This window comes from Salvelinus namaycush, chromosome 36 (assembly GCF_016432855.1).
Source record: "Salvelinus namaycush isolate Seneca chromosome 36, SaNama_1.0, whole genome shotgun sequence".
In the NCBI taxonomy this organism is placed as follows: domain Eukaryota; kingdom Metazoa; phylum Chordata; class Actinopteri; order Salmoniformes; family Salmonidae; genus Salvelinus; species Salvelinus namaycush.
In genome coordinates this window covers 20,274,636-20,418,814 of record NC_052342.1, presented here as the reverse complement: position 1 = coordinate 20,418,814, position 144,179 = coordinate 20,274,636, and the positions used below count along the sequence as shown (strand labels likewise).

The window sequence follows — 144,179 nt, the reverse complement described above, 5'->3', positions numbered from 1 at the left end:
TTCAGCGTGTCCAATAGTGCATCGTCCTTGGCAATGAATTGTCATGCACCTGTATGTATTGACAAGTGCCCTAATTTACTTAATTGCCTTATCAATTCCCCTACCACATCCCTCTCGGATCAATAAATAAATATTATTTTATTGATTCATATGGGTAGACATGAATAGAATTTGATTGATTAGCTAAGCTGATGAGGGGCAATGAGGTCCTCCTGAGCCAGCGTCTTACTCTGTACTGTTTACACTGGCGTACTACACACCCCCTGCAAGGACCTGGTGGTCGCCCCCATAGAATTAGGAATTATAATACTAGAATGGACATGATCCTTCTTATGATGGTCCAAAGGTCAGCCATTTTTTGTCAGAGAGTTGGTCAACCATGGTTTGCAAGTGCCGTGATAAGATATTGTGTAAAATAATGAATTTGAAGAATTTATCTGTACTCAGTGTTTGTTAGCTAGCTAGCCAGCCAGTTTCAGAGGAATGATTCCATAATTTTTTCAACTTAACTGTCAATATGCCAACATTCCATTCAAACAACAAAGTCAATCCACACACTGGCTGAAATCAGTAGCTGACAGGACTTAGACAAGTTGTGAGAGGGCATTTTCTGTTAAACCTTACTAATGCTTGTGTGCTCAAATATCCTTCTTTAAACCTTGGCATTGGGCTAGAGAAATCATATAAGATAGAAACGTGTGTGTGTATTAGCATAGGCCTGTTCTAACTGTTCTGTGTGTAGAATGACCCCATGATGTCTGGGCGCTCAGCCAAGACCTGACAGAAAGTGGTTCCTCAGAGCAAAGTGTTATATCCTGAACACCAGGGATAAGGCTGTGGTTCTGTTTGGAGCCTGTTTCTGGGTGAAAGGCTCATGCTTGTGTGCAGGGGTAGGACCATACATCATCTGGGCCGACAGTCACAGGCGCTTGCTCGCCCAACTTGGGGGAACCGTTGAGCTACTGTTAGCGGAAGTACGTCTGGAGTGACTTCCCGTCACTTTGGCACCTATTGTCCTCACTCAGTTGCGACAGAATGAGACAACCTTTTCATTTTAGCCTGTACCCCGTAACCCAGTTTCGTCTCGCCACACACACATACACATACATAAGATCACGTGTTTTGCAGATGCTTGCATAAGATAGCGTGACTATATAAGGCTTCCGTACTCTTTGTGCGGGGGGCTCTCACTTCATTCACTGTGTGTGTGGTGTGACCAGCTCCCATACTGCAATACGTGTGTTAATAAAAGTAGTACCTTGATTGATTATTGACCTTGCCTCTCCTCATGATTAGTTAAAAGGTAGAATTTCCACCACACTAGTAAATGCGACAAGTACTGATGTTGTATCATATAATAGCCCTCTCAGCTTTCCACGAACACAACAATTAAGACATTTATGGTCTGGTCACATATTTTGGAGGCTGTTTATACAGAAATATTGTTTTAAAAAAACATATAAGTTGTATTTATGATTATATTACAATACTTTAGGTTGACAATAATTCTATTACACAATTTCTGATACATCACATGCCTTAGTTTTATTTTTGCTGCATAAGTAAAATCGGTATTATGCCTCTACTGCCATTCATTCCAATTAGACTGGTTTGGATTTCTTCCTGACCAATATGTAACCATTCTGGAACCCCCTCTTGGAATTTAATAGGATCTCTATGGTCGCCCCCTCCTCCGTTCCCCAGATAGGATATGAACATGTCATGAAATTTGAATTACAGGAAATGAGCTGTAAAACTGCAACATTTTCTCTCTGACCCATGGCAATGTGTAGAATTGCAGGAAATGTGCTTTAAAAAGGCTAAATGCTAAATGTGTAGAATTGTATGAAGTTAGTTGCTTCCCTCCCTACACTTTCAGCTTTTACATGATCTCGGTCTCGGTCTCGGTCTCTCTCTCGCACTCTCTCGCACTCTCTCTCTCTGTCTTTGTCTCTGTCTCTGTCTCTCTCTCTCAGACATCTGTGAGACTATGTAACGCTCCAGACGACTGGCCAGACACTGTATGTCTAGGAGTTACTGAGAACAATGCACAGCGAAATACATTCACACACACAGAAACAGAGAGAGAAAAAACACACACACCCCCACACACACACACACACACACACACACACACACAGAGAAACAGAGAGAGAAAAACACACACACACACACTCAGACCCCTGCTATCTGCAACCTTGGTGAAAGGCATTAACAAAGACCAAGACAACAAATTAAATTGTAGGTTGTAGTCGGTGCAAGACCCCACAGCAAAGCAATTACTGAGTGACAACAGATAAGTAGATGGGAGATTCTCAGGTGTTAAATCACCTGGGAGGAACACAAGAGAACAGCATCCAAACACATTCAGATACAGTATGAGGAAAACATAGTATTAATTATGGCAGGCTTAGCAACCGTCTACACCAGCAATCTGTTAGGAAACCAGCTGGGAAGTTGTACAATAGCACCTCTGACTGAAGTTTCTTGCGGGGAAACACAAAGCTATTTTATTTATATTCTATTCTAGTGCTGTTCTGAACAGCGTGGTTTTTCCTGGTCCGGTCATTAAATGTGGCCAGGAAAAACTCCTGGCCCCTACATACAAATTCCGTGGAGCACTACGACCGTTAATGTCAGTCTAGAGAGAGGAGGTCCACAGAAGGAGAGGGACGGAGGGATGTCACACACACACACAGAGGGATACAGGGATGTCACACACACAGAGGGATAGAGGGATGTCACACACACACACATAGAGGGATAGAGGGATGTCACACACACACAGACGGACAGAGGGATGTCACACACACACAGAGGGATAGAGGGATGTCACACACACACACACACACAGAGGGATAGAGGGATGTCACACACACACAGGGATAGAGGGATGTCACACACACACAGGGATAGAGGGATGTCACACACACACACAGAGGGATAGAGGGATGTCACACACACACACACAGAGGGATAGAGGGATGTCACACACACACACAGAGGGATAGAGGGATGTCACACACACACAGAGGGATAGAGGGATGTCACACACACACACAGAGGGATAGAGGGATGTCACACACACACACAGACGGATAGAGGGATGTCATATACATAGAGAGAGACAGAGGGATGTCACACACACAGAGGGATAAAGGGATGTCACACACAGAGGGATAGAGGGATGTCACACACACACACACAGAGGGATGTCACACACACACAGAGGGATAGAGGGATGTCACACACACACAGAGGGATAGAGGGATGTCACACACACACAGAGGGATAGAGGGATGTCACACACACACAGAGGGATAGAGGGATGTCACACACACACAGAGGGATAAAGGGATGTCACACACACACAGAGGGATAGAGGGATGTCACACACACACAAATGGATAGAGGGATGTCACACACACACACAGAGGGATAGAGGGATGTCACACACACACAGGGATGGATAGAGGGATGTCACACACACACAGGGATGGATAGAGGGATGTCATACAGTGGGGCAAAAAAGTATTTAGTCAGCCACCAATTGTGCAAGTTCTCCCACTTAAAAAGATGGGAGAGGCCTGTAATTTTCATCATAGGTACACTTCAACTATGACAGACAAAATGAGAAAAAAAAATCCAGAAAATCACATTGTAGGATTTTTAATGAATTTATTTGCAAAATATGGTGGAAAATAAGTATTTGGTCACCTACAAACAAGCAAGATTTCTGGCTCTCACAGACCTGTAACTTCTTCTTTAAGAGGCTCCTCTGTCCTCCACTCGTTACCTGTATTAATGGCACCTGTTTGAACTTGTTATCAGTATAAAAGACACCTGTCCACAACCTCAAACAGTCACACTCCAAACTCCACTATGGCCAAGACCAAAGAGCTGTCAAAGGACACCAGAAACAAAATTGTAGACCTGCACCAGGCTGGGAAGACTGAATCTGCAATAGGTAAGCAGCTTGGTTTGAAGAAATCAACTGTGGGAGCAATTATTAGGAAATGGAAGACATACAAGACCACTGATAATCTCCCTCGATCTGGGGCTCCACGCAAGATCTCACCCCGTGGGGTCAAAATGATCACAAGAACGGTGAGCAAAAATCCCAGAACCACACGGGGGGACCTAGTGAATGACCTGCAGAGAGCTGGGACCAAAGTAACAAAGCCTACGATCAGTAACACACTACGCCGCCAGGGACTCAAATCCTGCAGTGCCAGACGTGTCCCCCTGCTTAAGCCAGTACATGTCCAGGCCCGTCTGAAGTTTGCTAGAGAGCATTTGGATGATCCAGAAGAAGATTGGGAGAATGTCATATGGTCAGATGAAACCAAAATATAACTTTTTGGTAAAAACTCAACTCGTCGTGTTTGGAGGACAAAGAATGCTGAGTTGCATCCAAAGAACACCATACCTACTGTGAAGCATGGGGGTGGAAACATCATGCTTTGGGGCTGTTTTTCTGCAAAGGGACCAGGACGACTGATCCGTGTAAAGGAAAGAATGAATGGGCCATGTATCGTGAGATTTTGAGTGAAAACCTCCTTCCATCAGCAAGGGCATTCAAGATGAAACGTGGCTGGGTCTTTCAGCATGACAATGATCCCAAACACACCGCCCGGGCAACGAAGGAGTGGCTTCGTAAGAAGCATTTCAAGGTCCTGGAGTGGCCTAGCCAGTCTCCAGATCTCAACCCCATAGAAAATCTTTGGAGGGAGTTGAAAGTCCGTGTTGCCCAGCAACAGCCCCAAAACATCACTGCTCTAGAGGAGATCTGCATGGAGGAATGGGCCAAAATACCAGCAACAGTGTGTGAAAACCTTGTGAAGACTTACAGAAAACGTTTGACCTCTGTCATTGCCAACAAAGGGTATATAACAAAGTATTGAGATAAACTTTTGTTATTCACCAAATACTTATTTTCCACCATAATTTGCAAATAAATTCATTAAAATTCCTACAATGTGATTTTCTGGATTTTTTTTCTCATTTTGTCTGTCATAGTTGAAGTGTACCTATGATGAAAATTACAGGCCTCTCTCATCTTTTTAAGTGGGAGAACTTGCACAATTGGTGGCTGACTAAATACTTTTTTGCCCCACTGTATACATAGAGAGGGATAGAGGGATGTCACACACACACACACACAGGGATAGAGGGATGTCACACACACAGAGAGGGATAGAGGGATGTCACACACACACACACACACACACAGAGGGATAGAGGGATGTCACATACACAGAGAGGGATGTCACATACACAGAGAGGGATGTCACACACACACAGAGGGATAGAGGGATGTCACACACAGAGAGGGATGTCACACACACAGAGAGGGATAGAGGGATGTCACACACACACAAACACAGAGGGATAGAGGGATGTCACACACACACACACACACACACAGAGGGATAGAGGGATGTCACACACACACACACAGAGAGGGATAGAGGGATGTCAGACACACACACACACAGAGGGATAAAGGGATGTCACACACAGAAGGTATTAGTAGAGCTGTGTGTGTAAAGGATTCTGACAAGTTGATGTTTGAAAACAGAGGAGTTAAGTATCTCTTTAATACGTCCTCAGTGCTCCTCCCTCCTCCCAGGGTATTACTAAGATAAGGATCAGATCCGCTCTCTAAGTCTCTGCTCTCTCATCTGTCTGTCTGCCGGTCGATCTGTCACTTTCTCTCTCTCTATCATGTCTGTCTGTCTGCCGGTCGGTCTGTCACTTTCTCTCTCTCTATCATGTCTGTCTGTCTGCCGGTCTGTCTCTTTCTCTCTCTCTATCATCTGTCTGTCTGCCGGTCGGTCTGTCTTTCTATCGGTCTGTCTGTCTCTTTCTCTCTCGTGCAAATCCATGGTCAGTACAGCACAGATTAGAATAGATTACCTCTTGTTTCTGTTAGTATTTAACCTGGTATTTATCTTGCATTAAGTTCTGCAAAAAGACTGTGTTGGAAGGTTATACACAGGCATGGCAGACCTGCATGTCACTACAGCCATTATCAACACAACACACATGCACACATTTACTGTCCTTCACTTATTGTATTTTACTTACTGTTCTTCACTTAGTGTCCTTCACTTATTATATTTAACTTACTGTTCTTCACTTACTGTTCTTCACTTATTATATTTAACTTACTGTAGTTCACTTACTGTACTTAACACACAAGTCTCTAAAACAAACATGGTTGTGGATGTTTTCCAGCAGCTCATCAGCCTATCTAACTGTGCATGTTTAGCAAGCTTTGCTGCCTTGAAAGATCAAAATATATCTAAATATTTGGTCACTCACAGCTGCTAGCTCTGACCAGCTTGTGTCCAAAGCTCCACATGAACTAGTGGGATTCCATTCATTCTGTAACTTAGCCCTCTACCATTTGTCCCAGGGCAGGATTAAACCAGTTTTAAACAGCCCCTTCCACCATAAATCATGTCTTTCCCTGGATGGGCATTAGAGAACAATAGAGTGACACAATGCAATATGTCAATAAAATAAGGCCTGGTCATGGTGGAGCCATGGTTGGTACCAGGTGGGATGGGAACAGTGTTGTGAAGCTATAGAGAGGTATGGGATTCTATATGCAAACGTGTATCATTGGCCAGAATTCAACCCGTTTTCATCGTTGCTATAACGTAATAATACCAACATTGCAATAACATGGAAACTACGTTGACTCAACATCTTTATGCCAAGGTCTCAGAGTCAGGTGACAGATTAAGATACCTTGTCATTATTTACATAAGTGAAAAGATAAACCCTTACTAACTTAAGTATTTGGGGGAAAATATTTGTATTTTTGGTCTAAATTATAATTTCAGTCGGAGTCAAAGGTAATTTCAGTCAACCATTTCAGTAAAAGGAATTTCTGGACAAGTAATTTCCGTAAAAGTCCATTCCGTAAAAGCAATTTCGGTAAAAGTATTTTCACTAAACGTGGTTTCAGTAAAGGTCAGTTCTGGTGATTTAAGCATTGTACTCCAGGGCAGCCCTCACCTAGAAGACATTCCTTTCTCACATTGTGGAATGTAGCTTATCTAATGAAAAGGTAACAGCATGAAAGGTGCTAACATTTCTCCATGTGAAAGACAGTCATTAGACCCCGTTTGAGGTGCATCTGAAATGGCACCCTATTCCCAATATAGTGCACTATTTTAAACCAGAGCCCTGTGCATGAGTAGGGTCCTACCATAGGGAGTATACACAGAGTGTGCAAAACATTAGGAACACCTGCTCTTTCCATGACATAGACTGACCAGTTGAATCCAGGTGAAAGCTATGATTCCTTATTGATGTGACCTGTTAAATCCACTCCAATCAGTGTAGATGAGGGGGAGGAGACAAGTTAAAGAAGGATTTTTAGGCCTTGAGACAATTGAGACATGGATTGTGTATGTGTGCCATTCAGAGGGTGAATGAGCAAGAGTGCCTTTGAACCGGGTATGGTAGTAGGTGCCAGGCACACCGGTTTGAGTGTGTCAAGAACTGCAAAGCTGCTGGGTTTTTCTAGCTCAACAGTTTCCTTTGTGTATCAACAATGACCCACCACCCAAAGGACATCCAGCCAACTTGACAAAACTGTGGGAAGCATTGGAGTCAACATGGGCCAGTATCCCTGTGGAACGCTTTTTGACACCTTGTAGAGTCCATGCCGCAACGAAATGAGGCTGTTCTGAGGGCAAACGGATGTGCAACTCAATATTAGGAAGGTGTTCCTAATGTTTTGTACAGTCAGCGTAGGGTGCCATTTCTGCTCATTCCCAGACTAAGGCGTTTCTCAAGCAAGCTGAAAATGTAGCCTACTCTGTGGACTGATAGACAGAATAACGGAATTGAAAATGTATTAATATTGTAAGAGATTACAAGTGCATGGGATGAAAGTGCTCCAAATTGTATGGAGGTATTAACCGAGGGTCAATCCAAAATGTACTTTTAAGCTTTTATGTAAAACAAGGAGTCCGAGAAAACAATTGGAGAAAACACAAGCAAGAACAATTGGGGTGCACAGTCACAGAACCATCCCGAAATGTAATTTGAGTGTTTCCTCTATAGCTGAGTAAATCATTTTAGCAGTGAACAGAAAGAGAAGTTAGTGACAGAGACAATAGTAACACAATTACGCTGCCTTTAGGAATGTATTTCCTGATATAATATGAACATGATCCCTCCTTGAAGCAGTTAAGCCTGCTGGAACAGACATCCCCAAGAAAACTCCATAGCGTGCCAAGGGTGCGAGGCTCCCCGCCGCGTTACATGGGAAGGGGGAGCCACCTGCTGGGCTCTGGGGAGAGGCGAGGCGAGATGTTGCCTGAATGAGGGAGGGGTTTGACTTTACAGGTTATTCACCCGACTCAAATAGTTTGTAGGTTCGGGTTTTTCGTCATGAATCGTGTTCTGGAGGCAGCTCTGCAGTGGTCACTAGCTGGCACAGCCACAAAGTAATAACATCTGATTTTAAACCTAACCCTAACCACACTGATAAGCCTAATGCCTAACCCTAACCTTAAATTAAAACAAAAAAAAACATTTTTGTTTTTAAGAATTTTTACAATATAGACAATTTTGACTTTGCAGCTGGTCCATCTAGCAAAAATCGCTCACTTCTGCCTAAAGGACAAGACTTCTCCCAATAAACGTCAACCTGCAAATAGTTTGCTTTCATGTAGCTCTTGGTGAACTCAAGGCTTTTACGCACAACTGACCTGGAAACTTTGTTTTAACTGGGAAACGGTTTAGGTAGCCCGAAGCATATTGACACCTCATTGAATAATTTGTCTTAGTACAAGTTGAACAGCAAAACACGCACACTATTTTATATATTTGTCTTTTTTTATTAAATTAAACTGTTAAAAGGTATTTCCCGTATGTATTTTGTTGAGCAAATGTAGCCTATGCCTCATTGCCTGGGCAATTTTGATACGTGACCAAACTAATTCGAGTTACACCTGGGTCAACGACCATATCCCCAAACACATGGCGCTTAGGAATCCGCGCAAATGTCTTAACGAATTTCGGAACAATAAACTATTTACGTGACTGACGTCATATTATATGAGCGCAATATCACAAGTTAGGCTATATCTGTTTTTGTGCATACGCTGCCCCCCCACCCCTTTAATTAACTTACTAAACTTATTGTAAAATATATATATTTTTAGGCCCAATATTGTCGCGACTTTGATATTTCGTGTTAGCCAACTATAATAGGCTAGTGAATATAAATGGGCTTACAATGTCAAAATTGAGCTATATGTTACAGCATGGAAGCATTTTGGGCTAAATTACGCGTTATTATGTGTTATTATGAAGTTATTGGATGCGCTAAGGTTTAAGCTACGAGCATATTCCATGTATTGGATTTAATTCGTATTAGGCTTGATCTCTTTTAATGATCAAATTAAGTATAGCATTTGATGAATTCAATCACTTATTTTTGAATCGAAAGAAATCGACAAGAGATGTCATAGCATGGAATGGGCATTTAGAAATATCAGTAAGGGATGAACATGTTGATGTAAACATTGTTCACAGTGGCCAAACCATCCATGACATAGTCCCGCCTCTTCTTTTGTTTTGGCCCAACTGCAAAAATATTATTTGTGTTGCTCTTGGTTTGAAGTTTACTGGTATATTGTGATAAAATTAGATATAAGATTGCAATAGTTGTCTTTTTAATGAACTTGATGTGTCTTTTCGTCGCATGATTGTTTGTGTGGCTATAGCAAATTGGACATGGTCGACAATGGTGGTAGGTGAACCTTCTTCCCTTCAATATGAGGCTGCATGGAGATAGACTATAAATCAAAATGCTGTAGATAGAATGTAGACCTCTAGATATTTCATATTGTGAAATAAACTTGACTTTGAATGGAAATATTTGAACGAGGGCATCACTGGATGAATACGAATGAGGTTGGCTTAAACGCACTCAGAAATCAGAGTACATTTTTTTCCCAAACGTGCATTTCGGTTATCACCGCCTCCTTGAAATTGAAAATGCTAATTAAATCGTGTTTCTGACCATCAAAGTAACATTTTGCCTTGAGTTAAGATGAGTTCGTATTGTATTCATAAAAGCTATTATTTCCACGCTAAATCCTGCATTTCACGAACGCTCTCTCACAACGGAGAAGCAACGTGAATGCTTTCAAACCACACATATAGGCCACTGTACGTTGCGTAAGTGGACCTGGAAATCAAATAACCATATGGCTCCTTTGAAAGCCTTGATGGCAAAAACTCAGAAAGATCCTAATAATAATGTGTTAAACTTCTATAGCGCTGTTCATAGAATCTCAAAAGCACTTCAAGAGCAGAGGTCAACCAATAGAGGCCACGTCTTTGAATGATACAGCTAATAGCTTTGGCTGCATCTCAAAAGTAGTAGCTTGCTTTCCTCGTCTCGTGTCCTCTCCCTCATTGTCATTGATCTCTCTGTATAAGGGCAGTACAAATGCGCTGGAGAATTGTCCATTTATCAGATATGTGTAATAGTACACCTAAGTGTAGGCTAATTGTTCTGTTGTTGCTGTATCTATATAGTGTAGGCCTCCATACCGTATGTGGATCATGTATACATTCTTTGTTTATATATTCTGTCTGTATGTTCTGCTTATTGTGGTCAGCACTATTTCACCAGGTCAAGTTCCTGGTAGCATACATATAAATGTACATGGTGAATAAAGTTGATTCTGATTCTCATTGGTCCTAAATCGAGGGAGATGCCGTTGAACTAGAAACGACTTGGTCTTGAACTGCCCTTTCGACAAATAGGCTGGGGCCTATAGCGTCTCTAACAAGTGTTTTCATTCACACCAACCATTTGACGATAATCAACCCTGTCACTCTCTCATTTTCAGGAATTAACGTACAGGCTACACATAGGTCTAGCCTACTAAATGTGTTGCGGAAATTATAACTAGACATGTAACTCGTTTAGTTCTATAGGCATAACTCGTATAATTACACCAGAGGCATATTAATGCATTAGTTGACAGAAAACAAAAGGTTCTGGATCCTCCATGTTATCTATCATATTTTAGTTGCCAATCGTTGTTTTCGCTCACACCATGTTGTGGTTCCTAAATGGAGGGAGACGCAGTCTTGGACAGCCCTTTGACAAGTGGGGCCTATAGCATCTCTAGCAAGTGTTTTCATTCACACCAACCATTTGACGATAATGAACCCTGTCACTCTCTCATTATCAGGGATGACCGTATAGGCTACACATTACGTTAGGTCTACTAAATATATTGCGGAAATGATAACTTAACGTGTAAATAGTTCAGTTCCTATTGGCACAACTCGCTTCAGAGACATAGTAAGGCATCAGTTGACAATTGAGGCCATGGATCCTCCATGTTTTCTATCATATTTTAGTTGCCATTTTTTTCTATTCTTTCACGCCATGTTTTCTGTCATTCGCTATCATTGCTCTATCCTTCATGTGGAGGACACAAGCTATAGTATAGCCTACATCCATCCATTTTTCACTTGTTACTGTTGTCTAGAGAAGTTTGTTTTATACAACACACTGTATCGTTGCAAAAAAGTTTAAATAATATAAATATATTAACATTATCGTTATTATTATTATTATAGAATACTTTCTGTAAAGCGCCGAGGGCGTTATGGTGTTTGGTTTACTTACAAGATATGCCTGGCTGATGGGGCTACTGTGAATTCCCGCAAAGAAACGTCAGCACTGATAATAGGTTATGAACTCGTAGATAGGCCCCAAGAATGGAGCCATTACGCAAATGCTAGACTATATGATGATGATGATTGCATGGAGTTTCCGAATAAGACATTGGTTGAGTCTTAGATATAATATGTCTACATCTCGTGCTTCTCCTCAGTGGACACATCTAGTCTACATGACAAAAGTTAGGTATAAATTAATTCAGAGACATTATACAATAGAATCCCACTGAGCACACCACGTCATTCCAACTTGGATAATAGCGCAATATTTGTTTGAGAAGTTGATCAATGAGATTACCACCTATATTCACCCACTCAAAGTAACAGCCAAACGTTAGTAGAATGTCCTATGTGCTATCACTAAAAGCCAATTCTACCATCTAAATTCTAAAAGCACAACCAAATTCCAGTGGAAAAAACTATGTCTGAATTTTTGGTTTAGTTGTCACCCAAATGTCTATCAATGCGCTTTCAACCATTTAAAGGCACAGCAAAGTTCAAATGGGAATACCAAGTCAGATATTTTATTTATACAACAGATGCATGTGTTATCACTCTGCTTCATCTAATAACAGCGCCAAATTACCTGGATTGCAGTTGAGATTACGTTAAAAAGTACATGCCTCAGATTATTACAGCAATTTTGAAGATCTCTCCACAGACCTGCGATGACCTATGCATGCTATCCTGAACATGCACGCTTTATATGATTACATAATAAGACATGTGTAGTTACAGTAACCTCAAAATGTGGACATGGATGTGTTACTCATTTTAAGGTTGAATGTTACATTAGTTTATTAAATAACCTTAATTTTGGGCTATTTACTCTATTGCAAAAGTAATATTGAATAGTTTTTGGTTGACAACGCAACCAAATATCAACATTTGCCACTGATTTTTAATTCGAGCTTAATTCCAGTCTACAAATTAATAATTGATATGTTGGAAACACATCGCTACCAAAAAACAAAGTAGAACTAAATCAAATCAAACTTTAAATATCTCCTTCAAACTTTAAATATCTCGTTCAAATGTTGATATTTTGTTGCGCTGAAAACCGAAAAATTCTATATTATATAACTAGGCAAGTAGGTTAAGAACAAATTCTTATTTATAATGTCGGCCTAGGAACAGTGAGTTAACTGCCTTGTTCAGAGGCAGAACGACATATTTTTACCTTACCTGCCGCACCAATATCACTAAATATCATTACATTTTAAATCAACCAGAGCTTGAAACCCAAGGCCTATTGTATTGTCTATTCTTAGTTGAATTATGGGTTGATTTAAAGTATGGTCAAATTTCATTTGCTCTGTTAAACCTACCCTTTGGAATAACTTCGATAGCAACCGTGACTCCATTTCGTTTTTAAGTGGAGATCTTTTAACAATCATTCTCATGACAGCACATTGGTAATAGTCAGTGACAAATATCATAGTGGGGCTTGGTTAAAAACCCTGGATGAGACACCAAAGGGTAGCTGTAGATAGATCAATTCTCCAGTAGGAGGTGCTGCCCAGTCTATTGTTTTTCTTCCTTCGAATACGCCAAGATATGATATTGGTTTAAAAGTACAAATTCAAACATATGTTTTACAACGTTGTATGTTACAACTTGGTTACCATGATGACAAAATCCTGTGGTTGAAATTTTACCCTAAAAAACTGTTCGTTGATTACTTTTTTCAACTCCAATGCATTTTCCACGAAGATTCCACTTCACAATATGTTAACACATTACATTAAAACAACGTTGATTCAACATGTTTGTGTCCAGTTGGATGTGACTGCACTGCACAGCGATTAGTTATAATGTATGATATAACCTCAGCCTAATAAGTTACCTTTATCAAACCAATAAGCACACCACCACAGGGATAACAAAAAACATGTTCTTTAAACTGGTAAAGAAACTATTTAAACATGAAACTCAAACTGGGTAAAATAAATCTAATCTATTATTTGAATATTTAGGCCTATACAAATTGGGACTCCTGGAGGTACTTACTATTTGTCTTCATTGGTACAACAGGATATCAATCTATTATCCATAACTCACCACAACTGAGGAAATACTCTGTCAAATGATGTCTGTTTCTTACCTGTGTCTCAGACAGGTTCAGCTGCCTCGCCAGCTCAGTGCGCTCTCGGCCGACTACATACTGGCAGCGCTGGAACTCGAGCTCGAGACGGTAGAGCTGCTCTGCGGTGAAGGAGGTCCGCGTGCGTTTTGGCCTGTCGAGGTCGAGACCCTTTGGCAACACGATCTCCCGGATGGTACCCTTAGCATCTGTGGATATTGCAGCCGGACAGTGTGAAATGTCACAATTACAAATGTCACAATGCTTAACATTACAATTGCATATACTGTAGTACCAATGTCATCATTTTTTGGACAGACCAGGAAAATATAGTTAAACATCGTGCTCCTTTATGGCACAAATGTGCGCTTTCATATAGGTAGGGCCCACGCTATTTTAGAATAACCTTGAAGTGACCATTATTTTCAGTATGAGGAAATTGACGTGTAGTTTGCATGCTTGGGAATTATACTGTAAGCTAGTCAAGTTACTAGGGAAAGAAATACAGAAAGGGCGTAAAATAGTATATATTGTAAGAATGGCAATATCCGTAAATACAACTCAATGCACCAGATAATAGGTCTAGCCGTTATGTTAAGGTTCTGATGCCTTAGAATAGTTTCCCATACTTCCAACTGAGCGTAGGCTACATTAGGCTCTCTCATGGAACTGGAAGTAGGGTCAAATAATACAAATGTAAAAAATCTGAATACCTTTGTTGCACTGCAATATGTTTGGGGAATATTCCCAAAAAGTAATAGCCAGAAGGCCGGAAAATGAGAGCTGAAAGAAACATCCCTATCACATTACTAAATTATACCTAATTTAACTAAATATTACGTGCACTGTCTGCCTCAGCGAGAGCGAATGTTTGGAGACCATGTTTTCAGAGTTCTATTTCAATTGTACTTTTGCATTTGCCATGCGTCCTAGAACCCTGGAGAATGTAGCCTAGCGTAACATAGGCTAGTTGATGCATCAATATACGTTTAATATAGCAATTTATGGGACAATATTAAATTGTTTGGTTCAATACATACAACATCAGGACATGCGTGTTTTTATATCAAATTAGGTAATATGCCAAGTCTTGCTATGGGGAATATGCTATTAATCCAATACCAAATAACTGTTGAGTGCAAAACTAATTGTGCAACATTATCTTGACAAGTTTAAAGTTGCTATAAGTCCAAACTGACTGTTAATGTAGAAGGAATAGAAAAAAAAATATTTTTAAACAAAAATTTTAACACGTCTTACGTAGTCACAGTGGTCCCATGCATAGCCTACAACCCGCCCTAAACAAGAGATGTCTTTAATACTAATCAGTCAGCCAATACTAGACATGGTTAAAACAACGAAACGCTCCTCAAGTAGGCTAGAAAGAGGGACGTGTTTTGACTGAAAACAATGAAATAATGTAGGTCCACTGTCCAAAAAAATTGACTAATCAAACTAAATATGAGAATAAAATATATCAACCAAATGTTTTCTAAATCCCTCACCGAAATCGGAAGTTAAACAATTTCCAGTATTTCGAAATAATATAGTCTTTACAATAGATAGGCCCGCCTAAGTGATATATACATCTGAAACATAACCCAGCTGGTTCCCTCAATAAAATACAACTGTCAAATGAGGTATAACCCTATAGCATTTCTGTCGTATAATGTTGCGCCTAAATCCATATCAATTCCCCAGCAAAACGTCCATCAAATTCTAGAAGCTTCAGAATTCAGAATTCCTTGACAGAATGGAACATAGGCCTATAATCTAAATACATGGCGCTGGGCCTACTGCCTCGTGACCACCATTAGGTCTACTATCTGTTTCCTTTGTCATTGCAGTCACGTGAGTGGTATATATATTTTGAGGCTACTTATATGGTTGCACCATTGACTACTGCCTATAGATTGCACATTTTATAGATATTTATTTTTATGTATGACGTAGACTACCATCAGTGACTCCATATGTGTTGCCTACACTGGAAATAGCATCTATGCAGCATAGTCTCCGGCACCATAGCCCATCTGCCATGGCATGCAAGCATGGTGTTAGCCAGAGCGACATGCAGAGATTCATTCTAAAATTTCTGATTTCCAACTAATACATCATCCATTAATTCCTAACACGCTAGATTAAAATCATCTCAATGTTAAACGTTACAGCAGGGCCTCGAAAACAGTTTGCACGCGCATCCGGACGTCGCAGGTCAGACATGCTGACCTTTCGCTGACCCCGGGTTCTCACGAGGTATCCAGCGCATTCAATCGTCAGCTTTAAAAACATATAGTGACACCGGGGACTGCGGATTTAGCTTGGATTCAGCGCTCAGCTCGCCCTCACCACATCTAATCAAGCTCGGTCTACCGCGGAGGTCGTTGCCTGCTACAGTTACCGGCTTTCTATTCAGATTCAGTACCCACCAAGACACCGTTTCAAGGCCTGGGCATGAGCATTTAACTAAATTATGTAGAACTTTCCAGTGGGCAATGTGTATGATCATCATTGTTCAAATGAATGGGCCAGTTGCACATTTGGTGAAAATCAAATTGTGCGCACAAAGGGGGGAAAGTTTAACTTTATTTTGTGATGTTGTGATATTGATATTGTCAGTGCCGACATGTCATGTTAGCCTGATATGCATCCCACATTGGTGTGAAAACTATCCCGGTAAGGGATATGGATATTATATTTTTGAAATTAAGGGTCAACTTGAAAATGATGAATAGCATAAGCTTAAATAAAATGTATTTGCTGTTCACTATGACTATTATTAAAAATAAAAAATAAAAACATTTTAAAACTGTTGATAAGAATAGTCTTCCCAAACATGTTTTTTTGCTACCTGTATTATTTGGGGTTTGTTGACATCAAAATACATTTTACAGCCCTGCAAAGCAGTGCAAAGACATATAAGCACTAAACAAAACTATAGAGATGCATATTCAATTCATTTAATTCTAAGTTAGTCAGTCACATAGCCTAATTACTATCGACTATAAGACAAGTAAGTATAGCATTTTATATAATTTTGGTCACACTTTTAACAATGTGCCATGTTTTAACAATGCACACTCCTGAAACTATTCTAACGTTTTAAACATAAACATTTGGAAGGTAACTGGTATACACAAAATATGAAAAACCAATACTTTCCTTATAGATTTGCAGTTAATATATATTTTTAAATTCTGAAAGATGCATGGCTGTGTGTTTGTTGTGCTTTGAGACGGGAATTTTGCTGAGGAGGATGTTTATTGTCATAATTTACTACAAACTATTGAAACACTATTGCCATCATGGCTGCATACAATCATAAGATCTGTCGATGTGCCATTGAGCAAGGCACTTAACCCTAATTGCTCCAGTAAGTTGCTTTGGATAAAAGAGTCTATTTAATGACTAAAATGTTAAATATTTTGTTTCCCTGTCAACACGTTTTAAAATAGGTTGTAGGCCTTAAGATCCACAGAAATACATTTGATTCATTCTTAAAAATAACTATTTAGTTTTTAGTATTTTATTAGAATCCCCATCAGCTATTGCTGAAGCAGCAGAAACTCTTCCTGGGGTCTATTTAGTGAGTCTACATATTTTGGAGAATTCCATGCAGAGGTGACGTAGACCTAGAAAGGTGGTCCCCTTTCTTTTAAACAAAGAGGGCGTGGACAATTTAGATGATTTCTTATCCCGTTTTTGATAACAATACCTTAACTCAAACAAAGGCAACAACATGACCACGAGTAAACACACACTAAGACATACACATGGTGGTTTGTGTTTTAAAAGTATTTTGTTTGCCAATGATTACTGAATCATTTGTTGGCTCATATAGTACAAAGCAAGTACTGCTATTATTATGTGATCATATAATGTATATTATGATACTGATTATTATTATATAAATTGGGATTGATAATAGTATTGATGTAAATACATGTGATGAAGTTTGAATAGTTGAACAGTTAAAAAAAAAATCTAACCTGTTGTCAGAATATATGGCTATATTTTAATGTTGAATTATATTGGACATATATAGTATTAAATCTTCATCTGAATATGAGAATACCTTCAGATTTTATTTACAATAAATCACTTCAACTATTGGTTTATTTGTAAGTGTAAAAGTAGTATAGTAGTAGCAGTGTAGTAGTAGTTGGTATCGAAGTAGGGTAATATTAGATAATTGCAATAGTGGTATAGATGTAAATGTATCCTTTAAAAAAATAATAGCCTAGTAATAAGTTAATTTAATGAACATTCTCAAATCTTAATAATTGTGAACCTCTGGTTTTGTGCAGTAACTTTTGCAGACAATCTGTGCTCTCTTTCTGCAATTCATCATTCTAGATGTACATTTTCTCAACAACAACAAAAAAGAGAATATGTTACTAACCTCGAACTAAAATCCTCTGGCAGTAGTCTGGGTCCACTGGGTCCAGTTTATCATGTCCGTCTTCACTGGAGGAGGTGGGGGTAGACGCCGATGTACCCGCGGTATCGGTTGTACTCTGCACCGGCGACCTGCTCCCAAGTTCGGTATGGCATTTGTCCATCCGGTTACCGTACAGAGAGTTGGATCCACGGTGGTGGTGGTGGTTGTGGTTGCGATCCTCAGCGATCCCATCGCCCATAGTCGTAGCTTGATCGAACATCGATTCCAATATTGGTGTATAGATCTCCTGTATTCTTCACCTCGTTATTGGGCAGTTATTGCTATTCTTTAACTTGTTTTCCTCCTTTGCAATAGTTGTATTCAGATATGGTGGGGGAGACCACACCACAAAGTAGATCCAGCTAGGCTACAAACCAGAACCAGCCTCGTGGACCTGCGACAGACACGAGCTGCCCTGCAAGTGTCTCGGCATGTTTCAGCACTATCCTGCGGCCCGAAGTAGAGAAGAGAGATGGTGGATGTGGTGAGAAGGAGGGGGCCCTGTGGACAAGCCAGATAAGGAGCCTCCTCAGCTATAGGACCGCGCTAAACCCAAAATGCATGTTGTACGTATACAATGAGTGTAGCCTACAAGAGGAGACCAGATCTATGACCAAAGAAACTGGGAGGTGCTATACTTGTTCACCCACGTAAAAATTAACTGAAAGACAATCGTGTAACCACCAGCATGGTCTATCTTAGTCTCTGCAAAGCCAGTCAGTTCACTCTGCATCCAAGAAAGGAAACTTTTTCTCCAACCATGCACCCCAGAGCATGGGCTTGAAATCAGTTACTTTACCCCCGTTTTACTTGCTGGTTTCGGCGGCGCCGTGGTGGCATGGTCACGGCTGTTGGATTGTTGGTGGTCTGCTCGGGGTCTTCTGCATTTGGAGATCGCAATAATGTCTGTGTAGAAAACGTTGAGGAGGGGGTGTTCAAATGGGGGAAATGTTCACATAAGGTAAAACGAACCATATAATGGCCATGCCATTCTTGTGTATAACTATTGTATGATTTTTTAGATAATATTGGTGGCTGTAGTTTTTTTGTCTTGCCGGTTTTACAGTCGTATATGGACAATATTGTAATGACAGGGTGCACTAAAGTGGCTGTCACTAGTAACGTAATATCCGGTTTGCTCAGGCTAGTCTTTGATTGGTGAACAGACTCAGATCGGTATATGTAGTATATGGTCCAAGGAACCCTTGTTTTTTATTCTAATTTCTAAGTTTAAGACACTATAGATTTTCCCCCCCCAACTAGTTTAAACTGAATAATAGACGTGTGCATATACTATGCATACCTATAGGATATTATAAATTATTTCAACGCTATCGAAAATAAACTGGCTACTCGAAGCCTGGAATAAGCAATGGATGCAATAAGCTCAGTAACCACAGTAGGCTATTTTGCCATGATCTTTTTTAGAGGTAAATCATGAAATTCCCTTGTACAAAGCCGTAATAGCATCTCACGAAAACATTAAAGAAAAGAGAGGATGTTTAGAGTTGAGAGAAGTTTAGAGAACGTTTAAAGACCACATTTGCGTTAAATGCACATAGTCTAAATCAAATCAAATTGTATTTGTCACATGCGCCGAATACAACAGGTGTAGACCTTACAGTGAAACACTTATTTACAAGCCCTTAACCAACAATGCAGTTCAAGAAATAGAGTTAAGAAAATATTTGCTAAATAAACTAAAGTAAAAAATGTAATAAAAGGTAACAATATAAGATTACATAACAATAACGAGGCTATATACAGGGGTCTGTACCGAGTCAATGTGCGGGGGTACAGTTTAGTCGAGGTAATTTGTATATGTAGGTAAGGGTAAAGTGACTATGCATACATAATAAACAGCGAGTAGCAGATGTGTAAAAAAAAAAAATTGCCCCCCAAAAATTGCCTATAGCTAAAACTTCAATGATAAACCCGAAGTGCACTGCAACCACTCATTAGCCTAGGTTACATTTTGGAGTTCACTATAGATCTTGGCCTATTGCAACAACAAAAAATACGCTTATTATAGTTGATAGTACAATGCATTTTGCACAACTCATGCAGAAGACCTTTGATGGTAAATAGGCTTTTTTCAACTAGAGATGCAAAAGTTTGTCCTCGAGCGTTCCTAGTTTGATATATTTGCAACATAGTCTTACTTGGAAAAGTTGAAATTCAGTCAAAGTTGAAATGCCTAGTTTTTTCTCAAATGTATATATTCACAGTTCTTCAGAAACGCATGAACTGTGCTAAATGATTTAGCCTTGTTCCATCGGTCCATTAGGCCTAATATTGACGAAGATATGAACAACACTTGGGCTGCTTTGCGCAAATTCACATTTAATAGCAATGGGTTCTATTGTTGTATGTTCTCAACTAAAGCTTTCACTTATTTTGAGTTCATTACATGCCTACCGTTGTTGTGACTGCGCAGTATAGCCCAATTGTGGCTGTTGCGAATTGTAACTGGGAACAACCGCAGGTGGTTGTCTGTTGTAGGCCTATACCCATTTACAAGGCACAAAACATCCACATTTGGAATGAATGGGATTACATAATTACAGTTTCGCAATGTAGGAAGGTAATAATTATTAAATAGCTGATTATTCGTTTCAGATGTTGTAATCTGTGAATGCGTTGAATGTACCTGTCAATCAAATCCCACACTCAGCAGTAAGATAAGAGAGGACTGATTGCCACAACAGCTCTGTGTGTGTGAGGATGACCACACCCACCCTCCAACCCACACACACACACACACCCACCCACCAACCCACACACACACTTAAAATGTTTTGCCGTTTTAATAGGCCTATACTTTCCCACACCCCATATAGGCCTAACGTCATTCATGGCATCATCACACTGGTTGAACTGTTCAACTATTCAAACTTCATCACGTGTTTACATCAATAATATTATCGATCAAAATTGAAATAGTAATCAGTATCATAATATACACTATGCCAATCCAGCCCAGCCTCACATTCAATTCGCGCATATATGTACAAAATGTATTTCATCAGATTTCGTGCGTTTTTGTGCATTTTTGGGGTGGTTCAATTCGTTTGAAAATACACGAATTTCTGTGCTACTTAATTCGTGCGAAAATACACGAATTTCTGTGCTACTTAATTCGTGCGAAAAGACACGAATTTAACCAGTAGGCGACACACAAGCCGTTGCAACAACCATAGACGCGATCGCCTGTATTTATTTATTTTACGTTATGAATATATAGATATTTTGTCTTTTTTTAACCATTTAACCATAAGAGGTTATATATATATTGTCTTTATTTAATCCCTATTAAAACATTGTGGTTTTATGCCTATATGTACTGTTTTCGATTTTTCTGAACAGACTTTTCAGGATAGAATGAATGTAAGCAATGCATGATGGTTAATGGTGTTTTATTCGGTTGTAGTTCCATGTATTTCTTAAAAAATAAACGTGTAAACCATTTTTATTGAACAGAATGTAACTGAAAATACAATGGCAGCCTTGCCATTGTCCATCAATAACAAAACATTTTTTTTTCATATAACATTTGGGGAAACGTATGCAGTCATTGTAGTCTTACATTTTGTTGGCCAACCAAAATTACCAAAACGTTAACCCGTAATAAGGCTAGGGTGGCTGAGTGTAAATACATGGCTCTGAGTGTAAGCACCTTTTCACTAGAAACGTTCTTGTGTTCAAATTACCGTCAGTGCGAAATAGCTAGAAAGCTTTCGTATTTCCACTTGGCTGCACCTACGATTACGATAACGATAAATCAAGTGCAATACCTGCGTCGACCTGTGTCGAGCAGCTAAACACCGGAAAGCTTCTAGCCTACCGGAAAGTTACAAGAAGAACAAGAATAGTTACCTCATCCGGTCATGTGACACTCTGGATGCCCCCTAAAAGCAATTTCAACCGTTTTGAAAAATGACGCCTGGTAACCCCAAAAAAATACCAGGTGCATGAAAAGTTTGGACTTAGAATATTTTTTGAAAACCTCCATAAATCACTCAGGCCATTGACTCGAGAAGAAAAAACATAAAATATTTTCCAGAAGAAAAAACAGAATATTTTTTGAAAACCTCCATAAATCACTCAGGCCAGCACCCATTGATTTGGGGCGGTAGTATAGCGCTCCCAGAGCGGGTATGGAAGTCTGGATCCCCCCTAAAAGCATTTAAGGCTCTGTGTGTCTTTAAGCACCATACTTTTTCACTCCATCCTTGCTGTGTGTGTGTGTGTGTGTGTGTGTGTGTGTGTGTGTGTGTGTGTGTGTGTGTGTGTGTGTGTGAGAGAGCTTTTCTTTGACATCTGTTTAGCGAAATTACTGATTTACAGTTCATGAGGGTTGACCGATTCACACATTTAAAGTTTTGGAAAGATCTGACTTTTTTAAACCTTCGAAACAGCACCTATGACCCCATTTTAAGGCACTTCCGGTTGGCACAGGAAGCTATAAGTAAATACATATCCTGATCGGGGTATGCTTTTACAGAATCCTGAGTTTTAAGTCTATACGTTAAGAACTGACTGATTTACACAGGGTTGAATGCACTATATATCACAAACTGCTGGTTGGGTATGGCAAAACACTTTTAGGGTGATTTTATCACTTCCGGTTGCTCCAGGAAGCTTAGAATCAACACAGGTAGACCTCATAGTGGCTTGATGGATTGTCATTGAAGACAGGTTCATAAGACATTCATAACCCACATAGGCTTCAGGTTGAATTTAGGGGTGCAGGCAATGTGTTCCTATGGGGTGAGATGTCATTGTAAACTGTTTGATGTAAACACCTTCTTTTAACTGTTAAGGGTTAATGCCACACGGTCAATGTTAGGCTTGCACAGAGACCTTAGGAACGTTCCTGAGGTCAAATTGTGCTTCTAAACCTTAACAGTTCTCTCTCTGTCTCCCAAAAGCAAAAGACTTGAAATGTAGGTCAAGGGTCATCTTCTTGTCACTGTCGCTGCGCTCAGACCGAGCAAGCTACGGTCAAGCGGGGCATCTCGTTGAACTCGGCACGGCTATGGTGATGTCATTTTTAGTGGTGATTTCAGAATGCTATTTTGGTGGTTTTTCACTGTTGAAACATATTGCAAATGCACAAAAGTCAACTAGCAAGTCAGTGTCCATCAGCCAATTAGATATTTTCAGACACCAAACTGATACCATCTGACTCCAAACTCACTTTTTCCAACTCGTTTAGAAGCCAACTATCACATATTTCAGAGCAGGCCCAAAATTCACAGCGCCTTCCATTTAAACCATAATAAAACAAATAATACGTAGTTATGTTCTAGCTGCGGGTCCAGTTTTCACATTATGTTTAGCCCTATGTGAGGCGACCTCGAATCCCAAGTTTCGGCTCGATAGGTCATTCGGTGCCCGAGCAAAACCTTAATTGGTGCTGAAATTCCACTTTTTTCCATGCCTTGCTACGGGGTCCTTGAATGAGCTATCGGACAGAAATGTCGGGGTCCGTCTCTATGGGCCGAGCCGGTTTCAATGCACCTAGTCTTGCAACTCTGGGACTTTTCTAAATGTCACAATTTTGTAATGCTCAAAATGAATTGAAGTCAATGCAAATGCACCGAGGCTTTTTATCGGTCCGAGAACCTTCTAGAGCCACATAACTCACCGTGCTTAATCGACCTGAGCTCTAGAACAGGTTTGTAAAGTTTCAGAACTCTAGGTCTGACGGTTCTTTAAAAGTTCAAACAAAAGTAACTATTGCAGGCACTGTCTGCCTCTAAGCCCCTCAGTGTGTCACTCCATCCTTTCTGTGTGGGTGTGTAAATTTTTCCTTGAAATCTGATGGGATGAATGACTGATTTACAGTTCATGAGGGTTGCCTATTCACATATATTAAGTTTTGGAAAGATTTGACTTTTTTAACCCTTCGAAACAGCCCTTTTGACACCAATTATGGCACTTCCGGTTGGCACAGGAAGCTGAAAGTAAACACATATCCTCATTGGAGTGGGCTTTTACAGAATCCTGAGTTTTAAGTCTATACGTTAAGAACTCACCGATTTACATAGGGTTGAATGCACTATTTCTCTCAAACTGCAGGTTGGGTATGGCAAACACTTTTAGGGTGATTTAACCACTTCCGGTTGCTCCAGGAAGCTTAGAATCGACACAGGTAGACCTCATAGTGGCCTGATGGATTGTCATCGAAGACAGGTTCATAAGGCATTATTAACCCACATAGGCTTCAGGTTGAATTTAGGGGAGCAGGCAATGTATTCCTATGGGGAGACATGTCATTGTAAACTGTTTGATGTAAACACCTTCTTTTAACTATTAAGGGTTAATGCCACACGGTCAATGTTAGGCTTGCACAGATCGGGAGGACCTTAGGAACGTTCCTGAGGTCAAATTGTGCTTCTAACCTTAACGGTTCTCTCTCTGTCTCCCAAAAGCAACAAAAAATATGAAATTGAGGTCAAAGGGTCATTTGGGTCCTTCTTCTTGTCCCTGTCGCTGCACTCAGACCGAGCTAGCTACGGTCAAGCGGGGCATCTCGTTGAACTCGGCACGGCCTGGAGATAATGGCAATGCCATTGCAGGCTTTGTGTGTCTTTAAGCACCGTACTTTTTCACTCCATCCTTTTATCCCCTTTTCTTCGTGGTATCCAATCGCTAGTAATTACTATCTTGTCTCATCGCTACAACTCCCGTATGGGCTCAGGAGAGACGAAGGTCGAAAGCCACGCGTCCTCCGAAGCACAACCCAACCAAGCCGCACTGCTTCTTAACACAGCGCGCCTCCAACCCGGAAGCCAGCCGCACCAATGTGTCGGAGGAAACACCGTGCACATGGCCCCCTTGGCTAGCGCGCACTGCCCCCGGCCCGCCACAGGAGTCGCTGGAGCGCGATGAGACAAGGATATCCCTACCGGCCAAACCCTCCCTAACCCGGACGACGCTAGGCCAACGGACCTCCCGGTCGCGGCCGGCTGCGGCAGAGCCTGGGCGCGAACCCAGAGACTCTGGTGGCGCAGCTAGCACTGCGATGCAGTGGCAGAGCTTCGAGACCCACTTAAAAAATGTTCGTCTGAACACACTGCAACTGGATCTGTAACTTTTTTTTTTTTAACTCCTTTTTGTGAACATGACCAATTTGTCAATGTACGATTTCTCTTAAATTACGATAGATAAATGGCTGGTTCTTTTTTCCTGACACCGTATGCTTATGTACTTTGACGTGAAGCGGTCAAATTAGCACCCTACTTTACGTTTTTGACCTTTAATCCCAGAAAAATGGCCATAACTCAAAAAGCGTTGAGGCCTCGACGCCATCTTGTTCGGGGCCAACTGTCCATTACGTCTTCGAAATATTTTCCGTTTAGGAGAAAAGGCCACATGCATTTGCAATGTGCTTGTGCATTTGCAATATTATTTATTTTCCCTCTGGTGGGAATTTCCTAGACTGCGGAAAAATGACCAAAATGTGTTATTTTTATAAAACGGAAACCGAACGTCCGAGAGATTTAGTTTGATGACTTCCTGAAAGATCTCTCCCCCGCTCACAGCCCGACGCCGTCCGCGAATTTTAGAAACGTTGCAGGACGTCTAGTAAGGAACCTTACATTTGCAATGTGGCGTTTCTCACTAACCATATGGCGAGTGCTAAAATGTTCCCTTAAGGTATGGAAAGGCCTTGGAAAGTCCATAAGTGTAAGCCAACATAATTCATTATTTTACATTAACATGTAATACATGCATTATGAAGAAAATGGTGTAATTTAGGCTCCACGAAATATGAAATGGGTTATGAAGAAAATCGTGTATGGTTGCCTACATGACAAAAAGGCGTTCTGATTACAAGTGCACCAGTATCCAAAGTATTAAGCGAAATCAAGCACAGAAAACAGCATTGGCATTAATAAAACAATATTTCCCACGAATTAAGTCGCAGGTAAATGTGCGTCTTTTCTCAAAAATTCTGTTCAGCAAGTCTAAAACAGTACATATAGGCATACAACGACACATTTTAAAACATGGTTAAACAAAGACAACATTTCTGTATATTCATGACGTTGAATTAGCCATTAAGAAGAACAAAAATGAAATATAAATTATCGCGTCTATATGGTTGTTGCAAAGGCTTGTGTGTCGCCTACTGGTTAAATTCGTGTCTTTTCGCACGAATTAAGTAGCACAGAAATTCGTGTATTTTCGCACGAATTAAGTAGCACAGAAATTCGTGTATTTTCGCACGAATTGAACCACCCCAAAAATGCACAAAAACGCACGAAATCTGCTGAAATACATTTTGTACATATATGCGCGAATTGAATGTGAGACTGTGTTGGCCAATCATATGGTTTTTCTCACTTCAATACAAATATCTTTTGACAACTAAACCTCCAATATACAGTACATCACACTGACAGACACCAACGACTACTCATGGGGCCATAATTGTTTCAGTCATATAATGATTGATGTCCGTTGTATACTGTATTTTTATGTGGAATATGGTGTGGACTTGATACTGTAAACTGACTCTCCTTTCTTAGTTGCCCCTGAGGTGATAAATACATTTGTATTGAATTCAAATAGAATTGAACTGAACGCTTCAGTCTCTTGCCAGTCATCTAAACAGCCATATGTCAATACGTCGTTTCCTCCGTATGGTTACACATTTCACACATCTGTTGACGTTTCTACTTATAGCTCAGAGAAAATCCCTCTTCGCATACCATCGGTATAACTATAGAAAGAAAAGTTGTAGGCCTAAAGCAATACATTTTCCTTACCATGTTTTTCTGCCACATGGCATTTAAGGTCCCAATCTTATTTGTCAGACAACACCATACAATTTTCTTTTTCTTTCACCAATGACACATATTTGGATAAATATTGAATTCATATTGTATGACTACAGAATAGGCTACTGTTTTAAAGTTTAGGCCTACAATGGATAGGCGTTTACCCCCCAAAAGTCAGACGGCATACCAAAACGTTACAGGTAATGATACACAAGCGTCCACTTGAAATCTATATTTAACCGTTACATAAATGTAATCTTACAGCTAAATGTGTATCCGAATTGCCACGTAGTCTGTTTGTGTGTCTGATTCAACTCCTAGTGGATATGGATTTTATAGATCACTCCAGATTACTGTAATCCAACGGGTCAATGTTGGGGTACCAGGCCATGCAGAAATCACAGTCAACAGGTTTTTTACGCAACCAAATCTACTAAAGAAGTTGTGTGGTTGCGTTGAGTTATAGGCTACCTGGGGCCTCCGCCTGGAGGCCTACGTCCTGTATGTAACAGGGGTTAGCCTGGAGCAGTTTAAATCAGAGGTAGACGCACATTAAATATAGCAGCTTCTGTTGCATTCTCAGATACTGGTCCCCTGCCCTGCCTTGGGTTAAGTGTTTTTGAAACTAAAACATAGTTAAATATTACTTGTTATCTTGGTATTTAAAGTAGTTTCATGATCATCATTATTGTTATCAGTATATCTGTCAATATATTTGTAAATTACTATCGGAATGAGTTCCTCCAGCATGCATTGTAGGTCATGACATTTGTTTTAGGCTACATTTGTTGGTTAAATGATGGCAGTTTTCATACATCTTAATTGTCTTTAGTAAAAGAAAAATGTTCTTAGGAAAAAATAAAGTTAGTAATTATCATGTACAGTGCCTTCAGAAAGTATTCATACCCCCTGACTTATTCCACATTTTGTTATGTTACAGCCTGAATTCAAAATGGATTAAATATATTTTCTCACCCATCTACACACAATACCCTATAATGACAAAGTGAAAACATGTTTAGACATTTTTTGAAAATGTATTGAAAATGAAATAGAGAAATATCTCAGTTACATAAGTATTCAAAACCCTAAGTCAATACATGTTAGTCTTGGGTAAGTCCAAAAGCTTTGCACACCTGGATTGTACAATATATGTTTTAAATTCTTCAAGCTGTCAAGTTGGTTGTTGATCATTGCTAGACAGTCATTTTCAGGTCTTGCCATAGTTTTTCAAAACGATTTAAGTTAAAACTGTAACTAGGCCACTCAGGAACATTCAATGTTGTCTTGGTAAGCACCTCCAGTGTATATTTGGCCTTGTGTTTTAGGTTATTTTCCTGCTGAAAGGTGAATTTGTCTCCCAGTGTCTGTTGGAAAGCAGACTGAAACAGGTTTTCCTCTAGGATTTTGCCTGTGCTTAGCTCTATTCTGTTTCTTTTTATCAAAAAAAACCTCCCTAGTCCTTGTCGATGACAAGCATACCCATAACATCATGCAGCCAACACCATGCTTGAAAATATGAAGACATTGAATATCCCTTTGAGCATGGTGAAGTTATTAATGACACTTAGGATGGTTTCAATACACCCAGTCACTTCAAGGATACAGGCGTCCTTCCTGTATCCTTGAAGTGTTGTGTTGGATTTGCCCCAAACATAACTCTTTGTATTCAGGACATAAAGTTAATTTCTTTGCCAAATGTTTTTGCAGTTTTACTTTAGTGCCTTATTGCAAACAGGGTGCATGTTTTGGAATATTTGTATTTTCTACAGGCGTCCTTATTTTCACTCTGTCAATAAGGTTAGTATTCTGGAGTAACTACAATGTTGTGGATCCATCCTCAGTTTTCTCCTATCACAGCCATCAAACTCTGTAACTGTTTTAATGTCACTATATGCCTCATGGTGAAATAGTTGAGCGGTTTCCTTCCTCTCCAGCAACTGAGTTAGGAAGGAAGCCTGTATCCTTGAAGTGACTGGGTGTATTGAAACCATCCAGTGTTATTAATAACTTCACCATGCTCAAAGGGATATTCAATGTCTGTTTTTTCTCAACCAGCTACCAATAGGTTCCATTCTTTGCGAGGCATTGGAAAACCTCCCTGGTCTTTGTGGTTGAATCTCTGTTTGAAATTCAATGCTCACCTGTGGAACTTTACAGATATTTGTATGTGTGGGGTACAGAGATGAGTTAGTGTTTAACATTATTTTTGAATGACTCATTGCACACAGACGGAGTCCATGCAACTTATAGGACTTGTTAAGCACATTTTCACTCCTGAATGTTTTTAGGCTTGAAATAACAAAGGAGTTGAATACATATTGACTGAAGATATGACATTTTTTTATTATTTATTCATTTGTAAAAAATTCTAAAACAAAATTCCATTTTGACATTATGGGGTATTGTGTGTATGCCACACAATCTCAACGTAATCAATGTTAAATTCAGACTAACACAATAAAAACGTGAAAAAAGTAACGGGGTGTAAATACTTCAGAAGGCACTGTATGTGCATGCCTATTCTTCAACAAATCTTTGATGATTCGTGATTGGCTAAAAAGGGGTATTTGAACAGAGGCGTCCTTAGGGGGGGGGGGGGGGGGGGGGGGATGCACGGCAATTAGTACCAACAGGTGTTTATCGTCGGTATAGGCAGAGCCATATATACAGTACATGGCGCTGGGTATTGGCCTAGGCACCAAGACCCGCAACCAGCAACAATCCAAGCGCATACAAGTTAATTCACATATACAAGCAAATATATTATTTGCTATTGATTGATTTGTTATATTCTTGAGAATAACTGTTATACTGCACATGGCAGATAAAAACTTTTTTTTGTAACCAACCTCAGTTTGACCGTTTCACCAATTTTTTAAAACAGATTCAACGCACCAGATTAGAGACGAAGAATTCCGAGAGAGTGTATAACACCCTAGATACAACCATACCGAAATACTGGGCCTTGCACTCCCGGTGCAGTGAGACAATGCTCACGGGGCATACTTCTATTCATTTCAGCAATATTAAAATTAATGAGAGAGCGAGAGAGAGAGACACAAAGGGTGACAGATGAACATAAAACATATCACCCCATGCTGTCAGGTGTCAAACTATTGTTTTGGGTGATTAGGCTTTAATACCCGCTGCAGTAGTCCTGTTTCTTGGGGCAGTCTAGTCTGGTGTTCCAACTGCATGAGTACCAACAGCGTCTGAATAGTGAAAATAATTCACCCCAGCTATACCTTATTTAACCAACTGTTGAATTGTATACGCTATGAAAGTTTGCAGTTTGCCCCATGGAACAGTAAGAACAATAATTTTGAAATTGTAATGAGAAGTGAACTGAATATAGACCTTTTTGTATTAGATAACGGAATGAATTTTGTATTTCCTAAATTATGCTTGTAAAATGTCTGTGATGGCATATGTAGAAAATGAGCCTATTTGTTTTTACCTAGGCAACTTTAATTTTCAAATCAATAAGGCCTATAGGCCTACACCTGCATGCCAAAACTTTAATAAAGTAGAATTTTAAGTTTGGTCTCGATTAAAAAACGGTGAGATGTTGGAGCGGTTTCGTAATGAAAGGGGAAATGTTTGGAAAATGTTGAATACATTTTGTAGCCTATTTGATTTCGGAAGATGTATAGGCTAGGCCTACATAAGACTTATGTAAGGTAAGCCTATATTTATGTATTTTATATCTGGTTCTGGTCACACATCTCTTAATGTTATATTCTATATAACTTTTAATTTGTAGCACAAGTCGCAATTTATAAGTGAAGTAGGCCTACGAATAAATTATTTAATATGCGTAAAATAGCCACTATAGGCGTACCCAACTGTTGAAGTCTTGAAACATTTGCTAATTTGAGGCCGGATTTTGTGTCTAAATAATTTCACTAACAACTGTCCGCAAAACTAATGCGATATTTTTTGTTGTTGAGAGATCATCACCCGTTAGCTTCTGCGGGTGAACGCGGTGGTTTCAAGGCTCAGAATTTCGTTTAGGGCTATCATGTATCGAAATGGCGGTAGTCTTGTCTTGTGCATTAAAGGCGTATCCCAATAAAGACTACGGACAGAGTAACGCCAGCCAAAAACAATGCACAAGAAAATGTAGTTAGAAATTAGGCTGCATAGGCGCACATAGTAATGCTACCCAAAAAACTGAAATTATATTTAGATTCCAAAATGTAGATGGATTCTTAGTTCTCTCTCAAATAGGCCTTTCTTTAAATGACTTTGATTTAGAAACATGTTTTAATACATAAATGATTCACGTAGGTTCCACTCATCCAACGTAGTAGCCTAATCATCTGGTGAATAGGGGTTTATTTTTGCCAAGGGGGATTGGTACTCACGAGTTATTTAGGCTGTTTATGGCACCTCTCCTGAAAAATATTTTAACATAGCTTCCAATGTTAAAATGTCAAAGATGAATGAAAACATTGTATGTACTCAATATTTAATCAAAGCAATTGGCTACATATGTGAGTTTGCAGTCTTGAATGGCAATGGTTGCACGTATAGGTTAGAGCAGTGGATGCATTAAAGAGAGATGTAGGCTACGATCACTAAATCAAAAATCGAATCAAATCGTATTTGTCACGAGCCAAATACAACAGGTGTAGACTACTGTGAAATGCTTAGTTACTTGGAGCTCTTTCCCAACAATGCAGAGTTAAAAAGAAAATGAGCTTATAAAAATAGAAAGACACTAATAACAAGGCTATACAGGCCTATGGAATAGTAATGATAGCCTAATCAGATGTGAAGAATGCTAACGATGATTGGTTTACTGTTGAACAATCATAAGTATAATAAAAATGTAATATGCTTGTGATAATCCCGATAACATTTCTACATGGCAACCTTAATACTTGAATTTATTTTAATGACAAATGCTTTGTTTCTAGGTCCTTCATTTGATTTTGAGAGTCCAGAGGTGGGTCATTTTTTATTACATTTTTTTAATTTAACCAGGTAGGCCAGTTAAAAACAAGTTCTCATTTACAACTGCGACCTGGCCAAGATAAAGCAAAGCAGTGAGACAAAAACAACAGTTACACATAAACAAACGTAGTCAATAATTCACTATGCAGCATATTGAGGGGTGGGGAAAAGATACCGACCGGAGGCCGATACCTTAGTTCAGCGATGCACTGCTGTTGAAGCATACTGTCTTTTATAGTAACAATGTGATATATCCCTAGAGAGAAGGGGGAATGGTTTATAACCTACTATTTCTAATGCTATCATGTCTGTTGAGTGGCTCATTAGTACATTGTCAATAATTTTGTCCAATTTATCATTTTTCTAAAAGCACCATTTAATGTTGAGAACTAATGAACTGCTCAGTGCCCACTGACAACTAGTGCACACAACAGTGCGAGGGAGAGAAAGGCTACATCCCAATTCTCCACCCTCCTCCCAAAGTGTACCCTTGCACACTAACCCTTGTGGATTTAAACCCTTTTAATTGGTGTAAGAATTGTTGAGGTAGTTTACACCATTGTTAACTTACATCCATGATGGGAGTATGCAAGTGCGCACTTTGGGAGAAGGGTGGAAAATCAGGACAAAGCCTCTAGAGATCATTTGGTTTCCCCCCCCCACAATGCACAGCGAGGTCCGTCCAGGTTTCCTATCACACTGGCCTCGTCTGTTCCACAGCGGCTGGGTGGGGAGACAGAACCGGAACAAGGAACTAGAACCGGAATAAAACAAACAGAGCACAGCCATGGGGACACAATGGGCTCTCTGTGGCCATGTCAACTAAGGGGACTGACTGAACTGTGTGTGTGTGTGTGTGTGTGTGTGTGTGTGTGTGTGTGCGCGCTAAGGGAACAGTAGTCCCATGTCACCTGAAGGTACATAGATCATGTTTACAATCCCTTGTCCCATATGCTGGATTGAGAAGTAATGCATTTAAAACATGTTTACCTCTGACATTGGAAGTCAAATTGGTCATTCAACCATAACATAAAGGAGACTGTGTCATCTCCAGGGGATGGAATCAGTCGTGTCTCGGGTCCAGCTGCTAGTTATGGTCGAGTCGGAACCAGAACACAAGCAGCCATGAAGCACTGGCCAGGCTTTTATAGTAGAGGAACAAAGAGTGCTCGCTCTCTCACACACTCGTTTGCAGGCTTTTCATCTGTGGTCTACAGCAGCAGTGCAGGTTGTGATTAGGACTTAGCCAGGGATACACAAGAAGAAACAGAGTAAGGGAGAAATGGAGGTGAAAAAGAGATGAAGGGTCTAAGAGAAAGGGTCAGTCGGAGTCAACTGTACACCTAATATGTTTCTGTTACAATATTACACACTATAGCATACCCACTGCAGCCCATGTGAAACACCATAAACCTCAGAGCATTGTGTCCTGTAGTTCCATTCCATCCAACAGAACACAGCGATGTAACAGCAAGGCCTGCCCTCTAGCAGAAAATCACTTGAGTTACGCAATGGTAAAACAAAAAGCACAATTAAATACAAACTTTATTAGCTCAGGTGGGCGTTCACACTTCAGCAGACAAAGGAAAGGAGGGTGCTCAACAACAATAACAAAAATCACGAGAAGCGCTTAAACTTCCAAAAGGACTAATTTGAAGTAGAATGAAGTTGGAGCACTCAAGATTTTTTTATTTTTAAATCTGACATTGATTTATTGTCAGCTTGACATCCACCTGGTCACATCCCATAGAACGGATTAAATTGAGATAAAATAAATACATCCTGCCTTTTTTCGTTGAGTGCTCCAACTTCAACCTCAAATCAGTCCTTTAGGAAGTTTTTCTTGATAAGCACTTAAACGTTGTTTTATGGCATAAGAAAAGACCAGAGACCATAGGAGCAAACACCTATGAGGGAACATGTATTGTATAGTGTATCGACTGACAAAATGCCACCCCTCTAGTACAGTAACCCCTCAGTACAATTACCTAACAACCAGAGCTGGGGTCAACTCCATTTTGATTTCAATCAATTCAGAAAGTACACTGAAATTTCAATTCTCTTCAATTAGGACAATTTGGATTTTGGTTTACTTTCTGAATTGACTGGAATTTAAATGGAAACTGGAATTTTGATAAGTCTGACTGCATGAACAATAGTGCCCCCTCTTTTCTACTCAAAAGGACAAGATCACCTTGTATCCAAACTGAATCCACACTCTGTCTCTCCAACTTTTGAAGCATGGCAGGGTTCCGGACATTTCCATTCCAGTCAACTCAGAAAGTAAACGGAATTCCAATTCCACATTTTCCTAATTGAAAAGAACTGGAATTTCAAATGTATTTCCTGAATTGAAATGGAATTGACCCCTACCCTGGAGCATGGATTTAGTATGGACACCATAACAACAAGGTATAACTTTAAGACATTAGAGCCTATTATACAAACAAACAAACGATATACAGGTTCTCCTCAATTAAGGCCGAACACATTTAAGTTAACACATGAAGATTGTCTGATATAAAAAATAAAATAAAAACAGGGCTTTGTCCGTTTAGCTATGTGAAATACGGATATGTTTTATGCTAGATACTTGACATTCTTATTTGATCGGAATATACATTTAGATTTACAATGACTAGCTATTGACAGTAAACAGTGACTAGCTATACTACTAAAATATTAGGTTGCAATGAGAGTATGAGTGGTCAGAGAGGATGGTGAGGGCTTTGGGGGTAGATAAAGGGGAAGAGTTACTAGTTGTTGGCAGATTCATGATGGGCTAACAACCAAAATGGTTGTCTTTTCTTCTTCTTGTTGCCTCAAATATATTATAGAGCAAAAAATAACTGACAATCTAACTTGAGTGTGGATTTACTACCAATGGTACTGATGGCACCAATCTTTAATATTTTCTAAATACACTGAATATACACTTGAAATGTTTTGTAGATATAAAAATGATCTTGGAAGGCTGAGCTATCATTGATCCACCAAAGTCCAAATTCTTTTAACTCCTGAAGGGGAGATACTTGATAGATAGAAGGATAGTACGGGACAGAAGGCAGTTGTTGATGGTAAAAGCTGTACAGCAACGTAGGCACTTGCGACTGATTAATAGCGTATAATTCTTTAATTTAAAAAACATTACTTAAAGTAAGTCATTTTGAATCCCTCTACCCCTTTGGATTCAGATAAGAGGGATAATTTGAGTGGTCTTTGTCGCCCCCTATTGGTACAGTTTAGTTTAGGCTGGGTGAAATGGGCTGGATTGATTACGTGAACTTTGCTGCCCCCTAAAGGTTTACTCAGAAAACACATTCTAAACAACATAGGGGCAGGCAGGTAGTGGAATGGCATGGGCAGTTGGATAACGTGTCATCACAGTACCAACAACAGTACTTCGTACAGATGCATTTCAGATATGTTAACTATACTGAACAAAAATATAAATGCAACATATAAAGTGTTGGTCCCATGGTTCATGAGCTAAAATAAAAGATCCCAGAACTTTTCCCGATGCACAAAAAGCTTCTCTTACATTTTGTGCACAAACTTGTTTACATCCCTAGGGAGCATTTCTCCTTTGCCAAAATAATCCTTATAAGAACTGTAACTGAAATTGTTAAATGTTATGTTTATATTTTTGTTCAGTATAGTTGAGGGAAGCTCAATAGTGATCGGATCACATTGGACTTGCTTTAAAAAAAAAAAAAAAGTTTTCATGCTTGTTTTACTTTTCAAGCAAGGTAAGATTTTATTTGTTTACTTGTATGCGTTGTGTGCTGCAATTCAGCTTTTAGCGGCCAAGTACGGCCTGAATGTAAAATTAAAAACCCAGACTACTACTTAAAATAACTTCTATCCATTTCATAATTGAATCCTCCTTTAGGACCATAACATCTTGAAATGGTTAGGGATCGTTTGAAGTACAGTGGATGTTGAATTTGAATACATGTGGCATGGTCATTTGTGTGTGTGTGTGTGTGTGTGTGTGTCACATTGTCTGGTTTAGTCAAATCCTTGCCAGTCACTCTGTTCAGAGTCATACTCCAGCTCCACTCCCACACAACGCACTCCTTCCAACAACATGGGTGTACCATGGTGACGGTCTGAAAAACAGGGAGAGAAGAGGGAGAGATGGCAACAGAAAATGAAAAGAGACAGAGCGAGGAAAAAACCCATTAGGCTATCTCTCAGAAATGGTTTAGTCCACAACATCCAACCAGTGCCAGTGCGCTATATTACAGTGTGGTAAAGTAGAGTGAGTGAGAGACTGTAAAGCCTTAGGGATTAAGCTGTAGGTTGATCCGTTTCCCGGCCTCTCCACGAACCCTTTCATACAACTATATCCCTCCCGTCCTCTGCCTGCCTACAGATGTTCAAGTTCGGATCACCACTGTGGTTTTTGTCCCTAGTTGACACAAATAGCCTGTCTATCAGTACTTTCCCTCTCACTATTCTAATTTAAAATACATAAATTACTGAAATCAGATTGATAAATATATAAATATACAATCATTTTCTGTTGAAAGGAAATTAATTACAGGGTTTGTGTTAGGTTCCAAAGTGAATCATCATGACATAATTTATTCAAAGCATCCAGACAGTGAAAGCAGTCGGAGTCCAAGTACAGCCACAGTGCGTTACAGACAGAAAATGGCTCCAACTAAAGAGCCAGGAAGAAAGAACGGGATGCAGTGATTATAATCAGTCAGTCATGTTCAATACAGTACAAGTATTTTACCAAATCATAAGCTCTCCACTTATGCGTGACTCATTTTGTTTTACTCAGGTGATCACAGCATCGCAGTGATCAGTGATGCTCTTAATTTAAATCATGCTGTTCACACTCACCAGCAGGTGGCAGCAGCACACTACTACATCTATTCTCACAACCAGTCTCCTCGGTGATAGACTGTTACTCAAGTGAACAACGCTACAGCATTGCCTTGTTGTGCTTTCAGGAAGACAATGACAAGATGGCTACAATAGAACTAAACTGATACTTCTAGAAATTCTATTAGAAGAGGCAGTTGGTTTTCAGTACTGTTGTGTATTAATAATGAGGGAACTACATGTAACTGCCAAAATAATGTTAACACAAGTAAATGAGGGATACAAAGTGTATTGAAAGCAAGTGCTTCCACACAGGTGTGGTTCCTGAGTTAACTAAGCAATTAACATCCCATCATGCTTAGGACCATGTATAAAATGCTGGGCAGACGATTATTTTGGCCATAACAACAATACCCCCATCGGACGACAATGCCCCCATCCACAGGGCACTAGTGGTCACTGATTGGTTTGTTGAGCATGAAAACGATGTAAATCATATGCCATGGCCGTCTCAGTCACCAACTGAACACTTATGGGAGATTCTGGAGCGGTACCTGAGACAGGTGTTTTCTACCACCATCAACAAAACACCAAATTCTGGAATTTCTCAGAATAATGATGTTGCATACCTCCAATAGAGTTCCAGACACTTGTAGAATCTATGCCAAGGCACATTGAAGCTGTTCTGGCTCATGGTTGCCCAACACCCTATTAAGACACTATGTTCCTGTTTCTTTTATTTTGGCAGTTACCTGTACCTCTACAGAGCATATACTGCATGATACTACAACACAATCTGTTTAGATCAGAAAATATCCGTTTTAGGAACGGTACATTGCATCACACTGGAAAGGAAGTTAAGGGATGCAATGGTTTCATATTGATCAATCTTATTTTTGTTTACTCCCCAATTTTGTGGTATCCAAGTGGTAGTTGCAGTCTTGTCTCATCGCTGCAACTCCCGTACGGACTCGGGAGAGATGAAGGTCAAGCTGTGCGTCCTCTGAAACACGACCCAACCAAGCCGTACTGCTTCTTGACACAATGCCCGCTTAAACCGTAAGCCAGCCACACCAATGTGTGTCGGAGGAAACACTGTACACCTGGCAACAGGTGTCAGCATGCACTGCGACCGGCCAGCCACAGGAGTCGCTAGTGCGCGATGGGACAAGGACACCCCTGCCGGCCAAACCCATCCCTAACCCGGACGACGCTGGGCCAATTGTGCGCCGCCCCATGGATCTCCCAGTCGCAGCGACAGAGCCTGGACTCGAACCCCCCAGAATCTCCATATTGATCAATCTACACTTCTCCAAGCGTTGGGAGATCTGGGGTGTATTCACTAGGAACCAAACGGAACCAAATGGGGGGGGGGGGGGCTACCCGAATTTGTCCAATAGAGACTTGTTTTTATGGGACTAATGATTACAACCCAGATCATCCGAGCAGTGTGACTGCAATAAATACGACCTGGAATGCCCCCACTGGTTTTGTTATGGGTGTAACACTAGATCTACCCTAGGGCGCACAGAAAACAGTAGGTCTCATTTAAAAACCAATAGGAGCACATCATGCTCTTCCAGCGTTATGATGTAGCTGGCCTCTGTGGTCTTACCCATGACACGGGCGTGCACCTTGACCCCCACGCAGACGTCCTCCTGGCTCTCACTGACCAGCATCACCTCCTCACACAGCACTCCCTCTTGGTGGGCCATGTACTCACATGTCACTCTCAGACCACCTGAGGAGAGGGGGGGGGTAAGAAGGGCAAAAAGGCAGAAGGATAGGGAACACGTATACAGAGAACACACACACACGGGGGAGCAAAATGTCAACCAGAGTGGAAAAACTCTGGGGTCAAACACATTAACACAACTGGCAAACACTACAAATAACACACACACAGTCCAAGTGGTCACATAAAGGTCACAGGGATGAAAGTAAAAGGTCATGGTTTTCCAGCAGATGGTGTAATGGAATGGAGCAACTCACTCAGCTCAACGCTAGAACAAACTACTGAAGCGTTGAAGTGAGTGGTAATAACCCTCATTACGAAATCCAGAAACTCCCTGAGGGATGTTAGCAAAACGGTTAAACATTTCAACATTTCCTGATTTGGGTTCTGTCATGGACCGACACACTTTCAGTCTTTCCTGTACATTTGAGATGTACAGCTACTATAAAACATGACTGACATGAAGGTCTGGCCAACCGGAGACTGGGCAATGATCAGTGGAACTTAAAAAGGGTTAGGATTACACTGCCGTTAAAATGTTTGGGATCACTTAGAAATGTCCTTGTTTTTAAAAAAAAAGGAATTTTTTTTGTCTAGTAAAATAACATAAAATTGATCAGAAATACAGTGTAGACATTGTTAAATGTTGTAAATGACTATTGTAGTTGGAAAGAGGAGATTTTATGGAATATCTACATAGGCCCATTATCAGAAACCATTACTCCTGTGTCCCAATGGCACGTTGTGTTACCTAATCCAAGTTTATAATTTTAAAAGACTAATTGATCATTAGAAAAACCTTTTGCAATTATGTTAGCACAGCTGAAAACTGTTGCCCTGATTAAAGAAGCAATAAAACTGGCCTTCTGACTAGTTGAGTATCTGGAGCATAAGCATTTGTGGGTTCGATTACAGGCTCATAATGGCTAGAAACATATAACTTTCTTGTGAAACTCATCAGTCTATTCTTGATCTGAGAAATTAAGGCTATTCTATGCGAGAGTTGCCAAGAAACTGAAGATCTCGTACAACGCTGTGTACTACTCCCTTCACAGAACAGCACAAACTGGCTCTAACCAGAATAGAAAGAGGAGTGGGAGGCCCCGGTGCACAACTGAGCAAGAAGACAAGTACATTAGAGTGTCTAGTTTGAGAAAACAGATGCCTCACAAGTCCTCAACTGGCAGCTTCATTAAATAATACCCGCAAAACACCAGTCTCAACATCAACAGTGAAGAAGCGACTCCGGGATGCTGGCCTTCTAGGCAGAGTTGCAAAGAAAAAGCCATATCTTAGACTGGCCAATAAAAATTAAAGATTAAGACGGGCAAAAGAACAGACACTGGACAGAGGAACTCTGCCTAGAAGGCCAGCATCCCAGAGTCGTTATTTTAAATGGACAAAACATTTGCTTTTCTTTCAAAAACAAGGAAACTTTTGAACGGTAGTGTAGGCATAGGTATAGGGCAAAGGCTGTATCCGAGGACCTGGAACTGGGGCTGATGGCTATGGCAAGGCTGAACCATGGGCTGGGGTGAGGTAGCTGGGACTGGGGTTAGGTCAAAGGATAGGACAGAGAATAGGGCTGAGTTGAGCCAGACTCGGACATACCCTCTGGTACAGGAGTGATATCGGTGATGCGGATATGGGGGTTGGGTACTGGAGCTGGAGACGCGTCCTTCCCCAGTGATGGAACCTCCGGGAGGGTGAAGACAATCTCATACTTGTGCTGGGTCTTCAGGAAACCAACCTGACAGACATATAAATAAAAGAGAGTGAAGATGAAAAAGGGCACGATGGGGGGGAAAGATGGAGAGCAAGCGAAAAAGCTGCAAGAGAAGAGAGAAAGAAAGAGAGGGAGAGAGCGAGCGAGTGCAAGAAAAAGATTGAGAGAAAACGAGAGCGAAAGAGAGGGAGAGCGAGCGGAAGGATAACCCTCTGTCAAACAAGCCTCACATGACCCTCTGGCCGTGTCAAACAAGCCTCACATGACCCTCTGGCCGTGTCAAACAAGCCTCACATGACCCTCTGGCCGTGTCAAACAAGCCTCACATGACCCTCTGGCCGTGTCAAACAAGCCTCACATGACCCTCTGGCCGTGTCAAACAAGCCTCACATGACCCTCTGGCCGTGTCAAACAATAAACAAATAAAAGTGAGGGAGAAAGAGTGAAAGAAACACAAAAACCCAGTGCTTTGATTAAATAGCTCTGTAGCATACCGTCTGTCTCCAGCCATCCCACACACTGACTACATCCCACCACATCTGATTTAAACAAGCCCATTGCCAGGAGCGGCTCTGGCTACGGTTAGGTTACCCCCACCCGGCACCTGTTTCCATGGCAACCCAGTGGTTCCAAGGAGGCAGCAGAGAACTTCAGACACACAGCACATTCACCGCTGTCGTCTGTCTGGTGGACCTCACTTCCCACACCGGGGCAGCAGAATCAAAGGGCCGTCAGAACCGAAGCACAGTCACACTACACGCCCACGACTACAGTGCTATGCTGCAAAGAGTACAGGGGTTCTCTGATCCACAGTCATCCTCTGGTAAACAGGAGGGGAGAGGACTGGCATAGTTGTAACTGAATCTTCAGAACAGATACAGGCGATTAGCAGATATGAGAGAAACTCGCCTCCTCCCCTTAGTTGTCATACAGGTTTAGGGTTTCAAAATTCAGGAACTTTTAATAAATTCCCTGGTTATCCCGAAATCCCAATTAGAGGATTCGAGGAATAAGGAGAGAATAAGCAGGAAATCCAGAATCATCCAACAAAGATTTCTGGTAAACCAGGGAATTTATTGAAAGTTGCTGGAATTTTGCAACCCTATAAAAAAAGTTCACCTCATAGTTCAAAATGACAACACTGACTTTACTGACCACCGGAGATTAAGGGGAAAAGTTTAGGATAATCCTAGCTCTCTGGGTGTGCCATTTTGATAACTCTTACACGGAACCCAAACCGACTGCGCGCGTGTGCCATTGCGCATAATTGTATTTTGTCCCCCCACACCAAACGCGATCATGACACGCAGGTTAAAATATCAAAACAAACTCTGAACCAATTACATTAATTTGGAGACAGGTCGAAAAGCATTAAACATTTATGGCAATATAGCTAGCTAACTTGCACTTGCTAGCTAATTTGTCCTATTTAGCTAGCTTGCTGTTGCTAGGTAATTTGTCCTGGGATATAAACATCGAGCTGTCATTTTACCTGAAATGCACAAGAGCTTCTACTCCGACAATTAATCAAATCGTTTCTAGTCATGTCTCTTCCTTCCAGGCTTTTTCTTCTCTTGACTTTATTTTGCGATTGGCAACTTTCATAAATTAGATGCATTACCGCCACTGAACTCGTTCGTCTTTCAGTCACCCACGTGGGTATAACCAATGAGATGGCACGTGGGTACCTGCTTCTATAAACCAATGAGATGGGAGAGGCGGGACTTGCACCGCGTTCAGCGTCACAAATAGAACCGACTTCTATTTTAGCCCTTGGCAACGCAGACACTCGTTTGGCGCGCGCGCAGCAGTGTGGGTGCAATAATTGAATAATATAGATTTGTAAATTTATTTTGCAACGCTCGCACACGCGACGCGAGCGGTGTAGTCAGGGTATTATGATCATTTTCACACCAGACATGTTAAGTTATTTAATCCAAAACCCAAACCCACCTTGACCATAAAGTTCCCGTCAGGCTGAGGGATCACCATGACGACAGAGTCGTGGAGCTTCTCATCAAAGTGGACATGGGACGGAGTGCCGGCGGCAGCGGTGGCTGGCTCTTCTGAGAAACCAACACCTCCCGCCTTCGCTGAGGAGCCTGAAGAGGGAGAGAGAAACTAACTTAATTGTTACACACACACAAATGGTAAGGGACTCTGGTACAACCGTTTCCAATGGGAACAACATTTTTATGCCAGTGACACTCAACAATAAGGAGTTAGTGGCTATAAAAAAAAATCTAAGAAAATCACCCAAAACAATAAGCTGGAAAGAAATCAAAGGGAGAAGAACATGGCATCTTGAACTTTGAGTGTAAATCGACTTAATTTCAGTCATTTGAATGCCTCTTCAAAATGTCTGTGATCACTCTTAAAAGCAATGGTAACTAAATATATTTGTAATCATGGAAGGAAAACACATTTTTCAGGAAGAAGATTGAGGATTTGATGAGGTAAAGAGTAATAAAGAAAGGCCTATCCCTTATCTAATACTGTAGAATGCCCTGCAGTCATAAGATAAACAACTTTATTGTCCATAAAATGGACATTTAAAGGAAACCACCTGTCACAGCATTTGGAGAGGGAACAGATAAAATGGTATTATAGAAGATACTGATATAATAGATCTCTACCACTGTCTCTCATGGCTCTGGTCAACAGTAGTGCACTATATAAGGAATAGGGTGCCATTTGGGACACAGACCAGGTTTGTTTGAATGCCTCGTGGAACACATTAGATCACTGATCTTTTGAAATGCTGTACATTGACTGTCCCTCTGGGATACATTGTCACAGTATCATCATATTCATCAACATTTATATCTTCTTCTTTGATTTCCCTTTAAAAAGAGTGATGTGTATCTACAGCATTTATTTCCATTGCCTCGCTTGGGTTAATCCTATCTGGGTCAAGAAGATAAGAGTTTAGGAGTCACAGGCACTGTGATTGTATTTCTTTAATAACATTGAGAGGCAGAATTTCATTAGGCAGCGGATGGCTGTTTAGATTAAAATGATATAAAAAAGATAAAGATATGAGGAGCAAATATAAACCTTGAACTTAATCAACTTTACAGTTGCATGTTTATACCAGTGCCTTCAGAAAGTATTCACACCCCTTTTTCCCCACATTGTGTTGTGTTACAAAGTGGGATTTAAATGGATTTAATTGCAATTCTGTTAACAATCTACACAAAAATACTAATGTCAAAGTGGAAGAAAAATGTGAACTTTTAAAAAATGGAAATTAAAACACTAATAGATCTTGATTAGATAAGTGTTGAAACCCCTCAATACATGTTAGAATCACTATTCGCAGCGATTACAGCTGTGAGTCTTTCTGGGTAAGTCTAAGAGCTCTGCAAACCGGGAGTGTACAATATTTTCCCATTACTCTATAAAAAAAATTGAAGCTTTTTCGAGTTGGTTGTTGATCATTGCTAGACAGCCATTTTCAAGTCTTGCCATAGATTTTCAAGCCAGAATGTCTTCGCATTCTAGAAATCGCCGGGGAGGGAGGCAAATCCAGACTCATCATGGAGAAAAGTCGGTTGGCCTGAGTGATGTGGATGGCTAGCCAGGCAATATTCTCAGTTTACTCAGACAACTAATGTACAGTATATAAAATTAATTCATTTTGCAGACCCCACCGACACCGACTTTGAATACCAAAAGATCTGACCCATATCACGTCGGTAATATGGGTCAGATCTTTTGACCTGGTTGGTCTAGAAGCAAGCCGTTTTCATTGTAATGGTGCAACCATGACGCTAATAAATCTGCACTCGCTTGTTTCTCTAGGGCACTCGGAAACAACGGTAGAGCGTAAGAGATTTTATTTATTTTCTTCATAGCCGCCAAAATAAAACTCCTTGTTGCACAGCAAAATATTTTTGTTGATTATGCAATCAATTTGGTCACACTTTAGAGCGCTGAGGTGAGTCGGAGTATATCTGTGTCCACTCCAGTCTGAAGACTACCTACTATGCTACACTAGTTGAGAGGATTTGTGGATTCCGACAATGCTGAGAGAGATCCACAGCCTTTCAAACAAGACCGTTCGTTAATCCACATTCTCTGGACACTAGCCCAGACAGTGAACTGGACACTGTGCTGGCTAGATACCAGGCTTGGGTTCAAATAGTATTGGTTCTCTTTCAAATACTTGGAAGCATTAGATTGAGCCTGTTTTTTAGAGTCAGGTGGGCAGCTTAGGCAGCGGTTTGTACTTTTGAGACTATACCATAGTGCCAGGCAAACTCAGTGTTTTGAGAAAAAACAACAACATATATACACACTATTTGAACCCAGGTCTCTTAGCTGATGAACATCCAAGGCCTGTTACATATACTACAGTGCAGTCTACAGTACAGGAGCTGGCTTCTCTGTCTGGTAGTCATAATCTTTTCCCCCTCTCTCTCACTCTACATCTGTTGGTCTGGGTTTGGATCATCGTTTCTCTCCTAGCCTCTGTTGTATATTAGATGACTGTGTGTGTCTACCTCGCTCTCTCCCTCTCTAACCTGTCCTTTCACTATCCCTTCCATCTTTGTCTCGTGTCTATTGTCTGCGTCTTTCTCTGCATGTCCCGTCCCCCCAGGCGGGTCAGTGCTTGGAACTGCACAACACTTTAAACAAAGATCTATCACTAACTGTGTCTGATAACCATGGTAACAGACTCCATTGGGCTTGTATCTCCAAGTTCAGTTCCCTCTTCCACCCCTTGCTCTCTTTCTCCCCAAGGACCAAATTAAACTCACACACACACACACACACACGCGCTTTCGCTCTCTCACTCCCTGTGAAAGCGGCTACATCCCAGACACATGAAAAATACATTGAAGTGAAAACAAATAAGATGTAAATCTACACTCTCATTCAGCAGCCTAATTAAAGTGAGAACAAAGACCCAGGGAGAGGAGAGTGCTTTGTGTGCAGAAACAAAACCTCCAATCTTCACTGGGGGGAAAGAGATGTATTAACGACAGTGAAAAATGTGTTGAGTCACTTTTAGTCCGTCTCCCAGGTGCTGTTCTCTTGCTGTGTTTCTATGAGGCTCCCTGAACACTTCCTGCTCATCTGTCATGTGCAACATATTCGTTCACACTGAGTCACACACACTTCAGACTCATTCAAACAAGTCCACATTGTGTTTTTGCCCATGTTTCCCCTAAAAATGCATTCTTCCAAAGACTGTAAATTGATGCTTCTAGTTCAGGAGAATAAGCTGTAGTATGTGTGCATTGTAAACAAAGACATTGACATGTCGGGGTTGGATTGCCAGGTCTTACTCTCTTCTTGCTATGGGATTTCCTGTACCCTTCTTTAAATTACACACTAAGTAAGCATTTGTATACTGTAGTGATGTTATAACATAGTGAGGAGGGGGAGAGAGGCGGGGAAGAGATAGAGAAAGAGTGGGGGAGAGAGAAATGACGAGAGGAAAGCCTGATTTTTGGAGGCTCCCTGTTTGATAGCAAAGTTGAGATAAGTGATACGTGTGAATTGGAAATTAGATTTTTAGCATATCCCACTCTCCCTGAAACACCCTCAGAGAGTGGGGTCCCAGCCCAGGGTCTGCCATTATCAACAGCAACCCTGGAGGAATTAGAGTCAAGTACCTTGGACTAGGGCAGACAGATTTGACACCTTTCGGTTACTGGACCAACGCTCTAACCGCTAGGCTACCTGCCGGCTCTGGCTTTGAGAAGTGTGAATGTAGGAGGGAGAGGCTGGAAGACTGATGGAAACCTGATCCAGACATCAACAATGTCTGCCAACCCTTGGGAGGCTATAGGGCAGGGATCACCAACACGATTCAGCCGTGGAACCATTTTTTCTTAAGCGGATGTCAGGGGGCCGGAACATAATTACAAATAATTTGTAGAATGCAAATTGACCGCAAGAAACCCAAACAGATATATTTGACTAAAACAGAATCATTTCAAACCTTGCTTACGTGATTGTATACAAATGTGTCTCTCTATTATGCGTGGGAATAAATTCACTTGGAGCTGATTTCCTGGTGTTAACAGTATGTTATGTCCAACAACGAAAATAAAATGTAAAAACCATCCGCAGGCCAAATTCGGGCAGCAGGCTTCTAGTTTGGGACCCTGCTATAGGAGTGGTTTCTGGACAGGGTTCATGTGGAGGAAGAGGAAGCTTAGGTAATAAAGCATGATATACTACAGTACCCATAATGCTCTGTAACCATATGCGTTTTTATCCACCTAAAGACGTTGGCAAGAGTAGGCAACTAGATTCAGCAGCGGGCCAATTTTTCGTTGGTGCGGATGGTCGGGAGGCCAGAACATAATTATAAGAATCTGTCAACTGAAAAATTGGCCATAACTATGTCCACAAAGATATTGCATTTGAAAATAACTAATTTCATACCTTGAACACATTGAGACATATAAGAGCTGCACTGTGTTTTGAATTGAAAGACATTTTAGAAATACACATTATTGCATTTAAAACCACATAACAGGGGAGAAGGGACAAGAGTCTATACAACAATATAATAGAAAAGGGTACTTACTCTTCCTAGCAGTAGCCATGCCAGGGTTGGTCCACAGACACAGAGAGAACCCAACCGTCACAGCCTGGTCATCTCTATGGCCCAGCCACAAAACGACCCTGAGACACGAGAGAGGGAGAGAAACAAGAGAGAGAATAAAGAAGAGGTTTCAATAATAAAGGATTAACAAAAGGAGGGGAGGGCAACTAGGAAAGAGCTTAAAGCTAAAGAAAAGGAGAAAGTCACAACCGTAATGAAATCAGGAAATAAATACTTCTGAAAGACAAGCTGGTATTTGTCTTTAATAAATCCTAGCCCCAGGTTACTAACTCTGTTCAAACGACGGCACCCAGCTGTGTGTGCCAGACTATCGCCAAGGGAGAGCGGAGGCTCCTGACTGACTTAAATGAAAGAAAAACAAACATTCAAAAGAGGATTAAATTAAAACCAAGGTGTCAGATGTTTATTTTTTTTAAATTCAGGGAAACACAGGTTTCTGTAAAAGAAAGGACGATATATAACCTTAACAAAAATCAAGGGAGGCATTTTAAAAAGGTTGTTGAAAGATGCAGCACTCCTAGTGATTCCAATAACGTCAGGTGAGGGTCATACTAAGAAAAATGACAAATTCCTCTGACTGACAAACCACTGGCCTGAAAAGAATGGATAGGTGACCAATGACAAGTTGCAAGTTGGGTGTTTCACCATATTGCTTTTGCCTGTTCAGTCCAGTCAGTAGCTAAAGAGAGAGGCTGTTGGATTGTACCTTGGACGTTGCCACAATTAGAAGAGTACCAAAAGATGTGCTTATTTACGATTCACCTTCAAAAAAAAAAAATTGTGCCGGGGCCTTCCGAGTGGCACATCGGTCTAAGGTACTGACTTGCAGTACTAGAAGCGTCACTACAGACCCCGGTCCGATCCCAGGCTGTATCACAACCGGCCGTGATAGGGAGTCCTATAGGGCGGCACACAATTGAACCTGCGTTGTCCGGGTTAAGGGAGGGTTTGGGCGGTGGCTTTACTTGGCTCATCGCGCTCTAGCGACCTTGTGGTGGGCTGGGAGCCTGCAGGCTGTCCTCGCTCCTCAGGTGAACGGTGTTTCCTCCGACACATTGTTGCGGCTGGCTTCCGGGTTAAGCGGGTGGGTGTTAAGAAGCGCGGTTTGGCGGGTCATGCTTCGGAGGACGCATGACTCGTCCTTTGCTTCCCGAGCTTATTGTGGAGTTGCAGCGATGAGACAAGATCAAAATTGGGTAGAAGGAAAAAAAAAATACATATCTTTTATACCATGCCTTCAGAAAGTATTCAGACCCCTTGACTTTTTCCACATTGTTAGGTTCTAAAATTGAATCAAATTGTTTTTTCACCCCAAAAACAGATTTAGAAATGTTTGCTCATTTACTAAACATAAAAAACTGAAATATCACATTTACATAATTATTCAGACCCTTTACTCAGTACTTTGTTGAAGCACCTTTGGCAACGATTACAGCCTCGAGTCTTCTTGGGTATGACGTTATAAGCTTGGCACACCTGTATTTGGGGAGTTTTTCCTATTCTTCTCAGCAGAACCTCTCAAGCTCTGTCAGGTTGGATGGGGAGCGTTGCTGCACACTATTTTCAGGTCTCTCCAGAAATGTTAGATCGGGTTCCAGTCCGGGCTGTGGCTGGGCCACACAAGAACATTCAGAAACTTGTCCCGAAGCCACTCCTGCCTTGTCTTGGCTGTGTGCTTCGTTGTCGTTGTCCTGTTGGAAGGTGAACCTTTGCCCCAGTCTGAGGTCCTGAGAGCTCTGGAGCAGGTTTTCATCAAGGATCTCTGTACTTTGCTCCATTCATCTTTCCCTCGATCCTAACTAGTCTCCCAGTCCCTGCCCCTGAAAAACATCCCCACAGCGTGATGCTGGCACCCCCATGCTTCACCGTAGGGATGGTGCCAGCTTTTGCTTGGCATTCAGGCCAAAGAGTTCAGGCCAATTTTATCTTGGTTTTATCAGACCAGAGGTGCCTTTTGGCAAACTCCAAGCGGGCTGTTGTGCCTTTCACTGAGGAGTGGCTTCCATCTGGCCACTCTACCATAAAGGCCTGATTGGTGGAGTGCTGCAGAGATGGTTGTCTTTCTGGAAGGTTCTCCCATCTACACAGAGGAACTCTGGAGCTCTGACCATTGGGATCTTGGTCACCTCCCTAACCAAGGCCCTTCTCCCCTGATTGCTCAGTTTGGCCGGGCGGCCAGCTCTAGGAAGAGTCTTGGTGGTTCCAAACTTCTTCCATTTAAAAATGGAGGCCACTGTGCTTGGGGACCTTCAATGCTGCAGACATTTTTTGGTACCCTTCCCCAGATCTGCGCCTCGACACAACACTGTCTCGGATCTCTACGGACAATTCTTCAACCATATGGCTTGGTTTTTGCTCTGAAATGCACTGTCAACTGTGGGACCTTATATACCACAGGTTGACTCCAAGTTGTAGAAACATCTCAAGGATAATCAATGGAAACAGGATGCACCTGAGCTTAATTGAGTCTCATAGCAAAGGGTATGAATACTTATGTAAATAAGTAATATCAACATTTTCTAAAAACCTGTTTTTGCTTCGTCATTATGGGGTATTGTGTGTAGATTGCTGAGGACATGTTAATATTTAATCAATTTTAGAATAATGCCATATTGTAACAAAATGTGGAAAAAGTCAAAGGGTATGAATCATTTCTGAAGGCACTGTAAAGAAGAATTGAATAATGGATTATGTAAGTGATCTACTACAGCGAACATTTTGTTTGCTATAGACAGACAGGCTTTTACGATGTCTTGTAGCCAAGTTATTTTACCACAGCAACAGAGGCCTGATACATTCCAAAGAGGACTTCTGCTCCCTGACACATTTAAACATTTGGAACAGTGAGTAAGAACAACTCCCTCGCAGGAGTCAAGGACCCCTAGAACCGCTTTAGGTTTGAACCCAGTTGTCTATAGGTTCAAAAAGCCTGGGAAAGAAACACTACCACCTTTTATACTGCAAAGAAGGAAGAAGCGTCCTAGAAGTGATTACAAATGTGTCCATTGACAGAAACGCTTGCACACGTAGATTGCCTTGTTTCTTAACTCATGCCTGATTTGCACTATAGGGCTGAACCAAGCTATACTGGGCAGGCCTGGTTACGCATCCACCAAAGCTGCTGGAAGCGTGCAATATGAAAGGACAACAGAGCCAGCATGGTGCGGTTCAGGTCGGCTTAATAATTTAAAAAAATTATAAACCCAACATTCAACAAAGATTTTACAGTTCATAAAAGGAAATCAGTCAATTGAAATGTATTCATTAGACCCTAATCAACGGATTTCACATGACTGGGTATACAGATATGTATCGGTTGGTCACAGATACCTTAAAACAAAACAGAATGTAGGGGCGTGGATCAGAAAACCAGTGGTGTGACCAGCATTTTCCTCATGCAGCGCGACATATCATCACATAGAGTTGATCAGGCTGTTGACTATGGCCTGTGAAATGTTGTAACACTCCTCTTCAATGGCTGTGTGAAGTTGCTGGATATTGGCGGGAACTGGATCAAGCTGTCGTACATGTCGATCCAGAGCATCCCAAACAAGCTCAATGGGTGACATGTCTGGTGAGTATGCAGGCCGTGGAAGGAAAAAAAAAAACCTGGGACATTTTCAGCTTCCAGGAATTGTGTACAGATCCTTGTGACATGGGGCCGTGCATTATCATGCTGAAATATGAGGTGATGGCAGCAGGTGAATGGCACTACAATGGTCCTCAGGATCTCATCTCGGTATCTCTGTGCATTCAAATTGCCATCGATAAAATACAATTGTGTTCGTTGTTCATAGCTTATGCCTGCCCATACCCTAACCCCACCACTATTCACAACGTCGACATCAGCAAACTGCTCGCCTACAGGCTGTCTGCCATCTGCCCGGTTCAGTTGAAAGCGGGATTCATCAGTGAAGCATACACTTCTCCAGCGTGCCAGTGAAGATGAGAATTTGCCCACTGAAGTCAGTTACGACGTCGAACCGCAGTGCTGTAGACGTCTCATCATCGGTGGTAGGCGTGTTGTCTGCAAACTTAAGTGTTGGAAACGTGCGAGGCCATGCAGTCGTGGGTGAACAGGGAGTACAGGAGGGAACTAAGCACGCACCCCTGAGGGGCCCCCGTGTTGAGGGTCAGCAAGGAGGCTGTGTGGTTGCCTTCCGTCACCACCTGGAACGGCCTTTCAGGAATTCCAGGATCTAGTTGCCGAGGGAGGTGTTCAGTCCCAGGCTCCTTAGCTTAGCGAAGTGCTTGGGCACCATGTCGTTGAACGCTGTGCAGTAGTCAATGAAGAGCATTCTCACATAGGTGTTCCGTTTGTCCATGTGGGAAAGGGCAGTGCATCATCTGTGATCTGTTGGGGCTGTATGTGAATTGGAATGTGTCCAGATTGTCTGGGATAATGGTGTTGATATGAGCCAAGACCAGCCTTTCAAAGCATTTCATGGCTACAGATGTGCGTGCTTCGGGGCGATAGACAGGTCATTTAGACAGGTTACCTTGGCATTCTTGGGCACAGGGACTATGGTGGTCTGCTTGAAACATGTAGGTATTAGAGACTGGGTCAGGGAGAGGTTGAAAATGTCAGTGAAGACACTTGCCAGCTGGTCAGCGCATACTCTTGAGGATGCATCCTGGTAATCCGCCTGGCCCTGCGGCCTTGCGAATATTTACCTGTTTAAAGGTCTTACTGAAATCGGCTATGGATAGAGTCATCACACAGTCATCCGGAACAGTTGCTGATCTCATGCATGGTTCAGTGTTGCTTGACTCGAAGCGAGCATAGAAGATATTTAGCTTGTCTGGTAGGCTTGCGTCACTGGACAGCTCGTGACTGGGTTTCCCCTTTGTAATCTGTGAAAGTTTGCAAGCCCTGCCATGTCGATCTTGGTCCTGTATTGACCCTTTGTCTGTTTGATGGTTTGTCCGAGGGCTTAGCAGGATTTCTTATAAATGTCCGAATTAGTACCTGCGGCACTCCAGGAACAGGGATGCCTGCCTACCCCTGGGCTTGGCTGATGTAAAGGTTTTGAAAAAAAAAAAACACTTAGATACGGTAGCCTATACATTTATGTAAAAATGTGAATGCGTTGTAGTTCATCCTATGAACTACTAATACTGTATACTATTCAAACCAATATCATAATGAGAGATATACAGTGCAAGCTGCTCTCAATATCACATTCTGCAGTGGACATAGCACGACATCCAAGAGTGCCATATGCCAACCGAGACAGCTTACTGTAGACCCCCTAGGTTCACGTAGATGTTTTGCCCTAGTACTACACAGCTGATTCAAATAACCAACTCATCATCACATTGATTATTTGAATCAGCTGTGTAGTGCAAAGGCAAAACATGCACTTGGAGGGCCCCAGAACCGAGTTTGGGAAATCCTGCTCTGGGCTATAGTAAGCTGTCTCAGTTGGGGGCAGGAACAAATCACTCATGCTACCAGTGACTCTATTAAGACTGTTTCTCACTTGAAATTAGCTCAGTCTAACGTTACTAGTTACCTGATCCATTTGGTAGATTTACGTTGCTAAATTACGTTAATTAAATGTAAATTGAGTTAAGTGTAACAGTAAAAACCACGCATTTCTGCAAAGTTTAGCCTATAGTCTAATATTTTGAGAATATACGGCTACGTGATGTAACGAGTTGGAACCTGCTTGTCTCGACACTTGCTGCCTCGTTGCCCTCGCCGTACAATAATACAAAGTTAAAACTGTGCTTAACGCTCCGGCAACTGCAGCAAACAGCGTGGAAATATTTCTCACCATATTTCGCTCACCAAGAACTCACCTTTCTTGCAATTGAGGCTAAATGCACACGCTGCAACCAGGTAGTGTCCTATTGTCGGTTGTATCCAAATCAAGGATAGGCATAGGAATATGGGTCCTCAGAAAATGAATAAACAGCAGAATGAACAACCACAGTAGATACGCATCCACTCCCCCTTGGTCACCACTAGTTAGCACAGCCACAAAGTCCTTACTCGCCTATTTCTACAATTTATCTTCTTAAAATCAGATTTTGAATATAACCTTAACCCTAACCTTAATCGCACTGCTAATTGTACGTCTAACTTTGAAATAAGACCAAAAATCTCATTTTTGTAACCAATTTTGAGTTTGTGGCTGAGGAATTTCACTTTGTGGCTGGGTTATTTAGTGGAAACCACTCCCCCTTTCGTTGGATTAATTTCTACCGCCAATTTCCGCATCGGTTACGTGATTTACTATCCAATTCTGGACTATCCAATATCCGGATCTAAATTACAGTGTTTGGCAATGTTGTTTATGTTCGTGTAAACAATCAAATGTTCAACTCACATAAGGCATATCTACAGTAAGAACTGTCACAGACGGTTGGGTCGATAACTGAGTACGTTTCAGGGGTTTTTCTCCTTCCACTCACCACTAGGATACATTCATGTTATGATGTCGCCACTTTGTGGCCACTTTACGTGTAGCTGAAGTGAGGATGAGATTCAGATACTTTTGGAGGACAGCGGAAGTTAATAATTATTATTGTTATTATTATAATTATATATTTTTTAACAACGCGTCTCTGCTCTTGGCCTTTAACAGATGTCAGAGATAGAAAAAAAGTTTCAGGCTTTTATATATTTCAAAATGACATCCTATGGGCTCAGGGACCAATCACAATGAATAGCCTACAAAACAAAACATGTGAATGGTTAAATCAGTTGCAAAAATGTGACCAATTGTATTTGACATCGGCGGATCAGATTTAGGATTACGTGTAGTGTTAACTAATGGGATATGTAAACACAGGCTGTAGCTGCACTTACCTGACAGCCAGGTGTCATTTGGCATTTGGCTAAATAAATGTAACAGAACTTTCAATCATCATGAGAGAAAGCGCATTTAATTTCAAGTAATAATAGGCTACATTTAGTCGAAAAAGGATAGTTGTAATTTTAGGTGGGATAGGTTAAATAATAGTTTTATTGCAAATATTTACATGTAATGAATAGGACTTATTAGCCTAATCAGAATGCTACAATTTCCCACAAACTCATCTTGTAAAGGCTTTATTCGTGATAATTACAGTAATACAAGAGCTACCTTATATCATAGAAACGGTGTAAATTAACTATTAGTGGTGTAAAGTACTTAAGTAAATCTACTATAAAGTTCTACGTGTTTTTTTGGGTATCTGTATTTAACTTTACTACTTATATTTCTCACAACTTTTAATATTACTTTACTACATTCCTAAAGAAAATGTTGTACTTTTTACTCCATACATTTTCCGTGATATGTAATTACTCCATACATTTTCCGTGACACCCAGGACAGGAAAATTGTCCAATTTAAGCATTTATCAAGATAACATTCCTGGTCATCCCTACTGCCTCTGATCTGGTGGACTCACTAAACACAATGCTTCTGTTGTCTGATTGTTTGAATTTGCCCCTGATTAACGGTTAAAAAAAAATATTTAAAAAATTGCGATCTTGTTTGCTTAATATAAGGAATTTGAAATTATTTATATTTTGAATGCTTAAGTATATTTTAGCAATTACATTTACTTTTGATACTTAAGTATATTTAAAACCAAATACTTTTAGACTTTTACTCAAGTAATATTTTACTGGGTGACTCTCACTTTTACTTGAGCCATGTTCTAAGGTATCTTTACTTTTACTCAAGTATGACGACTGGGTACTTTTCCCACCACTGATTATGATAAAAGCTATATATATATATTAGCATGGGTATTGAAAGATACCAGAGGGTGAATAACAAAAAAAGCACTAATATAAGAAGTGGACGGTACATGTTTTGTTTTGGGCTAAATGTGAATCCCTCTACGATCTAATGGCACTAACCATTACAAACTAGGACTTCAACCAGGCTGTCCCTATGCTATTTGCTCACTTTCTCTCTTAAACTGGTAGCACAAAGCCTACGTGAATGTTTAAAAACTTCATCTTGATTTACCCAGTTTATCAATAGAGATTTACCATTCAAATAAATGATTATCATTATGTTGTTATGTAGTTAGATCGGTAAAACAAAGTAAAATTGATTGTGTGACTGTATAATTGACTCATTAATGCATACATGGCTGTGTCTAAAAAAATATAGAAAATGTAATGATATTAAACTCGAAAGATGCCCAACGATTGAACAGAGCAGTAGCTGAGTTGATCTGTCTGGATCAAGTGCCATTTTGTGACTTTGGTTAATATGCTTTCCTTTGTATAATTTTGGTATTAAGTATCGTGATGGTATAGAGATAGTTAACCTGGTATCGAAGTCATAATTATGGTATGGTGCCAAAGAGCTTATATACTGGTAGGTCAGTGATGCCACTATATAATATAGATGGTGTCGTGTATCTTCTATTACTTAGTGTTAACACAAAGGTAAATATGTATAGCATATACAGTAACAATAAGTAATGTGTTGACTTATTCTACATGTTAACCTGCACGAATAAGGTTGACTGAGCTTCCTCTTCGTAGTTTGTAGTGTTGCACTGTTTTGCTCTTATTCAGAATTTCCCCTGCAAACAAGACATCACCAAGTCAACATCAGATTCACACCAAACATCAACAAAATCCATATCACATTAGGATAATTGGCGTACTGCTTTGAAGCATATAGGTTGTGTAATATGATTCGATACTGAGCGTGGTGGCGGTGTATCTATGTGGTTCCATAGTGTAGTGGTTATCACGTCTGCTTTATACGCAAAAGGTCCTGGGTTCGAGCCCCAGTAGAACCATGCTTTTGGCTGCAGGTAGCCTAGCGGTTAGAGAGGTGAGCCAGCAACCGGAGGGTTGCCAGTTTGTATCTCTCCCTCTGTTGGCCTGCCTGCTCTGTCTTTTTGCTAATGATTCAAGTGTGTGTTCAGTCTTCGGTCAGTTCCATCAATCAAATTGATTTATAAAGCCCTTTTTACATCAGCCGATGTCACAAAGTGCTGTACAGAAACCCAGCCTAAAACCCCAAACAGCAACCAATGCAAATGTAGAAGTGCGGTGGCTAGGAAAAACTCCCTAGAAAGGACTAACATCCATCACTAGGCAACCAGAACTGCCAATTAAATAATCTTGAGTTGCTGCTCTGCGCAGCCTGCCTGCCTGTTGCCTGCGCGCATACCAATCTCTTAAAGTACTTTAAAGTTTGTTAAAAACCATGACTTACCAAGACATTTAGTAGAAATAAAACGCATCTAGCTACCATACCATACAAACAGCATACAAATGAACACAGCAGCACATCAATCAGCGACGTTTATTGCTGTCAGGGAAAAAGCATAATTCTACTGAAAAGTTACCAATTGTCGCTATTGACATGTTACAGTAGCTGCGTTCTAACTATCAGATAAGGGGGGAAACGTTTGCTTTTTGTCCACACACTTTTGATCGGAAATCACCATCACCCACTAAGTAATTTTGGCAATTCAAAGTGTTTGAGCGAGTAATATATCAATATTTATCTTTAAAAATGTGTAATGACATAGCCAATGAATATATAGCACAACTTTGGATTTCAACCCTGTTTCAAAATCGAAAGGTTTAGACAGTTTGGAAGAGTGAACTTTTCTTTTCCTCCCACTTTGACTATATAAAAAAATATGCATATACACCGATTGTAAACTACCTAAATTATTGCTACTGGGGAATCTGAACAATCGATATGAACGATCAGCAGGTAGGCTATATAGTAGGGATGTGACAAATGGATATAAACAGACATGTTTTGTATCGTTTTTTCGCTAATACGATAAGAAAAAAATCTTACAATTCCACATCAATTCACAATGCAGAATAATGGTCCTATTACGTATGTATGACTGCTAGGGCCGGGCAATTAAATTATATTTTACGCAAGCCTTTACAGATAGTGGGGTGGTAGATGCCCAGTTTCCCTTATGGCTCAGCTCAGGTGCCTACATACACCATAGACATATACACTGAGTATACCAAACATTAGGAACACCTAATAATGAGTTGCAACCCCTCGCCCCATTTTGCCCACGGAACAGCCTCAATTATTCAGGGCATGGACTCAACATTTTTAAAAGTGTATTTTTCCATATAGGGAGATACTTGGTCAGTTGTACAACTGAATGCATTCAACTGAAATGTGTCTTCCACATTTAACCCAACCCCTCTGAATCAGAGAGGTGCGGGGGGATGCCATAATCAACTTCCACATCTTCAGCACCCAGGGAACAGTGGGTTAACTGCCTTGCTCAGGGGCAGAACAACATATTTTTACCTTGTCAGCTCAAGGATTCAATCCAGCAACCTTTCGGTTACTGGCCCAACGCTCTAACCACTAGATATAGACACACCCTATGTGTTTTAATAAAATAATCTATATGCATTGAACTTGTCTGATGCTGAAAGCTTATATTTTGATGAAATAAGACAAATGCCTCAAGAGGGCGCCAGAGATCTAGATAACAGAAGGGGAAAAAACTTAACCTGACCCAACTCCTCCCGCTTTCACTGATTCTGCCATTTCTCTCCTGAAATTTCTGGTAATAGGCTACACAAGGAGTCGGCAACCTTATGTAGAATGCCAATTTATCTTACAATTTCTACCGCTCTACGTGCCAGTTATGGGTTTCATATGCAAATTTTTGTGAAACAGTTTAATTTAACTTACATTTAAAAAAAATGTAATGTGGTTAATCAAAATTCTATGCAAATGAAAATTATACAAACCTAAAAACTAACTTCCATTGCCTAACTATGTAGAAATAGCGTACATAAAGCCAACAAATCAAAACATTGTGGCCTGAAGGTAGAAAATATCCTGATTAAAAATAAATATCTTATAAATCATATTGTCACGACTCCGACCGAAGGTGGCTCCCCTTCCCGTTCGGGTGGCGCTCGGCGGTCGTCGTCGCCGGCCTACTAGCTGCCACTGATTCTTTCCTCCCTCTCCTTGTATGTTTATTGGTTACACCTGTTATGAGTTTGTGGTGATTAGTAGGGCTTTATTAGTCAGCCGGCCCGCCTGTTTCTTTGTGCAGGATTGATTGTGGTAACATTTGTGTATGTTGGAGACGAACGCGTTTGTTCCTGTTCGTGGGTTTTGCTGGACTGTTTTAGTCCCCGTGTTTGGGGCATTTGTTTTTCGGCACCCAGTGTTTCGTGAGGTGGCCTATGTCCGCCGTGTGTGCATTAAAGAGCACTATCTTGAACTCTCTGTTTCCTGCGCCTGACTTCACACCCACGACACCCAGATCGTTACACATATTGGCTGCGCTTGGCCTGTCTGCAAGAAACTTGATACATTGCATCAACTATTGAAGTACTTGTTACTTGGTCTGGTGCAAAGCTCATGCTAGCAAACTTGCAACATTGTAGAAAATATTCTGGGCCCTCAGAGATTCCAGTGCCAGTGAGCTCTGGACAGACAGACACTGCTTTAGGCTATTTTGCGCAAGGGATAAGAAGTAGAGCTGTTTTATGAAGTTTCCACCGGATCAGATCATTGAGTATTTATCCCCTTTCATGCTGAGTGGCAATCGAAAGGGAGAGCTGGAAAGTTTTTCAAATAGGCTATGTTGAGGAACTATTTTAATTCTCAATGGATGTAAACTTGCTTTGTATACTTGCTTTTTAAGGTGAAGAAAAAAGTACTTTGAGAAGCTCTACAGAGAAGCTCTACAGTGATTGACAACTGAATCTTGGAAACCAAGATGGCGTAGCAGTGAGACGTCTTTGTCCTGTCGTGTCCCTTGTATATATCTTTTTACATCTTTTTCTTCGCATATCTTTTAAAATATTTTCCTAAACCTCAACTTCTAAATACTCTCCTGCAACCCGCCTCACCCAATGTAGCGTGGATCTGCTTTTTTCTAAAGTATTTCTATTTATTTCAGATCTGGAATCCCTCAAATGAAGCTAGCCAGCTAACGTAACTACCTACCAGCTATCAGTCAGCAAACCATTGCTAGCGGTCATCAGCTAACCTTTAGCTCGGAAAGCTCTCGCCAGTTCGAACAACGTGACTCAAACCAGAGCATAACGGACCTATTTCTCTCCATATCCCCGGATTCCTACCGGAAACTCTGAACATTTTCATCTGGATCTTCGCAACTAGCTAACCGCAATCCCGGGCGACCACTCCTGGCTAGTGATTCCATCCCGGAGCAAGCACCAATTAGCCTGAAGCTAGCCCAGCCAGGGCTCCTGTGCTACCACTGAAGCCCACTCCTGGGCTACAATATCCGGACCCCTTCTACTGCCGGTACGGGGCACGGAACCCCGCCAATCCTCTACGACTGGAATACCGACATAATCTGCCCGAAGATTCCAACAGGCCCCTCAGGCGTGACGCCCGCTGAAGGCCCATTCTGCTAACCTGCTAGCTACCTAGAGCTACTTGGAACCCTACTAATTCCACGACTGGTCTATCGACGTCACCGCACGAAGAGGCAAAAACAGACTTACCCTCATCTGCTAACTGCTAGCTTGCTTGCCCCCAGTTTGCTAACTACTAGCTTCCCTGCCCCGGTCTGCTAACTGCTAGCCCCTGCTAACTGCTTGCTAACCCGTTCTGCTAACTGCTAGCTTGCCAATCCCGGTCTGCTAACTGCTAGCTTGTTTAGCCTCGGCCTACTAACTGTTAGCTTGTTAGCATCGGCCTGCTAACTGTCTGAATCGCCGAGTCAGCCCAACCACTCACTGGACCCATATGTTCACTTGGCTACGCATGCCTCTCTCTAATATCAATATGCCTCGTCCATTACTGTCCTGGTTAGTGATTACTGTCTTATTTCACTGTAGAGCCTCTAGCCCTGCTCAATATGCCTTAACCAACCATGTTGTTACACCTCCTGCATATGCGATGACATCACCTGGTTTAAACGTCTCTAGAGACTATATCTCTCTCATCATTACTCAATGCCGAGGTTCACCTCCAATGTACTCACATCCTACCTTACCATTGTCTGTACACTATGCCTTGAATCTATGCTATCGTGCCCAGAAACCTGCTCCTTTTACTCTCTGTTCCGAACGTGCTAGACGGCCAGTTCGTATAGCATTTAGCCATACCCTTATCCTACTTCTCCTCTGTTCCTCTGGTGATGTAAAGGTTAATCCAGGTCCTGCAGTGCCTAGCTTCACTCCCACTCCCCAGGTGCTCTCATTTGTTGACTTCTGTAACCGTAAAAGTCTTGGTTTCATGCATGTTAACATTAGAAGCCTACTCCCTGAGTTTGTTTTACTCACTGCTTTAGCACACTCTGTCAACCCGGATGTCTTAGCCGTGTCTGAATCCTGGCTCAGGAAAACTACCAAAAACCCTGAAATCTTCATCGCTAACAATAACATTTTCCGCCAAGATAGAACTGCCAAAGGGGGCGGTGTTGCAATCTACTGCAAAGATAGCCTGCAGAGTTCTGTATTACTATCCAAGTCTCTACCTAAACAATTCGAGCTTCTACTTCTAAAAATTCACCTTTCCAGAAACAAGTTTCTCACTGTTGCCGCTTGCTATAGACCTCTCTCTGCCCCAGCTGTGCCCTCGATACCATATGTGAATTGATTGCTCCCCATCTATCTTCTGAGCTCGTGCTACTGTAACAGTATAACTTTACGGCGTCCCCTCGCCCCGACCCGGGCGCAAACCAGGGACCCTCTGCACACATCAACAACAGTCACCCACAAAGCATCGTTACCCATCGCTCCACAAAAGCCGCGGCCCTTGCAGGGCAAGGGGAAACCCTACTTCAAGGTCTCAGAGCAAGTGACGTAACCGATTGAAAGGCTATTAGTGCGCACCACCGCTAACTAACTAGCTAGCCATTTCACATCCGTTACACTCACCCCCCTTCAACCTCCTCCTTTTCCGCAGCAACCAGTGATCCGGGACAACAGCATCAATGTAACAGTATAACTTTACGTCCGTCCCCTCGCCCATACCCGGGCGCGAACCAGGGACCCTCTGCACACATCAACAACAGTCACCCACAAAGCATCGTTACCCATCGCTCCACAAAAGCCACTGCCCTTGCAGAGCAAGGGGAAACCCTACTTCAAGGTCTCAGAGCAAGTGACGTAACCGATTGAAAGGCTATTAGCGCGCACCACCCGCTAACTAACTAGCTAGCTATTTCACATCCGTTACACTACTAGGTGACCTAAACTGGGACATGCTTAACACCCCGGCCACCCTACAATCTAAGCTTGATGCCCTCAATCTCACACAAATTATCAATGAACCTACCAGGTACAACTCCAAATCTGTAAACACGGGCACCCTCATAGATGTCATCCTAACTAACTCGCCCTCCAAATACACCTCTGCTGTTTTCAATCAAGATCTCAGCGATCACTGCCTCATTGCCTGCATCCGTAATGGGTCTGCGGACCAAACGACCACCCCTCATCACTGTCAAACGCTCCCTAAAACACTTCTGCGAGCAGGCCTTTCTAATCGACCTGGCCGGGGTATCCTGGAATGACATTGACCTCATCCCGTCAGTAGATGATGCCTGGCTATTCTTTAAAAGTGCCTTTCAACAAAATTAGAACTAGGAAAAGATATAGTCCTTGGTTCACCCCAGACTTGACTGCCCTTGACCAGCACAAAAACATCCTGTGGCGTTCTGCATTAGCATCGAATAGCCCCGGTGATATGCAACTTTTCAGGGAAGTTAGGAACAAATATACACAGGCAGTTAGGAAAGCTAAGGCTAGCTTTTTCAAACAGAAATTTGCATCCTGTAGTACTAACTCAAAAAAGTTCTGGGACACTAAAGTCCATGGAGAATAAGAGCACCTCCTCCCAGCTGCCCACTGCTCTGAGGCTAGGAAACACTGTCACCACCGATAAATCCACTATAATTGAGAATTTCAATAAGCATTTCTCTACGGCTGGCCATGCTTTCCACCTGGCTACCCCTACCACGGTCAACTGCACGGCACCCTCCACAGCAACCCGCCAAAGCCCACACCATTTCTCCTTCACCCAAATCCAGATAGCTGATGTTCTGAAAGAGCTGCAAAATCTGGACCCCTACAAATCAACCGGGCTAGACAATCTGGACACTCTCTTTCTAAAATTATCTGCAGAAATTGTTGCAACCCCTATTACTAGCCTGTTCAACCTCTCTTTTGTATCGTCTGAGATTCCCAAAGATTGGAAAGCTGCCGCGGTCATCCCCCTCTTCAAAGGGGGTGACACTCTAGACCCAAACTGCTACAGACCTATATCTATCCTACCCTGTCTTTCTAAGGTCTTCGAAAGCCAAGTTAACAAACAGATTACCGACCATTTCGAATCCCACCGTACCTTCTCCACTATGCAATCTGGTTTCAGAGCTGGTCATGGGTCCACCTCAGCCACGGTCAAGGTCCTAAACGACATCATAACCGCCATCGATAAGAGACATTACTGTGCAGCCGTATTCATTGACCTGGCCAAGGCTTTCGACTCTGTCAATCACCACATTCTTATTGGCAGACTCGACAGCCTTGGTTTCTCAAATGATTGCCTCGTCTGGTTTACCAACTACTTCTCTGATAGAGTTCAGTGTGTCAAATCGGAGGGCCTGTTGTCCGGACCTCTGGCAGTCTCTATGGGGGTGCCACAGGGTTCAAACCTTGGGCCGACTCTCTTCTCTGTATACATCAATGATGTTGCTCTTGCTGCTGGTGATTCTCTGATACACCTCTACACAGACGACACCATTCTGTATACTTCTGGCCCCTCTTTGGACACTGTGTTAACTAACCTCCAGACGAGCTTCAATGCCATACAACTCTCCTTCCGTGGCCTCCAACTGCTCTTAAACGCAAGTAAAATTAAATGCATGCTATTCAACCGATCACTGCCCGCACCTGCTCGCCCGTTCAGCATCACTACTCTGGACGGCTCTGATTTAGAATACGTGGACAACTACAAATACCTAGGTGTCTAGTTAGATTGTAAACTCTCCTTCCAGACTCACATTAAGCATCTCCAATCCAAAATTAAATCTAGAATCGGCTTCCTATATCGCAACAAAGCATCCTTCACTCATGCTGCCAAACATACCCTCGTAAAACTGACCATTCTACCGATCCTCGACTTCGGTGATGTCATCTATAAAACAGCCTCCAACACTCTACTCAACAAACTGGATGCAGTCTATCACAGTGCCATCTGTTTTATCACCAAAGTCCCATACACTACCCACCATTGCGACCTGTACGCTCTCGTTGGTTGGCCCTCGCTTCATACTCGTCGCTAAACCCACTGGCTACAGGTTATCTACAAGTCTCTGCTAGGTAAAGCCCCGCCTTATCTCAGCTCACTGGTCACCATAGCAGCACCCACTCGTAGCATGCACTCCAGCAGGTATATCTCACTGGTCACCCCCAAAACCAATTCCTCCTTTGGTCGTCTTTCCTTCCAGTTCTCTGCTGCCAATGACTGGAACGAACTGCAAAAATCTCTGAAGCTGGAGACTCATATCTCCCTCACTAGCTTTAAGCACCAGCTGTCAGAGCAGCTCACAGATCACTGCACCTGTACATAGCCCATCTGTAAACAGCCCATCTATCTACCTACCTCATCCCCATACGGTATTTATTTATCTTGCTCCTTTGCACCCCAGTATCTCTACTTGCACATTCATCTCCTGCACATCTACCATTCCAGTGTTTAATTGCTATATTGTAATTACTTCGCCACCATGGCCTATTTATTGCCTTAACTCCCTTATCTTACCTCATTTGCACTCACTCTATATAGACTTTTTGTTTTCTTTGTTCTACTGTATTATTGACTGTATGTTTTGTTTATTCCATGTGTAACTCTGTGTTGTTGTATGTGTTGAACTGCTTTGCTTTATCTTGGCCAGGTCGCAGTTGCAAATGAGAACGTGTTCTCAACTAGCCTACCTGGTTAAATAAAGGTGAAATAAAACATTTAAAAAAATTGTGAGTCAAGACAATCAGAAATCGTATCAGATCCCCAAATGGGCACATTTATAGGCCTACGTTTGCGCACAGACCAGATAGACTAGTCCTACTTCTATATGTGTAATGAGGTGCATGTCCTTACTCAAGATTGACAGGAGCGCTCCAAACAAAAGACAAGTGTGCTATCCCCACTGCCGCAGCAATGGATTAGTGTACTCAGACAGGCGTGAATCAGACAGGTGTCTTGTGTGCCATAATTCTTTTTGAAATATGTTTGCCACTGCTCCTTTAAAAAAATCTTGGTTGACCAACAGCCTATTGACCAAACAATCAACCAGTTGACTAAATGTGGTCAGCACAAGCATTTCGCTACACTCGCATTAACATCTGCTAACCATGTGTATGTGACAAATCAAATTTGATTTGATTTGACTATAGACATGCGCAGAACGTGATCCGCACATGCACAGAAGCTTCAGGATCTTTAGCCCGGTGAACTAAAGATCCCGGAATAGTAACTCAGTGTTAAACATTAAGACATGGCCATGCAAAATCACTAATCAGAACTACTTACACTTGAAAAACAAATTCTAATGATGGTGAATGATTTAACTAGAAGGGATCCTAAATTTCTATGTTCCCAAGAACAAAATATTTTTTTTATGCAAGTCAGTTAGGAACAAATTCTTATATACAATGACTGCCTAGGAGCAGTGGGTTAACTGCCTTGTTCAGGGGCAGAATGACAGATTTTTACCATGTCAGCTCAGGAAATCAATCTAGCAACCTTTCAGTTACTGGCCCAACGCTCTAACCACTAGGCTACCTGCCGCCCCAATGTTCAAGTAACTTCAGTCGTTATAGTTCAGAATTTTTAATGCAATATGGGGTCAAAAATGTCATAAAACACAAAACCGTTAAAGCTGCAATATGTACCTGTTTGGGCGACTTGATCAAATTCACATAGAAATGGTATTTATAAGTCTGTCATTCTCATTGAAAGCAAGTCTAAGAAGCTGTAGATCTGTTTGTGCGCTATTTCTATGCTTCCGTTCTTAAGTTTCTGCGTCTTTTACTTTCGGTTTTGTACACCACCTTAAAACAGCTGAAAATACAATATTTTTTGTCATTGATAACATATTTCACATCGGTTTAGATGGTACAATGATTCTCTACACTCTGAGTGCTTGTTTTGTCACAAACTGAAATTAGGCGAATTATTAGAATTTTAGCAAACAGGAAATGGAGGAGCGATTTCTGCATATTGGACCTTTTAAGTAACACCGAACAAAAATATAAACGGTACATGTTTCATGAGCTGAAATGAAATATCCCAGAAAGTTTCGTGATGCACAAAAAGCTTATTTCTCACAAATTTTGCGCACATCCGTTTAGTGAGCATTTCCCCTTTGCCAAGATAATCCTTCCACCTGACAGGTGTGGCTTATCAAGAAGCTGATGAAAACAGCATGATCATTGCATAGGTACACGTTGTGCTGGAGACAATAAAAGGCCACTCTAAAATGTGATGTCACAGATGTCTCAAGTTTTGAGGGAGCGCGCAATTGGCATGCTGACTGCAGGAATGCCCACCAGAGATGTTGCCAGAGAATTTAATGTTATTTTTCTACCATAAGCGCCCTCCAATGTTGTTTTAGATAATTTGGCAGTACTTCCAACCGGCCTCATGATCCTGGTTTCAACTGTACCAGGCACCTGGCAGGCAGCATGTATGGCGTTGTGTAGGCGAGCGGTTTGCTGATGTCAACGTTGTGAACAGAGTGCCCCGTGGTGGTGGGGTTATGGTATGGGCAGGCATAAACTGTGGACAATGAACATGATTGCATTTTATCAATGGCAATTTGAATGCACAGAGATACCGTGACTAGATCCCATTGTCGTGCCATTCATCCACCTCCATCACCTCATGTTTCAGCATAATGCACAACCCCATGTTGCAAGGATCTGTACACATTTCCTGGTAGATGAAAATTCTTTCATTGCTTGCATGCTCACCAGACATGTCACCCATTGAGCGTGTTTGGAATGCGCTGGATCAACCTGTACGACAGCGTGTTCCAGTTCCTGCCAATATCCAGCAACTTCGCACAACCACCGAAAAGGAGTCTGACATCATTCCACAGGCCACAATCAACAGCCTGATCAACTCTATGTGAAGGAGATGTGTCACGCTGCATGAGGCAAATGGTGGCCACACCAGATACTGATTGGTTTTCTGATCCACGCCCCTACATTTTTTAAAAGTTATCTGTTACCAACAGATGCAGTTCTATATTCCCAGATATGAAAACAATAGATTAGGGCCTAATGAATCCATTCCAATTCACTGATTTCCTTATATGAACTGTAAATAAGGAAAACTGTTGAAATTGTTGCATGTTGCGTTTTATTTTTGTTCAGTATATTTACAACATAAAACTTGCCTAGGTAAATACCTTCTTTTTTTGGATAACCATATGGGTGGTGATGTCACTTCATTACTGTAAGTATTAAACAGTATTAAAATGTAAAGGGATATATATATATATATATATATATATATATATATATATATATATATATATATATGGATGAGTGATGGCGTGTGGCATAGGCAAGATGCAGTAGATGGTATAGAATACAGTATATACATATGAGATGAGTAATGTAGGATATGTAAACATTATTAAAGTGGTATTATTTAAAGTGAGGGAACACCTCTATATCCAGGGTCTTTCCTAAACATTGATAATGCCTTGAATTCCATGGCAGCATCCCCTTTGTGGCTGTATTGTACCCTAAAACAATCCTTGCCTTTTGCGGCCCGGAATGCTGTGTTGTGCCCTTCTTCCTGAGGCGGCCCAAACTGTTGCATATACCCTGACTCTGCGTGCAATGAACGCAAGGGAAGTGACACAATTTCACCTGGTTAATATTGCCTGCTAACCTGGATTTCTTTAAGCTAAATATGCAGGTTTAAAAATATATACTTCTGTGTATTGATTTTAAGAAAGGCATTGATGTTTATGGTTAGGTACAGTCGTGCAACGATTGTGCTTTTTTTGCAAATGCGCTTTTGTTAAATCATCCCCCATTTGGCGAAGTTGACTGTCTTTGTTAGGAAGAAATAGTCTTCACAGTTCGCAACGAGCCAGGCTGTAACGGCAGCCTTCCTCCTCTTCACTAGAAGAGAAGGTGTAGCAAGGATCGGACCAACACGCAGCGTAGCCAGTGCTCAACATGTTTAATTACGAAACTGTGAACACTTACAAATAACAAAATAATAAATGTGGCAAACCGATACAGTCCTAGCTGGTGCAGAGAAACACAAAGACAGGAAACAACCACCCACAATCCCCAACACAAGCCACCTAAATATGATTCCCAATCAGAGACAACACAAAACACCTGCCTCTGATTGGGAACCATATTAGGCCAAACATAGAAACAGACAAACTAGACACACAACATAGAATGCCCACCCAGCTCACATCCTGACCAACACTAAAACAAGCAAAACACACAAGAACTATGGTCAGAACGTGACAGTACCCCCCTCCTGAGGTGCGGACTCCGAACGCACCCCCTAAAACTCTAGGGGAGGGTCTGGGTGGGCATCTGTCCGCGGTGGCGGCTCCGGCGCTGGACGAGGACACCACTCCACCATTGTCTTTGTCCTCCACCTTAGCGTCCTTTGAGTGGCGACCCTCGCCGCCGACCTTGGCCTAGGAACCCTCACAAAGGGCCCCATCAGACTGAGGAGACAGCTCCGAACCGAGAGGTAGCTTAGGACAGAGGGGTAGCTCAGGACAGAGAGGTAGCTCAGGACAGAGAGGCAGCTCCGGACTGAATGGCAGCTCCGGACTGGAGGGCAGCTCATGACTGGAGGGCAGCTCATGACTGGCGGGCAGCTCATGACTGGCGGGCGGCTCCGGCAGCTCCTGACTGGCTGGCGGCTCTGGCAGCTCCTGACTGGCTGGCGGCTCTGGCAGCTCCTGACTGGCTGGCGGATCTGGCAGCTCCTGACTGGCTGGCGGCTCTGGCAGCTCCTGACTGGCGGCTCTGGCAGCTCCTGACTGGCGGGCGGCTCTGGCGGCTCCTGACTGGCGGGCGGCTCTGGCGGCTCCTGACTGGCGGGCGGCTCTGGCGGCTCCTGACAGACGGGCGGCTCTGACGGCTCGGGACAGACGGACAGCTCAGATGGCGCTGGGCAGGCAGGCAGCTCAGATGGTGCTGGGCAGGCAGGCAGCTCAGATGGCGCTGAGCAGGCAGGCAGCTCAGATGGCGCTGGGCAGACAGGCAGCTCAGACGGCGCTGGGCAGGCGGGCAGCTCAGATGGCGCTGAGCAGGCAGGCAGCTCAGATGGGGCTGAGCAGACGGGCAGCGCAGATGGCGCTGGGCAGACGGACAGCGCAGGCGGCGCTGGGCAGACGGGCAGCGCAGGCGGCGCTGGGCAGACGGGCAGTGCAGGCGGCGCTGGGCAGACGGGCAGTGCAGGCGGCGCTGGGCAGACGGCCGACTCTGACCTGCTGAGGCGCACAGTAGGCCTGGTGCGTGGTGCCGGAACTGGTGGTACCGGACTGGAGACACGCACCACTAGGCGAGCGCGGGGAGCAGGAACAGGGCACACTGGACTCTCGAGGCGCACTATAAGCCTGGTGCGTGGTACCGGCACTGGTGGTACCGGGCTGAGGACACGCACCTCAGGGCGAGTGCGGGGAGAAGGAACAGTGCGTACAGGGCTCTGGATACGCACAGTAGGCTTGGTGCGTGGTGCCGGAACTGGTGGTACCGGGCTGGAGACACGCACCACAGGGAGAGTGCGTGGAGGAGGAACAGAGTTCTGGAGACGCACAGGAAGCCTGGTGCGTGGTGTAGGCACTGGTGTTACTGGGCTGGGGCGAGGAGGTGGCGCCGGATATACCGGACCGTGAATGCGTCCTGGCTCCCTTGAGCACCGAGCCTGCCCAACCTTACCTGGTTGAATGATCCCCGTAGCCCGACCAGTGCGGGGAGGTGGAATAACCCGCACTGGGCTGTGCAGGCGAACCGGGGACACCATGCGTAAGGCTGGTGCCATGTACACCGGCCCGAGAAGACGCACTGGAGACCAGATGTGTTGAGCCGGCTTCATGACACCTGGCTCAATGCTCAATCTAGCCCGGCCGATACGTGGAGCTGGGATGTACCGCACCGAGCTATGCACACGTACAGGAGACACCCTGTGCGCTCTTCCGCATAACACGGTGTCTGCCCGTACTCTCGCTTTCCACGGTAAGCCCGGGAAGTTGGCGCAGGTCTCCTACCTGACTTCGCCACACTCCCCTTTAGCCCCCCCCCCCCCAAGACATTTTTGGGATTTCTTCTCGGGCTTCCTGGCCAGCCGTGTTCCCTCATAACACCGGTTTCCCTTCACAGCTGCCTCCGCTCTCCTAGATGCCTCCACCTGTTCCCATGGAAGGCGATCCTTACCAGCCAGGATCTCCTCCCATGTGTAGCAACCCTTTCCGTTCAACACGTCCTCCCAAGTCCATTCCTCCTGGTACCGCTGCTGCTGCTGCTGCCGCTGCTGCCCGTTACTACGCTGCTTGGTCCGAGTTTGGTGGGTGGTTCTGTAACGGCAGCCTTCCTTCTCTTCACGAGAAGAGAAGGTGTAGCAAGGATCGGACCAACACGGAGCGTAGCCAGTGCTCAACATGTTTAATTAAGAAACTGTGAACACTTACAAATAACAAAATAATAAATGTGGCAAACCGATACAGTCCTAGCTGGTGCAGAGAAACACAAAGACAGGAAACAACCACCCACAATCCCCAACACAAAACAAGCCACCTAAATATGATTCCCAATCAGAGACAACACAAAACACCTGCCTCTGATTGGGAACCATATTAGGCCAAACATAGAAACAGACAAACTAGACACACAACATAGAATGCCCACCCAGCTCACGTCCTGACCAACACTAAAACAAGCAAAACACACAAGAACTATGGTCAGAACGTGACAGGCGGCCCAAACTGCTGCATATACTCTAACTCTGTTGTAAGAGAAGTGACACAATTCCCTAGTTAAAAGAAATTCATGTTAGCAGGAAATATTAACTAAATATGCTGGTTTAAAAATATATACTTGTGTATTGATTTTAAGAAAGGCATTGATGTTTATGGTTAGGTACATGTTGGAGCAACGACAGTCCTGTTTCGCGAATGTGCACCGCATCGATTATATGCAACACAGGACACGCTAGATAAACTAGTAATATCAACCATGTGTAGTTAACTAGTGATTATGATTGATTGATTGATTGTTTTTTATAAGATAAGTTTAATGCTAGCTGGCAACTTACCTTGGCTTCTAACTGCATTTGCGTAACAGGCAGGCTCCTCGTGGAGTGCAATGTTAAGCAGGTGGTTAGAGCATTGGACTAGTTAACCGTAAGGTTGCAAGATTGAATCCCCGAGCTGACTGTAATGATCGTCGTAGTGATGAGAAGAGGACCAAGGTGCAGCGTGGTAGGTACTCATATTCTTTTACTGAAATACGAATACTAATAACAAAATAACAAACACGACAAACTAACAGTCCAGAAAGGTGAAACAAACACTAAACCGGAAACAACCACCCACAAACACAGGTGGGAACAGGCTACCTAAATATGATTCTCAATCAGAGACAATGAATGACAGCTGCCTCTGATTGAGAACCATATCAGGCCAGACATAGAAATACAACACAAGGACAACATAGAACACCAGACATAGAATGCCCACCCACATCACACCCTGACCAAACAAAAACATAGAAACATACAAAGCAAACTATGGTCAGGGCGTGACACTGACAAGGTAAAAATCTGTCGTTCTGCCCCTGAACAAGGCAGTTAACCTACCGTTCCTAGGCCGTCATTGAAAATAAGAATGTGTTCTTAACTGACTTGCCTAGTTAAATAAAGTGTAAAAAAAAAATCGTTTTTTGGACACCGATTTCCGATTGTTATGAAAACTTGAAATCGGCCCTAATTAATCGGCCATTCCGATTAATCGGTCGACCTCTAATCCCCAAAGTACAAAAGTCAACCTATTGTGTGCGAGAAATAAATATTCCAAACATAGTCTGGGACAGTTGTGGGATGCGATTAATCCAACCACTAGCATCAGAACGTTTAGTTTAAAATGTTGATAAACTATTAGGCTATTTCTTCACATAAGTGCAGCACTGCGCACATAGGCTATAAGCGCGAATGTTCCCTTAGTGGAAAACGCCATTATCAAAGGTGACCGCAAATGCAATTATGTATGTAACGCGTTTATTATAAAGGGGCATTTAACTTGAAACTCACGCGCTGCTTATATATGGCAGTTAGGCTCTACACCCCTTGTAAAGCAGATTAATGTGCTTAATTTTAAGAATTATTTGGCCACTGTAGTTGTGATGCAAACCTTATAAAACATATAGGCCTATGGGCTGGGCTACATAAGGTGTGAGACTATGATAACGAAAAAGTTGGGGGAAAATAGGCATTGTGTCTTATGCCGGGTATCATTAACAAGTGATAATATATAATTCACAAGTAATATGCTGATATTGTCACCCATTAGACTATTCTTGATTTAATCTTGTCTTTTACATATACTAAATATATGTATGACATTTTATTTGATTTAGAATGGACCCTTATCATGCACCTGTATTGAAACAGGGGCAGCGGAAAAAATATATGTAATCTATGCACATAAATAGAGAATTGTAGAAAATAACTAAATAGCACTCATTTTGAAATCGAAACAATAAAACAATTGTATAGCCTAACTGCATTCATGTTTTAATGTGCTTTTGGTCATAGAGGATCACGTTTTTAAGTTTATGACTCACTAGAAATTGCCTAGGCAGCACGCCTTTTTTTCGCTAGGTAAGCTTTCGGGTCTCGGTAAGCTTTTGGGTCTCGGTAAGCGCGCCATATTCACCATGTGGATGTTCATACAACGTTTGGAATTTATATGAGTGAAGAAATATAATTTGCCCTAGGTCATAGATTTTAGCTGGTTAATTATGAAGTAAGTTTCACAGTTTCTCTGCACAGGTTTTAGTGGACATTCATTGGAAGTCTGGTCTAGGCCTACAGCTAGGGAACCATTGTAGGCCCATAAGCCCAACGTTTGACTTTAGCCTAGTTTGCAGTTATAATCTTAATGATTTTCCTCCCATTTATTTACCTTCCAGCTTTATACGAGTTAGACTAATGATAATCTTGTAGAATAAGTACCCAACAATTGTCCCAAGTCAGCATATATACATACCCGTTTTATTTTTAAAAGCAAATTGACATGCATAGAATGGCACAAAATATTACATGAACAGTTATTTGTGTGTTTGTTACAACTATGTGGTAATGGTGTGTCGTGTGTAATGGGTTTTTTCAGCACTGAGCAATTTTCAGGTCTGCTGAGCGTAAACTTGAACGTTGTGAAAGTTCTGTGCAACTTCCGGCGGGCATTTACTGTGAACACTGAGGCTGCACCCACTTTACCTTGGTTTTAACCGTGGCTATTTGACTATAATGTAGGCCTACCAGAGTGGCCTACCATCAAAAATAATGGAGAAAATGCATCCCATAACATTTTAACATGGAAAATAGCTGTTCTATCTTTCAGCCTACCGTAGCAGCCAATGTGTGGTGTTCAATGTAGGCCTACGTTCCATGCAGGGCTTGACATTAACCTGTTTATCCATTTGTCCTTCAGACAAGGATTTGGCTGAAAATGTTGTTTAATGCAAAACCAGTTTACTCCTGGTTGGGACCCACTATTATACGTCATTGGTTATGATCAAGTAGAAGCTTATATACTGGTTGTTCAGTGATGCCGCTATATAATAATGATGGTGTTGTGTATCTTATCTCATTTAGTGTTAACATCAAGATAAATATGAATGTTATATATTCTGCTTTCTTCAGCCATGATAGCATATACAGTAACAATAAGTTACGCATTGACTTATTCTTCACACGCACGACGAATGAGGTTGACTGAGCTTCCTCTTCGTAGTTTGTAGTGTTGCACTGTTTTGCTCTCATTCAGAATTTCCCCTGCAAACAAGACATCACCAAGTCAACATCAGCATCACACCAAACATCAACAAAATCCATATCACATATAGATAATTGGCGTACTGCTTTGAAGCATATAGGTTGTGTAATATGATTCCATACTGAGCGTGGTGGCAGTGTATCTATGTGGTTCCATAGTGTAGTGGTTATCACGTCTGCTTTACACGCAGAAGGTCCTGGGTTCGAGCCCCAGTAGAACCATGCTTTTGGCTGCAGGTAGCCTAGCGGTTAGAGAGGTGAGCCAGCAACCGGAGGGTTGCCAGTTTGTATCTTGGATCTGACAGGAAATATCTGTCTAACACCATGCCCAAACTGGACGCGCGTGTGCGCAAATAGATTTTGTTCTCCCACACTAAACGCAATCACGACACGCAGGTTGAAATATCAAAACAAACTCTGAACCAATTATATTAATTTGGGGACCGGTCGAAAAGCATTAAACATGTATGGCAATTTAGCTAGCTAATTTGTCCTATTTAGCTAGCCTGCTTGCTGTTGCTAGCTAATTTGTCCTAGGATATAAACGTAGAGTTGTTATTTTACCTGAAATGCACAAGGTCCTCTACTCCGACAATTAATCCACACATAAAACGGTCAACCGAATCGTTTCTAGTCATCTCTCCTCCTCCCAGGCTTTTTCGTCTTTGGACTTTATATGGCGATTGGCATCTAACTTTCATAATAAGGTGTATTACCACAACCGACCGACCTCAGTTCATCTTTCAATAACCCACGTGGGTATAACCAATGAGGAGCTGGCACGTGGGTATATGCTTCTAAAAGCCAATGAGAAGATGGGAGAGGCAGGACTTGCAGCACGTTCTGCACCACAAATAGAAGCAACTTCTATTTTTGCGCTTGGCAACGCATACGCTCATTGGCGCGCACAGTGTGGGTGTGTCACGACTCCCGCCGAAGTCGGTCCCTCTCCTTGTTCGGGCGGCGGTCGACGTCACCGGTCTTCTAGCCATCGCCGCTCCACCTTTCATTTTCCATTTGTTTTGTCTTGTTTTCCCGCACACCTGGTTTACATCCCCTCATTAGTCTATGTGTATATTATCCTCTGTTCCCCCCATGTCTGTGTGTGGTATGGTTAGTTCGTTGTTGTAACCTGTGGTTTTGTTATTTTTACCTATTTGTGCGCAATCGCTTTTTCCTTGGGCCGGAGTGTTGTGACGCAGTTGAGTCCGGCTGTTTTCCTCTGCCTGAATAAAGTGTGCCTGTTCACTCATCTCTGCTCTCCTGCACCTGACTTCCTTCGACCAGTTGCGCACACTCTGACAGGGTGCAATGATTGAATAGCATATATGTGTACATGTATTTTGCGACGCGAGCGGTGTGGTCAGTATGAAAGTGAGCTGGCAACAGGTGTTGTTGTAAAAAATCTGTCTGCAAGATCACATAATGATAGTATTCTACGTAACAGAAGTGAATATAATAGCATAGTATAACGTTACTGTAAGACAAAAAACACCGCATTTTTCTCTTATGTTGTCATAACTCAACAGTGTGCGCCGCTGGGCAAAATACACAAAGGCTATGCTGCAGTTCAACACCATTTGCAAAAAAATTCTTAACAACACTGTAGGCTACTTCTAAACAACACTGTAGGCTACTTCTAAACAACACCGTAGGCTACTTCTAAACAACACTGTAGGCTACTTCTAAACAACACTGTAGGCTACTTCTAAACAACACTGTGGTCTACTTCTAAACAACACTGTAGGCTACTTCTAAACAACACTGTAGGCAACTTCTAAACAACACTGTAGGCTACTTCTAAACAACACTGTAGGATACTTCTAAAAAACACTGTAGGCAACTTCTAAACAACACTGTAGGCAACTTCTATACAACACTGTAGGTTACTTCTAAACAACACTGTAGGCTACTTCTAACCAAAACTGTAGGCTACTTCTAAACACTGTGGTCTACTTCTAAACAACACTGTATAACTCAAGAAAATCTAAATGCATATCCCCATAAAATTGATTGAGATCAAATGGTTGGTATGCAGATGCTGGATGGGTGTTTCACCGGTAAAACTTGAATTATCATTCACGATTGAATGCAATGCTGTTTTTGTCGTAGATTAAGGTTATACTATGCTATTATACTGAACAAAAATATAAACATGCAACAATTTCCAAGATTTGACTGAGTTACAGGAAATTTAAATAAGTTCATTAGGCCATAGTTAAATCAAATGTTATTGTTCACATGCGCCGAATACAACAGCTGTAGACCTTACAGTGAAATATTACTTACAAGCTCTTAACCAACAATGCAGATTTAAGAAAAATAAGTGTTAAGGTATTTACTCAAATAAAAAAATGAAAAATGGATACCTATTTTTTTTTTAAAGGGTCTCAAAATTGGCCTCAGGATCTCGTCACAGTATTTCTGTGCATTCAAATTGCCATCGTAAAATACAATTGCGTTCATTGTCCGTAGCTTATGCCTGCCCATACTATTGTATGCTCCCTCAAAACTTGAGAGATCTGTGACATTGTGTTGGTTGACAAAACTGCACATTTTAGAGTGGCCTTTTATTGTCTCCAGCACAACGTGCACCTATGTAATGATCATGTTGTTTTCATCAGCTTCTTGATAAGCCACACCTGTCAGGTGGAAGGATTATCTTGGCAAAGGAGAAATGCTCACTAAAAGGGATGTGCACAAAATTTGAGAGATATAAGCTTTTTGTGCATATGGAACATTTCTGGGATCTTTTATTTCAGCTCATGAAACATGGGACCAACACTACATGTTGCGTTTATATTTTTGTTCAGTGTATAATCTGTTATTTAATGTAGAATACTATCATGATATGATCTTGCAGACATTGATTTAGCTTTGATGAACGTCATTAAACGAGCACCATTGGCCTGAGTAGCCTGTTCTCTATGCGTAAAGTGGAGAATATACACATGCACAGAACGTGATCCGTACATGCACAGAAGCTTCGGGATCTTTATTCCCGCAAAATAAAGATCCCGGAAAAGTAAATCAATGTTAAACATTTAGACAGAAATTAGCACAAAAAATTACTCATCAAAACTACTTACTTCTTACACTTGAAACAATTGTAAGGAAAGTTAGTCATTTAAGTCGAAGGGACCCTAAATTCTGATGTTCCCTAGAACTAAATTCATGTTCAAGTAACTTCAATCGTTTTAGTTCAGAATACATAATGCGATTTAGTATCAAGTTCATGAAACACAAAACAGTCAAGTATTTACAACTTAAAAAGATAACCATATGGGTTGTGATGTCACTTCATTAACTGTAAGTATTGAACACATCAATTATTTTGTGTTAGGTTAATTTAATGGGTCTAGGCAACGGGTTTCCACAGAAAATGTGAGTTATGGTGTGGTATCAAATCCTAGATTCCATTGCCTGCTTTCCACCCTTGAGCAATGCACTTTACCCCCCACAACAACTGCTCCACTGGCACCCAGTGTGGCAGCCCCCTGCTCCAGCCTGTGTATTGATGTGTGTCTTTCAGAGGGGTTGGATTAATGTGGAAGTCAGATTTCGGTTGGCCCTTGTGTGAAATTGATGAATAAAGTAATCTTAATGTTAAAAGATAAATACCATTGTAAACAAGCTGCATTGTGCAGGGGTTCTTCCCTGCCTTTTGACATCCATTTTCCAGCAGAACTGCGATTTTCTCCAGAGGGAACACCTCTATATCCAGGGTCTTTCCTGCACATTTCACATAGACGTTGAACTTGTCCACATCCTCAATGTTATCATCAGCCTAAATGAAAAGGGCCTATGTGAATATTCATAACCAGAAAAAAATTGTCGAACTGAATCATTTTTATTAAAAGGTAAAAGGTTAATATAATTTGGGGATAGCCACCCACTGTTTAGTAATATAAAAATAATAAACCCATAACAATATGTTTTGTACAAATATTTATCCAACCAGCTACTTTGGTCAGGGGGGAAAACCCCACTCCCATCAACACCATTTCCATGAGTTGGTCTTTGTTTCAGTCAAGTAAAAGTTAGAGGTACTTACACCAAAGGCACTTGGGGATCCCCCCAGGATATTCCCTGTGTTAGTCTTATCACCTCGTTGACCTGGTGAGCTGGGTGGACAGAAACCAATGTTCACTTGTCAAAGTGAAAGTAAAATAGAGTCTATAAGGCTTAAACCAGAGTATTTCAGTCACACAAAGGTCAAATCAAATCTAATTTTATTGGTCACATACACATGGTTAGTAGATGTTAATGCGAGTGTAGCGAAATGCTTGTGCTTCTAGTTCCGACTATGCAGTAATATCTAACAAGTAATCTAACAAATTCACAACAACTACCTAATACACACAAATGTAAAGGGATGAATAAGAATATGTACTTATATATATATATATATATATATATATATATATATATATATATATATATATATGGATGAGCGATGGCGTGCGGCATAGGCAAGATGCAGTAGATGGTATAGAATACAGTATATACATATGAGATGGCTAATGTAGGATATGTAAACATTATTAAAGTGGCATTATTTAAAGTGACTATTGATACCTTTGTTAAGTCCATTTATTTTAGTGGCCAGAGATTTGAGTCTGTATGTTGGCAGCAGCCTCTCTATGCTAGTGATGGCTGTTTAACAGTCTGATGGCCTTGAGATAGAAGCTATTTTTCAGTCTCTCGGTCTCGGATATTAATGATTACCCTCACCTGTTTGTAACCTGTGTTGTAGACTTTGTGTTTTGATTAGATTGTCCCGCCTCGCTGTCTGAATTCTCGGATTGAGGTTCAACATCGAAATCACCTGTCTTTGCCTTATCACATTGTTGCCCTGGTGACCTTGGTGGAGATAAGGGAAGTTTAATTTTTGTGACAATTAAAGCTAGACAGACAGACAGACAAGGACACTTATACTTTGGGGTTTAGGCTAGGTAACAGTATGTACTGTAGAGTCATTTGATTGACTAGAGAGAGAGAGAGAGACTAGGCTCACCTGTCTGTAACCAATGTGTCCTGAGTGATCTCACTTCGAGGGACAACTGTGATTTCCTCTGAATACTGGGACAAAACAGACAATAGTTACTTCACTAATTGGTGACAAGTTAGTCATATTTCCTGATCATGTATCTCTTCATGAAAAGCAACAAATCATTAATTTCAATGTAAATCTTTATGCATTTGCAGATTCAATCCTACAGCCTAGTTACCTCCAGAAATGATCTAAGAGCAGAATAAACAAGGTAAGAATAGTGAAATGTAAGTTACTTACTTACCTCTGGGTTGAAATTACTGTAGATTGCTCCCATCTTGTAAATGTAAGTTTGTCTGTCTATAGCTTATTTTGAGTTGAGTGTCGTGTGCTGCCTCTACCTATTATATAGTTGAGCCCTTCCCCTCTTTCAGTTTACAGTATAGTTTACTTTCACTTTGTTTCTGGAGATAAAACAAGTGAACTCAGCCGGGGTCTAAACTAGGGCTGTGGTGGTCACGAAATTTCATCAGCCGGTGATTGTCAAGCAAATAACTTTCCGTCTCACACTAATTGACCGTAATTAACATAAACACATTTAGCATCTCCTGGCTCCCACACATAGCCTACAAGCCATTTTAAAAAGTTGAATAAATAAATCCATGTAATATATCCCACACCTTCACAATAAATCCATTATTTATTTTAGACAGGTCTAAAGAAACATGAAGTGAAGAAAATGTACTATTTCAGAAGAAAAGGATAGCATGCTTTTAGGATAGCATACTTTTAGTTGTCCTTATGTAGCTATGCCAATGGCTTTGGGCCACACTAGTTCATTTAGCTGACAACATTTGCTTATAATTCTGTGGCATTATTTTATATTTTGTAGTACGAAGAATACAATAGAACAAAGCTGAATACAATATACATCTTTTCTCCAAACGATTTGAGTGCGCACATGCGGCTATTCTGTGTTGAGCAGTTAACAAATAAATAGTTACTCCTATAGACTTAATTTAGAGTTATTAATGTAACGTTAGTTGTTTTACAAATGTTGGGCTAGATGTTTAGATTTTTTTTAATACATTGTAAGGCTGCTTCATGCGACTAATGACAATTTGAAAAAAGTAACTTGAAAGGCATGAGCTCTGCGTTGTTATTTGCGCAGGCTGTACACGCTCCAATAGTCTCTCATTCACAATTTGACAAGCACTTGATAATGCCTTGAATTCCATTGCAGCATCCCCTTTGTGGCTGTATTGCACCCTAAAACAATCCTTGCCTTTTTGCGGCCCAGAATGCTGTGTTGTGCCCTTCTTCCTGAGTGTGCTGCGCAATCCAAAGCGCCTCTCTGTCACATGATCGGGTCTTTCCACAGGCTACAAGTCAGACACATCAGGGACGCAACTAAGCTTGTCCTTATCCAATTCCGAGGTGCATATTGAAGATATTGGAAGAACTGTCCACAATTACTTTTCGTCAGCCAACAAGATGGTCAATCTACCTACCCCCTCCCCATACTGTTTTTATTTTATTTACTTTTCTGCTCTTTTGCACACCAGTATCTCTACTTGCACATCATCATCTGCTCATTTATCACTCCAGTGTTAATCTGCTAAATTGTAATTATTCGCTCCTATGGCCTATTTATTGCCTACCTCCTCATGCCTTTTGCACACACTGTATATAGACTTTCTTTTTTCTACTGTGTCATTGACTTGTTTATTGTGTTATTGGCTTGTTTTATTGTTTACTCCATGTGTAACTCTGTGTTGCTGTCTGTGTCACACTGCTTTGCTTTATCTTGGCCAGGTCGCAGTTGCAAATGAGAACTTGTTCTCAACTAGCCTACCTGGTTAAATAAAGGTGAAATAAAATAAAATATAAAGAAAAAAAGATGAGTAGGCCTAACGAACAGCAAAAGCACTAGCCTATGTCAATCTACTATCCCCCATAGTACAAAAATTGACCTATTCTGTGCGAGAAATAAATATTCCAAACATAGTCTGGGACAGTTGTGGGATGTGATTAATCCAACCACTAGCATCAGAACGTTTAGCTTAAAATGTTGATAAACTATTAGGCCTCCCGGGTGGCGCAGTGGTCTAGGGCATTGCATCGCAGCGCTAGCTGTGCCACCAGAGACTCTGGGTTTGCGCCCAGGCTCTGTCGCAGCCGGCCGCGACCTGGAGGTCCGTGGGGCGACGCACAATTGGCCAAGTGTCGTGAGGGTTTGGCCAGTAAGGATATCCTTGTCTCATCGCCCACCAGCGACTCCTGTGGCGTGCCGGGTGCAGTGCGCGCTAACCAAGGTCGCCAGGTGCACGGTGTTTCCTCCGACACATTAGTGCAGCTGGCTTCTGGGTTGGATGCGCGCTGTGTTAAGAAGCAGTGTGGTTGGGATGTGTTTCGGAGGACGCATGGCTTTCGACCTTCGTCTCTCCCGAGCCCGTACGGGAGTTGTAGCGATGAGACAAGACAGTAACTACTAACAATTGGATACCATGAAAAAGGGGGTAAAATGTAGGCCCTAGGTCATAGATTTTAGCTGGTTAATAATGAAGTAAGTTTCACAGTTTCTCTGCACAGGTTTTAGTGGACATTGGAAGTCTGGTCTAGGCTGTTGGATTCAGGGTAAACTTTGAACATTGAGATTTTAAAGACATGATAGATCAGACACATAGTGTATACAGATTGAAAGAGACTGGGTTTTATGTCAGGAGGTAATGGGTCTCTGTAGAAAGACAGACGGCTTTGGAATGTGTTGGGTGGACGGGAGGAGATCACAGGATTGCTATAGGGGAAGCAGATGGACATCTGTGGATTTAGGCGAAGGAGGGGTTGAGGTCAGGAGGTCAGGTCAGATCCCCTGAAGGGAGTAATAAGGGTTTAGTATCCTGTTAGCCTCTTCCTGTTGAACCATAAGATGTAAGGATTAGAGAGGAGGAGTGTCCAAAGTGGAGTATATATACTTGTGATGGTGAGAACATGTTTTTGTCTGAATTACAGCTGTAACGACCCTTCGGGAAGAATTAAACTTGGTTAAAGCTTCTCTAGTGTCCGTGAGTTATTTACTCTGAAAAATTAGAACCTAACAAGGCCTACAGCTAGGGAACCATTGTAGGCCCATAAGCCCAACGTTTGACTAAAGCCTAGTTTGCAGTTATAATCTTAATGATTTTTTTTGCATTTATTTACCTTTCAGCATATATATATATACCTGTTTTATTTTTTAAAGCAAATAGACATGCAAAGAATGGCACAAAATATTACATGAACAGTTATTTGTGTTTTTGTTACAACTATGTGGTAATGGTGTGTCGTGTGTAATGGGTTTTTTCAGCACTGAGCAATTTTCAGGTCTGCTGAGCGTAAACTTGAACGTTGTGAAAGTTCTGTGCAACTTCCGGCGGGCATTTACTGTGAACACTGAGGCTGTAACCACTTTACCTTGGTTTTAACCGTGGCTATTTGACTATAATGTAGGCCTACCAGAGTGGCCTACCATCAAAAACAATCTAGAAAATGCATCCCATAACATTTTAACATGGAAAATAGCTGTTCTATCTTTCAGCATACCGTAGCAGCCAATGTGTGGTGTTCAATGTAGGCCTACGTTCCATGCAGGGCTTGACATTAACCTGTTTATCCATTTGTCCTTCAGACAAGGATTTGGCTGAAAATTTTGTTTAATGCAAAACCAGTTTACCCCTGGTTGGGACCCACTATTATACGTCATTGGTTATGATCAAGTAGAAGCTTATATACTGGTTGTTCAGTGATGCCGCTATATAATAATGATGGTGTTGTGTATCTTATCTCATTTAGTGTTAACATCAAGATAAATATGAATGTTATATATTCTGCTTTCTTCAGCCATGATAGCATATACAGTAACAATAAGTTACGCATTGACTTATTCTTCACACGCACGTTGAATGAGGTTGACTGAGCTTCCTCTTCGTAGTTTGTAGTGTTGCACTGTTTTGCTCTTATTCAGAATTTCCCCTGCAAACAAGACATCACCAAGTCAACATCAGATTCACACCAAACATCAACAAAATCCATATCACATATAGATAATTGGGAAACTGCTTTGAAGCATAAAGGTTGTGTAATATGATTCCATACTGAGTGTGGTGGTGATGTATCAATGTGGTTCCATAGTGTAGTGGTTATCACGTCTGCTTTACACGCAGAAGGTCCTGGGTTCGAGCCCCAGTAGAACCATGCTTTTGGCTGCAGGTAGCCTAGCGGTTAGAGAGGTGAGCCAGCAACCGGAGGGTTGCCAGTTTGTATCTTGGATCTGACAGGAAATATCTGTCTAACACCATGCCCAAACCGGGCACGCGTGTGCGCAAATAGATTTTGTCCCCCCACACCAAATGCGATCACGACACACAGGTTGAAATATCAAAACAAACTCTGAACCAATTATATTAATTTGGGGACCGGTCGAAAAGCATTAAACATTTATGGCAATTTAGCTAGCTAGTTTGTCCTATTTAGCTAGCCTGCTTGCTGTTGCTAGCTAATTTGTCCTGGGATATAAGCGTTGAGTTGTTATTTTACCTGAAATGCACAAGGTCCTCTACTCCGACAATTAATCCACACATAAAACGGTCAACCGAATCGTTTCTAGTCATCTCTCCTCCTTCCAGGCTTTTTCTTCTGTGGACTTTATATGGCGATTGGCATCTAACTTTCATAATAAGATGTATTACCACAACCGACCGACCTCAGTTCATCTTTCAATAACCCACGTGGGTATAACCAATGAGGAGCTGGCACGTGGGTATATGCTTCTAAAAGGCAATGAGAAGATGGGAGAGGCAGGACTTGCAGCACGTTCTGCACCACAAATAGAAGCAACTTCTATTTTAGCGTTTGGCAACGCAGACGCTCGTTAGCGCGCGCAGTGTGGGTGCAATGGTTGAATAACATGTATGTGTACATGTATTTTGCGACGCGAGCGGTGTGGTCAGCATGTAAGTGAGCTGGCAACACTTTTGTTGTAAATAATCTGTCTACAAGATCACCTAATGATAATATTCTACTTAACAGAAGTGAATATAATAGCATAGTATAACGTTACTGTAAGACAAAAAACACCGCATTTTTCTCTTCTGTGGTCATAACTCAACAGCGTGCGCCGCTGGGCAAAATACACAGAGGCTATGCTGCAGTTTAACACCAAAAATTCTTAAAAACACTGTAGACTACTTCTAAATAACACTGTAGGCTACTTCTAAACAACACTGTAGACAACTTCTAAACAACACTGTAGACAACTTCTAAACAACACTGTAGTCTACTTCTAAACAACACTGTAGACAACTTCTAAACAACACTGTAGGCTACTTCTAAACAACACTGTAGACAACTTCTAAACAACACTGTAGACAACTTCTAAACAACACTGTAGGCTACTTCTAAACAACACTGTAGACTACTTCTAAACAACACTGTAGACAACTTCTAAACAACACTGTAGGCTACTTCTAAACAACACTGTAGACAACTTCTAAACAACACTGTAGGCTACTTCTAAACAACACTGTAGACTACTTCTAAACAACACTGTAGACAACTTCTAAACAACACTGTAGGCTACTTCTAAACAACACTGTAGACTACTTCTAAACAACACTGTAGTCTACTTCTAAACAACACTGTAGACAACTTCTAAACAACACTGTAGGCTACTTCTAAACAACACTGTAGTCTACTTCTAAACACTGTGGTCTACTTCTAAACAACACTGTAGGCTACTTCTAAACAACACTGTAGTCTACTTCTAAACACTGTGGTCTACTTCTAAACAACACTGTAGGCTACTTCTAAACAACACTGTAGGCTACTTCTAAACAACACTGTAGGCTACTTCTAAACAACACTGTGGTCTACTTCTAAACAACACTGTAGGATACTTCTAAACAACACTGTAGGCTACTTCTAAACAACACTGTAGTCTACTTCTAAACAACACTGTGGTCTACTTCTAAACAACACTGTAGGCTACTTCTAAACAACACTGTAGTCTACTTCTAAACAACACTGTGGTCTACTTCTAACCAACACTGTATGACTCAAGAAAATCTAAATGCATATCCCCATGAAACTGATTGAGATCAAATGGTTGGTAAGCAGATGCTGGATGGGTGTTTCACGATTGAATGCAATGTTGTTTTTGTCGTAAAGTTATACTATGCTATTATACTGAACAAAAATATAAACATGCAACAATTTCCAAGATTTTACTGAGTTACAGGAATTTAAATAAATTTATTAGACCATAATCAAATCAAATGTTATTGTTCACATGCGCCGAATACATCAGGTGAAATGCAGTGAAATGCTTACTTACAAGCCCTTAACCAACAATGCAGTTTTAAGAAAAACGAGTGTTAAGGTATTTACTAAAATAAAAAAATTGATACCTATTTAAAAAAGGGGCATCAAAATGGGCCTCAGGATCTCACAGTATTTCTGTGCATTCAAATTGCCACCGATAAAATACAATTGCTCTCATTGTCCCTAGCTTATGCCTGCCCATACTATAACCCCACCACCACCATGGGGAAATCTGTTCACAACATTGACATCAGCAAACCCATCGTCCACACGACGCGATACACGTGGTGTGCAGTTGGGCGGCCTGTTGGACGTACTGGCAAATTCTCTAAAACGATGTTGGAGGCGGCTTAAGGTAGAGAAATTAAGTAAATTATCTGGAAACAGCTCTGGTGGGCATTCCTGCAGTCAGCATGCCAATTGCGCGGTCCCTCAGAACTTGAGACATCTGTGACATTGTGTTGGTTGACAAAACTGCACATTTTAGACTGGCCTTTTATTGTCTCCAGCACAACGTGCACCTATGTAATGATCATGTTGTTTTCATCAGCTTCTTGATAAGCCACACCTGTCAGGTGGAAGGATTATCTTGGCAAAGGAGAAATGCCCACTGAAAGGGATGTGCACAAAATTTGAGAGAAATAAGCTTTTTGTGCATATGGAACATTTCTGGGATCTTTTATTTCAGCTCATGAAACATGGGACCAACACTACATGTTGCGTTTATATTTTTGTTCAGTGCATATTCGGTTATTTAATGTAGAATATATAGGTCAACCAATTATGATTTTTCAACGCCGATACCGATTATTGGATGACCAAAAAAAGCAGATACCGATTAATCGGCTGATGTTTATATATATATTTGTAATAATGACAATTACAACAATAATGAATGAACAATGAACACTTTTATTTTAACTTAATATAATACATAAATAAAATCTATTTAATCTCAAATAAATAATGAAACATGTTCAATTTGGTTTAAATAATGCAAAAACACAGTGTTGGAGAACAAAGAAAAAGTGCAATATGTGCCATCTAAAAAAGCTAACGTTTAAATTCCTTGCTCAGAACATGAGAACATATGAAAGCTGGTGGTTCAATATTCCCAGTTAGGAAGTTTTAGGTTGTAGTTATTATAGGAATTGACGCGTTGACTATTTCTCTCTATACCATTTGTATTTCATATACCTTTGACTATTGGATGTTCTTATACTGTAGGCACTTTAGTATTGCCAGCCTAATCTCGGGAGTTGATAGGCTTGAAGTTATTAACAGCACTGTGCTTCAAGCATTGCTAAGAGCTGCTGGCAAATGCAGTAAAGTGTTTTTTTGAATGAACGCTTACAAGCCTGCTGCTGCCTACCACCGCTCAGACTGCTCTATCAAATATCAAATCATAGACTTAATTTTAATATAATAAACACAGAAATACGAGCCTTAAGTCATTAATATAGTAAAATCCGGAAACTGTAATTTCGAAAACAAAACGTTCATTCTTTCAGTCAAATATGGAACCGTTACGTATTTTATCGAACGGGTAGCAACCCTAAGTCTAAATATTGCTGTTACATTGCACAACCTTCAATGTTATGTCATAATTATGTACAATTCTGGCAAATGAGTTCACAGTTCGCAACGAACCAGTTTCGTGGTAATTTCCTGTATTACTAAATGAGGAGAGTTTACAAACCACATACAAGTCAGAGTTATATTTTAAACTTCATATTTAATCATATGAGCTTCACCACAGCCCTTTGACTCTCAGATCAATTCAGTGACTATAAATGAATTCTGAGAGTGCTTACAAAAGAATACTTTGTATATTTTATAGCCAAGATACACCCCTCTCAACTCACATGACGAACCACAGATCTTAGGAACTTCACAAAGGGCCTTTTACTTGAAAGAGGAGTATCCCATAGCCAGATAGCATTAGCTATAAATTATCGTTCAGTTTGGTCTCTTGGGCGAGGTTCTACTTCTCGTTCTTGGTACTTCATAGTACCAAAACATTACCTCATCCAATGGTATATATCAATTGTCAATTCTAGATACTCCCATCTCAAATACACCCCCTCCTGGACAAGCTCACGGAGGGGAGTGAGCCTCTAGGTCATATACTAGGTCAAGATTCATGCAACATCAGAGGGGTAATACAATGGTTCCAGACACTGCCATACTCCTCCCCCCCAATGGGAAAAGGAGGGAGTGACTGGAGTACAGACATAGTGGAGCCCTTCACATGGTTTCACAGATATATTCATTATGAAGACAATGTTCAAACCTGACTTCTCCCTTTCTGATATTCTGCATATTACCAGACATGTAAAAGACAAGCCTGACCTCTCCCCTCTCTGGGCCCCAAGTGACTTTTCCCTAGAGAGAAAGGAAAATGCAACTGCCAACAGTATAGTCCAAAATAAGACATTCTAATGACAAGTATAAAGTAAATAAAACATCTTATTTATCTATGTTACCTAACTAATTCTGATTCAGCTACGACACCAGGCGGCCCAAACTGTTGCATATACCCTGACTCTGCTTGCACTGAATGCAAGAGAAGTGACACAATTTCCCTAGTGTAACGGCTTTCTTCCATAGGTGAAGGAGAGGACCAAAGTGCAGCGCGGCTAGTGTTCAACATGTTTAATACAAGAACAAGTGAAACACTACAAACAACATACAAAATAACAAATGTGCAAAACCGATACAGACCTATCTGGTGCAGAACACAAACACAGAGACAGGTAACAAACACCCACAAAATCCCAACACAAAACAAGCCTCCTATATATGATTCTCAATCAGGGACAACGATTACCATCTGCCTCTGATTGAGAACCATATTAGGCTGGACATAGAAACAGACAAACTAGACACACAACATAGAATTCCCACCCAGCTCACGTCCTGACCAACTAAACACATACAAAACAACAGAAAACAGGTCAGGAACGTGACACCTAGTTAATATTGCCAGCTAACATTAATTTATTTTAACTAAATTTGCAGGTTTAAAAAAATATACTTCTGTGTATTGATTTTAAGAAAGGCATTGATGTTTATGGTTAGGTACATTTGTGCAAAGATTGCTTTTTCAGCAATGCGCTTTTGTTAAATCATCACCCGTTTGGCAAAGTTGAAGTAGGCTGTGATTCGATGATAAATCAACAGGCACCGCATTGATTATATGCAACGCAGGACAAGCTAGTTAACCTAGTAATATCGTCAACCATGTGTAGTTAACTAGTGATTATGTGAAGATTGATTGTTTTTATATGTTAAGTTTAATGCTTAATAATCCACTCCACAAATTTCTTGTTAACAAACTATAGTTTTGGCAAGTCGGTTAGGACATCTGCTTTGTGCATGACACAAGTAATTTTTCCAACAATTGTTTACAGACGTTTTATTTCACTTATAACTCACTGTATCACATTTCCAGTGGGTCAGAAGTTTACATACACTAAGTTGACTGTGCCTTTAAACAGCTTGGAACATTCCAGAAAATGATGTCATGGCTTTAGAAGCTTCTGATTGGCAAGTTTACATTATTTGAGTCAATTGGAGGTGTACCTGTGGATGGATTTCAAGGACTTTGCTTGACATCATGGGAAAATCAAAAGAAATCATCCAAGACCTCCACAAGTCTGGTTCATTCTTGGTAGCAATGTCCAAATGCCTGAAGGTACCACTTTCATCTGTACAAACAATAGTACGCAAGTATAAACACCATGGGACCACGCAGCCGTAATACCGCTCAGGAAGGTTCTGTCTCCTAGAGATGAACGTACTTTGGTGCGAAAAGTGCAAATCAATCCCAGAACAACTGTAAAGGACCCTGTGAAGATGCTGGAGGAAATAGGTACAAAAGTATCTATATCCATAGAAAAACGAGTCCTATAATCAACATAACCTGAAAGGCTGATCAGCAAGGAAGAAGCCACTGCTCCAAAGCCGCCATAAAAAAGCCAGACTACGGTTTGCAACTGTATATGGGGACAAAGATCGTACTTTTTGGAGAAATGTCCTTTGGTCTGATGAGACAAAAATAGAACTGTTTGGCCATAATGACCATCGTTATGTTTGGAGGAAAAAGGGGGACGCTTGCAAGCCGAAGAACACCATCCCAACTGTGAAGCATGGGGGTGGCAGCATCAGGTTGTGGGGGTGCTTTGCTGCAGGATGGACTGGTGCACTTCACAAAATAGATGGCATCATGACGGAGGAAAATTATGTGGATATATTGAAGCAACATCTCAAGACATCAGTCAGAAAGTTGAAGCTTGGTCGCAAATGGGTCTTCCAAACGGACAATGACCCCAAGCATACTTCCAAAGTTGTGGCAAAATGGCTTAAGGACAACAAAGTCATGGTATTGGAGTGGCCATCACAAAGCCCTGACCTCAATCCTATAGACAATTTGTGGGCAGAACTGAAAAAGTGTGTGCGAGCAAGGAGGCCTACAAACCTGACTCAGTTACACCAGCTCTGTCAGGAGGAATATGCCAAAATTCACCCAACTTATTGTGGGAAGCTTGTGGAAGGCTACTCAGAACGTTTGAGACAAGTTAAACAATTTAAAGGCAATGCTACCAAATACTAATTGAGTGTATGTAAACTTCTGACCCACTGAGAATGTGATGAAAGAAATAAAAGCTGAAATAAATCATTCTCTCTACTATTATTCTGACATTTCACATTCTTAAAATAAAGTGGTGATCCTAACTGACCTAAGACAGGGATTTTTACTAGGATTAAATGTCAGGAATTGTGAAAAACTGAGTTTAAATGTATTTGGCTAAGGTGTGTGTAAACTGCTGACTTCAACTGTAGCTAGGTGTCATCATCTAAAATAACCCTAATTTATAAGACAGTTCTTATTTGATTAAAAGGTGGTCGGATCCATCTATGTGATGCTAGCCACAATAAGGATTAGCCACAATAGTGGACTTTGCGGTTAGCCTTCACAATTAAAGTATGGCATAAATCTGTTTGTGTTCATTTGCATCACTGCCAATGACATCATTTTATTTTGAAGGCAAACCGCAAATTCCACTATTGTGCCTAATCCTTATTGTGGCTAGCTTCACAACACATAACACGGTCCGGTCAAGCCTCACTAGCCAGATTAAGCTAGCTGGCTGCTTCTAACGTTAGTTTGGTCAACAGGGTTAAGTAGCTGGCTAGCTCTTTATTTTCATGAACTGAAGTCCAATTTCAATAGGCGAACAACAAGTGTCAACCTAGCTAATACTTACTCACAAGGATTCCTAAATCATTGCTAAGAATAATGAAAATGTCTGCAGTTTCTACTGGTCATTGTTTTCAGGCTGGTTGTATTGGTGCTAGTTAGGTACCAAGCTAAAGCTAGCTATCCCAGAAGTTGCGGTCAAACAAGTTATGCTTTATTACCAACTCGGTATTGTAAACATCGTTCGTGGCCGGTGTTTACTTTTTTTTTTACAGCTTTGACAGTGCTACTGTATCTTTTCTGACATGTAAAGACCAAGACGGCGTTCCATAGTATGTATGTCATGAAGCTAATAGCATTGACGCTATTACTGTGTAACTCTGGTAGGGCAACATCTGAAAAATATCGCACTTGGTAGTGTGTACCAGTGCTCAACCAGTCGGTCGAAAGCCAACTTCACCCACGACAGAGAACGATTGATTGTAAAGGGCAGTGAATGCCATTATCTTGGCTTTAATGGATTTTGCCTTTGAGTTGTCTCGCTGACATTTTTTTACTCTTTCAAATGTTTTTAACATCGGCGTTAAACTAGACATCGGGCCAAAACCGATGTTGGCATTTTTAGCTAATGTTGGCTGATTCCAATATGTTCACCGATATATCGTGCATCCCTTATATATATTTGATTAACCACATGACATTGATTTTGAGATACGAAGAGTTTATTATTAATGAAATGAAACTTCCACGAAAATGTGCATATGAAAATCATAACTGGTACGCAGATCAGTAGAAATGGTACGAAAACTTGGCACTCCAAATGGAAAAGGTTGCAGACCGCTGGTGTAGCCTATTACCGACAACTTCAGGAGCTTAACTGCAGAATCTGTGAAGGCCAACAGCAGCAGGAGGAGGGTCAGGTAGAGGTTCTGGCCCGACCCTCCTGCTGCTGCTGGCCTTCACAGATTATTCAGTTAAGCTCCTGAAGTTGTCAGTAATAGGCTACACCAGCGATAATCCGCTGTTTATTATCACATGCCCTGGTGACCTGGATGGGGATAGGGGAAGTATACTTATAGTGAAAATTAAAGATAGACAGGCAGACAATGGTGTTTAGACTTTGAAATCTAGGCTGGGTTACTGTAAAGCATTTTCTGCCAATTGCTGATGTACAGCGCCTTCAGAAAGTCTTCCTACCCCTTCACTTATTCCACATTTTGTTATGTTACAGCCTAAATTCAAAATGGGTTAAATATATTGTTTTGTCACACATACACACAATACCCCATAATGTAACGGCTGTCGTCCTCCTCTTCTGACGAGGAGAAGCGAGAAGGATCGGAGGACCAATATGCAGCGTGGTAAGTGTCCATAATGTTTATTTAAAGACATAAACTGAACACTACAAAATACAAAACAATAAACGTAAAACGAACGAAACCGAAACAGTACCGTGTGGCAACAAACACTCACACGGAAACAAACACCCACAAACCAAAAGTGAAACCCAGGCTACCTAAGTATGATTCTCAATCAGGGACAACGATTGACAGCTGCCTCTGATTGAGAACCATACCAGGCCGAACTCAAAACCCCAACATAGAAAAACACACATAGAATGCCCACCCCAACTCACGCCCTGACCATACTAAATAAAGACAAAACAAAGGAAATAAAGGTCAGAACGTGACACATAATGACAAAGTGAAAAGATGTTTTCAGAAATGTTTGCAAATTTATTGAAAATGAAATAAAGAAATATCTCATGTACTATATAAATATTCACACCCCTGAGTCAATACTTTGTAGAAGTACCTTTGGCAGCTATTACAGCTGTGAGTCCTGGGTAAGTCTCTAAGTGCTTTCCACACCTGGATTGTGCAACATTTGCCCATTGTTCTTTTCAAAATTCTTCAAGCTCTGTCAAATTGGTTGTTGGTCATTGCTAGACAACCATTTTCAGGTCTTGCCATAGATTTTCAAGTAGATTTAAGTCAAAACTGTAACTCCGCCACCCGGGAACGTTCACTGTCTCCTTGGTAATCAACTGCAGTGTAGATTTGTCCTTGTATTAGGTTATTGTCCTGCTGAAAGGTGAATTAATCTCCCAGTGTCTGGTGGAAAGCAGACTGAACCAGGTTTCCCACTAGAATTTTACCTGTGCTTAGCTCCATTTAGTTTATTTTTCATCCTGAAAAACTCCCCAGTTTAACGATTAAAAGCATACCCATAACATGATGCAGTACCATTATACTTGAAAATATGGAGAGTGGTACTCAGTAATGTGTTGTATTGGATTTGCCCCAAACATAACACTTTGTATTCAGGACAACAAGTTAGTTGCTTTTCCACATTTTTTGCAGTATTACATTTGTGCTTTGTTGTAAATAGGATGCATGGTTTAGAATATTTTTAATTCAGTACAGGTTTACTTTTCACTCTGTCAATTAGATTCATATTGTGGAGTAACTACAATGTTGTCTATCCATCCTCAGTGTTCTCCTACCACAGCCATTAAACTATGTAACTGTTTTCAAGTCATCATTGGTCTCATGGTGAAATCCCTGAGCTGTTTCCTTCCTCTCCGGCAACTGAGGAAGGACGCCTGCATTTTTGTAGTGACTGGGTGTATTGATACACCATCCAAAGTGTAAATAATAACTTCACCATGCTCAAAGGGATATTCAATGTCTTTTTTTTACCCATCTAGCAATAGGTTCCATTTTTTGCAAGGCATTGGAAACCCTCCCTGGTCTTTGTGGTTGAATCTGTGTTTGAAATTCACTGCTTAATTGAGAGACCTTACACATTATTGTATGTGTGGGGTACAGAGATGAGGTAGTCATATAAAAATCATGTTAAACACTATTATTGCACACAGTGAGTCCATGCATCTTATGTGACTTGTTAAGCACATTTTTACTCCTGAACTTTGTCAGGCTTGACATAACAAAGGGGTTGTACAGTTATTGACTAAATACATTTCAACTTATACTTTTTTATTAATTTGTAAAATGTTGAAAAACTATTTCATTTTGACATTATGGGGTATTGTGTGTAGGACTGTGACAAAAAATGTGTCCTGATGGGTCTCTCTGAGGGCCAACTGTGGTTTCTTCTGAATACTGGGACAAAACAGACAATAGTTACATCACTAATTGGTGACAAGTTAGTCATATTTTCTGATCATGTATCTCTTTATGAAAAGCAACAAATCATTAATTTCAATATAAATATTTATGCATTTGCAGATTCAATCCTACAGCCTAGTTGCCTCCAGAAATGATCTAAGAGCAGAATAAATGTAACGGATGTGAAATGGCTAGCTAGTTAGCGGGTACGCGCTACTAGCATTTCAATCAGTTACGTCACTTGCTCTGAAACCTAGAAGTAGTGTTGCCCCTTGCTCTGCAAGGGCCCCGGCTTTTGTGGAGTGATGGGTAACGACGCTTCGTGGGTGGCTGTTGTTGATGTGTGCAGAGGGTCCCTGGTTCGCGCCTGTGTCGGGGCGAGGGGACGGACTAAATTTATACTGTTACATTGGTGCCGTGACCCGGATCACTGGTTGCTGCGGAAAAGGAGGAGGTTGAAAGGGGGGTGAGTGTAACGGATGTGAAATAGCTAGCTAGTTAGCGGGTACGCGCTACTAGCATTTCAATCAGTTACGTCACTTGCTCTGAAACCTAGAAGTAGTGTTGCCCCTTGCTCTGCAAGGGCCGCGGCCTTTGTGGAGCGATGGATAACGACGCTTAGTGGGTGACTGTTGTTGATGTGTGCAGAGGGTCCCGGGTATGGGCGAGGGGACGGACTAAAGTTATACTGTTACATAAACAAAGTAAGAATAGTGAAATGTAAGTTACTAACCAATGGGTAGAAATAACTGTCAATTCCTCCCATCTTGTAAATTTAAGAATTCTGTGTGATATAGCTTGTTCTTGTTCTTATTCGGAGTTGAATGTCGTGTGCTGCCTCTACCCATTTATATAGTTGAGCCCTTCCCCTCTTTTCAGTTACAGTTCCCTGTGATTTTTAAATGGGACTTGTTATAATACAAGAAGTTAACAGTTCTTGCTTGTTGGCTATAATTGGTTGTTTACTGTATCCATTACTACCCATCTAATCAATCGATCAAGCAATGGTCACAGAAAAACAAAACAAGGTAAGTCGAACCAAATTTTGCTAGGTTTCGTCTCACAGGCCATCCTGTCAAACTCATCTTGTTTACTCAAGTTATTACTGCTTGCTAACCTTAACCCTAACCCTAGCTTCATGTCTACATCCCAGTTCAACCCTAACTCTAGTTTCATGTTCAATCCTAACCACAAACCTAACTTCATCCCGGTTCAACCCTAGGCTCAATGGGGGGGTAGCCTCAAAGTTGGAGAAGCGGACCAAAAACTGGAGGGTTGCATGTTCGAATCCCAGTGCAGATGGGGAGAAAAAAATCTGCAGAGAGTGAGCCGGCAACTGTAGGGTTGCTGGCATCAATGTCTCAATACATGCCGGTTCAACCCAAGCCTCAACCACAACCCTAGCTTCATGTCCACATCCCGGTTCAACCCTAGCCTCAACCACAACCCTAGCTTCATGTCCACATCCCGGTACAACCCTAGCCTCAACCACTGCCCTAGCTTCATGTCCACATCCCGGTACAACCCTAGCCTCAACCACTGCCCTAGCTTCATGTCCACATCCCGGTACAACCCTAGCCTCAACCACTGCCCTAGCTTCATGTCTACATCCCGGTTCAACCCTAGCCTCAACCACAACACTAAATACATGTCCTCAATCCACAATCCTACCTCTAACCCTAGCTTCATGTCTACTTCCAGGTTATAATATGGTTACATCTAATATGGTCTAGAAGAAAAATAAATGCACACCTATTTAGGCGAGGTGCTGGCTAGCGGAGTAGAAAACTTAAAAATAAAGGAGAGCTGTACACTCTAGGAGCTCAGATGCAAAAATGTAATTACCAACGTTTCGACAGCCAAGCTGTCTTCATCAGGGTATAATCACAAACACTGCGGTATGACTCGTTTATATAGTGTCAAAAGACACACAGGTGTCTGTAATTATTGGTTAATTCTCAAATATTAAAATGGCATACAAAGAGCAGCATACAAAAAACAAATGGATAGCATACGATCATAGATTCATTTTAGACTACACAAGCTTCGTCTCTGCAATTTCGTCTCTGCGTTATATTGGCATCGAACATGTCACCCTCCCTAGGAGAGGGGGTGACCTTGATCATTTATTGTTGAAACGAGAGGCTGCCTGGATCTTTAACTTAAAGACCCTTGCTCCCTTCGGTCTCAACGTAGACTTTGATCTGAAGCCATTCTTGTGATTATTGTGACTTTGCCATTGTAATTGTTTGTAAACTTGTGTAGTCTAAAATGAATCTATGATGTATGCTATCCATTTGTTTTTTGTATGCTGCTCTTTGTATGCCATTTTTATATTTGAGAATTGCACCTAAATGTAAACAGAACCGGAACCTATTTCAGTCTAAGTCAAGCACTGATACGAAGTAATCAGGTAGGCCTATTTTATGACGTTTCCATTGGATCAGAGCATGACCATTTTTCTCTTTCACACTGAGTGGTTATCGAAATGAAGAAAGCTGGAAAGATTTTTCATATACATTGAGGAACTATTGTAATTCTCAGTGGAGGTTAAAACAGACTTTGTTAACTTGCCGTTTTGGTCATTAGTGGTGGTATGTTAAGCCAATCAGAAATACTATCAGATCCCTAAATGGGCACATTGATATGCCTACATTTGCACACAGACCAGGTAGCCTATAGGCATACATCTATGCATGCGCGTCCTTAGTCAACATTGACAGGAGCGCTCCAAACAAAAGACAATGGCTAAATTTACAAAACTCGTAAATTGAATGAAATAAACCAAAACTTGTTTCTCACAAGTGTAGCATAGATTGTGTACTCTGCAAGCAATGTGTTCACTCCGACAATGACAATGGAAATACGAGAATAATAATATTGAAAGCATTAAAATAATTTAGCCGTGGGGCTAGGAGAAAATTGAACACATTTTGCAAGGCTTATGCCTTGTTCTTATTTAATGCTGAGTGACTGAAGCATTATTATAACAGTAACATTTTGAGAATTTTAGCTGTATTTGTGGTCATGCTCTTATTAGGCTCCTCCTTCATCTTTGTCAGTTGCCCGGCTAGCTCAGTCGGTAGAGCATGAGACTCTTAATCTCAGGGTCGTGGGTTCGAGCCCCACGTTGGGCGCACTGTTTTTTGCGTTTCTAACCTCGCTGTGCTCATAGACGTAAACACAAGACTGTAGCACACCTCCATAGTGTTCAGTATCTGATTTCTTAATTAAATGATTTCTTTTAAAATTATCGAGGAACTTTTGAAGTCGGAGTAAGGCTAAATATTATTTAAAAAATACTATTCAAAAATAAATATTTTTGAATTTTTAATAGTATTATATGTATAATAGTATTTTTTTTTGCCACATTATTTAGTGAACAAATTAATAGGTATTCAATTCCATAGCTGCAAAATGTTGAGATTATTGCTGGGGAGGTTGAGAAACCACTTTCTAATTAAAAGAAAGCGCCCAACGTGGGGCTCGAACCCACGACCCTGAGATTAAGAGTCTCATGCTCTACCGACTGAGCTAGCCGGGCTCTGTTTCATCGGTTAAACCCCTCGTTTTCTATGCCTGCTACTCCCCCCAACCCGTCACTCCCGCTTGAAGCGTGAGCGCTTTCTCAGGAACAAAACACTTTATTTTAGCTACTGCAATCAAGTCTGTCTCTGTGGATAATCGACTAACCCGTTAAGACTGTTAGGTTGGTGGTTTGAGCCCACCCAGGGACGCAATATTTAAAAAAAATTCCCCTCCTCCTATGTTCTTGTCTGCGATTTTTCTTTTCAGTCAACAGTGGGGGAAAAACATGGTTTTATGGTTTACTAACTCAAACTAGGTAACACTTCAATAGTAGAGTACTTATACATGAACAAATATTTCTGATGATAATTTCCTGACTTGTTCTATGAAACCCTACTGCTAAAAAAAAATGATCACGTCCCTGTGTGGGCTCGAACCACCAACCTTTAGATTAACAGTCTAACGCGCTAGCCGATTGCGCCACAGAGACACAGCGCTGTTGAAAAAGGGAGGTTTTATATCCTTTGCTTCTCCTGCTTGTAACAAAACAGTGAAGATCCAGGAAGATTTTTTATAACCCTAGTGGCGCCGCTTTGTTGTCATTTCAAGCTGCTCTTCCCGTGTCCTACTTAGCCTCAGCAATATGACGTAAATGCAGAAAGTAAACGGGATAGTGGGTCAATTTCTGCAATCATGTAAGAAAACTGTGGCAAGACATCAGTAGATTTATAATTTAACACTTTTATGAAGGTCTTACACTATTGTGGAGAGATGTACTGCTTGGATTCTTTACGTACCATAGGAATAAGATGAAACATTTTATGTAATTAAGACATTCCCGGAGTGTAAATTTGATTCCGTGTGTGACTGACTTGTCCTGTATTCTGTTTTTAGACGTGATTGGTGAGTTGTTGAATGTACAAGACGAGGAGTATGATATTTTACATCCTTGTAAAATGGCCTGTGATCATCAGTTGCTGAATAGCTTCACCATATATCTAAACTCCATATCGAATTATTTATATATATATATATACATACACACATACAGTACCAGTCAATAGTTTGGACACACCTCCTCATTCAAGGGTTTTTCTTTATTTTGACTATTTTCTACATTGTAGAATAATAGTGAAGACATAACAACTATGAAATAACACATATGGAATCATGTAGTAACCAAAAAAGTGTTAAACAAATCAACATTTTTTTTATATTTGAGATTCTTCAAAGTAGCCACCCTTTGCCTTGATGACAGCTTTGCACACTCTTGGCATTCTCTCAACCAGCTTCATGAGGCATTCACCTGGAATGCCTTTCAATTAACAGGTGTGCCTTGTTAGAAGTTAATTAGTGTAATTTCTTTCCTTCGTAATGCGTTTCAGCCAATCAGTTGTGTTGTGACAAGGTAGGGTTGGAATACAGAAGATAGCCCTATTTGGTAAAAGAACTAGTCAATATTATGGCAAGAACAGCTCATATAAGCAAAGAGAAATGACGGTACAAATGAATGTATTTTGTCTCGTTGTTTAAAGAGTGCGCAGGACTTGTTTGTAGACAAATGTTGGTATCGTGTTTATTAGGGATGGGCATTTGAAATGATTTCACTAATCGGATAATATGACATTATTTCTGCTATCAGGATAGTGGACATTCAAAAAACGCAGATAAAAATAACACTTGACAAGTCAGAATACCACAACGGAAAGGCTGCAATTCTCCAGTAGTTTTTGGCTAGCAGCAACGGTGAAAGAGAAGTCTGATTTTCACCATGATTGATGGATTCTGTTTGAAATGACTTTTCTGGAGAGTGTTTTGCATTGCTCTGGGTCAGGTGTTGTGGAGCCTTGGCTATGTACTCGACAGTAATTGCTATTTGATGTTGTGCTGCAGAATGAGGACCCAAAAGCGACGTAATAGTAACAGAGTCTTTATTCCAGAATAAAACAAATAATGATTCTCCTGGATACTATCCTCTCGTCAACAGAGAGGAACGACTGGAGACGCGACCACAGACTGCAGGTCGCTTCAGGAAGGCACTGGCCGTAGCTGACATTGACACCTGCTCACACGCAGCATCTGAAGAAGGCAAAGAACACGACAGGGCGGAACAAGGACACAGGAACAGCAAACGTCAAACAAGAATCCGACAAGGACAGAAGCGGAAAACAGAGGGAGAAATAGGGACTCTAATCAGAGGGCAAAATAGGGGACAGGTGTGAAAGAGTAAATGAGGTCGTTAGGAGAATGAGAAACAGCTGGGAGCAGGAACGGAACGATAGAGAGAGAGAAAGAGGGAAAGAACCTAATAAGACCAGCAGAGGGAAGCACAGGGACAAGACATGATGAAAGACAAAACATGACAGTACCCCCCCACTCACCGAGCGCCTCCTGGCGCACTCGAGGAGGAACCCTGGCGGCAACGAAGGAAATCATTAATCAACGAACGGTCCAGCACGTCCCGAGATGGAACCCAACTCCTCTCCTCAGGACCGTAACCCTCCCAATCCACTAAGTACTGGTGACCACGTCCCCGAGAACGCATGTCCATGATCTTCCGTACCCTGTAAATAGGAGCGCCCTCGACAAGGACGGGGGGGGGGGAGGGAAGACGAATGGGGGCGCGAAGAAAAGGCTTGACACAAGAGACATGGAAGACAGGGTGGACGCGACGAAGATGTCGCGGAAGAAGCAGTCGCACAGCGACAGGATTGACGACCTGAGAGACACGGAACGGACCAATGAACCGCGGAGTCAACTTGCGAGAAGCTGTCGTAAGGGGAAGGTTACGAGTGGAAAGCCACACTCTCTGACCGCGACAATACCTAGGACTCTTAATCCTACGTTTATTGGCGGCTCTCACAGTCTGCGCCCTGTAACGGCAAAGTGCAGACCTGACCCTCCTCCAGGTGCGCTCACAACGTTGGACAAAAGCCTGAGCGGAGGGAACGCTGGACTCGGCGAGCTGGGACGAGAACAGAGGAGGCTGGTACCCAAGACTACTCTGAAACGGAGATAGCCCGGTAGCAGACGAAGGAAGCGAGTTGTGAGCGTACTCAGCCCAGGGGAGCTGTTCTGCCCAAGACGCAGGGTTTCGAAACGAAAGGCTGCGTAATATGCGACCAATCGACTGATTGGCCCTTTCTGCTTGACCGTTAGACTGGGGATGAAACCCGGAAGAGAGACTGACGGAAGCACCAATCAAACGACAGAACTCCCTCCAAAACTGTGACGTGAATTGCGGACCTCTGTCTGAAACGGCGTCTAACGGGAGGCCATGAATTCTGAACACATTCTCAATGATGATTTGTGCCGTCTCCTTAGCGGAAGGAAGCTTAGCGAGGGGAATGAAATGTGCCGCCTTAGAGAACCTATCGATAACCGTAAGAATCACAGTCTTCCCCGCAGACGAAGGCAGACCGGTAATAAAGTCTAAGGCGATGTGAGACCATGGTCGAGAAGGAATGGGAAGCGGTCTGAGACGACCGGCAGGAGGAGAGTTACCTGACTTAGTCTGCGCGCAGTCCGAGCAAGCAGCCACGAAACGGCGCGTGTCCCGCTCCTGAGTAGGCCACCAAAACCGCTGGCGAATAGAAGCAAGCGTACCCCGAACGCCGGGGTGGCCAGCTAACTTGGCAGAGTGAGCCCACTGAAGAACAGCCAGACGAGTAGAGACAGGAACGAACAGAAGGTTACTAGGACAAGCGCGCGGCGACGCAGTGTGAGTGAGTGCTTGCTTTACCTGTCTCTCAATTCCCCAGACAGTCAACCCGACAACACGCCCCTCAGGGAGAATCCCCTCGGGGTCGGTAGAAGCCACAGAAGAACTAAAGAGACGGGATAAGGCATCAGGCTTGGTGTTCTTATTTCCCGGACGATAGGAAATCACGAACTCGAAACGAGCGAAAAACAACGCCCAACGAGCCTGACGTGCATTAAGTCGTTTGGCAGAACGGATGTACTCAAGGTTCTTATGGTCAGTCCAAACGACAAAAGGAACGGTCGCCCCCTCCAACCACTGTCGCCATTCGCCTATGGCTAAGCGGATGGCGAGCAGTTCGCGGTTACCCACATCATAGTTGCGTTCCGATGGCGACAGGCGATGAGAAAAGTAAGCGCAAGGATGGACCTTATCATCAGACTGGGAGCGCTGAGACAGAATGGCTCCCACGCCCACCTCTGAAGCGTCAACCTCGACAATGAATTGTTTAGTGACGTCAGGAGTAACAAGGATAGGGGCGGATGTAAAACGCTTCTTGAGGAGATCAAAAGCTCCCTGGGCGGAACCGGACCACTTAAAGCAAGTCTTGACAGAAGTCAGAGCTGTGAGAGGGGCAGCCACTTGACCGAAATTACGAATGAAACGCCGATAGAAATTAGCGAAACCGAGAAAGCGCTGCAACTCGACACGTGACTTAGGAACGGGCCAATCGCTGACAGCCTGGACCTTAGCGGGATCCATCTGAATGCCTTCAGCGGAAATAACAGAACCGAGAAATGTGACAGAGGAGACATGAAAGGCGCACTTCTCAGCCTTCACGTAGAGACAATTCTCTAAAAGGCGCTGGAGTACACGTCGAACGTGCTGAACATGAATCTCGAGTGACGGTGAAAAAAATCAGGATATCGTCAAGGTAAACGAAAACAAAAATGTTCAGCATGTCTCTCAGTACATCATTAACTAATGCCTGAAAGACAGCTGGAGCATTAGCGAGACCGAACGGCAGAACCCGGTATTCAAAATGCCCTAACGGAGTGTTAAACGCCGTTTTCCACTCGTCCCCCTCTCTGATGCGTACGAGATGGTAAGCGTTACGAAGGTCCAACTTAGTAAAGAACCTGGCTCCCTGCAAAATCTCGAAGGCTGACGACATAAGGGGAAGCGGATAACGATTCTTAACCGTTATGTCATTCAGCCCTCGATAATCCACGCAGGGGCGCAGAGTACCGTCCTTCTTCTTAACAAAGAAAAATCCCGCTCCGGCGGGAGAGGAAGAAGGCACCACGGTACCGGCGTTGAGAGAAACAGACAGATAATCCTCGAGAGCCTTACGTTCGGGAGCCGACAGAGAGTATAGTCTACCCCGAGGGGGAGTGGTCCCCGGAAGGAGATCAATACAACAATCATACGACCGGTGAGGAGGAAGGGAGCTGGCTCTGGACCGACTGAAGACCGTGCGCAGATCATGATATTCCTCCGGCACTCCTGTCAAATCACCAGGTTCCTCCTGAGTAGAGGGGACAGAAGACACAGGAGGGATAGCAGACATTAAACACTTCACATGACAAGAAACGTTCCAGGATAGGATAGAATTACTAGACCAATCAATAGAAGGATTATGACATACTAGCCAGGGATGACCCAAAACAACAGGTGTAAAAGGTGAACGAAAAATCAAAAAGGAAATGGTCTCACTGTGGTTACCAGATACTGTGAGGGTTAAAGGTAGTGTCTCACATCTGATACTGGGGAGAAGACTACCATCTAAGGCGAACATGGGCGTGGGCTTCCCTAACTGTCTGAGAGGAATGTCATGTTTCCGAGCCCATGCTTCGTCCATAAAACAACCCTCAGCCCCAGAGTCTATCAAGGCACTGCAGGAAGCAGCTGAACCGGTCCAGCGTAGATGGACCGACAAGGTAGTACAGGATCTTGATGGAGAGACAGGAGTAGTAGCGCTCACCAGTAGCCCTCCGCTTACTGATGAGCTCTGGCTTTTACTGGACATGACATGACAAAATGTCCCGCAGAACCGCAATAGAGGCAAAGGCGGTTGGTGATTCTCCGTTCCCTCTCCTTAGTCGAGATGCGAATACCTCCCAGCTGCATGGGCTCAGTCTCTGAGCCGGTGGGAGGAGATGGTTGGGATGCGGAGAGGGGAAACACCGTTAACGCGAGCTCTCTTCCACGAGCTCGGTGACGAAGATCTACCCGTCGTTCTATGCGGATGGCGAGTGCAATCAAAGAGTCCACGCTGGAGGGAACCTCCCGGGAGAGAATCTCATCCTTAACCTCAGCGTGGAGTCCCTCCAGAAAACGAGCGAGCAACGCCGGCTCGTTCCAGTCACTGGATGCAGCAAGAGTGCGAAACTCTATAGAGTAATCCGTTATGGATCGATCACCTTGACATAGGAAAGCCAGGGCCCTGGAAGCCTCTTTCCCAAAAACTGAACGATCAAAAACCCGTATCATCTCCTCTTTAAAGTTCTGATAAACGTTAGAACACTCAGCCCTTGCCTCCCAGATAGCTGTGCCCCACTCCCGAGCCCGACCAGTAAGGAGTGATATGACGTAAGCGATCCGAGCTCTCTCTCTTGAGTATGTGTTGGGCTGGAGAGAGAACACAATATCACACTGGGTGAGAAAGGAGCGACACTCAGTGGGCTGCCCAGAGTAACATGGTGGGTTATTAACCCTAGGTTCCGGAGACTCGGAAGACCAGGAAGTAGCTGGTGGCACGAAACGAAGACTCTGAAACTGTCCTGAGAGATCGGAGACCTGAGCGGACAGGGTCTCAACGGCATGACGAGCAGCAGACAATTCCTGCTCGTGTCTGCCGAGCATTGCTCCCTGGATCTCGACGGCAGTGTTGCGAGAATCCGTAGTCGCTGGGTCCATTCTTGGTCGGATTCTTCTGTTGTGCTGCAGAATGAGGACCCAAAAGCGACGTAATAGTAACAGAGTCTTTATTCCAGAATAAAACAAATAATGATTCTCCTGGATACTATCCTCTCGTCAACAGAGAGGAACGACTGGAGACGCGACCACAGACTGCAGGTCGCTTCAGGAAGGCACTGGCCGTAGCTGACATTGACACCTGCTCACACGCAGCATCTGAAGAAGGCAAAGAACACGACAGGGCGGAACAAGGACACAGGAACAGCAAACGTCAAACAAGAATCCGACAAGGACAGAAGCGGAAAACAGAGGGAGAAATAGGGACTCTAATCAGAGGGCAAAATAGGGGACAGGTGTGAAAGAGTAAATGAGGTCGTTAGGAGAATGAGAAACAGCTGGGAGCAGGAACGGAACGATAGAGAGAGAGAAAGAGGGAAAGAACCTAATAAGACCAGCAGAGGGAAGCACAGGGACAAGACATGATGAAAGACAAAACATGACATTTGAAGTGTAGAAAATAGGTTGTCAGAGTTGACTGGAGGACTAAATGCGCTAGCTCAATGCACCGTCATCAAAACAAAAATCAACAGTTCAACTGTTGTTTTATTAAATAAAGAATTTCAATTGTCACGGTATATCCCTGTATGTAATAATGTCTCAATGATCATTTCATTTAGAAAAAACGTTTTCATTGTTAAAATAGGCCCACCCCCCCAAAAAAGGTCAAGAAAAATGAACACGCACACAAGTAATGGAATACTGAGGTCCGTTCGGATATTTGAATAATCAAATAACCGTGATCGTTTGTTGTGTGTGTAGGCGTGTCTAAATGTGTACTTATGTTGACAACGAAGGGAATGCTGTTGGTTTAACGGAAGTGATCTGCATAGGTAGAATTCCAGCACACACTCAGTCGTCGTTAGTATAGTGGTCAGTATCCCCGCCTGTCACGCGGGAGACCGGGGTTCAATTCCCCGACGGGGTGGAAAGAAATTTATTTTCCTCTTACTTCTTTCTGCCTGTGAGAGAAGCCTCATTGTAAAATCACGTTCAGTACTTGTCTTTACTCCACTATAGCTACTCTACAGTGTCGTTTAACCCACTTGTAAAAGGGATGGTGGTGGCAAAGGTCTGTTGTTTTATTACCATAGATCTTGACCGTTCTGTTTTGAAAATATAAATCTCACTCAAAGGACCATATCATTGTTATCCATCTGGCTAAGGGACCTTCAATTAACAATCTATAATAGATTACCGCAGTATGAGTCATAATACCCATAAAACCTAGCAGTCAAACATGAAAATGGTTACAATCGTTTTTCGACCATACATTTTTCCCAAAGGGGATTTTGGTAACACTTCAAATTAGGTGGGTGTTTTGCGTAAGCTTGCCCCGGCGTGACATTTTTATAACCGTGTAAATTTCTCCCAGACAAGGTGACTTTCATGAATATATTCACTTGTATTTACCCAGCCCAAAATGAAATAGAGGCGACACTACAGACACCCTGGTTTGAATCCAGACTGTATCACAACTGGCTGTGATTTGTGAGTCCCATAGGGCGGCGCACAATTGGCCCAGCGTCGTCCGGGTTTGGCCGGTGTAGGCCTTCATTGGTTTTGATAGCATTTAAAGATAAAATATATCTTTAAGATAAACCATGTAGTATATACGTCTGTTCAGATCTGGATGTTACCCCTCTGTTTTGCCATACAATTATGACTGAAAGCTGAATATTTCCCTGTCTGGATAAGATAGTAGAACTTTTGCAACCATGTAACGGCGGAGTGATTTCCATCAAATGAACGTGGTCCTTGTTCCACGTGTGTCCACTGCTTAGCAGCTTAGTCTCTGTGGCGCAATTGGTTAGCGCGTTAGACTGTTAATCTAAAGGTTGGTGGTTCAAGCCCACCCAGGGACGAGTGTTTTCTAGTTGTTGAGCTCCGTGATGTAAGAAGACATTCCTGGAGTGTAAGTAAATTTGATTCCGTGTGTGACTGACTTGTCCTGTATTCTGTTTTTAGACGTGATTGGTGAGTTGTTGAATGTAAAAGACGAGGAGTATGATATTTTACATCCTTGTAAAATGGCCTGTGATCATCAGTTGCTGAATAGCTTCACCATATATCTAAACTCCATATCGAATTATTTATATATATATATATATATATATATATATATACATACACACATACAGTACCAGTCAATAGTTTGGACACACCTCCTCATTCAAGGGTTTTTCTTTATTTTGACTATTTTCTACATTGTAGAATAATAGTGAAGACATACAAACTATGAAATAACACATATGGAATCATGTAGTAACCAAAAAAGTGTTAAACAAATCAACATTTTTTTATATTTGAGATTCTTCAAAGTAGCCACCCTTTGCCTTGATGACAGCTTTGCACACTCTTGGCATTCTCTCAACCAGCTTCATGAGGCATTCACCTGGAATGCCTTTCAATTAACAGGTGTGCCTTGTTAGAAGTTAATTAGTGTAATTTCTTTCCTTTGTAATGCGTTTCAGCCAATCAGTTGTGTTGTGACAAGGTAGGGTTGGAATACAGAAGATAGCCCTATTTGGTAAAAGACCAAGTCAATATTATGGCAAGAACAGCTCAAATAAGCAAAGAGAAACGACGGTACATCTATACTTTAAGACACGAAGGTCAGTCAATCCAGAAAATGTCAACAACTTTGAAAGTTTCTTCAAGCGCAGTCGCAAAAACCATCAAGTGCTATGATGAAACTGGCTCTCATGAGGACCGCCACAGGAAAGGAAGACCCAGAGTTACCTCTGCTGCGGAGGATAAGTTCATTAGAGTTACCAGCCTCAGAAATTGCAGCCCAAATAAATGCTTCAGAGTTCAAGTAACAGACACATCTTAACATCAACTGTTCAGAAGAGACTACGTGAATCAGGCCTTCAAGGTCAAACTGCTGTAAAAACAAAAACACTACTAAAGGACACGAATAAGAAGAAGAGACTTGCTTGGGCCAAGAAACACAAGCAATGGCCATTAGACCGGTGGAAATCTGTCCTTTGGTCTGACTCCAAATTCGAGATTTTTGGTTCCAACCGCTCTGTCTTTGTGAGACGAGGAGTAGGTGAACGCATGAGCTCCGCGTGTGTGGTTCCCACCGTGAAGCAAGGAGAAGGTGTGATGGTGTGGGGATGCTTTGCTGGTGACACTGTTGGTGATTTATTTAGAATTCAATGCACACTTAACCAGCATGGCTACCACAGCATTCTGCAGCGATACGCCATCCCATCTGATTTGCGCTTAGTGGGACTATCACTTGTTTTTCAACAGGACAATGACCCACCCACCTCCAGGCTGTGTAAGGGCTATTTGACCAAGAAGGAAAGGGATGGAGTGCTGCATCAGATGACCTGGCCTCCACAATCACCCGACCTCAACTCAATTGAGAGGGTTTGGGATGAGTTGGACAGCAGAGTGAAGGAAAAGCAGCCAACAAGTGCTCAGCATTTGTGGGAACTCCTTCAAGACCGTTGGAAAGCATTCCAGGTGCAGCTGGTGGAGAGAATGCCAAGAGTGTGCAAAGCTGTCATCAAGGCAAAGGGTGGCTACTTTAATATATTTTGATTTGTTTAACACTTTTTTGGTTACTACAAGATTCCATGTGTTATTTCATAGTTTTGATGTCTTCACTTTTATTCTACAATGTAGAAAATAGTTTTAAAAAATCTAGAAAAACCCTTGAATGAGTAAGTGTGTCCCAACTTTTGACTGGTACTGTATATGTGTATGTATGTATATATTAATCTGGTTTGAGGAACAATAAATTCAGAATCTATTATCCACTCTTGTTACTGCTAGAACTTCTTTTCATTTTCAGCAACCCCATTATGATTAATCACTGTATATCACCTTGTATAACTTTGAGAAAATTCTCTTTATTTTGACTATTTTCTACATTGTAGAATAATAGTGAAGACATAAAAACGATGAAATAACACATATGGAATCATGTAGTAACCAAAAAAGTGTTAAACAAATCAACATTTTTTTATATTTGAGATTCTTCAAAGTAGCCACCCTTTGCCTTGATGACAGCTTTGCACACTCTTGGCATTCTCTCAACCAGCTTCATGAGGCATTCACCTGGAATGCCTTTCAATTAACATGTGTGCCTTGTTAGAAGTTAATTTGTGTAATTTCTTTCCTTCGTAATGCGTTTCAGCCAATCAGTTGTGTTGTGACAAGGTAGGGTTGGAATACAGAAGATAGCCCTATTTGGTAAAAGACCAAGTCAATATTATGGCAAGAACAGCTCAAATAAGCAAAGAGAAACGACGGTACATCTATACTTTAAGACACGAACGTCAGTCAATCCAGAAAATGTCAACAACTTTGAAAGTTTCTTCAAGCGCAGTCGCAAAAACCATCAAGTGCTATGATGAAACTGGCTCTCATGAGGACCGCCACAGGAAAGAAAGACCCAGAGTTACCTCTGCTGCGGAGGATAAGTTCATTAGAGTTACCAGCCTCAGAAATTGCAGCCCAAATAAATGCTTCAGAGTTCAAGTAACAGACACATCTTAACATCAACTGTTCAGAAGAGACTACGTGAATCAGGCCTTCAAGGTCAAACTGCTGTAAAAACAAAAACACTACTAAAGGACACGAATAAGAAGAAGAGACTTGCTTGGGCCAAGAAACACAAGCAATGGCCATTAGACCGGTGGAAATCTGTCCTTTGGTCTGACTCCAAATTCGAGATTTTTGGTTCCAACCGCTCTGTCTTTGTGAGACGAGGAGTAGGTGAACGCATGAGCTCCGCGTGTGTGGTTCCCACCGTGAAGCAAGGAGAAGGTGTGATGGTGTGGGGATGCTTTGCTGGTGACACTGTTGGTGATTTATTTAGAATTCAATGCACACTTAACCAGCATGGCTACCACAGCATTCTGCAGCGATACGCCATCCCATCTGATTTGCGCTTAGTGGGACTATCACTTGTTTTTCAACAGGACAATGACCCACCCACCTCCAGGCTGTGTAAGGGCTATTTGACCAAGAAGGAAAGGGATGGAGTGCTGCATCAGATGACCTGGCCTCCACAATCACCCGACCTCAACTCAATTGAGAGGGTTTGGGATGAGTTGGACAGCAGAGTGAAGGAAAAGCAGCCAACAAGTGCTCAGCATTTGTGGGAACTCCTTCAAGACCGTTGGAAAGCATTCCAGGTGCAGCTGGTGGAGAGAATGCCAAGAGTGTGCAAAGCTGTCATCAAGGCAAAGGGTGGCTACTTTAATATATTTTGATTTGTTTAACACTTTTTTGGTTACTACAAGATTCCATGTGTTATTTCATAGTTTTGATGTCTTCACTTTTATTCTACAATGTAGGAAATAGTTTTAAAAAATCTAGAAAAACCCTTGAATGAGTAAGTGTGTCCCAACTTTTGACTGGTACTGTATATGTGTATGTATGTATATATTAATCTGGTTTGAGGAACAATAAATTCAGAATCTATTATCCACTCTTGTTACTGCTAGAACTTCTTTTCATTTTCAGCAACCCCATTATGATTAATCACTGTATATCACCTTGTATAACTTTGAGAAAATCTCTTTATTTTGACTATTTTCTACATTGTAGAATAATAGTGAAGACATAAAAACGATGAAATAACACATATGGAATCATGTAGTAACCAAAAAAGTGTTAAACAAATCAACATTTATTTATATTTGAGATTCTTCAAAGTAGCCACCCTTTGCCTTGATGACAGCTTTGCACACTCTTGGCATTCTCTCAACCAGCTTCATGAGGCAGTCACCTGGAATGCCTTTCAATTAACAGGTGTGCCTTGTTAGAAGTTAATTTGTGTAATTTCTTTCCTTCGTAATGCGTTTCAGCCAATCAGTTGTGTTGTGACATGGTAGGGTTGGAATACAGAAGATAGCCCTATTTGGTAAAAGACCTAGTCAATATTATGGCAAGAACAGCTCAAATAAGCAAAGAGAAACGACGGTACATCTATACTTTAAGACACGAAGGTCAGTCAATCCAGAAAATGTCAACAACTTTGAAAGTTTCTTCAAGCGCAGTCGCAAAAACCATCAAGTGCTATGATGAAACTGGCTCTCATGAGGACCGCCACAGGAAAGGAAGACCCAGAGTTACCTCTGCCGCGGAGGATAAGTTCATTAGAGTTACCAGCCTCAGAAATTGCAGCCCAAATAAATGCTTCAGAGTTCAAGTAACAGACACATCTTAACATCAACTGTTCAGAAGAGACTACGTGAATCAGGCCTTCAAGGTCAAACTGCTGTAAAAACAAAAACACTACTAAAGGACACGAATAAGAAGAAGAGACTTGCTTGGGCCAAGAAACACAAGCAATGGCCATTAGACCGGTGGAAATCTGTCCTTTGGTCTGACTCCAAATTCGAGATTTTTGGTTCCAACCGCTCTGTCTTTGTGAGACGAGGAGTAGGTGAACGCATGAGCTCCGCGTGTGTGGTTCCCACCGTGAAGCAAGGAGAAGGTGTGATGGTGTGGGGATGCTTTGCTGGTGACACTGTTGGTGATTTATTTAGAATTCAATGCACACTTAACCAGCATGGCTACCACAGCATTCTGCAGCGATACGCCATCCCATCTGATTTGCGCTTAGTGGGACTATCACTTGTTTTTCAACAGGACAATGACCCACCCACCTCCAGGCTGTGTAAGGGCTATTTGACCAAGAAGGAAAGTGATGGAGTGCTGCATCAGATGACCTGGCCTACACAATCACCCGACCTCAACTCAATTGAGAGGGTTTGGGATGAGTTGGACAGCAGAGTGAAGGAAAAGCAGCCAACAAGTGCTCAGCATTTGTGGGAACTCCTTCAAGACCGTTGGAAAGCATTCCAGGTGCAGCTGGTGGAGAGAATGCCAAGAGTGTGCAAAGCTGTCATCAAGGCAAAGGGTGGCTACTTTAATATATTTTGATTTGTTTAACACTTTTTTGGTTACTACAAGATTCCATGTGTTATTTCATAGTTTTGATGTCTTCACTTTTATTCTACAATGTAGAAAATAGTTTTAAAAAATCTAGAAAAACCCTTGAATGAGTAAGTGTGTCCCAACTTTTGACTGGTACTGTATATGTGTATGTATGTATATATTAATCTGGTTTGAGGAACAATAAATTCAGAATCTATTATCCACTCTTGTTACTGCTAGAACTTCTTTTCATTTTCAGCAACCCCATTATGATTAATCACTGTATATCACCTTGTATAACTTTGAGAAAATTCTCTTTATTTTGACTATTTTCTACATTGTAGAATAATAGTGAAGACATAAAAACAATGAAATAACACATATGGAATCATGTAGTAACCAAAAAAGTGTTAAACAAATCAACATTTATTTATATTTGAGATTCTTCAAAGTAGCCACCCTTTGCCTTGATGACAGCTTTGCACACTCTTGGCATTCTCTCAACCAGCTTCATGAGGCATTCACCTGGAATGCCTTTCAATTAACAGGTGTGCCTTGTTAGAAGTTAATTAGTGTAATTTCTTTCCTTTGTAATGCGTTTCAGCCAATCAGTTGTGTTGTGACAAGGTAGGGTTGGAATACAGAAGATAGCCCTATTTGGTAAAAGACCTAGTCAATATTATGGCAAGAACAGCTCAAATAAGCAAAGAGAAACGACGGTACATCCATACTTTAAGACACGAAGGTCAGTCAATCCAGAAAATGTCAACAACTTTGAAAGTTTCTTCAAGCGCAGTCGCAAAAACCATCAAGTGCTATGATGAAACTGGCTCTCATGAGGACCGCCACAGGAAAGGAAGACCCAGAGTTACCTCTGCCGCGGAGGATAAGTTCATTAGAGTTACCAGCCTCAGAAATTGCAGCCCAAATAAATGCTTCAGAGTTCAAGTAACAGACACATCTTAACATCAACTGTTCAGAAGAGACTACGTGAATCAGGCCTTCAAGGTCAAACTGCTGTAAAAACAAAAACACTACTAAAGGACACGAATAAGAAGAAGAGACTTGCTTGGGCCAAGAAACACAAGCAATGGCCATTAGACCGGTGGAAATCTGTCCTTTGGTCTGACTCCAAATTCGAGATTTTTGGTTCCAACCGCTCTGTCTTTGTGAGACGAGGAGTAGGTGAACGCATGAGCTCCGCGTGTGTGGTTCCCACCGTGAAGCAAGGAGAAGGTGTGATGGTGTGGGGATGCTTTGCTGGTGACACTGTTGGTGATTTATTTAGAATTCAATGCACACTTAACCAGCATGGCTACCACAGCATTCTGCAGCGATACGCCATCCCATCTGATTTGCGCTTAGTGGGACTATCACTTGTTTTTCAACAGGACAATGACCCACCCACCTCCAGGCTGTGTAAGGGCTATTTGACCAAGAAGGAAAGGGATGGAGTGCTGCATCAGATGACCTGGCCTACACAATCACCCGAACTCAACTCAATTGAGAGGGTTTGGGATGAGTTGGACAGCAGAGTGAAGGAAAAGCAGCCAACAAGTGCTCAGCATTTGTGGGAACTCCTTCAAGACCGTTGAAAAGCATTCCAGGTGTAGCTGGTGGAGAGAATGCCAAGAGTGTGCAAAGCTGTCATCAAGGCAAAGGGTGGCTACTTTAATATATTTTGATTTGTTTAACACTTTTTTGGTTACTACAAGATTCCATGTGTTATTTCATAGTTTTGATGTCTTCACTTTTATTCTACAATGTAGAAAATAGTTTTAAAAAATCTAGAAAAACCCTTGAATGAGTAAGTGTGTCCCAACTTTTGACTGGTACTGTATATGTGTATGTATGTATATATTAATCTGGTTTGAGGAACAATAAATTCAGAATCTATTATCCACTCTTGTTACTGCTAGAACTTCTTTTCATTTTCAGCAACCCCATTATGATTAATCACTGTATATCACCTTGTATAACTTTGAGAAAATTCTCTTTATTTTGACTATTTTCTACATTGTAGAATAATAGTGAAGACATAAAAACGATGAAATAACACATATGGAATCATGTAGTAACCAAAAAAGTGTTAAACAAATCAACATTTATTTATATTTGAGATTCTTCAAAGTAGCCACCCTTTGCCTTGATGACAGCTTTGCACACTCTTGGCATTCTCTCAACCAGCTTCATGAGGCATTCACCTGGAATGCATTTCAATTAACAGGTGTGCCTTGTTAGAAGTTAATTAGTGTAATTTCTTTCCTTTGTAATGCGTTTCAGCCAATCAGTTGTGTTGTGACAAGGTAGGGTTGGAATACAGAAGATAGCCCTATTTGGTAAAAGACCAAGTCAATATTATGGCAAGAACAGCTCAAATAAGCAAAGAGAAACGACGGTACATCCATACTTTAAGACACGAAGGTCAGTCAATCCAGAAAATGTCAACAACTTTGAAAGTTTCTTCAAGCGCAGTCGCAAAAACCATCAAGCGCTATGATGAAACTGGCTCTCATGAGGACCGCCACAGGAAAGGAAGACCCAGAGTTACCTCTGCTGCGGAGGATAAGTTCATTAGAGTTACCAGCCTCAGAAATTGCAGCCCAAATAAATGCTTCACAGAGTTCAAGTAACAGACACATCTTAACATCAACTGTTCAGAAGAGACTACGTGAATCAGGCCTTCAAGGTCAAACTGCTGTAAAAACAAAAACACTACTAAAGGACACGAATATGAAGAAGAGACTTGCTTGGGCCAAGAAACACAAGCAATGGCCATTAGACCGGTGGAAATCTGTCCTTTGGTCTGACTCCAAATTCGAGATTTTTGGTTCCAACCGCTCTGTCTTTGTGAGACGAGGAGTAGGTGAACGCATGAGCTCCGCGTGTGTGGTTCCCACCGTGAAGCAAGGAGAAGGTGTGATGGTGTGGGGATGCTTTGCTGGTGACACTGTTGGTGATTTATTTAGAATTCAATGCACACTTAACCAGCATGGCTACCACAGCATTCTGCAGCGATACGCCATCCCATCTGATTTGCGCTTAGTGGGACTATCACTTGTTTTTCAACAGGACAATGACCCACCCACCTCCAGGCTGTGTAAGGGCTATTTGACCAAGAAGGAAAGGGATGGAGTGCTGCATCAGATGACCTGGCCTACACAATCACCCGACCTCAACTCAATTGAGAGGGTTTGGGATGAGTTGGACAGCAGAGTGAAGGAAAAGCAGCCAACAAGTGCTCAGCATTTGTGGGAACTCCTTCAAGACCGTTGAAAAGCATTCCAGGTGCAGCTGGTGGAGAGAATGCCAAGAGTGTGCAAAGCTGTCATCAAGGCAAAGGGTGGCTACTTTAATATATTTTGATTTGTTTAACACTTTTTTGGTTACTACAAGATTCCATGTGTTATTTCATAGTTTTGATGTCTTCACTTTTATTCTACAATGTAGAAAATAGTTTTAAAAAATCTAGAAAAACCCTTGAATGAGTAAGTGTGTCCCAACTTTTGACTGGTACTGTATATGTATATGTATGTATATATTAATCTGGTTTGAGGAACAATAAATTCAGAATCTATTATCCACTCTTGTTACTGCTAGAACTTCTTTTCATTTTCAGCAACCCCATTATGATTAATCACTGTATATCACCTTGTATAACTTTGAGAAAATTCTCTTTATTTTGACTATTTTCTACATTGTAGAATAATAGTGAAGACATAAAAACTATGAAATAACACATATGGAATCATGTAGTAACCAAAAAAGTGTTAAACAAATCAACATTTTTTTATATTTGAGATTCTTCAAAGTAGCCACCCTTTGCCTTGATGACAGCTTTGCACACTCTTGGCATTCTCTCAACCAGCTTCATGAGGCATTCACCTGGAATGCCTTTCAATTAACAGGTGTGCCTTGTTAGAAGTTAATTAGTGTAATTTCTTTCCTTTGTAATGCGTTTCAGCCAATCAGTTGTGTTGTGACAAGGTAGGGTTGGAATACAGAAGATAGCCCTATTTGGTAAAAGACCAAGTCAACATTATGGCAAGAACAGCTCAAATAAGCAAAGAGAAACGACGGTACATCCATACTTTAAGACACGAAGGTCAGTCAATCCAGAAAATGTCAACAACTTTGAAAGTTTCTTCAAGCGCAGTCGCAAAAACCATCAAGCGCTATGATGAAACTGGCTCTCATGAGGACCGCCACAGGAAAGGAAGACCCAGAGTTACCTCTGCTGCGGAGGATAAGTTCATTAGAGTTACCAGCCTCAGAAATTGCAGCCCAAATAAATGCTTCAGAGTTCAAGTAACAGACACATCTTAACATCAACTGTTCAGAAGAGACTACGTGAATCAGGCCTTCAAGGTCAAACTGCTGTAAAAACAAAAACACTACTAAAGGACACGAATATGAAGAAGAGACTTGCTTGGGCCAAGAAACACAAGCAATGGCCATTAGACCGGTGGAAATCTGTCCTTTGGTCTGACTCCAAATTCGAGATTTTTGGTTCCAACCGCTCTGTCTTTGTGAGACGAGGAGTAGGTGAACGCATGAGCTCCGCGTGTGTGGTTCCCACCGTGAAGCAAGGAGAAGGTGTGATGGTGTGGGGATGCTTTGCTGGTGACACTGTTGGTGATTTATTTAGAATTCAATGCACACTTAACCAGCATGGCTACCACAGCATTCTGCAGCGATACGCCATCCCATCTGATTTGCGCTTAGTGGGACTATCACTTGTTTTTCAACAGGACAATGACCCACCCACCTCCAGGCTGTGTAAGGGCTATTTGACCAAGAAGGAAAGGGATGGAGTGCTGCATCAGATGACCTGGCCTACACAATCACCCGACCTCAACTCAATTGAGAGGGTTTGGGATGAGTTGGACAGCAGAGTGAAGGAAAAGCAGCCAACAAGTGCTCAGCATTTGTGGGAACTCCTTCAAGACCGTTGAAAAGCATTCCAGGTGCAGCTGGTGGAGAGAATGCCAAGAGTGTGCAAAGCTGTCATCAAGGCAAAGGGTGGCTACTTTAATATATTTTGATTTGTTTAACACTTTTTTGGTTACTACAAGATTCCATGTGTTATTTCATAGTTTTGATGTCTTCACTTTTATTCTACAATGTAGAAAATAGTAAAAAAAATCTAGAAAAACCCTTGAATGAGTAAGTGTGTCCCAACTTTTGACTGGTACTGTATATGTGTATGTATGTATATATTAATCTGGTTTGAGGAACAATAAATTCAGAATCTATTATCCACTCTTGTTACTGCTAGAACTTCTTTTCATTTTCAGCAACCCCATTATGATTAATCACTGTATATCACCTTGTATAACTTTGAGAAAATTCTCTTTATTTTGACTATTTTCTACATTGTAGAATAATAGTGAAGACATAAAAACAATGAAATAACACATATGGAATCATGTAGTAACCAAAAAAGTGTTAAACAAATCAACATTTATTTATATTTGAGATTCTTCAAAGTAGCCACCCTTTGCCTTGATGACAGCTTTGCACACTCTTGGCATTCTCTCAACCAGCTTCATGAGGCATTCACCTGGAATGCCTTTCAATTAACAGGTGTGCCTTGTTAGAAGTTAATTTGTGTAATTTCTTTCCTTCGTAATGCGTTTCAGCCAATCAGTTGTGTTGTGACAAGGTAGGGTTGGAATACAGAAGATAGCCCTATTTGGTAAAAGACCAAGTCAATATTATGGCAAGAACAGCTCAAATAAGCAAAGAGAAACGACGGTACAAATGAATGTATTTTGTCTCGTTGTTTAAAGTGTGCGCAGGACTTGTTTGTAGACAAATGTTGGTATCGTGTTTATTAGGGATGGGCATTTGAAATGATTTCACTAATCGGATAATATGACATTATTTCTGCTATCAGGATAGTGGACATTCAAAAAACGCAGATAAAAATAACACTTGACAAGTCAGAATACCACAACGGAAAGGCTGCAATTCTCCAGTAGTTTTTGGCTAGCAGCAACGGTGAAAGAGAAGTCTGATTTTCACCATGATTGATGGATTCTGTTTGAAATGACTTTTCTGGAGAGTGTTTTGCATTGCTCTGGGTCAGGTGTTGTGGAGCCTTGGCTATGTACTCGACAGTAATTGCTATTTGAAGTGTAGAAAATAGGTTGTCAGAGTTGACTGGAGGACTAAATGCGCTAGCTCAATGCACCGTCATCAAAACAAAAATCAACAGTTCAACTGTTGTTTTATTAAATAAAGAATTTCAATTGTCACGGTATATCCCTGTATGTAATAATGTCTCAATGATCATTTCATTTAGAAAAAACGTTTTCATTGTTAAAATAGGCCCACCCCCCCAAAAAAGGTCAAGAAAAATGAACACGCACACAAGTAATGGAATACTGAGGTCCGTTCGGATATTTGAATAATCAAATAACCGTGATCGTTTGTTGTGTGTGTAGGCGTGTCTAAATGTGTACTTATGTTGACAACGAAGGGGATGCTGTTGGTTTAACGGAAGTGATCTGCATAGGTAGAATTCCAGCACACACTCAGTCGTCGTTAGTATAGTGGTCAGTATCCCCGCCTGTCACGCGGGAGATCGGGGTTCAATTCCCCGACGGAGAGGAAAGAATTTTATTTTCCTCTTACTTCTTTCTGCCTGTGAGAGAAGCCTCATTGTAAAATCACGTTCAGTACTTGTCTTTACTCCACTATAGCTACTCTACAGTGTCGTTTAACCCACTTGTAAAAGGGATGGTGGTGGCAAAGGTCTGTTGTTTTATTACCGTAGATCTTGACCGTTCTGTTTTGAAAATATAAATCTCACTCAAAGGACCATATCATTGTTATCCATCTGGCTAAGGGACCTTCAATTAACAATCTATAATAGATTACCACAGTATGAGTCATAATACCCATAAAACCTAGCAGTCAAACATGAAAATGGTTACAATCGTTTTTCGACCATACATTTTTCCCAAAGGGGATTTTGGTAACACTTCAAATTAGGTGGGTGTTTTGCGTAAGCTTGCCCCGGCGTGACATTTTTATAACCGTGTAAATTTCTCCCAGACAAGGTGACTTTCATGAATATATTCACTTGTATTTACCCAGCCCAAAATGAAATAGAGGCGACACTACAGACACCCTGGTTTGAATCCAGACTGTATCACAACTGGCTGTGATTTGTGAGTCCCATAGGGCGGCGCACAATTGGCCCAGCGTCGTCCGGGTTTGGCCGGTGTAGGCCTTCATTGGTTTTGATAGCATTTAAAGATAAAATATATCTTTAAGATAAACCATGTAGTATATACGTCTGTTCAGATCTGGATGTTACCCCTCTGTTTTGCCATACAATTATGACTGAAAGCTGAATATTTCCCTGTCTGGATAAGATAGTAGAACTTTTGCAACCATGTAACGGCGGAGTGATTTCCATCAAATGAACGTGGTCCTTGTTCCACGTGTGTCCACTGCCTAGCAGCTTAGTCTCTGTGGCGCAATTGGTTAGCGCGTTAGACTGTTAATCTAAAGGTTGGTGGTTCAAGCCCACCCAGGGACGAGTGTTTTCTAGTTGTTGAGCTCCGTGATGTAAGAAGACATTCCTGGAGTGTAAGTAAATTTGATTCCGTGTGTGACTGACTTGTCCTGTATTCTGTTTTTAGACGTGATTGGTGAGTTGTTGAATGTAAAAGACGAGGAGTATGATATTTTACATCCTTGTAAAATGGCCTGTGATCATCAGTTGCTGAATAGCTTCTCCATATATCTAAACTCCATATCGAATTATTTATATATATATATATATATATATATATATATATATATATACATACACACATACAGTACCAGTCAATAGTTTGGACACACCTCCTCATTCAAGGGTTTTTCTTTACTTTGACTATTTTCTACATTGTAGAATAATAGTGAAGACATAAAAACTATGAAATAACACATATGGAATCATGTAGTAACCAAAAAAGTGTTAAACAAATCAAAAAATATATATATTTGAGATTCTTCAAAGTAGCCACCCTTTGCCTTGATGACAGCTTTGCACACTCTTGGCATTCTCTCAACCAGCTTCATGAGGCATTCACCTGGAATGCCTTTCAATTAACAGGTGTGCCTTGTTAGAAGTTAATTAGTGTAATTTCTTTCCTTTGTAATGCGTTTCAGCCAATCAGTTGTGTTGTGACAAGGTAGGGTTGGAATACAGAAGATAGCCCTATTTGGTAAAAGACCAAGTCAATATTATGGCAAGAACAGCTCAAATAAGCAAAGAGAAACGACGGTACATCCATACTTTAAGACACGAAGGTCAGTCAATCCAGAAAATGTCAACAACTTTGAAAGTTTCTTCAAGCGCAGTCGCAAAAACCATCAAGCGCTATGATGAAACTGGCTCTCATGAGGACCGCCACAGGAAAGGAAGACCCAGAGTTACCTCTGCTGCGGAGGATAAGTTCATTAGAGTTACCAGCCTCAGAAATTGCAGCCCAAATAAATGCTTCACAGAGTTCAAGTAACAGACACATCTTAACATCAACTGTTCAGAAGAGACTACGTGAATCAGGCCTTCAAGGTCAAACTGCTGTAAAAACAAAAACACTACTAAAGGACACGAATAAGAAGAAGAGACTTGCTTGGGCCAAGAAACACAAGCAATGGCCATTAGACCGGTGGAAATCTGTCCTTTGGTCTGACTCCAAATTCGAGATTTTTGGTTCCAACCGCTCTGTCTTTGTGAGACGAGGAGTAGGTGAACGCATGAGCTCCGCGTGTGTGGTTCCCACCGTGAAGCAAGGAGAAGGTGTGATGGTGTGGGGATGCTTTGCTGGTGACACTGTTGGTGATTTATTTAGAATTCAATGCACACTTAACCAGCATGGCTACCACAGCATTCTGCAGCGATACGCCATCCCATCTGATTTGCGCTTAGTGGGACTATCACTTGTTTTTCAACAGGACAATGACCCACCCACCTCCAGGCTGTGTAAGGGCTATTTGACCAAGAAGGAAAGTGATGGAGTGCTGCATCAGATGACCTGGCCTCCCCAATCACCCGACCTCAACTCAATTGAGAGGGTTTACATTTGGGATGAGTTGGACAGCAGAGTGAAGGAAAAGCAGCCAACAAGTGCTCAGCATTTGTGGGAACTCCTTCAAGACCGTTGGAAAGCATTCCAGGTGCAGCTGGTGGAGAGAATGCCAAGAGTGTGCAAAGCTGTCATCAAGGCAAAGGGTGGCTACTTTAATATATTTTGATTTGTTTAACACTTTTTTGGTGACTACAAGATTCCATGTGTTATTTCATAGTTTTGATGTCTTCACTTTTATTCTACAATGTAGAAAATAGTAAAAAAAATCTAGAAAAACCCTTGAATGAGTAAGTGTGTCCCAACTTTTGACTGGTACTGTATATGTGTATGTATGTATATATTAATCTGGTTTGAGGAACAATAAATTCAGAATCTATTATCCACTCTTGTTACTGCTAGAACTTCTTTTCATTTTCAGCAACCCCATTATGATTAATCACTGTATATCACCTTGTATAACTTTGAGAAAATCTCTTTATTTTGACTATTTTCTACATTGTAGAATAATAGTGAAGACATAAAAACGATGAAATAACACATATGGAATCATGTAGTAACCAAAAAAGTGTTAAACAAATCAACATTTATTTATATTTGAGATTCTTCAAAGTAGCCACCCTTTGCCTTGATGACAGCTTTGCACACTCTTGGCATTCTCTCAACCAGCTTCATGAGGCATTCACCTGGAATGCCTTTCAATTAACAGGTGTGCCTTGTTAGAAGTTAATTTGTGTAATTTCTTTCCTTCGTAATGCGTTTCAGCCAATCAGTTGTGTTGTGACAAGGTAGGGTTGGAATACAGAAGATAGCCCTATTTGGTAAAAGACCAAGTCAATATTATGGCAAGAACAGCTCAAATAAGCAAAGAGAAACGACGGTACAAATGAATGTATTTTGTCTCGTTGTTTAAAGTGTGCGCAGGACTTGTTTGTAGACAAATGTTGGTATCGTGTTTATTAGGGATGGGCATTTGAAATGATTTCACTAATCGGATAATATGACATTATTTCTGCTATCAGGATAGTGGACATTCAAAAAACGCAGATAAAAATAACACTTGACAAGTCAGAATACCACAACGGAAAGGCTGCAATTCTCCAGTAGTTTTTGGCTAGCAGCAACGGTGAAAGAGAAGTCTGATTTTCACCATGATTGATGGATTCTGTTTGAAATGACTTTTCTGGAGAGTGTTTTGCATTGCTCTGGGTCAGGTGTTGTGGAGCCTTGGCTATGTACTCGACAGTAATTGCTATTTGAAGTGTAGAAAATAGGTTGTCAGAGTTGACTGGAGGACTAAATGCGCTAGCTCAATGCACCGTCATCAAAACAAAAATCAACAGTTCAACTGTTGTTTTATTAAATAAAGAATTTCAATTGTCACGGTATATCCCTGTATGTAATAATGTCTCAATGATCATTTCATTTAGAAAAAACGTTTTCATTGTTAAAATAGGCCCACCCCCCCAAAAAAGGTCAAGAAAAATGAACACGCACACAAGTAATGGAATACTGAGGTCCGTTCGGATATTTGAATAATCAAATAACCGTGATCGTTTGTTGTGTGTGTAGGCGTGTCTAAATGTGTACTTATGTTGACAACGAAGGGGATGCTGTTGGTTTAACGGAAGTGATCTGCATAGGTAGAATTCCAGCACACACTCAGTCGTCGTTAGTATAGTGGTCAGTATCCCCGCCTGTCACGCGGGAGATCGGGGTTCAATTCCCCGACGGAGAGGAAAGAATTTTATTTTCCTCTTACTTCTTTCTGCCTGTGAGAGAAGCCTCATTGTAAAATCACGTTCAGTACTTGTCTTTACTCCACTATAGCTACTCTACAGTGTCGTTTAACCCACTTGTAAAAGGGATGGTGGTGGCAAAGGTCTGTTGTTTTATTACCGTAGATCTTGACCGTTCTGTTTTGAAAATATAAATCTCACTCAAAGGACCATATCATTGTTATCCATCTGGCTAAGGGACCTTCAATTAACAATCTATAATAGATTACCACAGTATGAGTCATAATACCCATAAAACCTAGCAGTCAAACATGAAAATGGTTACAATCGTTTTTCGACCATACATTTTTCCCAAAGGGGATTTTGGTAACACTTCAAATTAGGTGGGTGTTTTGCGTAAGCTTGCCCCGGCGTGACATTTTTATAACCGTGTAAATTTCTCCCAGACAAGGTGACTTTCATGAATATATTCACTTGTATTTACCCAGCCCAAAATGAAATAGAGGCGACACTACAGACACCCTGGTTTGAATCCAGACTGTATCACAACTGGCTGTGATTTGTGAGTCCCATAGGGCGGCGCACAATTGGCCCAGCGTCGTCCGGGTTTGGCCGGTGTAGGCCTTCATTGGTTTTGATAGCATTTAAAGATAAAATATATCTTTAAGATAAACCATGTAGTATATACGTCTGTTCAGATCTGGATGTTACCCCTCTGTTTTGCCATACAATTATGACTGAAAGCTGAATATTTCCCTGTCTGGATAAGATAGTAGAACTTTTGCAACCATGTAACGGCGGAGTGATTTCCATCAAATGAACGTGGTCCTTGTTCCACGTGTGTCCACTGCCTTAGCAGCTTAGTCTCTGTGGCGCAATTGGTTAGCGCGTTAGACTGTTAATCTAAAGGTTGGTGGTTCAAGCCCACCCAGGGACGAGTGTTTTCTAGTTGTTGAGCTCCGTGATGTAAGAAGACATTCCTGGAGTGTAAGTAAATTTGATTCCGTGTGTGACTGACTTGTCCTGTATTCTGTTTTTAGACGTGATTGGTGAGTTGTTGAATGTAAAAGACGAGGAGTATGATATTTTACATCCTTGTAAAATGGCCTGTGATCATCAGTTGCTGAATAGCTTCTCCATATATCTAAACTCCATATCGAATTATTTATATATATATATATATATATATATATATATATATATATATATATATATATATATATATATATATATATACATACACACATACAGTACCAGTCAATAGTTTGGACACACCTCCTCATTCAAGGGTTTTTCTTTACTTTGACTATTTTCTACATTGTAGAATAATAGTGAAGACATAAAAACTATGAAATAACACATATGGAATCATGTAGTAACCAAAAAAGTGTTAAACAAATCAAAAAATATATATATTTGAGATTCTTCAAAGTAGCCACCCTTTGCCTTGATGACAGCTTTGCACACTCTTGGCATTCTCTCAACCAGCTTCATGAGGCATTCACCTGGAATGCCTTTCAATTAACAGGTGTGCCTTGTTAGAAGTTAATTAGTGTAATTTCTTTCCTTTGTAATGCGTTTCAGCCAATCAGTTGTGTTGTGACAAGGTAGGGTTGGAATACAGAAGATAGCCCTATTTGGTAAAAGACCAAGTCAATATTATGGCAAGAACAGCTCAAATAAGCAAAGAGAAACGACGGTACATCCATACTTTAAGACACGAAGGTCAGTCAATCCAGAAAATGTCAACAACTTTGAAAGTTTCTTCAAGCGCAGTCGCAAAAACCATCAAGCGCTATGATGAAACTGGCTCTCATGAGGACCGCCACAGGAAAGGAAGACCCAGAGTTACCTCTGCTGCGGAGGATAAGTTCATTAGAGTTACCAGCCTCAGAAATTGCAGCCCAAATAAATGCTTCACAGAGTTCAAGTAACAGACACATCTTAACATCAACTGTTCAGAAGAGACTACGTGAATCAGGCCTTCAAGGTCAAACTGCTGTAAAAACAAAAACACTACTAAAGGACACGAATAAGAAGAAGAGACTTGCTTGGGCCAAGAAACACAAGCAATGGCCATTAGACCGGTGGAAATCTGTCCTTTGGTCTGACTCCAAATTCGAGATTTTTGGTTCCAACCGCTCTGTCTTTGTGAGACGAGGAGTAGGTGAACGCATGAGCTCCGCGTGTGTGGTTCCCACCGTGAAGCAAGGAGAAGGTGTGATGGTGTGGGGATGCTTTGCTGGTGACACTGTTGGTGATTTATTTAGAATTCAATGCACACTTAACCAGCATGGCTACCACAGCATTCTGCAGCGATACGCCATCCCATCTGATTTGCGCTTAGTGGGACTATCACTTGTTTTTCAACAGGACAATGACCCACCCACCTCCAGGCTGTGTAAGGGCTATTTGACCAAGAAGGAAAGTGATGGAGTGCTGCATCAGATGACCTGGCCTCCCCAATCACCCGACCTCAACTCAATTGAGAGGGTTTACATTTGGGATGAGTTGGACAGCAGAGTGAAGGAAAAGCAGCCAACAAGTGCTCAGCATTTGTGGGAACTCCTTCAAGACCGTTGGAAAGCATTCCAGGTGCAGCTGGTGGAGAGAATGCCAAGAGTGTGCAAAGCTGTCATCAAGGCAAAGGGTGGCTACTTTAATATATTTTGATTTGTTTAACACTTTTTTGGTGACTACAAGATTCCATGTGTTATTTCATAGTTTTGATGTCTTCACTTTTATTCTACAATGTAGAAAATAGTAAAAAAAATCTAGAAAAACCCTTGAATGAGTAAGTGTGTCCCAACTTTTGACTGGTACTGTATATGTGTATGTATGTATATATTAATCTGGTTTGAGGAACAATAAATTCAGAATCTATTATCCACTCTTGTTACTGCTAGAACTTCTTTTCATTTTCAGCAACCCCATTATGATTAATCACTGTATATCACCTTGTATAACTTTGAGAAAATCTCTTTATTTTGACTATTTTCTACATTGTAGAATAATAGTGAAGACATAAAAACGATGAAATAACACATATGGAATCATGTAGTAACCAAAAAAGTGTTAAACAAATCAACATTTATTTATATTTGAGATTCTTCAAAGTAGCCACCCTTTGCCTTGATGACAGCTTTGCACACTCTTGGCATTCTCTCAACCAGCTTCATGAGGCATTCACCTGGAATGCCTTTCAATTAACAGGTGTGCCTTGTTAGAAGTTAATTTGTGTAATTTCTTTCCTTCGTAATGCGTTTCAGCCAATCAGTTGTGTTGTGACAAGGTAGGGTTGGAATACAGAAGATAGCCCTATTTGGTAAAAGACCAAGTCAATATTATGGCAAGAACAGCTCAAATAAGCAAAGAGAAACGACGGTACAAATGAATGTATTTTGTCTCGTTGTTTAAAGTGTGCGCAGGACTTGTTTGTAGACAAATGTTGGTATCGTGTTTATTAGGGATGGGCATTTGAAATGATTTCACTAATCGGATAATATGACATTATTTCTGCTATCAGGATAGTGGACATTCAAAAAACGCAGATAAAAATAACACTTGACAAGTCAGAATACCACAACGGAAAGGCTGCAATTCTCCAGTAGTTTTTGGCTAGCAGCAACGGTGAAAGAGAAGTCTGATTTTCACCATGATTGATGGATTCTGTTTGAAATGACTTTTCTGGAGAGTGTTTTGCATTGCTCTGGGTCAGGTGTTGTGGAGCCTTGGCTATGTACTCGACAGTAATTGCTATTTGAAGTGTAGAAAATAGGTTGTCAGAGTTGACTGGAGGACTAAATGCGCTAGCTCAATGCACCGTCATCAAAACAAAAATCAACAGTTCAACTGTTGTTTTATTAAATAAAGAATTTCAATTGTCACGGTATATCCCTGTATGTAATAATGTCTCAATGATCATTTCATTTAGAAAAAACGTTTTCATTGTTAAAATAGGCCCACCCCCCCAAAAAAGGTCAAGAAAAATGAACACGCACACAAGTAATGGAATACTGAGGTCCGTTCGGATATTTGAATAATCAAATAACCGTGATCGTTTGTTGTGTGTGTAGGCGTGTCTAAATGTGTACTTATGTTGACAACGAAGGGGATGCTGTTGGTTTAACGGAAGTGATCTGCATAGGTAGAATTCCAGCACACACTCAGTCGTCGTTAGTATAGTGGTCAGTATCCCCGCCTGTCACGCGGGAGATCGGGGTTCAATTCCCCGACGGAGAGGAAAGAATTTTATTTTCCTCTTACTTCTTTCTGCCTGTGAGAGAAGCCTCATTGTAAAATCACGTTCAGTACTTGTCTTTACTCCACTATAGCTACTCTACAGTGTCGTTTAACCCACTTGTAAAAGGGATGGTGGTGGCAAAGGTCTGTTGTTTTATTACCGTAGATCTTGACCGTTCTGTTTTGAAAATATAAATCTCACTCAAAGGACCATATCATTGTTATCCATCTGGCTAAGGGACCTTCAATTAACAATCTATAATAGATTACCACAGTATGAGTCATAATACCCATAAAACCTAGCAGTCAAACATGAAAATGGTTACAATCGTTTTTCGACCATACATTTTTCCCAAAGGGGATTTTGGTAACACTTCAAATTAGGTGGGTGTTTTGCGTAAGCTTGCCCCGGCGTGACATTTTTATAACCGTGTAAATTTCTCCCAGACAAGGTGACTTTCATGAATATATTCACTTGTATTTACCCAGCCCAAAATGAAATAGAGGCGACACTACAGACACCCTGGTTTGAATCCAGACTGTATCACAACTGGCTGTGATTTGTGAGTCCCATAGGGCGGCGCACAATTGGCCCAGCGTCGTCCGGGTTTGGCCGGTGTAGGCCTTCATTGGTTTTGATAGCATTTAAAGATAAAATATATCTTTAAGATAAACCATGTAGTATATACGTCTGTTCAGATCTGGATGTTACCCCTCTGTTTTGCCATACAATTATGACTGAAAGCTGAATATTTCCCTGTCTGGATAAGATAGTAGAACTTTTGCAACCATGTAACGGCGGAGTGATTTCCATCAAATGAACGTGGTCCTTGTTCCACGTGTGTCCACTGCCTAGCAGCTTAGTCTCTGTGGCGCAATTGGTTAGCGCGTTAGACTGTTAATCTAAAGGTTGGTGGTTCAAGCCCACCCAGGGACGAGTGTTTTCTAGTTGTTGAGCTCCGTGATGTAAGAAGACATTCCTGGAGTGTAAGTAAATTTGATTCCGTGTGTGACTGACTTGTCCTGTATTCTGTTTTTAGACGTGATTGGTGAGTTGTTGAATGTAAAAGACGAGGAGTATGATATTTTACATCCTTGTAAAATGGCCTGTGATCATCAGTTGCTGAATAGCTTCACCATATATCTAAACTCCATATCGAATTATTATATATATATATATATATATATATATATATATATATATATATATATATATATATATATATATATATATATATACATACACACATACAGTACCAGTCAATAGTTTGGACACACCTCCTCATTCAAGGGTTTTTCTTTACTTTGACTATTTTCTACATTGTAGAATAATAGTGAAGACATAAAAACTATGAAATAACACATATGGAATCATGTAGTAACCAAAAAAGTGTTAAACAAATCAAAAAAAATATATATTTGAGATTCTTCAAAGTAGCCACCCTTTGCCTTGATGACAGCTTTGCACACTCTTGGCATTCTCTCAACCAGCTTCATGAGGCATTCACCTGGAATGCCTTTCAATTAACAGGTGTGCCTTGTTAGAAGTTAATTAGTGTAATTTCTTTCCTTTGTAATGCGTTTCAGCCAATCAGTTGTGTTGTGACAAGGTAGGGTTGGAATACAGAAGATAGCCCTATTTGGTAAAAGACCAAGTCAATATTATGGCAAGAACAGCTCAAATAAGCAAAGAGAAACGACGGTACATCCATACTTTAAGACACGAAGGTCAGTCAATCCAGAAAATGTCAACAACTTTGAAAGTTTCTTCAAGCGCAGTCGCAAAAACCATCAAGCGCTATGATGAAACTGGCTCTCATGAGGACCGCCACAGGAAAGGAAGACCCAGAGTTACCTCTGCTGCGGAGGATAAGTTCATTAGAGTTACCAGCCTCAGAAATTGCAGCCCAAATAAATGCTTCACAGAGTTCAAGTAACAGACACATCTTAACATCAACTGTTCAGAAGAGACTACGTGAATCAGGCCTTCAAGGTCAAACTGCTGTAAAAACAAAAACACTACTAAAGGACACGAATAAGAAGAAGAGACTTGCTTGGGCCAAGAAACACAAGCAATGGCCATTAGACCGGTGGAAATCTGTCCTTTGGTCTGACTCCAAATTCGAGATTTTTGGTTCCAACCGCTCTGTCTTTGTGAGACGAGGAGTAGGTGAACGCATGAGCTCCGCGTGTGTGGTTCCCACCGTGAAGCAAGGAGAAGGTGTGATGGTGTGGGGATGCTTTGCTGGTGACACTGTTGGTGATTTATTTAGAATTCAATGCACACTTAACCAGCATGGCTACCACAGCATTCTGCAGCGATACGCCATCCCATCTGATTTGCGCTTAGTGGGACTATCACTTGTTTTTCAACAGGACAATGACCCACCCACCTCCAGGCTGTGTAAGGGCTATTTGACCAAGAAGGAAAGTGATGGAGTGCTGCATCAGATGACCTGGCCTCCCCAATCACCCGACCTCAACTCAATTGAGAGGGTTTACATTTGGGATGAGTTGGACAGCAGAGTGAAGGAAAAGCAGCCAACAAGTGCTCAGCATTTGTGGGAACTCCTTCAAGACCGTTGGAAAGCATTCCAGGTGCAGCTGGTGGAGAGAATGCCAAGAGTGTGCAAAGCTGTCATCAAGGCAAAGGGTGGCTACTTTAATATATTTTGATTTGTTTAACACTTTTTTGGTGACTACAAGATTCCATGTGTTATTTCATAGTTTTGATGTCTTCACTTTTATTCTACAATGTAGAAAATAGTAAAAAAAATCTAGAAAAACCCTTGAATGAGTAAGTGTGTCCCAACTTTTGACTGGTACTGTATATGTGTATGTATGTATATATTAATCTGGTTTGAGGAACAATAAATTCAGAATCTATTATCCACTCTTGTTACTGCTAGAACTTCTTTTCATTTTCAGCAACCCCATTATGATTAATCACTGTATATCACCTTGTATAACTTTGAGAAAATCTCTTTATTTTGACTATTTTCTACATTGTAGAATAATAGTGAAGACATAAAAACGATGAAATAACACATATGGAATCATGTAGTAACCAAAAAAGTGTTAAACAAATCAACATTTATTTATATTTGAGATTCTTCAAAGTAGCCACCCTTTGCCTTGATGACAGCTTTGCACACTCTTGGCATTCTCTCAACCAGCTTCATGAGGCATTCACCTGGAATGCCTTTCAATTAACAGGTGTGCCTTGTTAGAAGTTAATTTGTGTAATTTCTTTCCTTCGTAATGCGTTTCAGCCAATCAGTTGTGTTGTGACAAGGTAGGGTTGGAATACAGAAGATAGCCCTATTTGGTAAAAGACCAAGTCAATATTATGGCAAGAACAGCTCAAATAAGCAAAGAGAAACGACGGTACAAATGAATGTATTTTGTCTCGTTGTTTAAAGTGTGCGCAGGACTTGTTTGTAGACAAATGTTGGTATCGTGTTTATTAGGGATGGGCATTTGAAATGATTTCACTAATCGGATAATATGACATTATTTCTGCTATCAGGATAGTGGACATTCAAAAAACGCAGATAAAAATAACACTTGACAAGTCAGAATACCACAACGGAAAGGCTGCAATTCTCCAGTAGTTTTTGGCTAGCAGCAACGGTGAAAGAGAAGTCTGATTTTCACCATGATTGATGGATTCTGTTTGAAATGACTTTTCTGGAGAGTGTTTTGCATTGCTCTGGGTCAGGTGTTGTGGAGCCTTGGCTATGTACTCGACAGTAATTGCTATTTGAAGTGTAGAAAATAGGTTGTCAGAGTTGACTGGAGGACTAAATGCGCTAGCTCAATGCACCGTCATCAAAACAAAAATCAACAGTTCAACTGTTGTTTTATTAAATAAAGAATTTCAATTGTCACGGTATATCCCTGTATGTAATAATGTCTCAATGATCATTTCATTTAGAAAAAACGTTTTCATTGTTAAAATAGGCCCACCCCCCCAAAAAAGGTCAAGAAAAATGAACACGCACACAAGTAATGGAATACTGAGGTCCGTTCGGATATTTGAATAATCAAATAACCGTGATCGTTTGTTGTGTGTGTAGGCGTGTCTAAATGTGTACTTATGTTGACAACGAAGGGGATGCTGTTGGTTTAACGGAAGTGATCTGCATAGGTAGAATTCCAGCACACACTCAGTCGTCGTTAGTATAGTGGTCAGTATCCCCGCCTGTCACGCGGGAGATCGGGGTTCAATTCCCCGACGGAGAGGAAAGAATTTTATTTTCCTCTTACTTCTTTCTGCCTGTGAGAGAAGCCTCATTGTAAAATCACGTTCAGTACTTGTCTTTACTCCACTATAGCTACTCTACAGTGTCGTTTAACCCACTTGTAAAAGGGATGGTGGTGGCAAAGGTCTGTTGTTTTATTACCGTAGATCTTGACCGTTCTGTTTTGAAAATATAAATCTCACTCAAAGGACCATATCATTGTTATCCATCTGGCTAAGGGACCTTCAATTAACAATCTATAATAGATTACCACAGTATGAGTCATAATACCCATAAAACCTAGCAGTCAAACATGAAAATGGTTACAATCGTTTTTCGACCATACATTTTTCCCAAAGGGGATTTTGGTAACACTTCAAATTAGGTGGGTGTTTTGCGTAAGCTTGCCCCGGCGTGACATTTTTATAACCGTGTAAATTTCTCCCAGACAAGGTGACTTTCATGAATATATTCACTTGTATTTACCCAGCCCAAAATGAAATAGAGGCGTACACTACAGACACCCTGGTTTGAATCCAGACTGTATCACAACTGGCTGTGATTTGTGAGTCCCATAGGGCGGCGCACAATTGGCCCAGCGTCGTCCGGGTTTGGCCGGTGTAGGCCTTCATTGGTTTTGATAGCATTTAAAGATAAAATATATCTTTAAGATAAACCATGTAGTATATACGTCTGTTCAGATCTGGATGTTACCCCTCTGTTTTGCCATACAATTATGACTGAAAGCTGAATATTTCCCTGTCTGGATAAGATAGTAGAACTTTTGCAACCATGTAACGGCGGAGTGATTTCCATCAAATGAACGTGGTCCTTGTTCCACGTGTGTCCACTGCTTAGCAGCTTGGTCTCTGTGGAGCAATTGGTTAGCGCGTTAGACTGTTAATCTAAAGGTTGGTGGTTCAAGCCCACCCAGGGACGAGTGTTTTCTAGTTGTTGAGCTCCGTGATGTAAGAAGACATTCCTGGAGTGTAAGTAAATTTGATTCCGTGTGTGACTGACTTGTCCTGTATTCTGTTTTTAGACGTGATTGGTGAGTTGTTGAATGTAAAAGACGAGGAGTATGATATTTTACATCCTTGTAAAATGGCCTGTGATCATCAGTTGCTGAATAGCTTCACCATATATCTAAACTCCATATCGAATTATATATATATATATATATATATATATATATATATATATATATATATATATATATATATATATATATATACATACACACATACAGTACCAGTCAATAGTTTGGACACACCTCCTCATTCAAGGGTTTTTCTTTACTTTGACTATTTTCTACATTGTAGAATAATAGTGAAGACATAAAAACTATGAAATAACACATATGGAATCATGTAGTAACCAAAAAAGTGTTAAACAAATCAAAAAAAATATATATTTGAGATTCTTCAAAGTAGCCACCCTTTGCCTTGATGACAGCTTTGCACACTCTTGGCATTCTCTCAACCAGCTTCATGAGGCATTCACCTGGAATGCCTTTCAATTAACAGGTGTGCCTTGTTAGAAGTTAATTAGTGTAATTTCTTTCCTTTGTAATGCGTTTCAGCCAATCAGTTGTGTTGTGACAAGGTAGGGTTGGAATACAGAAGATAGCCCTATTTGGTAAAAGACCAAGTCAATATTATGGCAAGAACAGCTCAAATAAGCAAAGAGAAACGACGGTACATCCATACTTTAAGACACGAAGGTCAGTCAATCCAGAAAATGTCAACAACTTTGAAAGTTTCTTCAAGCGCAGTCGCAAAAACCATCAAGCGCTATGATGAAACTGGCTCTCATGAGGACCGCCACAGGAAAGGAAGACCCAGAGTTACCTCTGCTGCGGAGGATAAGTTCATTAGAGTTACCAGCCTCAGAAATTGCAGCCCAAATAAATGCTTCACAGAGTTCAAGTAACAGACACATCTTAACATCAACTGTTCAGAAGAGACTACGTGAATCAGGCCTTCAAGGTCAAACTGCTGTAAAAACAAAAACACTACTAAAGGACACGAATAAGAAGAAGAGACTTGCTTGGGCCAAGAAACACAAGCAATGGCCATTAGACCGGTGGAAATCTGTCCTTTGGTCTGACTCCAAATTCGAGATTTTTGGTTCCAACCGCTCTGTCTTTGTGAGACGAGGAGTAGGTGAACGCATGAGCTCCGCGTGTGTGGTTCCCACCGTGAAGCAAGGAGAAGGTGTGATGGTGTGGGGATGCTTTGCTGGTGACACTGTTGGTGATTTATTTAGAATTCAATGCACACTTAACCAGCATGGCTACCACAGCATTCTGCAGCGATACGCCATCCCATCTGATTTGCGCTTAGTGGGACTATCACTTGTTTTTCAACAGGACAATGACCCACCCACCTCCAGGCTGTGTAAGGGCTATTTGACCAAGAAGGAAAGTGATGGAGTGCTGCATCAGATGACCTGGCCTCCCCAATCACCCGACCTCAACTCAATTGAGAGGGTTTACATTTGGGATGAGTTGGACAGCAGAGTGAAGGAAAAGCAGCCAACAAGTGCTCAGCATTTGTGGGAACTCCTTCAAGACCGTTGGAAAGCATTCCAGGTGCAGCTGGTGGAGAGAATGCCAAGAGTGTGCAAAGCTGTCATCAAGGCAAAGGGTGGCTACTTTAATATATTTTGATTTGTTTAACACTTTTTTGGTGACTACAAGATTCCATGTGTTATTTCATAGTTTTGATGTCTTCACTTTTATTCTACAATGTAGAAAATAGTAAAAAAAATCTAGAAAAACCCTTGAATGAGTAAGTGTGTCCCAACTTTTGACTGGTACTGTATATGTGTATGTATGTATATATTAATCTGGTTTGAGGAACAATAAATTCAGAATCTATTATCCACTCTTGTTACTGCTAGAACTTCTTTTCATTTTCAGCAACCCCATTATGATTAATCACTGTATATCACCTTGTATAACTTTGAGAAAATTCTCTTTATTTTGACTATTTTCTACATTGTAGAATAATAGTGAAGACATAAAAACGATGAAATAACACATATGGAATCATGTAGTAACCAAAAAAGTGTTAAACAAATCAACATTTATTTATATTTGAGATTCTTCAAAGTAGCCACCCTTTGCCTTGATGACAGCTTTGCACACTCTTGGCATTCTCTCAACCAGCTTCATGAGGCATTCACCTGGAATGCCTTTCAATTAACAGGTGTGCCTTGTTAGAAGTTAATTTGTGTAATTTCTTTCCTTCGTAATGCGTTTCAGCCAATCAGTTGTGTTGTGACAAGGTAGGGTTGGAATACAGAAGATAGCCCTATTTGGTAAAAGACCAAGTCAATATTATGGCAAGAACAGCTCAAATAAGCAAAGAGAAACGACGGTACAAATGAATGTATTTTGTCTCGTTGTTTAAAGTGTGCGCAGGACTTGTTTGTAGACAAATGTTGGTATCGTGTTTATTAGGGATGGGCATTTGAAATGATTTCACTAATCGGATAATATGACATTATTTCTGCTATCAGGATAGTGGACATTCAAAAAACGCAGATAAAAATAACACTTGACAAGTCAGAATACCACAACGGAAAGGCTGCAATTCTCCAGTAGTTTTTGGCTAGCAGCAACGGTGAAAGAGAAGTCTGATTTTCACCATGATTGATGGATTCTGTTTGAAATGACTTTTCTGGAGAGTGTTTTGCATTGCTCTGGGTCAGGTGTTGTGGAGCCTTGGCTATGTACTCGACAGTAATTGCTATTTGAAGTGTAGAAAATAGGTTGTCAGAGTTGACTGGAGGACTAAATGCGCTAGCTCAATGCACCGTCATCAAAACAAAAATCAACAGTTCAACTGTTGTTTTATTAAATAAAGAATTTCAATTGTCACGGTATATCCCTGTATGTAATAATGTCTCAATGATCATTTCATTTAGAAAAAACGTTTTCATTGTTAAAATAGGCCCACCCCCCCAAAAAAGGTCAAGAAAAATGAACACGCACACAAGTAATGGAATACTGAGGTCCGTTCGGATATTTGAATTTCAAATAACCGTGATCGTTTGTTGTGTGTGTAGGCGTGTCTAAATGTGTACTTATGTTGACAACGAAGGGGATGCTGTTGGTTTAACGGAACTGATCTGCATAGGTAGAATTCCAGCACACACTCAGTCCTCGTTAGTATAGTGGTCAGTATCCCCGCCTGTCACGCGGGAGACCGGGGTTCAATTCCCCGACGGGGAGGAAAGAATTTTATTTTCCTCTTACTTCTTTCTGCCTGTGAGAGAAGCCTCATTGTAAAATCACGTTCAGTACTTGTCTTTACTCCACTATAGCTACTCTACAGTGTCGTTTAACCCACTTGTAAAAGGGATGGTGGTGGCAAAGGTCTGTTGTTTTATTACCATAGATCTTGACCGTTCTGTTTTGAAAATATAAATCTCACTCAAAGGACCATATCATTGTTATCCATCTGGCTAAGGGACCTTCAATTAACAATCTATAATAGATTACCACAGTATGAGTCATAATACCCATAAAACCTAGCAGTCAAACATGAAAATGGTTACAATCGTTTTTCGACCATACATTTTTCCCAAAGGGGATTTTGGTAACACTTCAAATTAGGTGGGTGTTTTGCGTAAGCTTGCCCCGGCGTGACATTTTTATAACCGTGTAAATTTCTCCCAGACAAGGTGACTTTCATGAATATATTCACTTGTATTTACCCAGCCCAAAATGAAATAGAGGCGTCACTACAGACACCCTGGTTTGAATCCAGACTGTATCACAACTGGCTGTGATTTGTGAGTCCCATAGGGCGGCGCACAATTGGCCCAGCGTCGTCCGGGTTTGGCCGGTGTAGGCCTTCATTGGTTTTGATAGCATTTAAAGATAAAATATATCTTTAAGATAAACCATGTAGTATATACGTCTGTTCAGATCTGGATGTTACCCCTCTGTTTTGCCAGTACAATTATGACTGAAAGCTGAATATTTCCCTGTCTGGATAAGATAGTAGAACTTTTGCAACCATGTAACGGCGGAGTGATTTCCATCAAATGAACGTGGTCCTTGTTCCACGTGTGTCCACTGCCTAGCAGCTTGGTCTCTGTGGCGCAATTGGTTAGCGCGTTAGACTGTTAATCTAAAGGTTGGTGGTTCAAGCCCACCCAGGGACGAGTGTTTTCTAGTTGTTGAGCTCCGTGATGTAAGAAGACATTCCTGGAGTGTAAGTAAATTTGATTCCGTGTGTGACTGACTTGTCCTGTATTCTGTTTTTAGACGTGATTGGTGAGTTGTTGAATGTAAAAGACGAGGAGTATGATATTTTACATCCTTGTAAAATGGCCTGTGATCATCAGTTGCTGAATAGCTTCACCATATATCTAAACTCCATATCGAATTATATATATATATATATATATATATATATATATATATATATATATATATATATATATATATATATATATATATATACATACACACATACAGTACCAGTCAATAGTTTGGACACACCTCCTCATTCAAGGGTTTTTCTTTACTTTGACTATTTTCTACATTGTAGAATAATAGTGAAGACATAAAAACTATGAAATAACACATATGGAATCATGTAGTAACCAAAAAAGTGTTAAACAAATCAAAAAAAATATATATTTGAGATTCTTCAAAGTAGCCACCCTTTGCCTTGATGACAGCTTTGCACACTCTTGGCATTCTCTCAACCAGCTTCATGAGGCATTCACCTGGAATGCCTTTCAATTAACAGGTGTGCCTTGTTAGAAGTTAATTAGTGTAATTTCTTTCCTTTGTAATGCGTTTCAGCCAATCAGTTGTGTTGTGACAAGGTAGGGTTGGAATACAGAAGATAGCCCTATTTGGTAAAAGACCAAGTCAATATTATGGCAAGAACAGCTCAAATAAGCAAAGAGAAACGACGGTACATCCATACTTTAAGACACGAAGGTCAGTCAATCCAGAAAATGTCAACAACTTTGAAAGTTTCTTCAAGCGCAGTCGCAAAAACCATCAAGCGCTATGATGAAACTGGCTCTCATGAGGACCGCCACAGGAAAGGAAGACCCAGAGTTACCTCTGCTGCGGAGGATAAGTTCATTAGAGTTACCAGCCTCAGAAATTGCAGCCCAAATAAATGCTTCACAGAGTTCAAGTAACAGACACATCTTAACATCAACTGTTCAGAAGAGACTACGTGAATCAGGCCTTCAAGGTCAAACTGCTGTAAAAACAAAAACACTACTAAAGGACACGAATAAGAAGAAGAGACTTGCTTGGGCCAAGAAACACAAGCAATGGCCATTAGACCGGTGGAAATCTGTCCTTTGGTCTGACTCCAAATTCGAGATTTTTGGTTCCAACCGCTCTGTCTTTGTGAGACGAGGAGTAGGTGAACGCATGAGCTCCGCGTGTGTGGTTCCCACCGTGAAGCAAGGAGAAGGTGTGATGGTGTGGGGATGCTTTGCTGGTGACACTGTTGGTGATTTATTTAGAATTCAATGCACACTTAACCAGCATGGCTACCACAGCATTCTGCAGCGATACGCCATCCCATCTGATTTGCGCTTAGTGGGACTATCACTTGTTTTTCAACAGGACAATGACCCACCCACCTCCAGGCTGTGTAAGGGCTATTTGACCAAGAAGGAAAGTGATGGAGTGCTGCATCAGATGACCTGGCCTCCACAATCACCCGACCTCAACTCAATTGAGAGGGTTTACATTTGGGATGAGTTGGACAGCAGAGTGAAGGAAAAGCAGCCAACAAGTGCTCAGCATTTGTGGGAACTCCTTCAAGACCGTTGGAAAGCATTCCAGGTGCAGCTGGTGGAGAGAATGCCAAGAGTGTGCAAAGCTGTCATCAAGGCAAAGGGTGGCTACTTTAATATATTTTGATTTGTTTAACACTTTTTTGGTGACTACAAGATTCCATGTGTTATTTCATAGTTTTGATGTCTTCACTTTTATTCTACAATGTAGAAAATAGTAAAAAAAATCTAGAAAAACCCTTGAATGAGTAAGTGTGTCCCAACTTTTGACTGGTACTGTATATGTGTATGTATGTATATATTAATCTGGTTTGAGGAACAATAAATTCAGAATCTATTATCCACTCTTGTTACTGCTAGAACTTCTTTTCATTTTCAGCAACCCCATTATGATTAATCACTGTATATCACCTTGTATAACTTTGAGAAAATTCTCTTTATTTTGACTATTTTCTACATTGTAGAATAATAGTGAAGACATAAAAACGATGAAATAACACATATGGAATCATGTAGTAACCAAAAAAGTGTTAAACAAATCAACATTTATTTATATTTGAGATTCTTCAAAGTAGCCACCCTTTGCCTTGATGACAGCTTTGCACACTCTTGGCATTCTCTCAACCAGCTTCATGAGGCATTCACCTGGAATGCCTTTCAATTAACAGGTGTGCCTTGTTAGAAGTTAATTTGTGTAATTTCTTTCCTTCGTAATGCGTTTCAGCCAATCAGTTGTGTTGTGACAAGGTAGGGTTGGAATACAGAAGATAGCCCTATTTGGTAAAAGACCAAGTCAATATTATGGCAAGAACAGCTCAAATAAGCAAAGAGAAACGACGGTACAAATGAATGTATTTTGTCTCGTTGTTTAAAGTGTGCGCAGGACTTGTTTGTAGACAAATGTTGGTATCGTGTTTATTAGGGATGGGAATTTGAAATGATTTCACTAATCGGATAATATGACATTATTTCTGCTATCAGGATAGTGGACATTCAAAAAACGCAGATAAAAATAACACTTGACAAGTCAGAATACCACAACGGAAAGGCTGCAATTCTCCAGTAGTTTTTGGCTAGCAGCAACGGTGAAAGAGAAGTCTGATTTTCACCATGATTGATGGATTCTGTTTGAAATGACTTTTCTGGAGAGTGTTTTGCATTGCTCTGGGTCAGGTGTTGTGGAGCCTTGGCTATGTACTCGACAGTAATTGCTATTTGAAGTGTAGAAAATAGGTTGTCAGAGTTGACTGGAGGACTAAATGCGCTAGCTCAATGCACCGTCATCAAAACAAAAATCAACAGTTCAACTGTTGTTTTATTAAATAAAGAATTTCAATTGTCACGGTATATCCCTGTATGTAATAATGTCTCAATGATCATTTCATTTAGAAAAAACGTTTTCATTGTTAAAATAGGCCCACCCCCCCAAAAAAGGTCAAGAAAAATGAACACGCACACAAGTAATGGAATACTGAGGTCCGTTCGGATATTTGAATAATCAAATAACCGTGATCGTTTGTTGTGTGTGTAGGCGTGTCTAAATGTGTACTTATGTTGACAACGAAGGGGATGCTGTTGGTTTAACGGAAGTGATCTGCATAGGTAGAATTCCAGCACACACTCAGTCGTCGTTAGTATAGTGGTCAGTATCCCCGCCTGTCACGCGGGAGATCGGGGTTCAATTCCCCGACGGGAGAGGAAAGAATTTTATTTTCCTCTTACTTCTTTCTGCCTGTGAGAGAAGCCTCATTGTAAAATCACGTTCAGTACTTGTCTTTACTCCACTATAGCTACTCTACAGTGTCGTTTAACCCACTTGTAAAAGGGATGGTGGTGGCAAAGGTCTGTTGTTTTATTACCAGTAGATCTTGACCGTTCTGTTTTGAAAATATAAATCTCACTCAAAGGACCATATCATTGTTATCCATCTGGCTAAGGGACCTTCAATTAACAATCTATAATAGATTACCACAGTATGAGTCATAATACCCATAAAACCTAGCAGTCAAACATGAAAATGGTTACAATCGTTTTTCGACCATACATTTTTCCCAAAGGGGATTTTGGTAACACTTCAAATTAGGTGGGTGTTTTGCGTAAGCTTGCCCCGGCGTGACATTTTTATAACCGTGTAAATTTCTCCCAGACAAGGTGACTTTCATGAATATATTCACTTGTATTTACCCAGCCCAAAATGAAATAGAGGCGTCACTACAGACACCCTGGTTTGAATCCAGACTGTATCACAACTGGCTGTGATTTGTGAGTCCCATAGGGCGGCGCACAATTGGCCCAGCGTCGTCCGGGTTTGGCCGGTGTAGGCCTTCATTGGTTTTGATAGCATTTAAAGATAAAATATATCTTTAAGATAAACCATGTAGTATATACGTCTGTTCAGATCTGGATGTTACCCCTCTGTTTTGCCGTACAATTATGACTGAAAGCTGAATATTTCCCTGTCTGGATAAGATAGTAGAACTTTTGCAACCATGTAACGGCGGAGTGATTTCCATCAAATGAACGTGGTCCTTGTTCCACGTGTGTCCACTGCCTAGCAGCTTGGTCTCTGTGGCGCAATTGGTTAGCGCGTTAGACTGTTAATCTAAAGGTTGGTGGTTCAAGCCCACCCAGGGACGAGTGTTTTCTAGTTGTTGAGCTCCGTGATGTAAGAAGACATTCCTGGAGTGTAAGTAAATTTGATTCCGTGTGTGACTGACTTGTCCTGTATTCTGTTTTTAGACGTGATTGGTGAGTTGTTGAATGTAAAAGACGAGGAGTATGATATTTTACATCCTTGTAAAATGGCCTGTGATCATCAGTTGCTGAATAGCTTCACCATATATCTAAACTCCATATCGAATTATTATATATATATATATATATATATATATATATATATATATACATACACACATACAGTACCAGTCAATAGTTTGGACACACCTCCTCATTCAAGGGTTTTTCTTTACTTTGACTATTTTCTACATTGTAGAATAATAGTGAAGACATAAAAACTATGAAATAACACATATGGAATCATGTAGTAACCAAAAAAGTGTTAAACAAATCAAAAAAATATATATATTTGAGATTCTTCAAAGTAGCCACCCTTTGCCTTGATGACAGCTTTGCACACTCTTGGCATTCTCTCAACCAGCTTCATGAGGCATTCACCTGGAATGCCTTTCAATTAACAGGTGTGCCTTGTTAGAAGTTAATTAGTGTAATTTCTTTCCTTTGTAATGCGTTTCAGCCAATCAGTTGTGTTGTGACAAGGTAGGGTTGGAATACAGAAGATAGCCCTATTTGGTAAAAGACCAAGTCAATATTATGGCAAGAACAGCTCAAATAAGCAAAGAGAAACGACGGTACATCCATACTTTAAGACACGAAGGTCAGTCAATCCAGAAAATGTCAACAACTTTGAAAGTTTCTTCAAGCGCAGTCGCAAAAACCATCAAGCGCTATGATGAAACTGGCTCTCATGAGGACCGCCACAGGAAAGGAAGACCCAGAGTTACCTCTGCTGCGGAGGATAAGTTCATTAGAGTTACCAGCCTCAGAAATTGCAGCCCAAATAAATGCTTCACAGAGTTCAAGTAACAGACACATCTTAACATCAACTGTTCAGAAGAGACTACGTGAATCAGGCCTTCAAGGTCAAACTGCTGTAAAAACAAAAACACTACTAAAGGACACGAATAAGAAGAAGAGACTTGCTTGGGCCAAGAAACACAAGCAATGGCCATTAGACCGGTGGAAATCTGTCCTTTGGTCTGACTCCAAATTCGAGATTTTTGGTTCCAACCGCTCTGTCTTTGTGAGACGAGGAGTAGGTGAACGCATGAGCTCCGCGTGTGTGGTTCCCACCGTGAAGCAAGGAGAAGGTGTGATGGTGTGGGGATGCTTTGCTGGTGACACTGTTGGTGATTTATTTAGAATTCAATGCACACTTAACCAGCATGGCTACCACAGCATTCTGCAGCGATACGCCATCCCATCTGATTTGCGCTTAGTGGGACTATCACTTGTTTTTCAACAGGACAATGACCCACCCACCTCCAGGCTGTGTAAGGGCTATTTGACCAAGAAGGAAAGTGATGGAGTGCTGCATCAGATGACCTGGCCTCCACAATCACCCGACCTCAACTCAATTGAGAGGGTTTACATTTGGGATGAGTTGGACAGCAGAGTGAAGGAAAAGCAGCCAACAAGTGCTCAGCATTTGTGGGAACTCCTTCAAGACCGTTGGAAAGCATTCCAGGTGCAGCTGGTGGAGAGAATGCCAAGAGTGTGCAAAGCTGTCATCAAGGCAAAGGGTGGCTACTTTAATATATTTTGATTTGTTTAACACTTTTTTGGTGACTACAAGATTCCATGTGTTATTTCATAGTTTTGATGTCTTCACTTTTATTCTACAATGTAGAAAATAGTAAAAAAAATCTAGAAAAACCCTTGAATGAGTAAGTGTGTCCCAACTTTTGACTGGTACTGTATATGTGTATGTATGTATATATTAATCTGGTTTGAGGAACAATAAATTCAGAATCTATTATCCACTCTTGTTACTGCTAGAACTTCTTTTCATTTTCAGCAACCCCATTATGATTAATCACTGTATATCACCTTGTATAACTTTGAGAAAATTCTCTTTATTTTGACTATTTTCTACATTGTAGAATAATAGTGAAGACATAAAAACGATGAAATAACACATATGGAATCATGTAGTAACCAAAAAAGTGTTAAACAAATCAACATTTATTTATATTTGAGATTCTTCAAAGTAGCCACCCTTTGCCTTGATGACAGCTTTGCACACTCTTGGCATTCTCTCAACCAGCTTCATGAGGCATTCACCTGGAATGCCTTTCAATTAACAGGTGTGCCTTGTTAGAAGTTAATTTGTGTAATTTCTTTCCTTCGTAATGCGTTTCAGCCAATCAGTTGTGTTGTGACAAGGTAGGGTTGGAATACAGAAGATAGCCCTATTTGGTAAAAGACCAAGTCAATATTATGGCAAGAACAGCTCAAATAAGCAAAGAGAAACGACGGTACAAATGAATGTATTTTGTCTCGTTGTTTAAAGTGTGCGCAGGACTTGTTTGTAGACAAATGTTGGTATCGTGTTTATTAGGGATGGGAATTTGAAATGATTTCACTAATCGGATAATATGACATTATTTCTGCTATCAGGATAGTGGACATTCAAAAAACGCAGATAAAAATAACACTTGACAAGTCAGAATACCACAACGGAAAGGCTGCAATTCTCCAGTAGTTTTTGGCTAGCAGCAACGGTGAAAGAGAAGTCTGATTTTCACCATGATTGATGGATTCTGTTTGAAATGACTTTTCTGGAGAGTGTTTTGCATTGCTCTGGGTCAGGTGTTGTGGAGCCTTGGCTATGTACTCGACAGTAATTGCTATTTGAAGTGTAGAAAATAGGTTGTCAGAGTTGACTGGAGGACTAAATGCGCTAGCTCAATGCACCGTCATCAAAACAAAAATCAACAGTTCAACTGTTGTTTTATTAAATAAAGAATTTCAATTGTCACGGTATATCCCTGTATGTAATAATGTCTCAATGATCATTTCATTTAGAAAAAACGTTTTCATTGTTAAAATAGGCCCACCCCCCCAAAAAAGGGCAAGAAAAATGAACACGCACACAAGTAATGGAATACTGAGGTCCGTTCGGATATTTGAATATTCAAATAACCGTGATCGTTTGTTGTGTGTGTAGGCGTGTCTAAATGTGTACTTATGTTGACAACGAAGGGGATGCTGTTGGTTTAACGGAACTGATCTGTATAGGTAGAATTCCAGCACACACTCAGTCCTCGTTAGTATAGTGGTCAGTATCCCCGCGGGAGACCGGGGTTCAATTCCCCGACGGGGAGAAAAGAATTTTATTTTCCTCTTACTTCTTTCTGCCTGTGAGAGAAGCCTCATTGTAAAATCACGTTCAGTACTTGTCTTTACTCCACTATAGCTACTCTACAGTGTCGTTTAACCCACTTGTAAAAGGGATGGTGGTGGCAAAGGTCTGTTGTTTTATTACCATTGATCTTGACCGTTCTGTTTTGAAAATATAAATCTCACTCAAAGGACCATATCATTGTTATCCATCTGGCTAAGGGACCTTCAATTAACAATCTATAATAGATTACCACAGTATGAGTCATAATACCCATAAAACCTAGCAGTCAAACATGAAAATGGTTACAATCGTTTTTCGACCATACATTTTTCCCAAAGGGGATTTTGGTAACACTTCAAATTAGGTGGGTGTTTTGCGTAAGCTTGCCCCGGCGTGACATTTTTATAACCGTGTAAATTTCTCCCAGACAAGGTGACTTTCATGAATATATTCACTTGTATTTACCCAGCCCAAAATGAAATAGAGGCGTCACTACAGACACCCTGGTTTGAATCCAGACTGTATCACAACTGGCTGTGATTTGTGAGTCCCATAGGGCGGCGCACAATTGGCCCAGCGTCGTCCGGGTTTGGCCGGTGTAGGCCTTCATTGGTTTTGATAGCATTTAAAGATAAAATATATCTTTAAGATAAACCATGTAGTATATACGTCTGTTCAGATCTGGATGTTACCCCTCTGTTTTGCCATACAATTATGACTGAAAGCTGAATATTTCCCTGTCTGGATAAGATAGTAGAACTTTTGCAACCATGTAACGGCGGAGTGATTTCCATCAAATGAACGTGGTCCTTGTTCCACGTGTGTCCACTGCCTAGCAGCTTGGTCTCTGTGGCGCAATTGGTTAGCGCGTTAGACTGTTAATCTAAAGGTTGGTGGTTCAAGCCCACCCAGGGACGAGTGTTTTCTAGTTGTTGAGCTCCGTGATGTAAGAAGACATTCCTGGATTGTAAATTTGATTCTGTGTGACTGACTTGTCCTGTATTCTGTTTTTAGACATGATTGGTGAGTTGTTGAATGTAAAAGACGAGGAGTATGATATTTTACATCCTTGTAAAATGGGTGTCAGTGGCCTGTGATCATCAGTTGCTGAATAGCTTCACCATATATCTATCAAATTGTATTGGTCACATACACGTGTTTAGCAGATGTTATTGCGAGTGTACCGAAATGCTTGTGCTTCTAGTTCCGACAGTGTATTAATATCTAACAAGTAATATCTAACAATTTCACAACATATACCCTATACACACAAATCTAAGTTAAGGAATGGAATTAAGAATATGTAAATATAGGACGAGCAATGTCAGAGCGACATAGACTAAGATACAGTAGAATAGTATAGAATACAGTATATACATATGAGATGAGTAATGCAAGATATGTAAACATTATTAAAGTGACTAGTGTTCCATTTATTCAAGTGGATATGATTTCTAGTCTATGCCTATAGGCAGCAGACTCTAATGTGCTAGTGATGGCTGTTTTAACAGTGATGGCCTTGAGATAGAAGCTGTTTTTCAGTCTCTCGGTCCCAGCTTTGATGCATCTGTACTGACCTCGCCTTCTGGATGATAGTGGGGTGAACGGGCAGTGGCTCGGGTGGTTGTTGTCCTTGATGACCTTTTTGGCTTTCCTGTGACATCGGGTGCTGTAGGTGTCCTGGAGGGCAGGGAGTTTGCCAACGGTGATGCGTTGTGCATACCGCACCACCCTCTTGAGAGCCCTGAGGTTGTGGGTGGTGCAGTTAACCTACCAGGGTTAGGGTTAGGGTTAGGGTTAGGGCTAACCCTAACCCTAACCCTAACAATATAATTTACAACACGTACAGTGGCCGTAATAGTACTGTGTTTAGGTCTAAAGCCAGATTGATTACTAGAAAGAGTATTGTTAACAGTTAAAAAAGATTGTAGTTGCCTATTCACCAGTGACTCTAGAATTTTAGCCAAACAGGAGAGCTTAGAGATGGGCTGATAATTATCCAATTCACTACCATCACCTCCCTTGAGCAGTGGTAAAACAAAAGCTGTTTTCCAAGATTTAGGAATCTTTCCTACGACAAATGTTTGATAAAAAATATACGTCACTACACCAGCAATAATAGGTGCCGCACACTTGAGTAAATATGGATCCAGATTGTCAGTGCCTAATGATTTCTTAGAATCTACAGCAGATAGTGCAGATAAGACCTCATCTTCTGTGACTTTTTGAAAATTAAAAACCGGCTTACTGTTTTCCACATCAGCTAAAGGCCGAGGGGCTGAAACAATAGACCGGTCAGGATCATGTTGGCCATTTTTTCTTTCAAAAAGAAAACCAGCAGAAATAAAATGCTTATTAAAAACATCACAAATTTCAGTTAGGTCACTGATGATCCCAGATTCCGATGTAATTTGCTTCGGCAGGGAAGTCAAGGAGTTTCTTCATTGAAGTGA

At 41.2% G+C, this 144,179-nt stretch overlaps 2 protein-coding genes and 19 non-coding genes across 21 annotated transcripts in view; 17 read left to right on the top strand and 4 right to left on the bottom strand.

The window, feature by feature from the left end:
- LOC120030151 (ventral anterior homeobox 2-like) overlaps positions 1–18,480 on the bottom strand; it is a 33,711-nt gene extending 15,231 nt beyond the window's left edge. The window contains exons 1-2 of the mRNA XM_038975480.1: positions 18,222–18,480; positions 13,841–14,028 (exon numbers count right to left, since the gene is read on the bottom strand). Coding sequence (XP_038831408.1) covers positions 13,841–14,028; positions 18,222–18,480 — 447 coding nt within the window. The remainder of the gene's footprint in view (positions 1–13,840; positions 14,029–18,221) is intronic.
- Positions 18,481–35,513: 17,033 nt separating this feature from the next.
- Positions 35,514–52,853, bottom strand: c36h20orf27 (chromosome 36 C20orf27 homolog). Its single transcript, XM_038975791.1, has 6 exons — positions 52,706–52,853; positions 46,862–46,959; positions 42,268–42,416; positions 40,200–40,338; positions 38,469–38,594; positions 35,514–36,126 (listed from the first exon to the last, which is right to left on the bottom strand). The coding sequence occupies exons 2-6, from the start codon at positions 46,878–46,880 to the stop codon at positions 36,026–36,028; spliced, it is 534 nt and encodes a 177-aa protein (XP_038831719.1). The 5' UTR covers positions 46,881–46,959; positions 52,706–52,853; the 3' UTR covers positions 35,514–36,025.
- Positions 52,854–55,590: 2,737 nt separating this feature from the next.
- Positions 55,591–55,663, top strand: trnai-uau. The gene has a single exon. It is a non-coding gene; the product is annotated as a tRNA-Ile (tRNA).
- Positions 55,664–73,055: 17,392 nt separating this feature from the next.
- Positions 73,056–73,128, top strand: trnav-uac. The gene has a single exon. It is a non-coding gene; the product is annotated as a tRNA-Val (tRNA).
- Positions 73,129–82,059: 8,931 nt separating this feature from the next.
- On the top strand, positions 82,060–82,132 carry trnav-uac. Its single transcript has one exon. It is a non-coding gene; the product is annotated as a tRNA-Val (tRNA).
- Positions 82,133–95,654: 13,522 nt separating this feature from the next.
- Positions 95,655–95,727, top strand: trnak-cuu. Its single transcript has one exon. It is a non-coding gene; the product is annotated as a tRNA-Lys (tRNA).
- Positions 95,728–96,061: 334 nt separating this feature from the next.
- trnak-cuu lies at positions 96,062–96,134 on the bottom strand. Its single transcript has one exon. It is a non-coding gene; the product is annotated as a tRNA-Lys (tRNA).
- Positions 96,135–96,534: 400 nt separating this feature from the next.
- Positions 96,535–96,608, bottom strand: trnan-guu. The gene has a single exon. It is a non-coding gene; the product is annotated as a tRNA-Asn (tRNA).
- A 7,977-nt stretch (positions 96,609–104,585) lies between these two features.
- trnan-guu lies at positions 104,586–104,659 on the top strand. Its single transcript has one exon. It is a non-coding gene; the product is annotated as a tRNA-Asn (tRNA).
- Positions 104,660–116,243: 11,584 nt separating this feature from the next.
- On the top strand, positions 116,244–116,315 carry trnad-guc. The gene has a single exon. It is a non-coding gene; the product is annotated as a tRNA-Asp (tRNA).
- Positions 116,316–117,178: 863 nt separating this feature from the next.
- Positions 117,179–117,252, top strand: trnan-guu. Its single transcript has one exon. It is a non-coding gene; the product is annotated as a tRNA-Asn (tRNA).
- A 3,203-nt stretch (positions 117,253–120,455) lies between these two features.
- trnad-guc lies at positions 120,456–120,527 on the top strand. The gene has a single exon. It is a non-coding gene; the product is annotated as a tRNA-Asp (tRNA).
- An 864-nt stretch (positions 120,528–121,391) lies between these two features.
- On the top strand, positions 121,392–121,465 carry trnan-guu. The gene has a single exon. It is a non-coding gene; the product is annotated as a tRNA-Asn (tRNA).
- Positions 121,466–124,698: 3,233 nt separating this feature from the next.
- trnad-guc lies at positions 124,699–124,770 on the top strand. The gene has a single exon. It is a non-coding gene; the product is annotated as a tRNA-Asp (tRNA).
- An 863-nt stretch (positions 124,771–125,633) lies between these two features.
- trnan-guu lies at positions 125,634–125,707 on the top strand. The gene has a single exon. It is a non-coding gene; the product is annotated as a tRNA-Asn (tRNA).
- Positions 125,708–128,943: 3,236 nt separating this feature from the next.
- On the top strand, positions 128,944–129,015 carry trnad-guc. The gene has a single exon. It is a non-coding gene; the product is annotated as a tRNA-Asp (tRNA).
- Positions 129,016–129,879: 864 nt separating this feature from the next.
- On the top strand, positions 129,880–129,953 carry trnan-guu. The gene has a single exon. It is a non-coding gene; the product is annotated as a tRNA-Asn (tRNA).
- Positions 129,954–133,182: 3,229 nt separating this feature from the next.
- Positions 133,183–133,254, top strand: trnad-guc. Its single transcript has one exon. It is a non-coding gene; the product is annotated as a tRNA-Asp (tRNA).
- An 864-nt stretch (positions 133,255–134,118) lies between these two features.
- Positions 134,119–134,192, top strand: trnan-guu. Its single transcript has one exon. It is a non-coding gene; the product is annotated as a tRNA-Asn (tRNA).
- Positions 134,193–138,365: 4,173 nt separating this feature from the next.
- On the top strand, positions 138,366–138,439 carry trnan-guu. Its single transcript has one exon. It is a non-coding gene; the product is annotated as a tRNA-Asn (tRNA).
- A 4,130-nt stretch (positions 138,440–142,569) lies between these two features.
- On the top strand, positions 142,570–142,643 carry trnan-guu. The gene has a single exon. It is a non-coding gene; the product is annotated as a tRNA-Asn (tRNA).
- The last annotated feature ends 1,536 nt before the right edge of the window (positions 142,644–144,179 follow it).

Bases quoted from the DNA above. Each gene is read 5' to 3' on its own strand.
- c36h20orf27 (XM_038975791.1), bottom strand. The intron at 40,339-42,267 runs GTGGGTTTGGGT...TATGTCTGTCAG, and splicing joins ACGGGAACTTTATGGTCAAG to GTTGGTTTCCTGAAGACCCA. The intron at 38,595-40,199 runs GTATGTCCGAGT...CCCTCTCCTCAG, and splicing joins TATCACTCCTGTACCAGAGG to GTGGTCTGAGAGTGACATGT.